At 42.9% G+C, this 120,745-nt stretch overlaps 1 protein-coding gene and 1 pseudogene across 2 annotated transcripts; both read right to left on the reverse strand.

Moving 5' to 3' along the window:
- Positions 1 to 5,629: 5,629 nt before the first annotated feature.
- MSN (moesin) lies at positions 5,630 to 79,305 on the reverse strand. The gene is made up of 13 exons (XM_084869645.1): positions 79,069 to 79,305; positions 31,803 to 31,886; positions 20,882 to 20,977; positions 19,137 to 19,411; positions 17,919 to 18,002; positions 17,278 to 17,424; positions 16,192 to 16,288; positions 13,200 to 13,363; positions 11,214 to 11,344; positions 10,798 to 10,958; positions 9,472 to 9,564; positions 8,673 to 8,897; positions 5,630 to 7,791 (listed from the first exon to the last, which is right to left on the reverse strand). The coding sequence occupies exons 1-13, from the start codon at positions 79,078 to 79,080 to the stop codon at positions 7,627 to 7,629; spliced, it is 1,734 nt and encodes a 577-aa protein (XP_084725771.1). The 5' UTR covers positions 79,081 to 79,305; the 3' UTR covers positions 5,630 to 7,626.
- A 10,186-nt stretch (positions 79,306 to 89,491) lies between these two features.
- Positions 89,492 to 90,415, reverse strand: LOC311614848 (peroxisome biogenesis factor 2-like; annotated as a pseudogene). Its single transcript has one exon. The product of its transcript is annotated as a peroxisome biogenesis factor 2-like (transcript).
- Between the last annotated feature and the right edge of the window lie 30,330 nt (positions 90,416 to 120,745).

A 120,745-nucleotide genomic window follows, 5' to 3' on the forward strand; every position in this document is an offset into this window, starting at 1 on the left:
GAAGTAAAATTGTTAAAATAACCATTACAGATGATTATTGTACTGTCCATGGTGTTGATAGAGATTAGAAGGGGAAGGGTTCTAGGCTAGAAAGTTCTTTCCTATTCAGAAGACACTTTTAGATGATAGCCTCTATATGCAGTTTAATCAAACTTAAATCCTTATTTGAGATAGATAGTCTTTCTAGATGTTTGAAAGTGCACAACATATGTTAAAAGAGTTAAAGTGACACCCTTTAAGTATTTTTTCTGTTAATTCATAGGAATGGTGCTATTTGAGGAAAGGAATTGTTGAATTTGATATCTTGGAGAGTATGCTGACTGTTTACAAGGGAAGGAAGGGGAGGGAAGGAAGTTCAGGAAAAAAAGGTTCTGTGCCCATGAGTCTTTAGAGAAATTAAAATTATCTAACCATTGTTACATATGTGCATATCAATTAATATTGCTATATATTTAAGGACAAACAAGTCTTTTAATGCCCAAAGTATATTAAAAGTAGAGGCAGTAAAGTAATCCTAAGATATAAAAACCTTGGGTCCATCACAAGCAGAGGCTTGACCAACTGGAAGTCAGCCCTGCAGTCAGCACTGGGTTGCCATGGCGACCCAGCACTGACTGCTGAGAGGGCTGCGAATCAGGCCCAGAGAAAGGCCTGAAGAGAGAAGCAGGGTCTGATCCATAGCCTGTGTGGTAGCTGTTGATCAGCATTTGCCTTTTTCTTTCACTCCAGGCTGGGCCAGCAGCCACACCTCCATTTCTCTCCAAGCCCATTGATAAACCCAGAGGCGTTGACTGGCATAGAAACCAACCAATCAAGACTAAATATGGGTCAACTGTGAGGAGCCAGTGGCTGCCTAAGAGGTGGAGCTTTTGATGTTGACTGGCATAGAAACCAACCAATCAGAACCAATTTGGCCAGCAGAGGAGGGCCATTGGGGACAAGATCAGGCCAGTAGGGGAGGGTCATTGGGGGTGAGATCGGGCTGTCAGGGGAGGACAGTTGGGGCAACCAGGCCTGCAGGGGAGGGCAGTTGGGGGCAAGCTCAGGCTGGCAGGGGAGGGAAGTTAGGGGCGATCAGGCAGGCAGAGGCAGTCTGAGATGAGATCAGGCCATCAGGGAAGAGCAGTTGGGGGCAAGATCAGGCTGGCAGGGGCTGACAGTTAGGGGCAATTAGGTAGGCAGGCAGAGGCAGTTAGGGGTGATCAGGCAGGCAGGCAGGCAGAGGCAGTTAGGGGCAACCAGGTAGGCAGGCGTGTGGTTAGGAATCAGCGGTCCCAGATTGTGAGAGGGATGTCTGACTGCCCGATGGGGCCTAATTGGGCAGTCGGACATCCCTCAAGGGGTCCCAGATTGGAGAGGGTGCAGGCTGGGCTGAGGGAACCCCCACTCCATGCACAAATTTCATGCACCGAGTCAGTAGCCCCTTTATAAAGCACTCTTATTAGTTTTTAGGAAGGACTGTTTTTGGGGAGTGTCTGTTCTGTATTTAGTCACTGAAGTAGTGGAGGAGGGAGAAGAAGGGTGAAGGGAAGGGCTCTTTGCTAATATCTCCATACCTAGAAGAAAGTTTTATGTTATAACTATAGGTCTATATATATTTTTGTAAAGTACCTGTGTTTATTATGGACAAGGTTCTTCTCTATATTTTTGCAACCTTGGAGCTTTTTAGATGTCCTGAGGTGACAATGTCTGATAAAAAGTAGAGCTAGTGAATTAACCAATTTGTAAATATCTTTTTGTTATAATCATTAGAAAAGAGGCATCTTGGACATGGAGCTATTGAACCATTTCAGAAATGGACATCAGGACTTGTTCATGTCATGTGAGAGGTGTGTGTGGATGTGTTCATATTCACATTGTGGTGATAACCACTGATGTGCGTGCACCTCTTTAGGCTAGGCTATAGGAATTTGTTGTTAAGTACTTCAGTCAAAACTTTCTTCCCTGCTAATATTTAAAATTATAAATCATAATTTTCTTATAGAAGCATTATACTTTGTGTACTCTTGCTTTGGGTCTCATTTTTAATGGAACATTAAGGGAACACAATATTTTAATTATATCCTTGTGAATATCTTTTATCTAGAGGTCTGTTGCTATTTTTGTCCTTTATAAATTTTTTTTTCACCGAGTAAGGCAGAATTACATTTTCTTCCAGATTGAGTTGGTGTAGGGTATTCTTGGTTATCAAAATACTCATAGCTTTGGGACTTTGAAATGGTAAATATTCATAATGTGTGAGAAAGCATGATACATAACTATACCATCTTAATTACATTAAAAATGAAAGCTTAGCTGTGTAGATAAACAGGACCTGTCAGACTGTAAACAGCTTGTGATTATGGATGGCTTTATTTTTGCTTGTGTTTTTCAGTTTCCTATATATGCACATGTTAACCTCGAAAAAATAAATGTTAGTTTAAAGCCTAAAAAAAACCCCAGAAGTTTTAATCAGTAATTCTGATACACACTAAAATTTGAAAACCATTGTTCAAGGTATTTTCTAACTTTTGCAGTGAGGGAGCCACCTGTTTTTTCTTTCCTTATTGAGTTGTAATTTACATAAAATGGGATTTTTTTTTTTTACAAGTTTACATCCTGTAACCCCCACACAAACCAAGGCTATTTTCAAGACCACAGAAGGTTATCATATACCCATTTCCAGTCCATTCCTCCCACCCCAGATCCAGACAACCATGTCTGCTCTAGAATTCCATGTAACAATAATTATACAATGTTCTCTTTGTGTCTGCCCTTTTTTGTACAATCTAATGTGTTCATTTACTTCCATTGCTGAGCAATATACCATTGTATGAATATACTGTACTTTTGTCCATTCTCTAGTTGATAGGTATTTTTTTAATATATATTTTATTGATTTTTCACAGAGAGGAAGAGAGAGGGATAGAGTTAGAAACATCAATGAGAGAGAAACATCCATTAGCTGCCTCTTGCACACCCCCTACTGGGGATGTGCCCGCAACCAAGGTACATGCCTTTGACCGGAATCAAACCTGGGACCCTTCAGTCCGCAGGCTGACGTTCTATCCCCTGAGCCAAACCGGTTCCGGCTATTTTTTTGTTCCCAGATTGGAACTACTAAAAATAATACTGACATTTCCTTTGGTGGACAGAAGCACTCATTGCTCGTGGATATATATCCAGGAGCACCTCTCCCTTTTTAATTAAATATATTTTATTTTTAGATCATTATAGATTCACCTGAATTTATAATAAATAATAGATCTCGTGTACCTTTTACTCAGCTTCCCCCAATGGTAACATCTTGCAAACTATACTCCAATATAACAACCAAGATATTGACATTGATACAGTCAAGATAAGAATATCACCTCAAGGATCCGTCATATTATTCTTATAGCCACACCTACTTTTCACACTTCACCCCCTTTCCTTAACTACTCATAACCTGTCTTATTCTCCATTTTTATAACACTGTCATTTCAAAAATGGAGGATTTTGAGAAGTGGATAACAATGTTAAAGTGGCTTAAAAGAACACAAGTTTATTTATTACCTAGAGGTCAGATAGAAGTCCTAATTAGGCTTAAATTTAGCTTAAACAAAGATTTTGGCAGTACTGTGTTCCTTCTGGAGTTTCTAGAAGAGAATCTATTTCCTTGCTTTTCCCAGTTTCTAAAGGCTACTTGCATTCTTGTCTTATGTCCTTGTCCTTCATCTTCAAAGCTAGCAGCATAGCATCTTCAAACCTGATTCTGACGCTCTCTCATCATTTAAGGACTCCTGTGATTGCAATGGGCCCACTTGGATAATCCAGCATCATTTCCCTATCTTAAAATCCATAATCATATCCCCAAGTCCCTTTTGTCACATAAAGTAATGTATTCATAAATTAGAACATGGATACCTTTGTGAAGCCAATATCCTGCTTATCATATCCATCTTCCAGTAAGAAGAAAGTCCCTCTGTCTTCCTCTTTAAAAAAATAATTAATTACAGCTAGGTAGCCCCACATACAAAGCATACAAAAGATATCTTCTGGTTGAAGTTAGAGGGGACTTAAAGCTTCTTCATTACACAATACATCCAAAGTTGGGACAATCATAGCAGAAATTCATAATCCCCTCTCCTATACTTAAGATCTAGAGCAGTGTTTCCCAAAGTGTGGTACGCTTACCCCCAGGGGTATGGGAAGAGTTTGGTGGGGATATGCACTGCACCGTGCTTAGCTGTGCCTAATTCTACGTTCTCATGAGTACGAGGGGTACTCAGCGTTACGAAAAAGTTTGGGAAACACTGTTCTAGAGCCTTAGAATTCTATTTGCCTTAAAATTGAAGTATATCCTATTCCCAGTGCATGCCCATCCTCTGTTGGGAATGGTAGGGAGAAAATATAGCATAGTGGTTAGGAGCACAGGTTCATGAACTAGACTGCCCGTGTTCATCCCCTTACTCTACTATTTCTAATCTCTATAATCTTGGACAAATTAATTCATCTTATTGGGCCTCAATTTCTCCATCTATAAAATGGGATAAAATATTCTTATGTTCAGAGCAGTGGGTCCCGAGTTTTTCTGTACCTTGTAACCATCAAATACTATACTGAAGCATAATTATAACTTGATCTGAGGAAATGATCTGGCTTCTGAATCTTTAAGATTCTAATGTGCAGTCAAGTTTGGAACCTCTGCCTCAAAAGGTTATTGTAGACAAAAGGAATTTAGACTTAAAGAATATGTAATTCACTTTTCCTTGTAAGTACTGGCCCATCAAAAAGGGCTGGTGAGAGAGTGTGCCAGGTTCAAAATGTTCTGGAAGGCTTATCTGAGACTCAATTTCCTCACCTTCAGAATCAGGATAACCATATATAGGCAACAAAGTTGACATGTTTTATAAACCATAAATACTGCCTAGCAGTTTTTGTACATACATAACAACCCACCCACTGTCACTTTATACCCAACTCTACACCACCTTTTGCTCAAGGCAAGTTATCTGACCTTCATTGGCACTTCAATAAATGTAGTAGTAGGTCGGCAAGCCTAGAGGCCTTGCTGACAAGGAAGCAGGACAGGACTTGACCACAGGAATAGTAGTTCAGAGATACAAACCATCCCTCAAAACAGCCCAAAAGCAAGCCCAAGGAACATTACATTGACCATGTGCAGGGTCTACCTACACAAGAAAAGTTGGCCTGAAGCTGTGAAAAGGACATAGGCTACTAAGCCAGACAGTCCTGTGCCCTTGGGCAGTAATTCTACTTCTTCATGGCCATTGGTTACTCTATAAAATGAGGATAGCCGGAACTGGTTTGGCTCAGTGGATAGAGCATCGACCTGCGGACTGAAAGGTCCCAGGTTTGATTCCGGTCAAGGGCATGTACCTTGGTTGCGGGCACATCCCCAGCTAATGGCTGTTTCTCTCTCATTGATGTTTCTAACTCTCTATCCCTCTCTCTTCCTCTTTGTGAAAAATAAATAAAATATATTTAAAAAAAATAAAAAATAAAATGAGAATAGTCACATCCATTCCCCATAGGACTGAAGTGAGAATGAAATGAGACCAGGGATTGTGGTCTACAGAGTGCAAATTACAGTGAAGTGTCTTATAGTCACCCACTCATGCTAGAAAGAAACATCAAGTCACAGTGAAGTCTTCCTAAATTTTATTGGCAATGAAATAGAACATGGGTTGAGCATAAACCCCTCCAAAAAAAAAAACACAAAAACACAAAACAACAACAAATTTTAAAAACCTCAAAAATACATACCCCCAAACCTGAATACAAAATCTAACTTTTCTCCCCAGCCTCTCTGGGGATGGGTTACTGATCTTAAGGCAGGTAGATTGCCCACAATTCCAGGTTTAAATTTAGCCAATCTACAGCATATTACCAAGAAAGTGTCAACATAATTCACAGCAATGCACATAAAACTCCCAAGGTCAGGCGGAAGTAAGGAAAAGTGGGGAGGGGTCAAAGCCATGGGTTCTGGGCTAGGGACACTGCATGCAGGGACAGTATGCCCCTTGTGGACCAAACTTTGAGAAGGAAAAAAAAGAACAATAAAACCAAATGTGAAGTACTTTAAGAAGGATTGTATGACCTACAGTAACAGGTGATATCACTAATACTGAAAGCCCATTATACTAATGTTTCTGGAAAAATATTCTTTTATAATATAGTATATGATTCCCAGGTGTAGGAGTGGTAAGGAAATTTGGCCAAAATGACTCTGCTCCGACCTTCAAAGGATTAATTAGCAAGACATGCAGAAATTAATATTGAGTTGATGCCACTAGAATGTATAATACTGGTAGAATAAAAAAAAGGACACTCATGCAACAGAGTGAAGGAAGAGGCTACTCCTAGCTGAGATTCAGGGGTAGGACTGTGAAAGGCCAGAGTCCCCAATAGTTTTCTGGTTTACAGCTCTAACGGACAGCACAGCTGGTAGCAAGATCTGGGTTAGAGGTTTGTTAAACATAGGCAAGTCCCAGTCACCAGCTTGGAGGTAGGTGACAGGAAGGGCTATTAGGCACATGATGGAGTCAAGTAAACTGGGTTCCAGGCCATGGACTTCTCTTACCACACTCAGCTTCTTCTATCCACTCACCAATTGAGCCAATTGGCATCAACATCCAGGGCTCACCATACCAAGGTCTGTGGCCCAAGTAGCCCTGGTAAGAGAAGTGGCTTGGGAAAATATGGCAGGGAAAATATGGAAGCCAGGTGTGAATATTTCCTCCCTCTGGCAAGTCCTAGATAGTACTGGGTGTGTTTTGGAGTAACTACCCTACTGTTCTACAGGAGGGGACTTGAATGAGGAGAAGCAAATCCCAAGAAGGGAGGAGGAACCCAGAATAATAAGGGATACTTGGGCCCATGGAGATAATTTGAAACAAGCCTAGACTCCCATATAACCTTGGGGAAAGGATCTTCTATCCAGCCTTGCCTGGACAGAATGGCAAATAGCCTTCTAAGATGTTAGTAAAGTCCCTTGAAGGCACTGTCTTCCCCACCTCAACCTAGGGAAAAACTGAGTCCCTGAAGTGAAGGACAAGGCTTATCGGGACTGAGTTTGTAACAGGCCCGATCTGGGAGGTAGAGAGAATAACTGAACATCTTTAAAGCCTCTAATCATTATAAAGCCTAAATAACTCTAGAAGTAATGGGCACTTGACATCATAGAGCATGTAGCCAGGGCCCTGTCTCCTTCCCCAAACCCTGTAATGCTCCAATTCATCAAATCACAGGACCCTGAAGAGGAAGGGAGTGGTGGGAGTTACTAGTAGTTTTCAATCTACTCAACAATTGACACCAAGAGAACAACAGTAAATGTAGGGAAGTTTCCCAAATCAAGTGGGAAGTGCCTCTGAGCTGTAGGAGTGGTCTGTTTTAGCAATTTAGATTGAATGGGACAGAGAGGGAAAAGAGGGTCCCATTGGCACCAAGGTGAGCTATTTCTCTGCCCAGGGAAATAAATGGGGCTGAGGGACTAGGGTTTGTTCCATGGCTACAGTGAACACTTAGCATGACTCCAGGGCTGCTCTAGTTAGTGGCTCCAGCACAGTGTGGGTTAGGCGAGAATATAGGAGTCTGGGGGCAAGGAAGAAGGGAGGAGGGGTCTCTAGAGGCTAGGTGCCATTACATGGACTCAAACTCATCTATGCGCTGCTTGGTATTGCCCTGCCGGATCTGGCGCAGGGTCTTGTATTTGTCTCGGCCCAGTCGCATGTTCTCAGCATGGATCATGTCATTGGCTGTCTTCTTGGACTCATCGAGAGCATTGGCCAGCTCTGAAGTAAGGGCCTATGAGGATGCATAGGATGAGAGGTTAATGGCTTCCTCTAATTTTACCTCCCTTTATTTAACCAGTTTTTCCCCTTTCCTTCTCCTCTCTCCCCATTCCTCCCTTCCTCTATCCCTCTATCTCCCTTCCCCCTCTCTCCTGTCTCCTGCCTTCCCTCCTTGTCCCCGCTTTTTACACACACACACACACACACACACACACACACACACACACACACGCACACACACACACACACATTTTTGAGAGACTTTTCTAGCCCTGTTAGGATTGCAGTGGTGCAAGAATAAAAAGGAAAACACACATACACACACACACACACACTTAGGGGACCAATTGCAATTAATGACAAATATTCCCTGAGAGTAGAACAATGTACCAAAGATTCAGGTAGAAATTGTGTCAGTTAAGTACTTCTTCTTTTTTTAAAAAATTAATTTAGTACTTCTTAAATATAAGAGGTAAACAGAGTATAGGTGGAGGATTAGAAAAAACAAGAGGAAGCTCAGGTTCTGATTAATAAATAAAGAGGTGGCCCTTGCTGGCATTTCTCAGTGGTTAGAGCTTCAGCCTGTGCACTGGAAGGTCATGGGTTTGATTCATCATCAAGTGTATGCACCTGGGTCATGGGTTTGATTCATCGTCAAGTATATGCAACCCAAGTCAGTGCACAAACAGAGGATTATAAATAAATAAACAAACAAATAAATAAGAGGTACCTCTCATTGAGTCCCTTACTTGAGAAAGGCTCAGGTTCCCATATAGCCTTGAGACAGGCTGCTCCACCTACCAAACCCCTCTCTGCCATTAAAATCTAGGGAAGACCATTGGCTACTAAATCAATACACATAGTCTCCTTGACTCTTTGGCCCTGTTTAGATACCTTCAGGTGCTTCTGCACACGCTCATTCTTCTCTGCTTCAGTGGTACGTTCCTCCTCACTGCGGTCCTTGGCCATGGCATCAGCTCGCAGGTCAGCACTGGCCTCTGCCCCATTCTCATCCTGCTCATCCTGATCATTTTCAGCAGGCTCTGCCACATGAGGAGTACTCATGGCAGTCTTCAGCTCGGCACGGGTCTTCTCCAAGTCTTCTTGTACCATCTGAGCCTGTACAATAATGGAGGGAGAGATGGACAAGCAATCAGAACAAGCTAACTCACAGCATCCTATGCATGCCTAGAATGGCCTAGCAGAGGCAGGCATCAGGTAGACCAAGTCAATTTGTCTGCTTGATCCTTAGTTTCCTCAACTACATAACAGGAGCTATTGTATCAATTTCCCTATAGCAGTGGTTGGCAAACTCATTAGTCAACAGAGCCAAATATCAACAGTACAACAATTGAAATTTTTTTTTGAGAGACAAATTTTTTAAACTGAAACTTCTAATGCCACTTCTTCAAAATAGACTTACCCAGGCCATGGTATTCTGTGGAAGAGCCACAGCCAAGGGGCCAAAGAGCTGCATGTGGCTCGCAAGCCACAGTTTGCCTACCACGGCCCTAGAGTATTGAAGAATTCTGGGAAGTTATTTGAGAAAGTCTTGAGCTCCTTCTCCCATAATGCCTGCTGTCAAGGAAGGCTTGAAATGGGAAGGAACCCAAACCTAAGAAATCTATGGAATTGGAATCTCTGCATGTGTTACCCCTTCCCACAATGCTTTGCTCTGGGCACTCTGTCTTACCTTCTGCTGCCATTCTACAGCCTCACTCTCTTTCTTCTGTCGGGCCATCTCCAGCTGGGAGATCCGAGATGTCAACTCTGCCATTTCCAAGGCCTATGGATAAATTGGAAGCTTGTGAGAGCTCGGCTTTCTTGTGTCTTAGGACCCAGGTCCCTTTAACCCCAGTTCTCCTGGGGAATCAATGAGGAACCTGCTGCTCCACCTGGACTTGCTTGCTGTCCTGGAGGCTCTTTTTACCACTCCTTCTCCAGGAATCCCAGAAGATCACTCATATTCTCAAACTACTATAGCACTCTAATAACTTCAAACCATTTCATTATAAATCAGAGTTCCAAACCTAAAGTATAGACCCCCTGAAAACAAATAGGATATCATCTGTCTCTTCCTCACCTTTCCAGCTCTCCAGTCCTTCCCATCCCTCAGCCCTCCCCCTCTCAGTATTGCCCACAGTGCATTAGAGATCATTGTGTCACTTAGTGAAGTGGCAGACCCTTTATTGTTATCCTAGAATGTTGAGGGCTCCACTAAGACTCTTCCCAGATCAAGTATAGAAAAGACACTCTAGTATCACAAGGTGATCTGAACAAGGGGTAAAAGCTTACGCCTTCACACCTTGGGCTATTTAACACACTGAGTTTGTGATACCTTCACACCTTGAGCAAATCTAGAGAAAGCTTCCCCATGAGAAGTAGGTCTTAGTTTCCTGCATTCCTACTGCAAATAGCAGTGTGGACAACATATATCAAGGAATTTGGGTCACAGATTGTTAACTTCTGAGTCACAGAACCCTGAAAATTATTAGTAAAGTATTGATTTTCACCTTCCCCTCCTGAAAAATGTATAAGCACATAGTATTACATATGATTTTAGGGAGCAAACCCTTCAGAGAGGCCAAAAAGGGTTCTCATTGTTAATCACAACTGTGAGACCTTTGGGAAGTCTCTTAAACCTCTCTGAGCCCTAATTTCCTTATCTGAACATATATTCCAATATGGGTAATGCCATAGGGATTTTTGGAAGAGGAATAAGAAAATAAGGAAAAAGGGAAAGTTGTAACACATTAGGTAGTCAAGTGGGAATCCCTTCACTTCTTCCTCTCTTTCCTTTGCCAACTCATCAGCTCAGATCCCCAAGGGCTAAGAAAATAGAATAAAAAAGTAAGGGTTAGTTAGGGAAGACTGCTGCAAAGGTATCTGGTCCACACCAGTGACTTCTCAGCTTGCTTCTGAATGAACTATTTGCTTGAGGCTCTGCTGGAAAGAGCCAGTAGTCAGACAGGGACAAAAAACTCAGGTCCTTCAATCCCAGCCCATTTTATAGTTTTACCAGTTGTTCCTGGGTCTTCTTCTGGTCTCGAGAAGCCTGCAGGAGAGCTAGCTTGGCCTCTTCAGCTTCTTGACGCTCTTTGGCCAGTTTTTCAGCCTCACTCTGGGCACGTTTCCGCTCCTGTTCAAGTTCCAGAGCCCTGCGGGTCTGTTCTTCCAGTTCTTGGAAGAGAAAATGGGGGAAAGGAGGTGAAGAGTGCAGAGATAAGAGACACCTATCTTCTTTCTTAGAAATGTTTTATACTAGGGCACAGCTGGCAAAAAGCTCTGGACACTCTTTTCCTATCCCATGCTTTATCAATTCTGTAGCCATATAAGGATTACGTGGCCTGAGTCTGCAGCTCAGGCAGAAGGGTCTCCAGATCATAGAGTTAGGCTCTGGAAAAACCAGCTCTCCAAGGTGTCACCAAGTCTCACCTTGCTGAGCCTTCTTAGTCTGTTCCTCAATCTGCTTCAGCTTCTCCATTAGTTCCTCCTTCTCTCGTTCAATCTTCTCCTTCTCCTTTTCTGCCATCTCACGCTTCTTCTTCTCATTTTCCAGCAGAGCACTAGGAAAGGAGAAGGGATTAAACAGGAGGCTCTTAAACATGGATGCTTTGGGATCCCCAAGATTCCCAGGCCCTGGACCCTCAGTCCACTCCCATTTAACACACTGAGTTTGGATGACTCTTCCTTATCTCCACATCCTTATCTTTATAGCATACGTAGTTCCTCATGGGCCAGTGCACTCAAGGCCCAATCAGTTTGTCCAAGGCTCAGGAGATCCAACCTGAACTGCCACTAGCTCTGCCACTAACTAGTTGGTAACCAGTGGTTAACCTTAACCATGTCACTTCTTTACACTTGTTCTCAGTACTCCTATATGTAAAATGGCCTATTAAGTTCTACCTTGGCAACCTCATGGAATTATAAGGAGATAAGGTTTTGTTCTGTTCTAGGATACTGTGCTTCAAGTGTGCTGAATTCTGTTTTAGGGCATCAGTCCTCAGGTCTGACCCTGCCAGTTCTCTGAAGCCCAACTCTAGATTCCTTTCCACCAGAATTTATTGCAAATCTAGAATAAATATTTTCTTTTCTTGTGCCAGCCCTGTTCCAGGACATCTTTTTTTCTCCCTTCGCTAGATGTCCTATCTTTCTCTGAGCCCTCAGAATACTTGGATTATCCTTTTTCCCACCCCTCCTCTCTATTATTTTTATCCACAATACTTCTTACTATGAAAATTAATAAACAGAAACCACATTTATAATGGAGTAAGGAGGCTAGAGAGAACTCTCAAATACTTGTCACTCAATGTATACTATTGACTCTAATAGGAAGAGACATACCTTGCATCTCATACAGGAAGTGATACTACTTTACTACCTCAGAGGGAAGAATAAAGGATTCCTCCTGGCCCAGTAACTGCTCAGCCAATGGGAGACTGCCATAACTCAGCCAATGAAAATTCATTCTTCTTTCAGTTTCCTCTAATAGACTCTTTGTTTAGAACAGCCTTTTCAAAAAAAAAGTGTTCCTCCTCTTTGTTTCTCTGGACTTGCATATACTTCACCAATAAACTCCATGTCTTAAATTGCAATTCTTTGTATTTCCCAAATAAAGTCATTTTGCTGGAGAAATATCTAGTCATCTATTTAAGGTCAATTTTGCTATTTCACATACTGCATAATTTTCTTATTCTGTTTCTTCCTACTAGAGTGACAGATTCATGAAAGCAGGGATTTTTGTCTATTTTTCCCCACTGCTCAGTAAATATTTATCAAGTGAACGACTGACATAACATTTATACTTTGAACAGTTAGATGTATACTATTTTTCCTCTTTCTCCTACTAGACTGTGATGTCAGTGAGGGCAGATTTCTGCCAGATTCAGCTTTGTAAACAGTGTCCAATCTCAGCAATATATATATTGATTTCAGAGAGGACAGGAGAAGGAGAGATAGAAACATCAATGATGAGAGAGAATCATTACTCAGCTGGCTCTTGCATGCCCCCTGCTAGAGTTAAAGCCCACAACCTGGGGGTGTGGCTTTGATAAGAATCAAACTTGGGACCCTTCAGTCTACAGACCAAAGCTCTATCCACTGAGCCAAACTGGCTAGGGCGTCAGCACTTTTTAAAAGAATAAATGTTAATCAGCTTAACAATAACCCACAACCTTCGGACCAACTCCTATGAGTCTCTGAAATCCTAAGCTTCTGATGCCTGCTTCTTGGAAGGGGTGTCACCATTGTACAATAGAGCTCATTCTCTCTCTCTCTCTCTCTCTCTCTCTCTCTCTCTCTCTCTCTCTCTCTCTCCTCGGCCCTCCCCCTGTTGCAGGATGGCTTCATGTCTGTGCTGCTTTTAGCAGACTTGGCAACTTAGATAGGTTTCTTTGCCCTGGTCCTGGTTCCATCACTTACCGCTCCATCTGCTTCTGGTGCTTCTCCTCCCGGGCCTGTGCCTTCATCTGCTGCACCTCAATGGTGTCTGGCTTGCGACGGCGCATGTATAGTTCATGGTTCCCCATGCACAGAGCCAAGATCCGTTTATTAATCCGCAGCCGGGGAGCATAGAAGACAAAGTCCTAGTGGGAGACCAGAAATTAGAAAAAGTTTGGAGGGTTAGATAAAGGTGAACTTCTGTAAGTCCAAAAGCACTAGAAGGATAATTAACTAAATGTTATATTAAATATGGTGAGGCTAGTTATCAGAGTGGTGACATTACCTGCCCAGGGTCAAAGGGCAGTTTAGTGGCAGACCCAGTATTACAACCGAGGCTTGACTCTGAAATCAGTGCTCTTTGAACTAACCACAATTTCTTTCAAACTTTGCATCCTAAAAAACCTCAATCTAGTTCTAAGTCAGGAATTGATTTTATCTTCTAATTAGGAATGCTTTTGGTTATCAGGCACCTCTTTTTGAGGCCCAATAATCCCTGCAAAGTACACTGATGAGTGTAGTATGTATGGGTGGCTGGACTATTTCTGTTATCTTCTAAAAGCATATTCTAGACCTAACCCCTTAAGTATTTTTTTTGAATAACAGGTTGTAAATACATACATGAATACATTAATCTCCTAAACATCAATTGTTTTGGTTGTTATTGTTTTCTAAATAAACCCTGGCTCTCACTGGCTTTATTACTTACTTTTTCTGGTGAAAGTTGTACATAAGCAATAAACACAGAGAAAAATGAGAGAGAGAGAGAGAGAGAAATCCAGTGAGTTTGTGTTTGTTACCACAAATAACACTGGACCAAGCTGATGAGCTAACCAACAGGTCCTTTGCCACTGAACCTAAACTGCTACCATCTCACATAGCTTAGTATGCAGAGAAAGGGGCACAAGCTTTAGAGGTCAAATGATCTAGGTCAGGAGTCGGCAAACCTCAGCTTGTGAGCCACATGCAGCTCTTTGGCCCCTTGAGTGTGGCTCTTCTACAAAATACCATGTGCGGGCACACATGTATAGTGCGATTGAAACTTCGTGGCCCAGGCGCAGAAGTTGGTTTTCAGCCTGGGAGAGTCTATTTTGAAGAAGTGGTTCTAACGCCAAGCCACACTCAAGGGGCCAAAGAGCTGCATGTGGCTCATGAGCCGTGGTTTGCCAACCACTGATCTAGGTATTAATCACAGCTCTACCCTTTTTGGCTGTGTGATCTTAGGCAAATCATTCCATCTCTCTGACCTCAATTTTGTCGGTTATAAAATGGCTATGCTACTATCTACCAGATAGTGTTGCTGAGGGTTTAGGGAGACAATATATTGTATATAAAGTGTCTAGCAGGATGAGTTCAGAGACTTCAAGGCTGAAGAAAAATAGTTGAGGTCTCATGAGAGTGTCTGGCTCAGCATGGTTTTCCTACCCTACTCCCAATCACCAGCTTTCCAGTTTTGTTAGCCACAGGCAACTGAGTATGTAAGATGTGTTTTGCAAGCACATTAAAGAAATGACTAGACCTAAATCACTTTTTTATTCTTGAGTTGCTTTGGAGAGAAGTTTTTGTTTATTTTTAATTATTTTCTTTATTGATTAAGGTATCACATATTTGTCCTCAACTCCCCATTCCAATCCCCCACCCCCCACTCATGCCCTCACCTCCCTATTGTCCTTGACCACTGGTTAGGCTCATATGTGTGCACATAAGTCCTTTGGTTGATCACTCCCTTTTATCCCCACCCTCCCTTTGAGGTCCAACAGTCTGACCCATGGCTTTCTATCTCTGGGTCTATTCTTGTTCATCAGTCTATGTTGTTCACCATTTTTGTACTTTAGAAAATTAATTGTAATGCTATCAGCAAGACACCCATGAAAAACACACATGGTGTCAAAACAAGCCAGAGGAAAATCATTTGGGCAAAAAATGAAAAAGGATCCCAAGTCAAATTTATAGAAAATATTCCTTTATTAACTTTTGGTCGAGAATATGTTTGTATATTTTCATAAAACAACTCTGAGACCATGTGGATTCTGGCAACAGAGAGGAATTCACAGGACTACTCCAACCATGAAGACAGAAGAGAAGCAGTCCACAGAGAGAGAGAAAGTTTTTTTTAAAGATATGACTTTATTAATTTTAGAGAGACAGAAAGGTAGAGGTAGGGAGAGGGAGAGAAATATCGATGAGAGAGAAACACTAACATCAATTGGCTGCTTCCTGCATGCCCTGCTCTGGGGATCAAGTCAGCTACCTGGGCATGTGCCCTGACCAAAAACCAAACTGATGACCTTTTGGTACAAAAGTTGGTGCTTAACCACTGAGCCACAGCTAGGCTGGAGAGGAGTCTTGAGAAGACATCAGAAAAGTTATACCAAAAAGCAAGTTTGGAGGATCATCTTTGGATCTGTTCTTCTCCTGGCTCTGCCCTTTCTCCACAATTAAAGATAAATCAAGTACAGTGTGGAGCAAAAGTAGGTTTATAGTTGTGAGTACTCAAAACAAAGTTTATTCTTGAATTCTTATTAATTATTGTATTATTTTTCATATGAACAACTGTAAACCCACTTTTGCCACCTATATATGAACAGTTTCTACTTTCTGAGGCCTAGAGGCTTTAAAAGATAAGATAGGATATTCTCTTTGTTTCTACCCTGAGACCCAGGGCAGCAGAAGACAGTGTCTAAGAGGCAGCACTTAGACTGCCTATGGCTCTCCTTCACCCATGTTTCTCCTGAAACATAGGTAGTAGGGTGGCACAAGGCACCGGATGCCTCCTAATCATTTCTTGGCATCAGCATCCCTTTCCATCACCAACCTCCTTTTGTGCCTCCTGTACACACACACACACACACACACACACACACACACACACACCAGAAAAGGGAGAGGAAACTATAAAACTATAATTACATGATTACTTCTAGCATTATCCATTGGCAAGTACGTGTTTTGGCCAGTTGGAGAAATCACTTACCGGGGCTTTTTTGTCAATGGGCTTGATGACAAATTTCTTGTCATTGAAAGAGATGTTCCTGATTTCACTCCAAGGAAAGCCTATCTTGGGAGTCAGTCTGTAGAAATGGAGACCAAGAACATCAGAACAAGGGCAAAACAAGAAGGACATAAAGGGTTGGTCCCTTGCCAATTTCTCCTTTCAGGAGATAGATAAATTGCCCGCTCAGCTAGTATCATGACATGCCACCAGGTCAGTTTGTCAGCATTGAGACTGCACAAAGGACCTCCCAATACTAAAAGCAACTTACCCTTTGCCCCAATCTTTCAGATTTGTTTTATTATATGTTTTGTGTGACATGGGCCTTGTAATAGAACCTCCTCTCCTATTTAATTGGGACTCTTCTATCCAGATTGTAAAAGTTGGGAAGAAAGTAAATAATGAGATCCAAGATTCAGAAGTTACATGGAACAATAATCTATTAATCTGCATCCTCACCAAGAGCAGACCAAAGGGGGAAAAATAAGCAAATGAGATGAGGTTGTAGAAAGCGAATTTATAGGCCAAAAGGCACTTACTCATTATACAGGGGTTGGATTAATTATAAATCCTGACAAAGTAGGTTCTAGGCCAGTGTTGTCCAACAGAAATATAATAAGAGCCACATATTCTAGTAACCACTTAAAAATAGGTAAAAATAAACCTGTGAAATTAACTGTTATAACAGTTCATTTAACTCATTATATAAAAAATACTATCATTTACAAATGCAAAGCAATATTTCAAAAAATATTAATGAGACATTTTATATTCTGCTTTTGATACTAAGTTTTCAAAGTCTGGTGTGTAGTTTATGCTTACAGCACATCTCGATTCAGAGTAGCCACATTTCAAATACTCAGTAGCCACATGTATTCATAGTAGCTAGTGCAAGTCTAGTCAATATAAGATTTAAAGGCCTGAGGGAGTTTATGAAATTATCTGGGCTGGTCTAAACTAGGTAGAAAAGGAACTATCACGGTGGGACCTAGGAGATACAGTCTTACTCTCTGGTAATTGCTAAATGCCAGAGTGGCCCAAATAATCTAAGAGACTTCTGAGGTATACCTGTCATTCTGCTCATAGATGTTGAGACCCAGAGCATCCACTCCCAGCCACAGCTCTGAGCCTTTCTTGTTTTTGATGCTGAAGTAGTTCACACCATACATCTCCAGGTCCTGGGCAATCTTCAGATACTCCAGGACAGCATCCTCCCTAAACAACAGAGTGGGAGGTTACAGAGGGAAGCCTGTGAATCAGGCCTAGGGAGAGAAAAAGCCTATCTGCTCTGCATTTCTGACAAGTATCTTGCCAACAGGGATGCAAAAGGGGATGGAAGGTTAGCAGATGATGGTAAATAGAGCACAACATGAAGCCTGAGGTCTGAAGTTCCCAAGGGAAATAAGGGTAGGCTGAACCTTGCTATTTCCTAGCATGTTAGCTGCCATAGAAGCCTCTTTTACAGGCATGTTCTTAGCAGAGCCCAGATGGAATGCTGATGGCAAAACAACAAAATTTGTTCAACTAGAGAGCCCACAAGTGGTTTGCCATGAAAGAGCTCATTCTGCTTCTTTCTTGGGGAGGGGCCCCTGGTGGTCCACATGTTCCCTAAGGACCCCAAGGGCCCCCCAGTTCTCTGCCTCTTATGCCCCCAGAGCCATTCTCCTTGCAGGGGCAGTGGAAGCTCACAGTTGCTAGGTCAGGCTTACCTGAGCATGCCCCGATGCTCCTCATGCCACACCTGGATCCGTTCCTCCCACTGTTCCTTGTTGAGTTTGTGTTGCTCCAGGACTCTGGAAAGAAAATGGGTATTGAATAGTTTAAAGCACAAAGCCAAAATTACAGGTGTTAAGGAAAGTCCACTTATCTTCCTAAGGGTTTGATGCCAAGGGGCCCAAGCAGAGAGGTAATGTATCAAGAGTCTGTGCTGGTTTGTGGGGCTAAAAGTAGGGATGGGCCTCACAGAGGCATGCACACTCTCTTCTAGATCCTTGTGGAACCAGTAGTGTGTTTGTGAGAATATTGCTCAGGGATAAGAATAAAGCATGTGGCTTTAGAACAGAGAACTGAGCCCAAATGGCTTTGGAAAAAACAAAAACAAAAACAGGCTCAACCTCTCAGATCTACTAGATCATAAACAAAGTTTGTTTCAAACATACCATCTTCAACATCATGGCAGCGACTCATGAAGTCGCTGAGCACAAAGGTGGAGTCTGTTTTCCAATCCAAAAATGCTTATGAAAATGGTCATTGAATACAGTGGGGGGGGGAGGGGATCCAGGGTTTAAAAATCAAGAGACTAGGATTCCAGGTCCAGCTTTGCCTCAAATGAGCTGTGAGATATTGAGCAAGTCAGAGCAAGTACCTTTGCACCTGTTTCCTTAACCAGGAAATAAGGATAATGCCTACCTTACTTATTTTGTGTATTGTTGTGATGCTAAAACAAACACAATACATTTTTAGATCATTCCACTTTGAAGTTTATGAAAGCAAAAAGCTCTGGACACTGGTTATCAATATTAAAGGACTGTTTAAGCTACCATATCCCTGGCTTGCATAGTTCTCTCTCTCTCCCGCTATGAATCTGATATAAGAGGTTTAAATCAGTGAAAAGGATTGAGAAAAATGGAACCAGGGACAATAGAAAATCAATCCATCTCTGGTTCTCAATAAAAGAACCAGTTTCCAGGGTAATGAAGTTCTGTAATCAGGCAAACGGAATAGGGGGAGCTCTTTATTTTGAGAGCCCAAGAAACAACAGGGTATGGTACTATATGCAAATGTCTCTCTCAGACTACCATAATGTCATGGTCTTAAGACAGACCCTAGTTGGGAGGAACAGATCTGACAGCCCCTGTGTAATAGGAATTGGTCAGCCTTAGGCCACAGGCCCTCTGGCCAGGGCAGATAGCCAGACACAACCTTACCTCTGTGGAAGCAACTTGTCCCCTGCCAAGTAACCAGTCTTGTGAACTTCCTTATTGAAGTCACCATACTTGGATTGGACAGCATAGGAGGCCAGCAGCACAGCAGTCTCGGGTGGGCAGTAAATATCATCATTGAGAATGCCCTCCTTTACTTGCAGGAAGAACAGGCGCTGTGTGATATCCTGGATCAGTTCTTCAGATACATCTTCAGGGTAGAACTTGGCCCGGAACTTGAAGAGCAGGGGGCTTTCCTTCCGCACATCCTGGGCAGTCACCTGGGAGCAGCAAGAAGTTATGGATTCTCAAAAAATAGACTGGAGTGGCTGTAGGGTGGGGAGAAGACACTGAAAGGCCATAAAGTTTCCCTCTGGCTAACTCTCCTGGTAATTCAGAAAAGAGACACATTATTTTCATTGGGGACATAATTACATGTCCACAATTGCTTTGTGATGGGGACTGGTACTTGAAATAAAGATGGCCAGGGGGGTTGTGAGGGTGGGCTGGAGGGAATCAATGGGGGAAAGAGGGGACATATGCAATACTTTCAACAATAAAGAATTATTTTTTAAAAAGATGGTTATAAGCCCCAAAGCCACCATCATCTGACAATATATCCAACTGCATGCAAATTCTAAGGGGATACCTAAAAAAGCACCTCTTTTAAGGATCTCCCAACTCCATAAATTAGCAAACTAAAGACCAGGATGCATGAATAAAGCCTGGGAATTGGTTAGGTAAGAGAACACATTAGGGTGCCTTTTAAAGCCTGAAGTTGGCTCCCAAGGGTTCTACAATTGTCTAGAAAAAGTCTCCACTCTCACCGAAACCGGTTTGGCTCAGTGGACAGAGCATCGGCCTGCGGACTGGGAGGTCCCGGGATCGATTCCGGTGAAGGGCATGCACGTTGGTTGCGGGCACATCCCTAGTAGGGGGTGTGCAAGAGGCAGCTGATCGATGATTCTCTCTCATTGATGTTCCTAACTCTCTATCCCTCTCTCTTCCTCTCTGTGAAAAATCAATAAAATATATATATTTTTTAAAAGTCTCCACTCTTTGGGAAAACAAAACACTGCCAGCCAAAAGTTGAGGCATCTATCTCCTAGATACAATTAGACAAACAAGTCACAGAACAGAATGGAGACCTCCAAGGATAAAGGCAGACTGTTTGAGGATATTGAGTTGAAGAATTGCCATGTTTCTGCAGAGATGCTACTAAGAGGTAGAGAGCAGATCATCCCATTTGGAGAACAATTGAGATAGAAAATGAAGAAAGAACATCTATATGGAGTTAAGGCATCAGTTGACAGGTTGGAAAAGAGACAAGATAGGTTATGAGACCTTTGAAATTCCAGTTCAAGAGTATATGACTCTCTTTTTAACAAATTCCTAACCCCCTTGACTTTGAAAACAAACAAAAAGATACCAATCTCCTCCTGAAGAACCACTAATGATTAAGATCTAGAAAAAGTCAAAATTCAAGACAGAGCTTCCAGTAGGAAGGGAAAGACACCTTCCTTCTTGGACCCTGGCCAGTCTTTCTATGAGAAATTATAGTGGAAACAGAACAGGATTACATTGGCTTAGTCTTCTGCCCTTATTCTGATCCTATGGTCAACGGACTTCCCAGTGGAAAACACAGACCTAGGTGTTCTGGATTTGCCAGCTAGCATATGTTACCCACCCCGCCCCCGAGCAAGATCTGGAAAGGAATGAATTCCAAACCCAAGTGTGGGGTAAACAGTTACCTTCTTATTGAGTTTCAGCCAAGTGGAGAAACCCTTAGTGTCCTGGTACTGCAGACCAAAGAACCAAACTTCCCTCAGGCCAATAGTTTTCACCACCTGGAAGAGAAAACACAAACAACCACTGATTGAATGCCTAGCCTGTACCAGACACAGAGGACACAAAAGTGGAACTCATTTGGTACCTTAGAGAATATAAGGTACCCAGGGTCTGGCAAGAAAATACACTTGAGCAACAGTCAAGAAGTGAGGTTAGCATCTATTTGTCCAAAGTACTTCTGAGGTAGGGAATGGATCTTTTATAAGCACTACCACACCCCAATAACTTTATATATATTATCCCCTTTAATTTTCCCAAGAGCCCTTTGATATAATTATAATTAGGCCCATTTTACAAATAGTGAAAGTAAAGTTCAGAAAAGTAAAGGTTCAGTTAGTCAGTAGCAGACTCAGGTCTGTTTGACTCCAAACCTATTCAATTCTAGTGCTTTCTGTTATTCCCTCCCTCTATTACGCCATGCAGCTTTCCACCCCCATGATGAATTAAAAACTGAAGGTAGAGATTGTTGGCTTAACTCCTGCATCTTGTTTTCCTGAGTTGCTCTTTTATCCTTAGCAACTAGGAATAATGCCCACACCCTTCAGACTGAGTCTTATTTACAATGCCCTAAGAAAGAATGCTTGAGGAGACAAAGCAGGGACTGTGATATATATACATCCAAAGCTGTGCTGTGTCTGGGAGCTAAGATGCCTCTTTACAGCCCTGATTAGAGCCCACCCATGATTTACATTACCATTCACACCGTGGGAATGAGGGTGGAAACAGGGTGAGTACCTCAGTATAGTAGCTGAGGAGCCCCCTGATGTTCTGGGCCCCTTGGCTGAGCAGTGGGAAGGAAAGGAAAGTCAGCCAGGAGAAGACAGGTTGGGTCTGTTTTCAAGTCCCTGACATTAGCATGTTAATGGTTCTGGCAGGCAGTTGCACACCAGTATGCCTATCACTGGGGGTGAAGGTAATGAAACCTAGCCACATCCTAATGAGGTCTTGCTGGCATCAGGCAGTCTCCTTTTTCTCTCTCTCTTCTTTTTTTGGCAAGGTCAGAGGGAGGGTTGAAGGCAGTAGAGGGGTGAGATGAAGAAACTTACTTGGCAACAGAAATAGGAAACAAGGACACAGTGTTGCTGATGTCCTTCCCCGTGAATAAATCACTATCTCCCCTCAAAACACACACATATACCTCCACTGTATCCACAAAGTTTCTACTATGCCTCCAAAGCCATGTCCCCTGGTCACTCTCAGAGCTTACAATTTAGAGCAGGGGTCTTCAAACTTTTTAAAGTGGGGGCCAGATCACAGTCCCTCAGAGAGCTGGAGGGCCGGACTATATGAACTACTAATTCCTACTGTAACACCTTGGCTGCGGTCACTGCCCAAAAAACCTGGCGGGCAGGATCAGACTCCCCTGGGGGCTGCATGTGGCCCGCGGGCCATAGTTTGAAGACCCCTGATTTAGAGCGTCAGAGGCCCCAAGAAAAAAGTAACTCATATGTATTAAGTACCTATTATATGCCACTGAAAAACCTATTATCTCCATTTTATAAATGAAGAAGCTAAGGTTTATTTATTTATTTTTTAAATATATTTTATTGATTTTTTACAGAGAGGAAGGGAGAGAGATAGAGAGCTAGAAATGTCGATGAGAGAGAAACATCGACCAGCTGCTTCTTGCACACACCCTACTGGGGATGTACCCGCAACCAACGTACATGCCCCTGACTGGAATCAAACCTGGGACCTTTCAGTCCGCAGACAGATGCTCTACCACTGAGCCAAAACGGTTTCGGCAAGAAGCTAAGGTTTAGAGAGGCAATCTTTCTAAAACCATAGAGCCTAGACTAGAATCCTGATGTGTATGACTCCAAAACCTCTACCCATTCTACTCTACTATGCTTTCTCTTTTTTTTAAAAAAAAAAAAAATATGTTTTTATTAATTTTAGAGAAGAAGGGAGAAAGGGAGAGAAATAGAAACATCAATGATGAAGAGAGAATCATTGATCAGTGCCTCCTACACGCCCCCTACTGGGATCAAGCCTGAAACCTGGGCCTGTGCGCCAATAGGGAATGGGACCTTTACCTCCTGGTTTATAGGTCAACATTCAACCACTGAGCAACACCGCTGGGCTCTACTATGCTTTCTTTTAATGCCAAAGGCTCACAGGAACTTAAGATCCCTAGGGTTCTCAAGTGAGTAACTACTTTGTTGCTCTTTTAATCCATACATCCCAGCCAGATAATGAAATTTGACCATCTCTGTGTATAGATATGGTTTCCGGCTTTCCCATCAGGCTCAGTCAACAACCACTTTGGAGAGAAGCCACATTCCCACGTCATCAGCCTTCACTTCTCACTGGGGCAGTGAAAGTTGATGGTCTTACTTTTTATATATTAAAACAAGTGTCAGAAAATCTGAAAATCTCTCTTCTGTCTCCACTTTGCTGTGTGATCTCAAGGCAGCACATTTCCTTCTCTAGCCTCAGCTTCTCAATCGATCCTGCTTCCTCATCTATAATAAGTTGTGTTGCTTAAATGGGCTCTTTCTTCTCTTGAGCTTTATCATTCTATTAATTAGGTTTTCATAAATGACTAAGAAATGCAATCCTATTTATCCTTGTGTAACTAGGAGCATGTTTAGAAAATATAAGTTGGGGGTAAGGGTATAAGGCAAGATCAAAAGACTTCCGGGATTCAATGGCAAGGTGAGTCTAAGTCAATAAGCAGTAAGAATTGCCACCAGGTTTTAGGTGGAGAATACAAAATGTTCATGTTGAAATGTGACATTGGCTTTTCCCCCCCAGAGGATAGAGGGATAGTGTGTGGACAGGAAATATTGTTTAAAGCACCTCTTATCTCACCCTAGGTATAATAGGGATCAATTAACAATTTTTTTCCACGTGGTTGCAGAAGATACAATCAGTGAGAAGTAAGTTCCAAGGAACAATTCAGCCCCAGGAGAAAAAGAAACCTACCAAAGATGCTGAAGATCAGGGCTAGGATACTAGATGTGTGTGTGTGTGTGTGTGTGTATGTGTGTGTGTGTGTGTGTGTGTGTGTGTGTGTGGGTGTGTGTGGTGGTGGAAGGGGTTGGGGGTGGGGGTGGAGGAGTGGTAGAGAAAACTCCAAACGGAGCTGGTAGAGCAGCAACTGGCCTTTGCCTGTATCAATAGCCCCATTGTAGAGTCTCAGAGACCCCAGAATTAAAAGGGAGTTCAGCAGTTACAGACTATACAGCCAGTCCCAGAGGTCCCAGGAGTGAACTTTTTAGTCTCTTTTTGCACCAGGTTGTCTGGTTCACTAGTGAGATGGGTAAAAGTGTGATGAGAGGCAGATTATGGGTGCCAAAATAGATCTAGGATCTGCAGTATCTCTGAGGAAAAGTTGGACAAAGTAATAATTAAGTGCTATAAAAATAGATTTCAGAATCAGTAGAGAATTTTTAATCTCTGTAAGCAGTGTCTTCCCTTATGAACACAGAGAAATGAGATGTATAAACATTTTCTACTTCTTTAGGCTCCGGCGCTTAAAGAGATGAGCAATGTCTCTCAGCGTACTGATGTCCCAAAGTGAGGTGGTAAGGTGTATGTGTGCGGGAGTTGGGAGGGGAAGAAGGGAAGGAAATATGGTCTTAAATCAGAATTGATGCTAAAAAAAAATAACAAAAGTATAAAACAGATCACCCTTTGACTGAAGGCTATAAGGAAATCTCAAGACTTGGAAATGAGGCCAAGCTTTGCTTGCTTTCAGGTGAGATGTCAACTCCAGAGGAAAGAGAAACTTCATTTTCTAGTGGGAGAGCATATCTAGATTCTGGTTCCAGGAATAATATCTGTAACTAGGATCCTATCCTTCTACTCTAAGAAGTGGCTCCATCCCTGAGGGGAAAAAAAAATCTTTCTTGGCTCCCTTTAACTCCAGACTGCCAGCTCATCTGGCCAGATACTAAATCCCATTCATCCTACAGCAATGTGTACCTCCTAGATTCTGACACATACTATAGGGAGTAGGGTTTCCGTTTTTAAGACATGGGTTGTGGATTATATTCAGCCCCACAATACAAATCCCTCAAAGAGACTCTGGTGCACTATAGGGTTCAAGCAGCATAAACTGGAAAATTGGGACCCAGCAAGGGGGAGAGATTTGCCTCTGAGAAAATCTTCCCTAATTATCAGAAGTACTTGGATGTAAGAAAGAGCCCCCTTTTGCCTCTCTTTCTTATGTGGAGGCTGCCTATATCTGAGGTCTGTAGAGGAAAGGGGAGATAAGGTCAATTCTGAAGCCTACAGCACCTCCTCCCTATATACCCAATGTATCTGATTAAACAAATAAGTGACAGAATCAGCCACTTCAGAAGCCCAGAACAGGGTCAGAAAGCAAGGCTGAAGCTTCAAGAGCAAAAGTGTATGAGGAATTATTTGCAAAACTGCGTCAATGCCCAAACACCTGAAGCCTATTGAGATCCTATTACAGGCTTGGCAGTGACTACATCAGCCACCCACCTAAAAGCAAATCAATGCACAACTGTAAAGTTCCAGGAGGGGCTACTGCCATTACTACTTATGCTACTCCACAGTGCCTGTGCTCAAATGGCCACCTGCTCTATAGCACAAAACATATTCGGCTAGAGTTCTAAGCTTAGGGACCAAACTTTCCTCCCCTCACAATGGGAATAGGCAAAGAAAAGGGAGGTCACAGAGGACACAGCTGACAAAAGACACTGGGAAATTGAAAATGGTATGTGGCTTGATTTAAGATATTATACCATTTCCTAGCTATCTGACCTTAAACAGGCTATTTTCCCCCCTCTCTAAGCCTCAGTTCCTCATCTAAAAGATAGAGACATTACAATTGCAATAATAGATAGCCGCTATTCTATAAAATAAAATGCAAGAAAAAAAAAATGCTGCTGCCTTCAATACAGAGTCCACAAATCTTAAGGACTTTACTGAGACAGAAAAGCTGCCTGGTTTCATGGCTCTCTCATTTGAACTTCAAGGGCAATTTTCACCTACTTATTTAGCCCTTAATAAGAATAACCAACATTAGGATCCCTGCTATGCACAAGGTACTTTGCTTATTTAGGGATTAAATAAACCACAAAAATCTCTGAGATTAGTGTGATTACCATTTTACTGAGGAAAGTAAAGTCCTAAGAGGTTAAATGAGCCATCCAAGTTCATACAGCTAAATAGAACAGCAATTTTCAACCAGTGTGCTGCAAAAAAAATTTTTTTAATATATTTTATTGATTTTTAGAGAGGAAAAGAGAGGGATAGACAGAAACATCGATGAGAGAGAAACATCAATCAGCTGCCTCCTGCACACCCCCTACTGGGGATGTGCCTGAAACCAAGGTACATGCCCTTGACCGGAATCAAACCTGGGACCCTTCAGTCTGCAGGCCAACGCTCTATCCACTGAGCCAAACCAGTGAGGGCAAGAATTTTTAAAATATGCAAACCTGACTGTTTGGTCAGGGGCACTGACCACTCTTCCCTTCGATTGTCAAATTTAAAACATGACAACAGCCAACCCGACAATGCCATCCTGTGTGAATGAATCAAAGCTATACCTATTTTTGCCCTAGCTGGTTTGGCTCAGTGGATAGAGCATTGCCTGTGGACTGAAGGATTCCAGGTTCAATTCTGGTCAAGGCCATATGCCTGGGTTTTGGGCTCAATTCCCAGCAGGGGTCATTCAGGAGGCAGCTGGTCAATGATTCTCTCTCATTATTCTATCTCCCTCTCCCTCCCTGAAATCAATAAAAATATATCTAAAAACAAAACAACAAGAAACTATACCTCTTTTTGTCAGATTGGCAAAAAAAATATAGTGTGTAGTTTGTTTGTTTTTGCTGTGCTCTGGAATTTTAGTAATGAGTTAATGTGTGCTATGAGATGAAAAAGGTTGAAAATCACTGAAACAAGGAACAGAATTTGAAAACAGGGCCAACACCAAATTCCATGCTCTATTTACCATATCTATGTACAACCTGAGCTTCAAAGATGTTTCTTTAATTCTAAGTGGGGGAAGAGTTACATTTACTTTCCTTAAGGGCAGAGATTGTGTTTGATGGGTCTAGAGATCCTCCTTGAGACACAGTAGACTTTCAGTCAGTATTGAGTCAGTCAATGAATAGTTGAATGAATGGATGCTCTGAGATCTCACATTTTTCAAGAGCTTACCATCTTGAGGGAAGGGGGCAGAGCAGGTAAAGTTAGACTAGAGGCCCAGCTGGTGTGGCTCCATGGTTGAGCATCAATCTATGAACCAGGAAGTCATAGTTTGATTCCCAGTGAGGGCACCTGCCCAGGTTGCAGGCTTGATCCCCGGTAGGGGGACGTGAAGAAGGCAAGATCAATTATTCTCTCTCATCATTGATGTTTCTATCTCTCTCTCCCTTTCCCTTCCTCTCTGAAACCAATAATATATATGTACATTCTTTAAGACAAATTTAGAGTAGTGGTAGAGCCCCTGGCTGGAAGGAGCCAAGCAGAGGTTTCTCCAGGTGGAATTCATGGTGGTAGCACTGCCCCCTAATGCCATCTAGATAATCAAGAGCCATCTGAACAACTCTAGGCTTTAGACATAGAGGTATGTGACAGAATGTTGTTGTAAAACATGTTCTCTCCCCTCCTTACCTGTGAGCACACTCATAAGAAGAAACAAAGGTAAAAGTGGAGGAACTATGAATCTCAATTCCATTTCCCAGTAGTCCTTGGGTTTCCTCAAGCTATGGCTTCCCATAATTGCCTGTTATTTATTGCTGGTACCAACAAGGTGCTTCCTCTCCAGTTGTCTTACTCTCTGGTCATCAGCTAGATAATTGCTTGGTTTCAGGATGGCCCCAGAGCTTTTGTCAACCGGCCAAGAAGTCCAACTCCTTCCTCTTAGGCCCAGTTCCATAGGGAGGACCTCCTTGAATGATAGGTCTCAAAGGCCAGATAGAATGAACTTCCTCCTTTATATCTCATCAGTTTAGTGGGAAGAAATTATATCCCCAAAAGCCTGTGAACACATACTTCTGTGGATTCCTGCCTAGACTTGTCTTGGCCCCACAAGTGTCAGATGCTCAATTCTTTTTCCTGGAAGATTTTAAAAATAGATTTTAGAGAGAGGAAGAGAGAGAGATAGATAGATGATATAGATAAATAGATAGATAGATAGATAGATAGATAGATAGATAGATAGATAATAGATAGATAAGAGAGAAACATCAATCAGTTGCCTCCCACACATGCTCTGACCAGGAATTAAAACTGCAACCTGGGTATGTACCCTGAGGGAATCAAATCCACCACATTTTGGTGTACCAGGCAACACTCCAACCAACTGAACCACACCAGCCAGGGTTTCCTTGTAGTTTTACCTACATGTTTCCTTCCTACCTCACAGAATGACTGCCTCCCTCCTTCCTACAAGAGCTCCTCAGAGACCCCAACAAGAGAATACATCTTCTCTTGATTGTTCTCCAAGCCAAACAGCCTCATTTACCCTAAGCAGATTAGTACGGTGAGGAAAAGCTTAAATATTGTGTCAAATCTTTATTTTTGGAACTCCATATCACAACTTACAGACTAAATGGCATAGAGTGTATTTTTCACTTACCTTAAAAAAGATCATGTGAGAATTAAAGCACTTAGCCAGGGCTATTTTATGGTAGGTGCTCAATAAATGATATTTCTCAAAACATCACTGATCTTCCAGATGGGAAGTCATGAACTTCTTGGCTTTCTGCCTTTCCTTTCTTCAACCAGTATGAAAGATTCAAGGCTCTCAAAGGCTTTCTTTGGGAAGTAGTAGCTTTCAGAACTAGCATATCAATCTTGCCAGGGCTCCTTACCAGCTAGGCTTCCCTCAGAATCACACCCACAGTACACAAACCAAACCAACATTAAACAATGAATTTCTGATCTGTGGCTTTCTGAAATTAATAATCTTTTTTGTTTAAGGATTTTCCTGCCCGAGGCTCTAAATTATGCCTTTCTCGCCCTCCACATCTATCCTCCTCCAATGCAAATGAACAAAGCCTCCAGTGTTGAAGGTAGGAAATGGCTTGAGAGGGGTAGGGTATAAAACCAGGGCTCTGGGAAGATGTTTGGGTAAAGTCTGAAGAAGTCTCTGGTTCCCAGCTGCACCATAAAATCCACACTGACTGATACTCTCCCCTCTATAGCAGCTGTAAGAATGATATTGCTTTCTGAAGCAAAGGTCCAAACAGTCTTCTAGTATATGGACACTTTCTCCTTTTTGTTCCAGAGACACTAAGAAGCCTGTCCAGGAAGAAATATCCCACATTCCAGGTAGCTTCCCCTTCTCTACACATATTCCAACTGCTAATCATACTCAAGTGAGGCATTCCCCTCCTTTTTATAGAAAGGTATCAGGAAAACTAGCAGTAGAGCCAGCCCTAGGGCCCAATATTTCTAACTTACTATCCAGTGCTCTTTCAATTTCACCAGATTGTTCCTTTAAAAGCTCTCTAATAAAAAACCTTCATACAAGAGGAGAATGCAAAGCCTTAATATAATCAGAATGCATTCAGTAATTCAGACTAGCACTGTAATCACTTGTGAGCTACATGAATGTCAGCATATTACTTTAATTGTAGTAAGTGTGTGTTTAAATGTTCCTCTGTTTGTAATTTTACAAATTAAACATTAATGATGACCCTTCACTATTCAAAACAAAACAAATTCCAGAGAAAAAGCAAATTACAGCTAAATTCAAAGTTACATACTCTGAGGATCTTCAAGCCCCAAATCTATGTTATTAACAAGACAAAAAGTTTCATGGCATTTGGGAGTTATCATTTATTACATCTCTGCTAACCCTAGCTGGTTTAGCTCAGCTGGTTAGAGCATCATCCCAATACACCAAAGTTACAGGTTTGATCCCCGGTCAGGAATCAACCAATGAATGCATAAATAAATAGAACAACAAATGAATGTGTCTCTCCCTTCCTCTCTCACTCTCTCTTCCCTATTTTGTATTTGCTTATTGTTATTCGCAGCTATTTCTAATTTATCCTTTTGAACTTTATGTATCATCATAAACCACTATAACAAGTTTTTGGCTAACAAGTGAGATATAAACAATATACTCTTTTCATAACCTCAAAAAAAGCCTTTTAGTTAGGTATTAGACCAACTCTTTTTGGGGGGTGGGGAGATGAAAATACCAACCAGGAGAGGTTCAATAATTTCCACAAGGTTTAGCTAGGAAAATGAAGATTCTGTTTCCTCATCTGTAAAATGGAGTCAGTACTAATTTCTATACTCAAGGGCTTTGTGATAGTCAAATGATATAATATACAAAATGCCTGTCACAGTACCTGGTGTAAAGTAAGCCCTGAACAAACATCTCTCATCTGTATTCATCATAAACAATGATTTTTCAGTCTACCATGTGACATCAGGGACTTAGAGGGGCATGCCCAACCAAGTTTTCCTCACATTTCCAGCCATCTCTTCCTTCCTTTTACAAGGAGAGCTTGAAATAAACAGCCTCTTACCATCACCTTCCTCTCATTGTCTTTCCCCTCACCACTCAGAGGTATTCATAGGAATAGAATCATCTCATTTAAATATAACCTATTTTGTCTTTCTTCTTTCCCTTCTCAACTCTAGGGAAGTTCTCAGACTATAGAGGGACTCTGAGGGCAAAGGAGAAAGGAAAGCAAGAGTGCTTGGAAAATGCATCAAGGTAATATATAGTCCTAACATCCTGGACAGTGTCAGACCTCCACCTCACCAGAGGCTGGTGAGGAAAAGGAATAGCCTATTTAGAAGAATCCTAGCCACTGGAAATGGAACCACATTTTCACTCCTGAAAGTCTGGTCATAGATGAGACATTCCCTTGGCCCTTGGAGAGTCTTTGAATGTTGAAAGATTCTGTGGCCCCCACCTAGCTATTATATAGTACATTCTTTATGATAATGATGATTTGTAGCAAAGGGATACCACTTGGATTGGAAACAGGAATAACCACATCAATATCATCTCCATGGCATAACTACAGGAGACGAAACACCCTCCTATTGCATTCATCATCTTCAAGAGTGTCCTAAGTCCCAATATTCCTTTGAGGGAAATGTACAAAGAGCATTCAACCTCAGCAATAATAAGTTAGTTTCTGTGTACAAGAAAACAACAATGAATATGTGACAGAAGCCATGTGGTGCAGCAACAAGCCTGTGGGATTTAAATCCCAGCTAGATACCAGCTGGATGCAATTAAGTTACTTAATTTCTTAGCCTCATTATTAAAATGGAGAAGAGATCACTTACATTCTTCAGAGTGTGCTAACATATTTTCTGAATTTCATTTTTCAATTGTAGATTACATTCGATATTATTTTGCATTAGCTTCAGTTGTACAACATAGTGGTTAGACAAGCATATATTTCACAAAATGTTCCCTTGATATTTCAAGTTCCCATCTACCTACCTGGCACCACAGATAGTTACTACAATATTATTGACTATATTTCCTATGCTGTACTTTACATCCCAGTAACTATTTTGTAACTACCAATTTCTACTTTATCCCTTCACTTTTTCCACCCAGTACCCCCCCAAACCCTCTTCCCTCATTTTTAGAGCATCTAGCATAGAATAATACCCAATTCGCTTCTCCATTCTGCCATGTTCATGACCACGAATAGCATTAATCGGAGCCATCCAAGGTGCATGTTGGCAAAGTTAAACTTTGTCTCCTTTGTTATTAAGGCTGGGGTTAGCCTTTGTTTTGACCCATCTTAGAGGAGTGAGTAGGAAAAAAATTCCCAAGAAGCAGGCATTATAGTGGGAACAATTAAGATAAGTGAAAAAGACTTAAGGGCAACAGGACCTTCCGTCTGTCCTTACCTGGTCAAACAATTGTTTGCCGGTGGTATTGGGCTGGATGGCAAACTCCAGTTCTGCATCCATGGTGGTCACACGTACATTGATCTAGAATGGATCAAAAGAGGCAAGTTAGTTGTCTGGGTCTGTGCTCAGCAGAGCCTGGGACAAGTGTCTTTGCTCAACCACAGAAGAGGGAACTAAGTGCTAAGAACCTGAGCAATGTATTTTATTTGAAATATGTTTTTATTGATTTTTAGAAAGAGAGAGTAAGGAAGAGGAATAGAAAGATAGAAATATCGATGAGAGAGGAACATCATTGATCAGCTGCCTCCTGCATTTCCCCTACTGGGGATTGAGCTCACAACCCTAGCGTATGCCCTGACCAGAAATTGAACCAATGACCTCTTGGTTCCTGGGTCAATACTTAACCACTGAGCAACTCCAGGTGGGCAGAACCTGAACAATTTAGATTTTGGATGGCAAGGATGGGAGAATATTGGAGGAAATAATAACACAGTTCCTGCTTCCAACCAGCTTACTACTAAAGAGAAAACAACATAGCAACAGAGCAATGCTTACTAAGGGGCAAACAAATTTACAGCTTACTATCAAGAGGAAGCAAGTGCTGACTGTGTTTCTTCCAGGAAGCCTTCCCCACCTACTCTAGCCAGCCCCTACTCTTGTCTGCAGCATCCTCTTTACACCTCTGATTTACAGCCTAGATTATCTAAAGCACTGGTCTTTGCAACACGAAATTAAGGATAGGATAAAGAACACTGCGTTTCAGGCCGAGCACTACAACTGCCCTAATCTATAACCTTGGATATATCTTATTCCCTTCCTGGACTTTAGTTCCCCTCACCTGTTCGAGGGCAGGAATGGGGATAGCGATTAGTCAAAAACATTAGGTGATATCCAAGGACCATTTTGGTACTGATACTAACTTGCATTGTTAATGCTTCTTATATTTATGTCTTAGGTGCAAGACAGGAAAGAAGCCTCAGCAGAGGTAGGTGTATTATAGTATTATAGAGGTGCTACCAAAGCCAAGTTAGCAGACAGAAAAAGAAAAGAAAGGCCCAGATTTAAAACAAAAATAAAAAGAGGCAGCCATTTGCAGGATTTCACAGTGAAAGGAATTCTAAAGACAAAATAAGCAGGTTTAGAGAATCTTAGGAATAGAGTCAATTGGCGAAAATGCGCAGTTGAGGGCTTGGAGCCACCAAAAAGCACACATTCACAGAGAATAGAGAAATGTTGACAAATACTGGAAAGAGGGAAACTTATGTTCACAGGAGATAGAGGGATGTTGCAAGGTAAGGGGGAGAGAAAGAGGAGGGTACCACATGGGTTTTGGACTTTGAAGCTGATATTCTACAAAAGAGCAACCAATTAGAAAAGCACAGGGTCATAAATGGGGAAAGGGTCCAATTAGAAGGGAGCATGAAGAGACAAAGAACTACAGCAATTATAAACCTTAGAAAAAAGGGGTTTAGTTGGTTACCCCCTTGGGAACTCTTCCCTACATGGGATTCTGTATTTGCTTCCAATAAATTTCCACCCTTTTACTAACAAGTCCTTTTTATTTTAAAAAATATATATTTTATTGATTTTGTACAGAGAGGAAGGGAGAAAGATAGAGAGTTAGAAACATCGATGAGAGAGAGTCATTGATCAGCTGCCTCTTGTACACCCCCTACTGGGGATATGCCCGCAACCAAGGTACATGCCCTTGACAGGAATCGAACCTGAGACCCTTTAATCCCCAAGACGCTCTATCCATTGAGCCAAACCAGTTTCGGCCTAACAAGTCCTTTTAATCCACAAATGCTATTCTTCAAACTTTGTGAGGCAAGAACCTGCAAGGGAGAGATCCATTCCCCAAACCCCACCTTCAATAGGCACTAGCAAAAGTACCCTCCACCTTTATGAATAGATCCCTTATCTCAAGTCAATGATAGCTGAAATTTCATCAGTACAGATTTGTTCCTTTGGCTGAAAACTTGGTAGTAATAATTCTAATAGCAACAATAAGTAGCAGCTTTCATGTATGGAGACTTACTAGTCACTATGCATTCATATACACCACCCAATTTAATATCAACAATCACCCTGTGTAGTAGAGAGTATCATCTCCACATTGAGGATGAAGAAGTAGATATGTGTCTAAAGTCACATTACTATTGAGAAAGACGTGGTTTGAATTTAGATTGAGGTCCAAACTTCAAATTTAAACCAATATGCTAAACACCTTTTACATAAAAATGTAAAATGTCTCCCACTAAAAGAAATCAAAGATCTTTTAAAAATTGTTGGACATTTTTCTTAAGTAATCTATATGGCACAACCATAAGATGGGTTGTTATATGATCATATAAAATTTTTATGAAGAGTACTTCATACCCAGAGAAAATACCTTAGTGATATTAAGTGAGGAAGAGTAAGTACCAAGATTGCATGAGCTCAATTTTGTAAAAACTGCATAGAGAGAAGATTAGAATCATGTCTAAGTGTTAGTTAGGGTTGATTTTGGGGTGGTGATCTTCTCCATTTTCTAGGATGCTGACTTACTATTTTACTAATGGGGGAGTAGAGATTAAAAGTAGAATTGCCAAATATGCAAATCCCCTTGGAATGGGTAACACATTAAGCCTTATCAGTCTTTGACACCTCTAGGCCTTTCCTGAGCACAGGGGTCAGTTAGTGGGGGAAGCGGAGGCCAGACAGCCATTTTGCTAGCTAAACAATTCAATGAGGACCAGGTCTGGGGAACAACTTTGTAAATAAATCTCACCAGGGAGCCAGGGAGGAAATCTATTTCAGGAATGACAATGGGACAGGAAAGGCCCTGAAGGCAGGAACAAGTAAGGCAAGTACCCTAGTGGGAGGCAATGGACAAGGTTAGCCACCTAGACTCAGTGTTACCCTAGGTTTCTTGCCAATCCAGTGACCTCCTTAAAAGAGGGCCTCATAAGGCAGGGGAAATGAGGCCCAATATGCTGAAATTTGGCCTCCGCATCTAGCCTCAAATCACCATTGAGCTGGGTCAGGAGAGACTTCAAAATACCAATGATTGAGGGAATAGGAAAAAGCAGAAATGGGCCGAAACCAGTTTGGCTCAGTGGTATAGCGTTGGTCTGCAGACTGAGGGGTCCCAGGTTCGATTCCGGTCCGGTGCATGTACATTGGTTGCGGGCACATCCCGGGTGGGGGATGTGCAGGAGGCAGCTGGTTGATGTTTCTCTCTCATTGACGTTTCTGGCTCTCTCTCTCCCTTCCTCTCTGTAAAAAATCAATAAAATATATTTTAAAAAAAAGAAAAAGCAGAAATGGGACAGTGAGTCTTTTAGTACATTGGACTTCATTCTCACCTCAAGGTTTCTGTCTTACTTAGAGTTACCACTCCAATACCCAAGGCTATGTTAGCACATAAAATATTGGCTAAGTGAACAGTACTAAGCAAGGGGATATAAAAGATACATATAGCATAGCATACAGATTCATAAATGGGAACATTTTACAACTTGACCTTTTTGTGACACGGACCCTTTTGGGCAGTATGGTGAATTCTATGGACCCTTCTCAAAATACTTGTAAATATATGAAATAAAGTAGATAAAAAGAAGACAATTATATTGAAATAGTTATAAAAACTTAGTATGTCCTTTATTATAATTTTAAGTAATCACCTAGGATTTGACCTTATTAGTTACTACTGCTATAATTTCAACTGTGTTGAGTATAAATAATATTTTGAGAAATCTACAATAACTAATTTGTGATATAAAAGTTCCTTTATTTCCATTGGTGACAAAGTCACAGAAATTGCCATTACTACTTTTTTTGGCCTACATTCATAATTGAAAGAAGGGTTACATTTCAGTGAGAAGTTAGTGAAAACCAATATGTAATTTTCCCACTTCCTAATCAGATAACATCTGATAAGAGCTTAATAACCTTCACACTTCATATTATATCCATGGATCCCATGGAGACCCAAAGACCCCAGGTTAAAGAGCTTCCTATAAATTTCAGTTTACCCAGTATTAATGGAACACTATGTTTAAGGAACTATGGGTTAGAGTAAAGCTGTAGGACCAATTCCTGACCCCAACACACTTACTGAATAACAGAAAACTGTTATATATAAAATAAAAAAAAAAACATTCTGAGAAGTTATGTAGTAGAAGAGAAAAAAACCTTTTGTGGAAATAAAATACCATAGTTCAGTGGTATTTGCACTGGTCTCTAAGGATAAGATGGATTCTGAAAAAGGGAGACAGTGGGAATGGGGGTAAGAGTACCCAAATGTCCTAGGTAGAGATGTGTGATGCCCCAGAGGATACAGAGATGCAATGGCCTGCTTAGAAGCAGGTATGCAGTCTTACTCCAAGGTGAATGAGGCCGACATAGTGAAGAATAGGTAAAAACTGGGAAGGTAAGTAGGTGGAGGGCCTTAAGGGCTATACTAGAAAGCTTGGCCTTAAACCTGTTAGCAATGGCCAGTAGTCTGGAGGTCCTGAGCAGAGTGGGGCTGAATATGAATAGGATTTTTTGGAAAAAAGCACCAAGAGAAGAAACTGAGGAAAGGGATGGGACTCCAGGGCCACATTCCATAGCATAGGAGTAACCTTTAATAAACACTATTGGTAAGGTTTTTTTCAAAGAAAATAAGCCAGTGTCTCTTGCATATCATGTCAATCAGGGGTTATGTCAATTTAGCATCTTCAGGGCTTAAGTTATATGCCCAAATATTGAACAAAAATATTTGTTAAAGAAAAGGGATTAAGAAGTACAAATTGGCAGTTGCAAAATAGCCACAGGTATATAAAGTACAACATAGGGAATAAAGTCTCTTCAATAAATGGTGTTGGGAAAATTAGACAAGTACAAAAGAAAAACAAAAACCTAGAGCACCAATGACACCATACTCAAGAATAAACTCAAGATGGATAAAAGACTTAAATGTAAGTTGTGAAACCATAAAGAAAACATCTCAGACATCTCTAATAGCAATGGTAGCTGATACTTCTCCTAGGGCAATGGAAACTTAGGAGAAAAATAAACAAATGAGACTAAATCAAAATTAAAAGCTTCTACAAAGCAAAATAAACCATCAACGAAACAACAAGAAAGCCCACTGCATGAGAGAACATATTTGCCAATGATACATCTGATAAGGGGTTACTATCCAAAATATGTAAGAAACTCATATAATTTATCAAAGGAAGACAACCCAATTTAAAAATAGGCAGAGAACCTAAATAGACATGTCTCCAAAGTGGACATACAGATGGCCAAGAGACATGAAAAAATGCTCAAAGTCACTAACCATCAGAAAGATGCAAATTAAAATGACAATGAGGTATCACCTCACACCTGTCAGAATGGCTACTATCAACAAAGGATAAGTGCTGGCAAGGATGTGGAGAAAAGGGAACCCTAGTACACTGCTGTTGGGAATGCAGATTGACACAGCCACTATGGAAAACAGTATGGAGTTTGCTCAAAATTAAACATGGACTTTCCATAATAGAATCAGGGGCATAGAAAGGGAGTGAACTGACAATTCTCGGGGGGAACGGGGTGAGCGGTGCAGGAAGAGACTGTACAAAAATCGTACACCTATGGAAGAGGACAGTGGGGGGTAGGGGGGTAAGGGCAGAGGATGGGGTAGGAACCAGGTGGAGGGGAGCTATGAGGAAAAAAAGAGAAATAATTGTAATAATCTTAACAATAAAGATTTATTATTAAAAAGAAGAAGAAGGATCTCTTATCCTTTGAGACAGCATGGAGGGACCTAGAAAGTATTATGTTAAGTGAAATAATCCAGTCAGAGAAAGACAGCTATCATCTGATCTCACTCATATGTGGACTCTATTGAACAAAATAAACCAATGAACAAAATAGATCCAGAGATATAGAAGCATAGAACAGATTAATGAATCTCAGAGAGAAGGCAGAGGTGGGTGGGTGGGGAGAGATTAATCAAAGAACTTATATTAATATATGCATAACCCATGGACTCAGAAAATAGTGGTGAAAGCCTGGGGGTGGGGAAAGGGTACAGGGTTGAATGGTCAATGTAGGAAAAGGAGGACATCTGTAATACTTTCATAAATGAAAATTTTTAAATGAAGTCAATAATATTGTAATAATTGCATTATAATAATTGTATGTATTGTGTCAGGTGGGTACTAGACTTATTGGGGGTTTCATCTGTAAGTTATATTAATGTCAAACCACTATGCTGTACACCTGAAACTAATATAATAATGGTCAATTGTAAACCTATCTAATAAAGAGGAAATATGCTAACTGACTGCCACGCCCTCAAAGATGTGGCACTCACAGCCACAAGATAGTGGCACCCAAACCCCTTGGCCCCACCAGGGTGGCAGGCACACAGCACCGCTGGACCTGCCCCCAGGTGGGTCCAGCCGCTCCATGCACTTGCCTCCAGAGACCACTAATCCCCTCTGCTTCCCAGATGCCCAGGCCCACCCAAGGTGCAGGCAAGCCTCAGATGGCAGCTGCCCAGCTACCCAGGGCTGCCTGAGCTCAGGTAACCAGGGCAGGCCGAGGCTTGCACTGCCAGCAGTGGCAGCAGCAGAGGTATGATGGGGGCTTTGCCTTCCTCTGATCACTGGGCGGCCTCCTGCCACTGAGGGCTCCTGGACTGTGAGAGGGGGCAAGCCAGGTTGAGGAACTCCCCCTCCAGTGCATGAATTTTCATGCACCGGGCCTCCAGTTGAAAAATAAATAAATAAATAAATAAATAAATAAATAATAAAAAGAATGTTTCTTAAATAAATCAATTGATAGAATAGAACACAGCCTAATTTAGAAATAAGCATGTCAGCGAGGCTAGTGTTGTCCACATGTCATCCCACAGAACAAGGGCTCTTCTAAAGTTCTCAGTAGAGAACTAAATCTGAAGATGTCCAGCTGAATCCAAACTGAATCTACTTTCCCAGAATTCCTGCTCAGGGTGTTTGCCATTCCACTGTGGCTACTCCTCCAGAGAGAGCAGCCTGAGGTTTCCTGAATTTCACTGTAAAGACAAATAATCTTACATTAAAAACAGAAAAGAAAAAAAAAAACAGAAAGAAAAGCAAACATAAAGGGACTTCTATTATTGCCACCACTTAACTCAAAAGAACGTGTGAGTCATGAGGACAGTCATGGGTCTGTGCCACCTGGTTTTCTGTATGTCAGAGGTAAGGGGAGAGAGGGTAATAACATAACTGGGGCCTGAACTTGATAGGGCAGAAGTTTTTATCAAAGAAGATCCCTTTTTCTCCCTTAAACTAATCTCCCTTAGACTAATTTGCAGGCCACACAGGGCCTACTAGATGCTCACCCTAGTGAGTACCTACTAACTTTTTGGGTCTGACCTCTGCAATCTCAAGGAGAAGAGAGTTGGGAGGCAACAATCTGAAAATAAAGCCTCTGAAGTCAACAGAAGTTTTCAGCAGCCCTCCAGCTTAAGAGTGGAAGGTCTGGACTCAGTAGGATAACATTTCAAGATAGTCCCTAGCAGAGGACTTAATCCCTGCCTTAAACCTGTCTCTGAAGAACATTAAGGGTTTAAGAAACAAACAAACAAACAAAATGTCTGGGTGTGGTTGTAGGGGGTGTCACCCTCTCAAACACACTTAGCCCTCTCACCCCCAGCCCAAGAACAATAAATCCACTGTTATTTATTAAACAATTGAACAAAGACACTTCCCACACCAAGTCCTTCACTGGACTAGCAAGACCATCTCAATGATTTACCATCCAAATTTATCAACAAACTGGGATCTTTCTTGTGTCCCCCGTTTGCTGGCCTAAGAAACAAAAATAATCAGGCCAGATGCTACCGCTGCCTTGGCTGCAGTAGCTGGGGGTACTTTGGTCCATGGGCCTGGACAGCTTCAAATAATGGACCTTTCCCCCCCCCCCCTCTAGAGCTAGGAATACCTAGGCCACAGTGAAAAGATCAGGGTAATGTTTCCCCTCACTTGCTCCATGTCACTGAACATCAGGATGGCTCTTTCCTGGAGAAGAGGAAAGACAGGAGAAAGGAGAGGGAAAGCTCAGTAATGGCAAGTAACCTGCCTGAAGCATGGACTTGTAAGCCAGAGAGAATTGTCATTACTGGTGTTATCATGAGTGAGGAAACAAGTATATAGAGGCAGGTGATATAAGGATGGAAATGAATACTTATTGAATACTAACTATCACCCACTGTCTCAATATCACTGAAGCCACATTTACTCATGCAGCAAATAGTAAAGATGATGGGTCTTCTGAACATCCCTGAGCTCCTTCCATGACTCCGCCCACCTCTCTGATCATGAGGATTTCACTTCTTCCTTCAGATACCACCTTGCCAGCTATTTTGGCCAAGGCCCAAACACCATAACATAGGAAGCCTGGGCACATCTGGGAAGCACTGCTTGGAAGGCCCCTCTCTAAAGTAGAGCTTCTGAGTCAGCCCAGTTGGATCTGAGCTCAATGACCTCACACCCGCACCCGCACCCGTCCCGCCCCTGCCCCATCTGCCACCTCCTCATTCTCCCTGAGGGTCCACCAGCTCTGATTCTTCAGTGGAGCTGCTGGTATAGAGAAAGCAAAGGTAAGTGGGTGAGAGGGGCAGGAGCAGTACAAGTCCTACCAGGGCAATCCCAAAACTTTAGTCTCTTCACTGGATAGAGAGTAGACACTACAATGTCATCCAAATTGCCTATCCCAATCATTTATACTCCAGCAGCCACAATTTCCTGCTACCAGAACTGAATCAGGGCAGGGCCTGGTCTGTCTTGCCTCTTGGGATGACTGCCCTGCTTCAAGCAGCTGTTTTCCATAAGGGGGAAAACAAGGACTGCTTTGAATGTCTAGCCTAGGAAACATTCTCCTCCTCCCCCTCCTCCGCCACTGACTCACTCACTTCCCAACAATTTAGCCTCTTCCTCTTGACTTGGAAGTGGTACCTGGTACAAAAATTATCTGTTCTGACCTCTTCCTAACAATTTCCAGACCCTTACAATTAGCAAGAACTGCCTGGAGTTAACTCATCCTAGGCCTGTGCCTTTTCCCAGTCGTTTCTAAAAAAGAGAGCCACACCCAACCCATGTACACCCATACCTTAATAGGTCAGCAATTATCTTCAACCACTCAAACTGCTGCAAAGGGCATGGGAGACAAGGGCCCCCTTTCACTTGCTTTAGCCCAGTCCTACCCTCCAAAAGCTCTCCAAAAATAACTTCAACTTGGAGACAAAGGCATATTGGAGAATGTTACTCCTCCAATTACCATATATTTAAAGGAGTAATCACAAACATAACTATTCCCTTTTAGAAATGAGATCATAACTACTTTGTCATTGTGGGAGGAGAGCTCAGAGCAGAGGCCAAAGTTGTAAAGGTCAGAAACAGTGAGGTTACCTTAGCAAGTCATATCTTCCCCCTTAAACCAACCTTAATCGCATGTCTTTTGCTAAATCTCAGACCGAGGCAGGTTCCCATTCTTCCTCTCAACACATGAAGGTCAGGGAGGAAACTAGCTCCTCATCATTTGTATTGAACTCCAGGATTTACTTTCAAAATCAGCTCAGGCAAACCAAATCCCAAGAGCGAACAGCATCCAAATCACTACCCCTCACCCCAGCTCATATCTCCTTTCTAGGCACAGAGGCTGTCCCACCACCTCCTTAGCACAGCCATTCCTCCTGTTTACATTTCCTCAAGATTTTAATCCACTCATCCTAGACTCCCAGCTAGCTCCTCCACAATGACACCCTTCTGAACATTTCATCCCTATTCTCCAAGAAAATAAACAGTCCAGAATCCCAAACTGTCAGATCTGAAGTTACCTTTCCTAGATCATTTGATTCAAACTGCAATATACTACAAAAGAAACAGGTCCAATGAAAGAGGCACTAGCTTAAGGTAACACCACTCCTATGTAGTGTGAGAGCAGGGATGAAAAGCTTGACTCTTGATGGACTGGCTTATTTAATAAGCCATAGGATCACTCTGGCACTTAGAAAACAGTAGACATTTCAGGCTAACTACTGTTGATCTGGAAAGACTATGTGGAAGAGTCTGGATCAGCTTGCTTTCATGAAAAACTCTAAACTAACACTGCTTGGAAATCCAGACTTCAACAAAGAGCAGGCCTACCTATCAAGCTCTGAGATATTCACTATCATCTATTCTAGGGAGACTAAACCTTTTATAACAACATAGAAAAAAACTCAAAGGTCTCTTGTTTGTAGGACAGCTTCTTTTGCCAAAACTTGGGTAGCAACTCATTGGAAAGGTCCAAAGAATAGCTAAGACCTAAATTGGAGGTTAGGGAAGGTGGGGCCAGGGTGAGAAAAGGGGGCACAGCAGGGAAAGAGGCAAGAAATTTGAGGAACAGATTTATATGCGGGCAGCCAAGAACAACAGATTCTTCAATTCCCATAAAAATGTGAAGCTGCTGAAATAAAAGGGAAGAGGACCTATCATTAAAATAAGTCTCCTAAAAGAGTAAAACCTCTCAGGGGCCACACCCAGCTGGGCTTTAGTCTCAATTTCCTGCTTGACCCAGCTTCCTGCTTGCAAGTTTCACAGGAAGTATTTGTAGACTAGAAACAGACCATTTATAGCTGCCTAAATATGCCAATTCTGCCTAAAGCACCAGAAGAGGGCTCTGTTCTCTCTGCTCAGTAACACACCACAGCAATCTCCAGCATCGAAGCTCTGAAGCACACTGGAGTTGATCTATACCTCGGCTTGGGTTCTACCCACTGTTCACGGAACTTCTACCCTGTCCTGTCCTGTGTTCCTACGTGTTAAAATTGAAGCCATGATCAGTCAAGTATGGGGGCAGAGGGAGGCTTCCAGACCAAGTCAAGAAATTCTGTTTTCAGTCCCCAAACTAGGCTAAGGCCAGCTTCCTACAAATCTTGCTGGCAGCCAACAGCCAAACTGAGGAACCCATAAAATTTGAGCTCTCATCCCAGAAATAATGATCTCTGCTCTTTAAGGAGCAAAACATGTTATAGTAGAAAGAGACTTTGGAGCCTCTTTGAATTTCTTTCTGAAACACTGTTTCCTAGTCTATAAAATGGGTCTAAGAATATCAACCTTACAATAGGGTTATTACAAAATTTAAGTTAAAAATAATAGATATGGCCCTATCTGCTTTGGCTCAGTGGATAGAGCATTGCCCTATGGACTGAAGGGTCCTGGGTTCCATTCTGGTCAAGGGCACATGCCTGGGTTGTGGGCTTGATCCCCAGTCTCTCATCATTGATGTCTCTCTCTCTCCCTCTCCCTTCCTCTCTGAAATCAATAAAAATATATTTAAAAAATAATAATAGACATGAAGGTACTTGGCACATCATAAGTAGGTACATGAAGGTACTTGGCACAGCCGTATTATTATAAATATCCGACTTCTCAGGAATGATTTTAAGCAAAAATTTTTTTCTACTGTAGAGGGGGCTAAGGGCTGCCCAAGAAGAGAGCCCTCCTAGCTTAAAGGACTCATTCTCTTTGAGGGCAAACTCTAAGATGTAATTGGAATTCTAGTTACTTAGACCATGCACATCAAATACACATACACATAACATACCCTTACAGTATATTTTCTATTAGATAGACTTTTTATAAAAATTTTAAATTCTTTATTGTTGAAAGTATTACATATGCCCCCTTTTCCCCCACTGACCTCTCACACCCCAACCCGACCTCAATTGCGAGGTATGGGAATTTCCCCTGAAAAGCAGAGCCCTGAGGGGAGGCATAACACAATAGAACACATAGACTACTTAGTCTTTTTTCAAAGCTGCCTTATCTTCTTTCCTTATTCTTGGCTCTGCCTTGCATTTTCTCCAATCCTACAAAAAGTCCCCACCCTCTCAACGCTGCTCACCAGGATCTCCAGTCTCCTTCAGCTGGTATCCAGAAAAATCACAAACTGGGTATGCAAACTGGCTCATCAGATTCACTTGAGGAAATTTTAAAAATACAGATCCCTTGGCCTCACTCAGAGATTCTGATTTATTATATAAGAAGGAGATTCTGATTTATTATATAAGAAGCAGGGCCCAGGCACCAGAAATTAAGAGCCTCAAATAATTCTAAGATCCAGCCAGATTTGGGAACCTCTGGCACAGAATATAGCTCCCTGAACCAACCAGCCTCTTCTGGGATGGTATTCATATGACTGAAGGAATTCTTGTTGGAAGGGAAACACAGAAAAGTAGAGAGCAACTATGGAGACATCTGGGCTGCTGGGCCTGGAAAAAATAGCTCTCCAAAGTTGAATATAATCAATCTCAACAAAGTTCAGGAATGCAATCAGTTCTGCTACTTTCCCCAAACCCCTCTAGAATATTGTCCCCTTATTTGTAAAGTGGGGCAAGGATTATCTTTGTCCCTCCCTACCTAGCATCATCACTCCCACCACTACAGATATTACTGTACATTAAAACAATGTCTCCATTGTAGGAGAAACATAACTTTGTATTCTGAAAACATGGGTGTGAGGTCCAGGTTCACCATTAACAACTTCTCGACCTTCCCACCTATAAAATGGGCATAATGATGCCAACCTGGCAGAATGTTGTGGAGTGCTAATGCACTGTTTCCCAAACTTAAGAATCATTTGGAGCACTAATATAAAAATCCAGATTCCTAAACCCCCTCCAAATTTACTGAAACTGGGCTTTCGGGAGAAGCTTGGGAACTAGTAGTTTTGCCCCAGGTTATTATTATCCTCTGGGAAGTTTAAAGAAACATCACCTAGCACAGACATCGCTGAGATGAGTGAGATAAGGGGTGGGACCAGAGGTCTGGTCTTAAAATATTTCTTGGTCCACAAATCCTCATTACAGAAACCTTGAGATTAGGAGTGGGCTCTGCAAGCAGAAAGGGAGGAGAAGACTTCGGAATTCCAATCAGAAAGCTAAGTGGTTTATCATCCCATGTAGTTAAGAATCAGACAGTTGGAGGAAACAGTCAGTTTAGATTCCCCAGAAGCCAAACATATTGATCAAAATGTTCTACTTAGAGCCCCAACCAAAGCCATTTTGAGTTTTCTGCCCATTAAACACTTCACGTACACTCTTTCACAGGAGAGCTTTCAGGCAAAGAACATTTTTTAAATGTCACTTTCCCTTTCCTGGATGCTTTGGGAACTTGGGCAAGAGACATGATGAGAGTGCCCTGCATTTGCATACAGATATGAGCAGGTTAGGGTGGGGATGATGGTGGGAGTCTAAGATAGATGTGATTAATAATGATGCACTGGAACTAGCTCACACTGGAGCTGATCACATGCATCTCTTCACAACTCCTCCTTCAAAGATGTATTGGTAGCTTGAAATCAGCCACAATGAGAGTATTTACACCATGGAATCAGTAAACCATGGCTTCACCAGAGTTTATTATTAAATATTTACCAGCATGTGAGACATACGTGAGATAAACATTGTAATGACAAAACTGAGTCTCAATAAAGAGAAGCAACTGCCATCTTCTAGTTGCATGACCTTGGCCAAGAGCCAGGTCTGTTTTACTAGCAAGAAATCTCTTGCTCTCTGTATCAGTTCTCCAGGGGATTAGGAAGCCTCTCTTGTCAAGGAAAAAGTGGCTGACCCAAAGGGATTCTCCATCAACTAAAGGCAAAACAAGGGCACCTGGTGTGCTTGTTGTACTACCAAGGAAAGCTTGGGGTAAAGAGCCCTGAACTGAAACATGAAGGCAACAAGATGTGAAGGCAACATCCACACCAGAGAAGAGAGACTGGAGTGGGGCAAGGAATGGTTTGGAAAGCCTCAATGGAAACCATAGCACATCCTTAAGGTCTCTTCACAAATATGTGACAGAGCCCTAGCCAGTTTGGCTCAGTGGATAGAGTGTCAGCCTGCTGATTGAAGGGTCTCGGGTTCAATTCTAGTCAAGGGCACATATCTCAGTTGCAGGCTCCTCCCCTCAGCTTCTAAAGGTCCTTTCAGCATTGCTATTACAAGAAAAGAAAGCCTGCCAATTCCCATGGTGGGGAACTGTGAAGAAAGACCAACACAAGCAAAGCCCCAGCCCTAAACCCTGGAGAGCCCCACAGCCTCTGGTGACTGAATTCAACTCTTCAGGGGCTCGTGGAAAAGGCAACCAATCAATATGTTTCTCTCACATCAACATTTCTCACATTTCTCTGCATTTCCCTCTCTCTCTCTCAAAATCAATGGAAAAATATATTGGGTGAGAATTAAAAACAAAACAAAACACAAATATGTGATAGAGGATTGTGGGTTCTGGAGGGAAGCCCTGGAGCACTTCATGACCTAGATCTCTTTAAGTTTCAGTTTCCCTAAAGTAAATGGAAATAACAATGCCTACCTCACCAGATTATTGTGAGGACAACCTTAGTTTTACTTATAGGAAAGGACCTAGCTTGGCACTTAGCATGTATTAGATGTTTGATAAATTTTTGTTCCTTTCTCCTGCAAGTTCATTATCCATCTCAGATGCTTACAGAGCCTATGGCTTGCCATTACACAAAAATAATCCCAGCATCATGTGCATTGTTCTTTGTAATTTAAAGAAAGCATGCGTTCTCTCACTAAATCCAACTCTGTATGAAAGGCAAGGCAGAGATAAGCACCATTTTATAAAAAGGTTAAATAGAGACTCAATGAGGTAAACAGCAAATTGCTCAAGTATAAAGGAGACAAGACTAGAATCCAGGTCTCCCCAGCTACCAGTACACTGTTGTTTGCCTTTCCAGGTTCTTTTATTAAGGTTACAAAAGGGTTCTTCCAAAGATTTACCTATTATTTATTTTATTCAAGAAATCTAGTGGCTTCTAGCTTTTAGCTCTGTTTCAGGGTACCGTAAGAGGTTCTCTCCTTGGGATGGGAGATCAGGCAGCACAAGGTGGGAATAGACTTTTTGTGGTGGAGGGAGTAATAGCATTAGCTGAGAACAAACAGCCAAGAAACAGTAGGCCATAAATTTGTTCTGGTTTGGTCCCAGTCACCTAGTTCAGAGTGTCCTCAACTATTGTCTTGCTCAGTGGTTTTAAATTTTGTTACTTTTCCAGCAGCTCCTTGCCTCTTCACTCTCAAAAATAACAAAAACAAAAACAACCCCCCCCCCCAAAAAAAAACAACTTGCAAGACACTTCGAAACATGGAGTACATAAAAGTAGAACTGTTCTATTTGAAGGAGGGGCTGCAGCTCCCTAGATAGTTCTGCCAAATACAGTTTGCAAATCAGCTTGGGGGAAGGGGGAAGTTACAAGTCTAAATTTCCAGAATTCTACTTATCTAATTCTGCCACTGATTCCTTATGGGGCCTCTGTTTCCCCATTTGTAATCTGAGATGATTGTACCAATCAGCTTCTAACGGCCCTTTCAGCATTGTGATTCCAGGAAAAAGGAGCCTGGAAATTCCCAAGGTGGTGAACTGTGAAGAGAGACCAACACAAGCAAAGCTCCAGCCCTAAGCCCTGGAGAGCCCCACAGCCTCTGGTTACTGAACTCAACTCTTCAGGCAGTTACTCAACTACTAGGCAAATGGTGTCTGGGCGGGTGGGCAGACAGGCAGGAAGACAGGCGCCACACCCTCCCTTGCACAGGAAGCCAGCTACATCCTCTTTTCCCCACCCCAGGCAGAACATCTCCAAAGGTCCCCAGAAGAAGTAGCGGGGGCAGGGAGAAGAAGAGGATAGGGCCTAAAAGAAAACTGAACATGCAAATCAACTAAGTGTGCTAGGAAGCCATCTGAACCCTAGGAAAGAACAACAAAGTAACCCCATTCTATACTGGGGCCCAGCTCCCTGGACAAAACCTAGTCAAAATGGCTATCGTTTCAGGAGTCAAAAGGCATAGGCTATTACAGTGGGTACTGGGCCCATTCACTCCTTGTACTGAGTTTCTCTAGTCTAAAGAGCTGAGCCTCATTCACAGGTACGTACAGTTTTTTCTTAGGGTAAGAACATAGACAAGCTGTGGGTGGGTTGGGTGTATACATGAGTGAACACTAGAAAATACAGGGACTCTTCATGCCTCTCAAAGCCAAGGAGGTAGGTATCAATTCACATGACCACACCACCAAGCCCATTTTCCCCTTACCCGCCCCCATACCCTGTGACTGGGGCCCAGCCCTCCCCACATCCTGTTCTCAAAGAACACATGACTGCCTAGGGAAAGATATTGTCATTTACCACACTTCCCCTCTCTGAAGGAGGCTTTGGTTGACTGAGGAGGGGGCTGGAGTTCTTTAGGCTGAATAATCTGCAGTAAATCTCCCAGTTTTACAGACAGGGACAGGAAGGGTAACAGTTAACACTCGGAGCATTTTTCACAATCTGAGGATCCATGCATAGAGACAGAGGGTGATGGTCCAAAGTACTTCTGGAAAAATGAATTTTCTGGAAAAACACAAATTGGCAACTTGTCCAACATTTGGAAACTAGAAGACAACATGCCAATGCTCTTCCTTGATTAATGAAGCAGAAGATGCAAAAGTACAATAAACTTATTTTTTTTTTAAAGGTTCCCAGGTCCTGGTAGGTTTCTCAGTGGTTAGTGCACAGGGTCACAGGTTTGATTCCAGAGTCAAGAGCACGCGCCTGTACATGTGTCTCTCTGATGTTGATGTTTCTCTTTCCCCCTTCTCCCTCCCTTCCAATCTCTCTGGAAATCAATGGAAAAAAAATATCCTCGGATGAGGATTAAAAACAATAAATAAAAGGTTCCCACCATCACAAGTCTCACTACTCATGGTTTTAAAATGGCAGTGTCAGCATTTCTGTTAAAGCAGCATGATTTTCAGTTTTAATGGGCCTAGAGAGCCTTTGGCTACTCGGCAAAAGAAAATGACGTCAACCCCATATGAACAGCTCCCCCCAAAAAATCAGAGGAAGGGATGGTGAGGTGGTATCATAGCCTGAGCCCACTCATTGTTCAGTTTTCCTTCACTCCTCTTTGAAGAGCCGACTCTTTGACTCCCCTTTGTCTTCCCTTCCCAAACTATAAGCATCTGATCATCTGAATGTGGCTGAACATTCATGAATATTCAGGAAGGGCCTCCTTAGTCATCCATGGTGAAAAGTCAGAAGGCAGATGCCATTACACAGTGCTGCCTCACTAAATGCAGACCTTCAATGCAGCATGATACTTGGCTAGGCTTGTATAGAGGACCTTGGCTGACCACCCTGAAACAGGATGACTCCAGTCCCACTCAGCCTGTCACTCCCCCACACCTAATCTTGCAGTCCAATCTAACTATTGGCCTCATCAATGACAATCTTTATCACATAGACCTTAACAAAATATCAACAAATAGCAACTGCCTCTGGTGGACGTGCTAAAGACTGAAAAATTGGCCTTATAACTATCCTAAGTATTTCTGTTTATAGCTACTAATTCAGTCTTCATTTTTGACATGATCATCTTTCCTAGAAACAGAGGTATAGAGATCCCAAATAATGCCCATGAGCCCTGTGGGTCCATGATTGTTTTGGAAAAGTCCTGGGATAGAACACTAAGAAAACAGGAACATGATACCCAGCTTATTAGTTGTGGTCCCTATGTAGATTGCTATAACTTCTCTAAAAAATATATTTGCTTATTTTGAGTTGATGAAGCCACATCGTGCCCTTCAAGCCACAAGCTAAGTTACCAATTTACTAAGACTGGCAAAAATTGCCCAGTCGGCATGGCTTAGTGGCTGAGCAATGACCTATGAACCGGGAGGTCACAATTCAATTCCCCGTCGGGGCACATGCCTGGGGTTGTGGGCTCGATCCCTAATGTGGGGCACACAGGAGGCAGTAGATCAATGATTCTCTCTCATCATTGATGTTTCTATCTCTCTCTTCCTCTCCTTTCCACCATAAACACAATTTTTGCACCCCCTAATGCTGAGGTGAGCATTCATGAAACTACTCACGCCCCCACACACATATACATATCAAATAGCAGCAGGAAAGATGCACACCATATCTCAGCAGCCTCCCTAGTGGCCCAGGCAACAGATATTGCTCCATAATTAAAGCAAGCCCTACAATTTTACCTACAATTCTAGTAAGGCCTAGAAAATCAAATAGGGCTACCTCTTATCTACCTTATGTACTTTAGAAAGTACCTGCATCCCTGACACAGTCATATATAAATATACACACATGCTGGATCGTATACCACCAAGTTATCAAACACACAACATAAAGCAGGCCTTGAGGTAATTCTAATCCTTACACATGCACCTGTGTAAAAGCGAGTAAGTGTGTGAGAATATTTGTTGTTTGGAGCAAGCAAAAAACAGACAAATTAATGGGGGAATTAACCATTCCATACAGCAAGGGCCATGATAGAAATAATCAGAGGAAACTGGAAACATAAAGGGGGTCCCAGACAATAATGGAAAAGACAGAAAGGCAGAAGGTTTCTAGAGGAAGAACCAACATGTTCTGAAGGATAAATAGGATTTTTACAAGAAAAAGGTATTAAAGGGAAAGGGTAGCTCATGGTGTTCAGGGAAGAGAAATAGCATGTACAAAGACTCAGAGGCAAGAAACACAATGCATGCCTTCCAAATGCCATAGGGAAATATACAGTACAGTAGGTACTCGGGTTGCATCAGAGATCCTTTCCTACAGTGCGATGTAACACGTTTTTCACCGTAAGTCGCAATCCATCTACATAAGTATCTATGTCACTCACATGGAGCACATACATAGCGGTAATGAAGTGAAACAGTAAAAAAAATTTAAAAGAAAGATAACAATTCCTGATCTTTAATTGTGGTTAAAAAAATAATAATAAAAAACATAAAGCACATATATACATACATCGAAATGATGGAACGTTTTTTATTTTTTATAAATAAATGGGAGATGGCGAAGTAACCTCGAAATGATGTACATCAAGTCGGACGTAATCCGAGGACTGCCTGTATGCAAAACCCCTCCTTTCCCAGCTCCCTAGCCCTTTCCTTAGAGTCTATCAGAAGAGAATAAAGTTGAGACATTTCTGCCATCGTATTAGGCACTAGCTCAGATATGGGGAAGAGGTGTGTCACAGACAGAAACAGAAACCCCTGAAGACCAAGCATAACAAGGTGGTCTAATACACAAGATATAAGTAGGAAGCTGGTTGTTTTACACAGAGCCACTGAGACACCAGCTTAACTTAATGAGCACTCCCTACCCTAACTCCCACAAAGCTTGGAGCAACCATTCTCCAGATTTCAAGGGAAGTCTATCACAACCTACTTTCAGTCCATATGGAAAACATGTCTATCTACAGATAGATCTAGAAGAGTGACCAGACTAAGAGAGCTCCCCTGCACCCACACCCCATCACACACACAGAGAGAGAGAGAGAGAGAGAGAGAGAGAGAGAGAGAGAGAGAGAGAGAGAGAGAGGAAGAGAAAGAGAGAGAGAGAGAGAGAGAGAGAGAGAGAGAGAGAGAGAGAGAGAGAGAGAAAGAGGAAGTGAAAATTACTAGCACAGCAAGGGCTTGGGGTGGATCTCAGCCAGTGCTGCCTGGCTTCTTCAAAGTGGCATGATTTCACATATTGTTTTGCCCTCTTGAGTAAAAGTTCCTTTAATCATTTTCTCCTCTACACATCCTCTGTTCTTCACACACATAAACCATTTTGTCTAACCCAGATCTCATATACCTCTTTTCCTTTTCCCCATCCCCTCATCCTGGGACTTTCAAGGCTCCTGAGAGCTGGGGTTCCTCTTCACAAAATGAGAGAGAGAGAGAGAGAGAGAGAGAGAGAGAGAGAGAGAGAGAGAGAGAGAGAGGGAGAGAGAAGAGGTTCTCAGACTATTTCTCCCCAATTAACTGCAGCGGAAGGCACAGTGAGGTTTGTTACAAACTAAGCCAGTCATTGGTATCACTATTTTGAATATCAGTTTCCTTGTCTATTAAAAACTCATACAGAGCCGAAACCGGTTTGGCTCAGTGGATAGAGCATCGGCCTGCGGACTGAAGGGTCCCGGGTTCGATTCCGGTCAAGGGCATGTACCTTGGTTGCGGGCACATCCCCAGTAGGGGGTGTGCAAGAGGCAGCTGATCGATGATTCTCTCTCATCGATGTTTCTAACTCTCTATCCCTCTCTCTTCCTCTCTGTAAAAAATCAATAAAATATATATATTTTAAAAACTCATAGAGATGGTACAATATAGGGAGTACACTTACAAATTATAGGTAAAACCTAACTATGGTCCTAAAGTTCTTTGATTTAAAATACTTAGAAGGGGGAAATATGATGAAAGGAATTAAGAGAAATTTATCAAGCACCTTCATTCAATATGTCAGGTACCCTTTGAGGTATACTTTCACAGTCATGAGCTCTTTTCTCTCTCATAAATCCCAAAGAAGTGAGTATCATTATTATCCCTATTTTAAAGATAGAAAACTAAGGTTAAAAAGGTTACATGCTGCCAAAACCGGTTTGGCTCAGTGGATTGAGCATCGGCCTGCAGACTGAAAGGTCCTGGGCTCGATTCCGGTTAAGGGCAGGTACCTTGGTTGCAGGAGCATCCCCAGTGGGGGGATGCAAGAGGCAGCTGGTCGATGTTTCTCTCTCATCGATGTTTCTAGCTCTCTATCCCTCTCAATTCCTCTCTGTGTAAAATCAATAAAATATTTTTTTTTAAAAAAAGTTACATGCCTTACCCACGGTCATGAAGCTATAAATAATGGCTGAAAATAATTGTATGTAACTGGCCTACTTCATTTATCTCATGGCTATTACTATCCTTTCTCTCAAGAAACCCTGGTCAATGCTGACCAGATTCTCACCCCAAAAAGTCATAGGAAAACCTAAGGCAACTCTATTTGTAATGCTCACCATTAATTGTCACCTTAAAACTATTTAAGCCACATGTGTCAAACACAAGGCCCGCGGGCCAAATCCAGCCCGCCAGGCCTTGCAATGTGGCCCGCACCGCGCTGTCATCACTGCACTCCGCTGTCAGTTTATGACATTGTCAGTTTATGACTGTTCAGTAAACCATTCGGCCCGCGATTTAGGCTGGATTTTAGATTTTGGCCCCTTCTCTGATTGAGTTCGACACCCCTAATTTAAGCTAATCTTACTCACTGACTATCCACAAATAATGCTTCAGTACTTAAGGGTCAGAAATATTTGTGCTTATTCAACAAGTCATCAAGTATTCTACACAGTTGGGGTCAGAGGAACAGGGCTTTGTGGACATTAGGGAAGGCAAGAGGAGGAACAGCACTGGTGAGTTCTGTTTAACCCCTTGTGTCCTGGTTACCCCAGGTCAGAAGCTCAATGGTTGAGTCTCCCAGACCTAGTAGCCTGAAGTTAGGTGACCATCCACTATCTTAGGTATGTTTGGGGCAGGATGGGCATTGCAAAAAGAAGAAAAGGCATTCCAGAGCAGACCTCATGTAACTCCTCTTAGATCCCTATCTTTCCAGGAGAGTAACTCAGCCTTAGCATGACACTCTCTTGATTCCAGTATTCCCAAAGACTTGGCATTAATAGGCATAGGTGCCTGAAAAGCATGTACCCACACAAACACACAACATCCAAGATACCCCCTTTCCAAACACTGGGTATAAGGGCTACATATTGAGCTGGGAATGCCTGCTTGTCTGGGTAAGCTTATCACTAGAACTATTGTATAGTATCACAATTCCAAACAGTCTCAGTATCTTGCTCCAGAAGTACCCAGGATTCCTTCTGTTCAGGCATGGTCTCACAAGAACACAAAAGAGGGACCTTCCCAAAAAGCTAAGTTTGATTTTGGGAGGTTCAGCAAATCCAGGGATGAAGTATGGGGGAGGAACAAAAAGATCTCACCCCAGCTTCAGAATCCCCTGGTGAGTGCAGCTTTGGACTGTTGTATTTTTGTTTTCAAATCTCCCTAATTATTATCAACAGCAGCTGCATACTTATAAGATTTGGGGCTGTAGGGGATGAAAGCTAATCTTACTGAGGAAGAGTGAGCTAGAGAAAAGAATCATCAATCATGTTCTTTCCATTCCGAGAAGAATACAATTCTAATTCTAATCCCCAGTGACTATGACTCCAAATGTACATGAGGAGAAAGAGTGGTTTGGTTAGCTAATAACCAACATGGAAGGAAATGGCTACAAACAGCTCAATCATAAATTAGAATTCAAAGGCCTTACATGTGCCTGGCTCAGAAAAGAGGTGACTATAAAGGAGTCATGAATTTATAAGAAATTGGTATACAATAAGTTGGGAATATAAAGACTACCAGAGGTTAAACTGTTCATGTGTGCTACATATGATCTCTGTTGCATATTCCTTTTTTCTTTAAAAAATGCTTTTTAAATTTTGACTGTTCTAATACTTTCAACAATAATTTTTTTTTTAAATGTGACTGTTCCAAAAAAACACCAAATAGTAGATGACAGTGATGTGGCTAGAGGGCCCAGAAGCCTGATAGGCCTGCTGTGGCTTTCATAGAGGATTCTGGAAGCCACATCTGGGGCTGAGATTAAGACCCTGTGCCAAGCTGATCCCCTCAATAGTAGGGTCCAGGCCAAGGGCTGATCTCTAGGCCTCTGGCTCCAACCTCTGGCCTTGAAGAGCAAGAGGCACACACTAAGAAAAAAAAGTCAAAAGAAAATCATCCTATCTAGCATATTAAGGATTTATGGAAAAAAAATGGATGGACAGATGTGGCTTGTTTCCCTCTCTATCCCCTTAAAAAGGTGTGTAGAATAAAAGGAAATCAAGTTGGAGATGCAAAACTCAACAGTAGGGAGAGTGGAGAATGAAACTAATGCCAATCATAAAGCTCCAAGGTTAAAGACCTCCATTAATAGCCAAAACTGCACACAAGCCTTTCTCTCCTCTGGACTAGGTCTAGGATCTTCAGGGTCCAGTTTGCACCCCTCTTGTAAGGAAGTGATAAGAAAAAAAAAATTCAGTAATGCCCACCTTCTAACCTTCCAAACCAGACCACTGTTCCTCATACCTATAGAAAAAAAGAAAAGAAAAAGAAGAGGGGAGGGGCGGGGAGGGGAGGAGCAAGGAGGGGCGGGGCGGGGCGGGGCGGGGAGGAGCAAGGAGGGGAGGGGAGGGGTAAGGAGGGGGGAGAGGGGAGGGGAGGGGAGTAGAGGGGAGGAGCGGGGAGGGGAGGAGCAGGGAGGGGAGGGGGAGAGGTGTGGAGGGGTGGGGAGGGGAGGGGTGTGGAGGAGAAGGGAGGGGCAGGGAGGGGAGGGGTGTGGAGGAGAAGGGAGGGGCAGGGAGGGGAGGGGTGGGGAGGGGATGGGAAGGGCAGGGAGGAGAAGGGAGGAGCAGGGAGGGGAGGGGTGTGGAAGGGAGGGGAGGGGAGTAGAGGGGAGGGGAAGGGAGGAGAAGGGAGGGGAGGGGAGGAAAAGGGAGGAGCAGGGAGGGGATGGGTGTGGAGGGGAGGGGAGGAAAAGGGAGGAGCAGGGAGGGGATGGGTGTGGAGGGGAGGGGAGGGGAGGGGAGGGGAGGGGAGGAGGGGGGACGAAAAAATGTACATGTAAAAGTATGTGTACCCTAAAAGTCAACTACTACTTAAGAGGTATGGGCTTCTGGATATAAAGCACAGATGGCCAGTGCTCACATGCAGCTCTTTCCACGCTATTAGCTTCCAGATTTCCCCCCCTGGAGATAGACAGCCTCTAGGATATTTAGTCTGACTCAAGGGAGGGTACAGGAGAAAAAAGCCTTTAACCTATTTAGCAGCTACTGAGCACCTTCACACCATGGGGCAGGGCATTGGGCACTGGGAATATAGAGGTTATAACAGGCCCCTATTTCAAGGGGTTCCCCATCTATTGATAGTAGTGAAAAGATGCAATTATTGGATCCCACAGAATGCATTGTGTGCCAAATCTAACCTAAAACTCCAAGTCACCTTTCTCTCCAAATAAAAATTTCTTTTGGAGGCTGGTGGGAGAAAGAAACCAAGATGTGCCCAGCCGGCGTGGCTCAGTGGTTGAAACAAGAGGTCATGGTTCGATTCCAGGTCAGGTCACATGCCCGGGTTGCAGGCTCAATCCCCAGTATGGGGTGTGCAGGAGGCAGTTGATAAATGATTCTCTCTCATCATTGATGTTTCTCTCTCTCTCTCTCTCTCTCTCTCTCTCTCTCTCTCTCTCTCTCTCTCTCTCTCTCTCTCTCTCTCTCTCTCTTTCTCTCTCTCCTCTCTCTCTCCTCTCTCTCTCTCCCCCCTCCCCTTCCTCTCTAAAATCAATATGTATAGATGTCCACCTGGTGCTACCTGGTTCTCCACACTAAGCACATTCTTATTGCTCTGGGAGAACTTGGAACAAAGTCTTTTTTCCTACCATAAAAGGATCTTATTCTCTAATTGGGGTGCCAAAAATAAAACAGTGGGGGGGGGGCAATAAAATAGTGGGAAAATAATCAAAGACCACAGTGTGATATGTTCCAGGGCTTGTGGGAGAGCTTGGTGCACTGTGAAAAGTTTAGAAGCCCCAGGTGCAAGGCCATCCAGCTGAAGCAGGAAGCAGAGAACAGTCTTCATTCCCCAAGCCCCTTGCCTTGAATACAGAGCAGCATCCCAGCCCTGCACTTCATACAGAGCTGAGGAATGCCATCATTAAGTCATTGGGATCTTACTCACCAACTCCCTGTAATGTTTCCACTAAGTGAATGCCTTGTCGCCCACAGCATTACTCACTTCCCATCCTGTCCTATCGCTCCCTACCACCACCACCTCTGGTCTGCACATGCCCAGATAGTGAACTTATGCTCTAAAGAGAAGAGGTGCTTACCTCCCTTAAATCCAGTTAGTTACTTTGAACCCTACCCCTTCCTCCAGCACTTGGTGAAGGGGATGCATAGCTCATCTAAGCCCAATGACCACATTTATAAACTGCCCAATTGAGTTGTCAAGGCCATCATTACCTCCAGCTATTAGAGTGAAGTAGAAAGAGCCTTGGGTAGAGACTCAGCTGAGCTCAGCTGTAACCATTCTGTGTTGCCATGGGCACAGGCCTCCTCTTTATCAGACCCAGTTTTCTTGGATGTAATATGGAGAGGCTTCGATTAGGAATGTAGCTATCAATCATGGCCCAACATTAGAATACCCTAGGGCAGTGGTCAGCAAATTCATTAGCCAACAGAGATAATATCAATAGTACAACGATTGAAATTTCTTTTGAGAGCCAAATTTTTTTAAATGTAAACTTCTTCAAATGCCACTTCTTCAAAATAGACTCGCCCAGGCCATGGTATTTTGTGGAAGAGCCACACTCAAGGGGCAAAAGAGCTGCATGTGGCTCATGAGCTGCAGTTTGCCGACCACAGCCCTAGGGGAATAAAAAAATAGTGATGCCCAAAGCCAAAACAATTAATCAGAATCTACCTGTGCTTCCACAAGCTGGCTAAGACCAACTGCATAGGCAAGCTGGACTTCCCCAGTAGATGAAAAGACTAGGAGCCTAGCTGGCTCAATGCAAAACTCAGCCCCCTATTATAAGAAAAGCAGCTCTAACAGTTAAACTCGAGCTTCATTCTGGCCCACAGGGTCACTAGAGTCATAAGTTCCAATTTCCTCCTTTTCCCAATATTGCTTCAAATCCACAAGAAACAAAATATATCAGCACTAGTAAATTCAGCTTCAAATCCTTTGACATCAAACAAGCTTTATGACATTTCCCTCTTCTAAAGGACCAGGCTTATTGGCCATTCTGAACTGTGTCTATCCCTTTGCCATATCTGATCTCTAAGGCCCAACTATAAGGATCTCACACACCACACTGAGAGGATGGTGACAAGGAAAAACTGTCCTTCCTGCTTCCATAGCCTTTGGCTGCTCTAGTGACAAATTCCCATGTGACTTTGTCACATTCCTGAGGGCTTAGCAACTACTTATGACCAGAGATTATCTGGCCGGGAACTGCACTTAAACTGTCTATATCATGATGTCATCCTGTTGCCTATTTCTGGTGGGTTCCCTATGACCTGCCTTTCCAGAGCACTTCTTCCCTCCTCACCCAAGTCAGGCCTGGACTGACTCTTGCCACACTCACCTGAATATCCCTCCACCCAGTTATGCTTCTGAACATTCCAAAGCTGTCTCCCCTCCAAAAGCCAGACATAATGATAACTCCCAATCTCTTAGAGGTGGTGGAGTTGCCATTTGGCCCAGTTCCCCACAGAATGAGAACATTTGTGAGATGTATACCACCACCCCCTACCCAAGGTGGGGCAGACCAGACTCCACTGTTGGGGGAATGTAACATTTCTGAATAAATCACAGACTCTCAGAACAGTAATGGCCCTCAGATATTAGCCAAGCCAATTCCTTATAGAACAGACCATGGTCACAGAAGTGGCAAAGGATTGGCCAATATTGCCCTCGAAAGCTAGCAGCAGAGCCCAGACTAAACTCCAGCTCTTCAACATACCGTGTTTCCCCGAAAATAAGACCTAGTGCATGGAAAAATAAGACATCCCCTGAAAATAAGATCTAGCACATCTTTGGGAGCAAAAATTAATATAAGACACTGTCTTATTTTCGGGGAAGCAGGGTAGAAGAGTCCTCTTCTATGATTCCCCAATACCTCCTCCACTCAACAACAAGTTTGGACCAATGCCCATGCTCCCACCAAGGTACAAAGAAGACCCTACATTAGCTAGGTCTAAGTAATCCCCAAACAATTCTCACTTCATAACAAGCAACATTTATGTGTCCAGTAGCAAGGCAAAGCCAAGTAAGTTATTGGCTCAACCAGGTGGAAATCTCATCTAGCCTTGTGTCCTGGCAGCAGCAGGTGCAGCGGGGCCGGCAGGCGCAATGGGGCTAGGATGAGCGAGAGCAGCGTGGCACCCAGCATGGGCTCAAGCTCCTACCTGGCTGCCTGCCACTTCCCACACTGCTTTGTTCTGTGTGCGATCAACGTGGACAGTGGGCTGGAGCCCAACAAGCTGGCAGGTAAGGCCAGGCTGTGGTGGCACAGAGGTCCACTGATCCCCACAGACCAGGCCGAGGGACTACATTGGTGCACAAATCTAGGCACCGGGCCTCTAGTATGTATATAAATGCATTTAAAAAGAAGGTCAGTCCAGCCAGTGTGGCTCAGTCTATAAACCAAGAAGCTGAGGTTCAATTCCTGGTCAGGCACATGCCTGGGTTGTAGACTCAATCTCCAATGCAGGAGGCAACTGATCAATGATTCTCTCTCATCACTGACGTTTCCATCTCTCTCCCTTCTTCCTTCCTCTCTGAAAGCAATAAAAAGATTTTTAAATAAAAAAATAAGTTCACCATAGAGAGGATACATGATGATGGGGGGAAATTTAAATTCAATTTCATTTAAAACTAAAAAGTTTACATAACTAGTTAATAATGATGATTCTCCCTGGAGAATAGAGTCACAGTTAGAAAACAAGGGATTTTATATTTTCCAGTGCTGTTTCATTTCTTACAGCAAATATGTATTTGTTCCATAATGAAAGAAAATTACAAATAAAAAATTGTAAAATAAAGTCTGCCTGTATTTAAGTCTACCCTACCAAACAGCACAGACTACCTACTAACATTCCTTATATGGTGTCTAGCTCAGCACTGTAATAACAGGAAAAAAAATCCTTTAAAGACAAGATGACCATCACAAGGAATATAGTCAATAATATTCTTTTTTTGTGTGTAAAACAATGTTTATTGAGCACTTTTTTGTGTGTGAAATAATGCTTATTGAGCATTTATCTGGGACGCTGGCACAGCTGAGAATTCAACTGATTATCTAGGCAAGTAGCTATGGTATCTATATATGTAAAGAGGTAATATGCAAATTAGCCAGGATGCCTTAAGGTATCACAACCAGCTCAGGAGGAGGCTGTATCATGACTGGCTCAGGAAAAGCTGTGCATGCACACGGGCAGGAGGGTACTGCGTGCTGACCCCAATCCCAGCAGTGGAAGGCTGGGGTAGGGGGCGGGTTAGAGAGGAAACAACACCAGGGCTAGGAGTGTGTTCCGAGCATCTGCAGCATGGCTCAGAGCATGCCCCCACCTCACTGGATAAGACACCAGGGCTGGGGGCATGCTCCTAGTGTCCACGGTGCAGCCTAGAACATGCCCCCACCCCAGCAGACACAACACCAGGACAACTTCTGCATGTGAGCTGCAGAAGAAACACTTTTTCTGACTGCTCACTGGTTAAACTCCTTATACACCAAGACTCGCAGTGTTCTTGGTAACCTGGGTAATAAGAATCCAAGAAGGTGATATAGAGTTTTTCCACCTCACTCCTGGAGGGAAAAAAAACAAACAAAAACGAAGGTCCACTGCTAGAAGGGCAAAGAAATGTCATATCCTTCCCTAGCTGGTTTGGCTCAGTGGATACAGCCTTGGCCTGATGACCGCAGGGTCCGGGTTTGATTCTGATAAAGTGCATGTACCTAGGGTGCAGGCTCCTCCCTGGCTGGGGCCCAGGTCAGGGCTCATGCAGGAGGCAACCAATCAAAGTGTCTCTCTCACATTGATGTTTCTCTCTGATTTTTCTCTCTCTTCCCTACTCTCTAAAAATCAATGGAAACATATCCTAAGGTGAGGATTAAAAAAAAAAAAATGTCATGTTCTATGAAAGACACATCTTGAAAATGCCTAAAGAAAATTGTCATGTTTTGTGGTGAAGGGACTGGAGTCCATATTGGTGAAAATACCTTGGCGGCTGCAGTAGCTGGCAGTGGCAGCAGGAGCAGGGTGATGGGGGTGGCACCTTCCCCTGATCAGCCCATTCACCACCCGCAGAGGGAGGCCAGAGTGCAGGTTAGGGAGCAGGCCTAAGCCATCAGTAGGACAATCCCTGAGGGCTCCTGGACTATGAGAGGGGGCAGACTGGGCTGAGGGACCCCCCACCCCAGTGCATGAATTTCATCCACGGCACCTCTAGTAGTCAATAAAATTCTAATAACTACGTATGGTGCTAATCAGGAGAAAGTATGCAAATTAACCCAACCAAGATGGCTGCAGCCATGGAGCGAGCAGGAGGCTTGGGTTTCCCCAGCAATGGAGGAAGCCAAGCTTTCTGCACACACTGGCTGGCCCAGGCCTCAACTCAAAGCTACAAAGTTTCAATTATAGAAAATAAATAAATCCCAGCAAAAATGGCTGCAGCCACAGAGAGAGCAGGAGGCTTAGGTTTCCCCAGTGATGGAGAAAGTCAAACTTCCTGGCCAGCCCTAGCCTCCACTCAAGGCTACAAAGTTTCAATTATAGAAGATAAATAAATGCCATATCCCAGAGCCACCCCTTGGGTCGCCAAGGGGGCGTGGCTGACCTGCAAACCACCATAGGCCCCTCGTTCAGGCAACCCCACATGCCACACCACAAGGGGACCCCTACCCTGATCTGGGACACCCTTTAGAGCAAATCAGCTGCCCTCCACCTGTGCACCAGGCCTCTATCCTATCTAATAAAAGAGTAATATGCAAATTGACCATCATTCCAACACACAAGATGGCTGCCCCCATGTGGACATAAGATGGCTGCCACAAGATGGCCAGCAGGGGAGGGCAGTTGGGAGGGATAAGGTCTGCAGGGGAGGGCAGTTAGGAGGGACCAGGCCTGCAAGGGAGGGAGGTTGGGGGCAATCAAGCCTTCAGTGGAGGGCAGTTAGGGGTGACCAGGCTGGCAAAGGAGAGAAGTTGGGGGGACTAGGCCTGCAGGGAAGGGAAGTTGGGGGCGGGGGGAAATGCAGGCCTGCAGGGAAGGACAGTTTGGGGGGACCAGGCCTGCAGGGGAGGGCAGTTAGGGGCAATCAGGCTGGCAGGGGAGCACTTAGGCATCAATCAGGCTGGCAGGGGAGTGGTTGGGGGTTATCAGGCTGGCATACTGAAGCAGTTAGGGGCAAACAGAAAGGCAGGCAGGTGAGCGGTTGGGAGCCAGCAGTCCCAGATTGTGAGAGGGATGTCCCACTGCCCATTTAGGCCCAATCCCTAAACGGGCAGTGGGACATCCCTCGAGCGGTCTCAGATTGGAGAGGGTGCAGGCTGGGCTGAGGGACACACACCCCCGTGCACAAATTTTGTGCACGGGGCCTCTAGTAAAAGATAAAATCTTTGTGTGAACTATAGATTTTCAAATGGGTAGGACAACAGCAAGAAACCATGGGTAGTATGTGAAGAAAAGAACACCTCTGATAAAGGAGAATCTTCATCCTAAGACCTTGAATGTGGCTTGGATGTTCCCCATAAGCTGTTTGCCCAACACAAACAGCAAGCCTGGACACAGAGACATGTCCATCTTATAGTGCTTAGTAGGTTTGGGGCCAGACGGCCTGCAAAGTGCCCAGTTTCACTGCAATTTCTAAAAATACTTCCACCTTCACCAAAACGTATGTTAGGAAACATTCAATTGATGCTAAAGACCTGAGAGCACTTCCTTCCCCAGGTATTTGTGGCCATTCTTGAGGAGGGCTGTGCTGGGACCAGTTGGAGCCATGTTGCTCTGATGAAGGGGGAGATGGGACTTCCTTGGATACTTCCCACTAAAAGCACCATGCTGCGAGACACCTACAGAAGTTCTTTCTCCAGGAAACCATAGCATTTGGCATTCTGGTCTCAGAGGCTTGATAGGAAACAAACATAAAACAGAACTTTAGCCGAAACCAGTTTGGCTCACTGGATAGAGCGTCGGCCTGTGGACTGAAAGGTCCCAGGTTCGATTCCGGTCAAGGGCATGTACATTGGTTGCGGGTACATCCACAGTAGGGGGTGTGCAAGAGGCAGCTGGTTGATATTTCTCTCTCATCGATGTTTCTAGCTTTCTATCCCTCTCCCTTCCTCTCTGTAAAAAATGAATAAAATATATTAAAAAAAAACAAAACAAAACAAAAACAGAACTTTAAGGATCCAACTGGAAAAAAATTCTGGAGTGTCCTGGGCCAACCCTTCCCCCCTTGTGCTTCACACCTAACAGAGCACTTTCAGATGCATTATGTCTTGATCTTTACCATAATCCTAAGAAGTAGGATGCTATTACTCTTTCCATTTCACAGATGGGAAACTTGATATGTGGAATGGTTTAAGAAGTTTGCTCTGGTGGGTCAAGGCCAGGGAGATGCTCTCAGGCCTCTCCTCCCTCTAGATGCTAATGCACCCTTCCCTTCTACACTATGTATTTTCTCTATTACTAGTACCTCGTATGCCCTACCAGATGCTCATCCAACATGGTTGGATCCCTTACATATATATATTATTGCTACTTCTCTCTTTCCATATCTGTCACTTATTATATACTTTTCCAAACTCTGACCATCCCTAACCACTTCTACTGGACAATAATCCCTTCTTGAGGTAGGGCCCAGGGGAGAGTAGAAACTTGCAAATAACCAAGTTTACTAAAGGAGAAATCCTGGGAGACCAGATGGCTGCAATACCACTTGTTAAGTACAATATCAGACATTCTTACAAAATACACAGGCAGCCTGGCCAGCGTGGCTCAGTTGTTGAGTGTCAACCTATGAACCAGGAAGTCGAGGTTCAATTCCTGGTCAAGCCGCATGCCTGGGTTGCGGGCTCAATCCCTAGTGTGGGGCATGCAGGAGTCAGCCAATCAATGATTCTCTTTCATTATGATGTTTCTATTTCTCTAAAATCAATAAAAATATATTTTTTAAAAATTTAACAAAATACAAGTCACAATGATGATGGTATAACTAATACTATCTGAGAGTATTAAAGAAAGCTTCCAATGCAGATGATGTGGAGTGAGGGGGGTAAAGAAGAGACACTTGATATTTCAAGCTGAAAGAAAAAGCATATGCTAAAGCCAAAAGATATAAGAGGTATGGCTTACTTGGGAAAACTTAACCCCATGAAGCTATAGCATAGCATACATGTGAGAAGTAGGAACTGAGTCTGAATAAGGAGCTAGTCTAAAGCCCAGTATCAAAGGGTTCTTCCTATATACCATACTAAGAATTTTAGATTTTCTCTTCCTCACATTCACTGCAGGGTTATAAATACTGGCAAATGCTGGGGCGAGTGCAACAAGGAGTCACTTGAAGGAACCGCTGAGCTAAAGCCAGCCCAATACTGGCAAATGCTGGGAGCAATATAAATTTCCCCCTAAAGGCGAATGGTAATGTAAATTGTGACAGCCATTGGATGGAATTTTGTGAAGCCATTAAAATGTTCATTTTAAAAAACTAAATAGAATCTACCTAAGCTTTTATTGATATATTAAGTAGAGATAAAGAGATAGGATTTTTTTTATGCATACCATGATTGCACTGTGGAAAATTAAGGTACATTTATGAGCTATGATAAGAAATACACATAGCTGAAACAGGTTTGGCTCAGTGGATAGAGCATCTGCCTGCGGACTGAAGGGTCCCGGGTTCGATTCCAGTCAAAGGCATGTACCTTGGTTGCGGGCACATCCCCAGTAGGGGGTGTGCAAGAGGCAGCTGATCAATGATTCTCTCTCATCGATGTTTCTAACTCTCTGTCCCTCTCTCTTCCTCTCTGTAAAAAATCAATAAAATATATTTAAAAAATAAGAAATACACATAAATAATAATTGTCGGCTGCAGTAGCACAATGGTTGAGCATTGACCTATGAACCATGGGGTCACTGGTTCAATTCCTCAGGTTGAGCCCGAGTTGCAGGCTCAGTCCCCAATGTGGGGTGTGCAGGAGGCAGCCAGTCAATGATTTTTTCTCATCATTGATGTTTTTCTCTCTCTCCCTCTCCCTTTTTCTCTGAAACCAATAAAAATATATTTGAAAAATAATAATTGCTATGTAAGAGTTATTCTATTTGATAAATTTTGTCATATGCCATGTTGGGTTTTACAAAAGTGTGAAATATAAAAATAAAGAGTTATTCTTCCATTTGACTCCTCTTCCCATCTCCCCTACTTTCCCCTCTACCTGCTTGCCTATTCTCCCTCTATAATAATCATTCTAGTCTACCACCTACAACTGAAATCGTTAACCAATGTGAGGTCCCTAGAAATGAAATGCCATCAAGGTAGTTGTTCCAAGCAGCAAGCTCCTGCATGGCCCAAAAACTGTTCCAGCTCAATGCTAAGGAAGAATCTTCCATTCAACAACATTAGCCAGCTCTACCCAAATAAGCCCTCTCGCTAAATACTGGCCTAGAAACTTTTTCCTAAGAAAGGAAGACAGGTGCCAGGAGACTTCTATCTTGGCTCTCCTTCCAGGGGGCTCAGGGGAGATAAGGATCATGTTTCTGGCCAACGATTAGGTGGATTAGACAGCTTGGGATTCTTGATTCACAAGCAAGCACTGTGCAAAATGTCACTAAGGAGGAAGAAGAAGGGTGAAAACAGATCCAGCCAAGGGTACACCATGTCCAAGAATGTGCTTATGCACCATGAGACCATCAGGCCCTCACAGGAATTTCTCTCCTTTGATCTATAAGTCTAACTTCAAAAGAAGTCATATTCAGCCCAGACAGTGTGGTGGTTCAGTGGTTGAGCGTTGACCTATGAACCAGGAGATCATGATTTGATACCAAGTTGAGGCACGAGCTCGGGTTGCAGGCTTGATCCCAGTGTGGGGCATGCAGGAGGTAGCTGATCAATGGTACTCTCTCATCATTGATGTGTCTATCTCTCTATCCCTCTCTGTTCCTCTCTGACATCAATAAAATATATATTTTTTTTAAAAAGAAGTCATATTCACAAAATACAGGATCATTTGAAGGCTGAACTAGGCATGTGGTAACCTCCCTCACTAGAAATCCCTCCACTTCACTCCACCCAAGTCCACATCACCTAGCTCTCCCCATCCAAGAGCAACATAGACATAAGTGACTCAGACAGAGGAAGAAGAGAAGCTTAGCAATTTAAGACTCAGCCAAAAACAATTTCATAGTGCTAAGGAGAGGAATGTTGTGGGGGAAGGAGGAGAGGAAGTCAAATATCATTTGCATTCAGTTTGGGTTTGTTTTTTGGTCTCCCCTTTCCCTGCTAAAACAGTGACCAACCCAACCCAAGGGTCTTCTATTCTTCCTGGAGTTACCAATGACCCAAAATAGCCAGAAACTGTGGGGTTTTTTTTGGCTGGACTCTAAGGCCCCACCCAAAATACTCAGTCAACAGTTGCCTCTACAAGCCAGGATGCCCACAGTGAGCTCATTAGTAGGTGGATCCAATACCTCTAAGTAGAGCTCACTGAAATAGAGAGGGATACTCACACATTGATAGCTGGGGAGGAGAGGAGGGAACCCATACCCAATGCCATTCTAAAGAGAAGAGGGCAAATTCTCCAAAAGTACACTGCTTTCTGCTCTGTTATACCCTTTCCAAGAACCCCTTATGGCCTTCTTAAAGACTGGGCACAAATAATCAGGAAGTCAGAAAAGGCCAATAATTTTAAAGAAAGCAAAGGCCCATAAAAGTGACTTGTCCAAGGTCACACAGGAAAAAACTAAAAACCAGATATCCTGATTCAGTGTTCCACTACTCTTTTAATTATAACATTTCTACTAAACAGCATTTTGAAAGTCCCCAAGTGCCCTAAACTGTGTCAAAATCTCAGCCCAGCCATAGTGGCTCAGTAGTTGAACGTCAACCTATGAACCAGGAGGTCACAATTTGATTCCCAGTTGGGGCATATGCCCAGGTTGCGGGCTACATCCCCAGTAGAGAGTGTGCAGGAGGCAGCCAATCAATGATTTTCTCTCCTCATTAATGTTTCCATCTCTCTCTCCCTTCCTCTCTGAAATCAATAAAGATAGCACAGCCAGTGTTGCTCAGTGGTCGAGCATCAACCTATGAAGCAAGAGATCCCTAGTTCGATTCCTGTTCAGGGCGCATGCCCAGGTTGCAGACTCAATCCCCAGTGGGGGGAATTCAGGAGGCAGTCAATGATTTTCTCTCTCATCATTGATGTTTCCCTCTCCCTTCCTCTCTCTGAAATCAACACACACACACACACACACACACACACACACACACACACACAGACACACACACACTGAATGGCCAGATTATTATGATCTCTGAATGCATAATAATCTGGCCACTCAGTGTATATCATATATAATAAAAGGCTAATATGCAAATTGTCCCCTTGACCAGGAGTTCGACCAGCAGGCAGGTCAGCCAACCGCCCAAGTCCCTTCCCCCTGGTAAGGTGGCTGGATCCCACCCATGCACAAATTCATCACACACACACACACACACTGAATGGCCAGATTATTATGCATTCAGAGATCATAATAACCTGGCCACTCAGTGTATACTAGAGGCCCAGTGCATGAAATTTGTGCACAGATAGGGTCCCTAGGCCTGGTCTGCAATCAGGGCCAATCTTCCCCGGCTGCCAGCAGCTGGCCCTGCCTTCCTCCATGGACGTCCATCACCCTGTGTATGTGGGGCGACTGGTGGGGCCCTCGCTCATACCCATCTTGGCTTGGCACCACCTGAATCCGCTGCCACTCACCCCCGGTTCCCCATTCCCCACTGGGTGATGGGAGCCTACCGCCTGGGGGAGGAACCAAGAGGTTGGCTGGCAAGCCCCAATTCGATGATCGGGGCCTGCAGGCTGGGGACACCTCCTGCATTGTGTGTCTGGTCCCTGGTGGTCAGTGCACGTCAAGTGACTGGTTGTTCTGCCATCTAGTCAATTTACATAATATCTACACTAATAAAAGAGAAAGATGCAAATTGACCATATCTTCATGATGCCCACCAGCCCATCAGGAGTGAGTATGAAAATTAACCCAACAAAGATGGTGGGTTAATTTGCATATGTAGGCAGCCAGGGGCAGGACGCAGGCACACCACCCAGCCACTCAGTGCCTCTGGGCAGCGTGGGTAGGCAGTAAGGCGGCTCCAGTCGGAGCGAAGAGAGTGCCGGCAGCCAGGGGAAGGAAGGCCCATTCTTGCACGAATCTTCGTGCATCAGGTCTCTAGTGCTTTCATATATAGATAGATATGAAATCAATAAACATATATATATTTTTTAAACCCAGCTCTTCCAACCTAGGGCTAAACAGTTTAGGACTAGGGATGGGAGGCAGAGGGACTTTGGATCCAGCCCACTCAGAAAAGTTAAGTGAGAAGCCTAGGTGTACAAAAGGCACACACAAAGAATTTACCAACTGAAAGGCTTTACCTACTCCAAAGGAATAATTTCAGTTGCTAAGAGCCTCTGTCCCATCCCACTCTGTCCCACATTATATACTTTTTCAAGCAAAGCAAGATTATTCCTAGGCTATCAGAGATCTAGATAAGAAACCAGAGTGGAGTGACCAGGCAGGGTCAAGAGGGCAAGGAAAATAAGAAATTGGGGCAGCCCAGCCAGTGTGGCTAAGTGGTTGAGTATGGACCTATGAACTGGGAGGTCACAGTTCAATTCCCAGGTTTAGGGTTGCAGTAGGGGGTGTGCAGGAGGCAGCAAGATCAATTTTCTCATCATTGATGTTTCTATCTCTCTCTTCCCCTCCCTTCCTCTCTGAAATCAATATAAATATATATTTTAAAATAAAGCAGGGTAAAGAAATCACTCATTCCAGAGCTCACCCATCTTACTTTCTCTTCTCCCACTCACCCCCCAGCCCCATCAGAATCTCACCTCCTGCTCTAAACAGGCCCCAAACAAGGAGAAAAGTTTGCAGGTGGCACCTTATAAACTTAAAGCATTCCCTGTACCAAAGGAGAACAGAGGACCAGTTGAGATGGTGAAGGGTATTTGAGGGGGGAGAAAATAGCCAAATAAGGCATACTTAACTGGTAAGGAATCATCAGGAAAGGTTCCAGAAGCTGACGTAGCAGGGGAGGAAGCGTTTAGTCATTGGTTTCCTCTGGCAAATGGCTTAAAGCCAGGAGACAAACTCCCAACTTAGGAAAAGGCCCACTATGGCACAGAGAAAGGTAACTAGGCTAGATTTTTCCCAGGCCAACTTCATGCCCTGCTGGAACAGCTTTCCAAGTACTAACAGGGAGGTGCAGTGTAACCCTGAAGCAAAATTGCAAATTCTCACCTAGCATATGTATGGCCCAGGTGTCAAGAGAAGTAAAGCATCTGAAGAAGGGGGCTTTACTCTAGTGTGGGTACATATTTCTGATACTGTTTATATTTTCATGTAGAGAAAAAAATCAAAGGCAAAAAGGTTAAGTGACTTTTATTCTCAGCAAGGAAACTGCTATGAGTTGGTCAGTCTCCCAGGAGTATCTACAAGGAGGTCTGGAGAGGAATGTAGCTCACTTAAAACACTTGAAGATAGCAAAGATTTGTACAGCTTAACTACTGACACCCACATTGGCTGTTACCTTGACCCCCACTCTCCAACTCCATTCCACAGATTAGTCAACCCCAGTTAAAGATTACAACAGGTAAAAGCCTCTGGTTGTACTTCATCTAAACTTCAGGATAAGATTTCTGAAAAAGGATTGGGGGGAGGTGGGGAGATTAGACCTTGATAGTAAGGTCAGGGATCTTATCTAAACACACTTCACTGGAGAAAAACAAGCCTTAATCCTTCCCAGGTATTTAAGGGAGGTCAGGACTAAGGAGAAGGAAATGCTGACAAAGCCTAATAGGCATGTCTTGCTCCCCCTCCCAGGCCCTGGACACTGTAACCTCCCAAATATATGTCCCGGAAAGGATTCCTCAGGATTATACTTTCTCTGTATCACCAAATGCCCACATCTCAACTTTTCTTTCATTAGGCCCTGATTTATAGATACCCTAGCCATACAACTTATCTATCAAATTCCCACAAAGTAGAAAGGTCACTGGAGATGAAAAAAACTTCAACCTTCAAAGTCACCAATCACAGGAGCTACCTGACAAAACATTACTACAAAGCAAGCACAGTGGTAGGCCACCATACCAGTGGCCTAGAAACTATCTCAATACCTTATGCCACAAAAAGTCCATTGAAAAGGGCATCAAATCTAATTCTGTCATCAGGCACAGCCAACAGACTGTGCCTGGAAAGTAACCCAAGTTTAATGTCCAGATGCTGTAGATATGCCCTAGCCAGAAAAATGCCATACTTCTTAACCTATCACAATCACACACTAAGAAATCCTCCCCTCATTTCTATCCTATCCCAAATACCTATCTCATAGCAAAGACATTAGGAGAACTGAAAGCTGTTTTTGAGCTGTGGATTGAGAGAATAATCACTAAGCTCTATTCCTTGGTTTAGCTCACATGGAAACATGAAGGAAGGAGCCTCTCACATACCTACTGAGGCAATAAAGATAACAAAATTTGTTTTATTTAACTCACCCAATTCTGGAAACCCAAGGTACAGGCTCCCCCAACAAAACCCTTCAGAAGATTTGCCAGTTGAAACATGATTATTCATTCCACCTGACCCCAGCACCAATAATCTGGTCTATGCTCACATGTACTCTGTAGTTCCCTTGAAATAATCAGCACCTCAAGCCCTCCTTTATTTCAGACAAACTCACTTTCAAAAGAGCACTGGCCTAGGACCACCTGGTTTATGCCCACATAGCAAAATCTCTCCCACCCAGAATGGCCACTGCTCCCAAGTGTACGCATAGTTCAAAGCCCTGTACATGTCCCATTAAACCCTCTCCTTCCTAAAATCTCTAGAAAATGACATTTAATGTATATATATATTTTTCAAACTGTTTTTGAGTGAGCCCTAAATCTCCTATTAAATATGGGATCTTCAAAGGCAGCATTGTATCCTCCATTCATTTATCCATATTCCTTATAGTAAATTGTATCTAATAACCACTCAGCAAATGGTGAGAATGCAGCTGTCTGCCTTCTTTCTTACACATCCTACCTAGAAAAGGGTTGGGCATATAGCAGTTTCATAAATAATTATCATAGCTAACATTTGCATAGCACTTATTAGATGCTAGGCATAGTTCTAAGCACTTTACATGAATTGCCTCACTTAATCCTTGCAACGAGCTGGGCATAGGTACTATTATCTTCACTTTACAGTTGAGGAATATGAGGCACAGAAGTTAAGTAACTTGCTCAAGGCTACACACCTAGTTAGTCAGAGCTTAGATTTGAGCCCAAGCTGAGTTCCAGGTTTGTGCTTTTTACCACTACTTTATGCTCCCTTTCTATAAAGGCTTGAAAAAAAAACTTTTTTTGGCTAGCTATCTGCCCCAAGCTTAGTCTATAACACGTAAAGGTTACTAGTGAGGGTTGAGCCAGGAGGCTGCAGTCTGTATTCAAATGGTTGCTACAGGAGCAAATATTGTCACCAAAGTGGAAAGGAAAGTACCATAAAATCCTAACCCAAGAACAGCTCAAGCTGGAGAACTGAGTGAGAATATAAAAGTCAGAGCTCAAAGTTTTAAATAGTAGAGAAAAAGTGGGGAATTTGGATGAAGGGCAGGAAGGAAGAGAAAAAAAAGTCATTCAAAGGCCCTAGAAGAAAGAACTGAGTCACCCACTGACTAAAACCTGTTGCAGCAGAAGCTATTTAGGGGAAATCCATTGCAATCATCTTGTTAAAATAATCGCCACAGAGCCAATTCTCTGGAAGTCTGTGTCCCCTGGGTGAAAAGAATCATTCTTCCAAGAAAGGCAATCTAGTCAGAGACCACTGATTTGGGAATCAGGAAAGCCAACCTCTCCTACCCAAACTATTACCAATTTTATGTGATCCCAAGCAAGCTGGGTGGCCACCCTAGATATAAATATGGAAAATAAATAACTGAACACTTATAAAGACTTAGGACAGTGATGCCCTATCTCAAGCAAGAAAATGTGGTTAGTCTCTTCTCCTTACCTACCTTCAGTGCACATATCCACCTTCTACCACTCTTCACAGTCAAAGTACAATACTTACCTTCTGGCAAGTGCTATGAAGAGTCCCAACGGCATAGTTGGAGCCTGAACCATTTCCATATAAAGTAACCTGATGTCAGTTCTACATACGCAGAAGAATTTGTTCTTCTCTTCCTATGACCATGATACCACTATAGTCAAGTTACCCTCAGCACAGAGGAAGAAACATTAAGCACCCTGCATGGAGTGCCATGTAGAAGTCAGACATTGAAATTTCTCCCCTATACCACATGCCAGACAAGTTGGATATTAGTCCCAACCCTATTATCAGTTTAATCAAATCACTTCTCTTTTCTGGGCTTTGGTGTCTCCATCTAAAACATAAGGTTGAACTAAAATTTTGAATACCAGCTCAGTTGCTCTGTGGTTCAAAATACTCCTATGAGAAAACCCAGAGCATCCAGAACAATGGCTAAAAGGAAGCTTAAGGCTAAGAACCATATGATTTCACTCATATGTGGGATTTAAAACTGAAATCCATAGACACATAAAACAGTATGGTGGCTACCAGAGGGAAGGTGATGGGGTGTAGTAAAGGGTAAAGGGGTTAGAATATATGGTGACAGAATATTTGACTTTGGGTGGTGGGCACACGATGCAATATACATATAATTTATTATAGAAATGTATATTTGAAACCTATATAATGTTATCATACAATGTCACCCCAATAAGTTTAATAAAAAATAAAAGAAAGCTTAAGAGTGAGAAAGTTCTTGGTCATCCTAAGTACAGATGCATTTGAAATGCTGTACCCCGGAAAAGCTAGACCTCAGCTCACTGGTACAGTTTATGCCCACCAGTTTATTAATGTCTAACAATATATATAGCTACCACATTTAGAAGGTTAAAAGCAAATTTGAAATATAACTTAGTAGTTTCCTGACCTGTCAGCAGAACTACCAGGGATCTATGTTACCTACAGGCAGTAAGAAGAAATAGAGGGAAACACATTAAGTTTTCAGTATTTGTGTAAGGCTCTTCAGTCAACCCACAGCCTTCATAGTATTGTCTCATTGGTTTCTTTCTTGTTCCTCAGTGTTCTTGTCAGAACTACTAATGAAATAAACCAACTCCCTAAGCTAGAAACTCTCAATCCTGAACTCAGTACCCAGGAAGAAACAGCATTCTGGAAGTGTAAGGGGACAAGAACATATATTTTAGCAAGTGCTGTTCAACTATGTATTGCCAGCATACATTGCCTGGTACATAGAAGACACTGAAATTTTGAGGAAAGAATGTCTCAAGCACATAGTACTGAAAGGGTCCCTGGAGTATATCTATCAATATTACTAGTACAGTTCCCTCATGAAAAAAAAAAGGGGGGGACTTTTGTAAAGAACCACTTATTTGGAGCCATTTACTGAAGACAGGGAAGAAATTCTTACATGGAAAAAAATTATCAGATCAGTGTTTCTTGCCATTTCTTAATACCCACCTTCCAAACCAATAGAGTTCTGAGCTAATTCTCCATACCACGAATAAAAACCTGGAATTAAAGTTTTTCAGCTCTACCAAGCATGAAGTGGTAGGAGGGATGAACAGCAAATCCAGTCAACCATGACAAGTGCACCTCCTTCACTTGACCAGTAGATTTCCCCCAAAGAGACCACCCTTTATTCTGCTATTTTCTATGGGAGCACAACATTAGGGTGGAGTAGCCGGGAGAAAGATTCTGAGTTGGGAAAGACATAATGCTAAACTCAGTTCTATCTTTGAAATATCAGAAACAGACTGTTCTAAACCAGTTATGATGCCAGTTTTCAGTAACTCTAGTCATGAAATGCCCAACCCTAGTAGTGTTGGTATACCAGATCTCCCCTCTGGAGACGTTGAAGCTAGAAATTCCAGTGAGGGGGACTCTCAGGAAAATATAAAGGGATCTGAACACTGTTGCCAAGCAACACTATTAGAACAGAGATCAGAATATATGTAGCCGGTCATCTCATCTCATCCAGAGAAAATTGCATTTGGAGTCAAGGAGATAGACCAGATGACCTCTAAGTGTTCCTTCCAGCTCCAACATTCAGTAAAGTTTCCTGAGAAGAGGAAGAGAGATAATAGTAAGGATATCCACAAGCCCAGCTGGAATGGCTCAGTTGGTTGTGCATTATCCAGAGCACCAAAGGGTTGTGGGTTCGATCCTGATCATGGATATGTACAAAAGGCAACTGATATCTCTCTCTCTCTCTCTCTCTCTCTCTCTCTCTCTCTCTCTCTCTCTCTCTCTCTCTCTTCTCTTCTCTTCTCTCTCCCTCTCTCTCTCTCTCTCTCTCTCTCTCTCTCTCTCTCTCTCTCTCTCTTTCTTTTTCTCTCTCTCTCTCTTCCTTCCCCCTTCCCTCACTCTCTCTTCCTAAGCATATCCTTGGATGAGGATTAAAAAAAAAAAGAATAAGCTATTAAAATAAGCTATTCTTAGGCAGCTAGAGAATAATGGAAAGTTACCATACTAATGGTCACCCAATCACAAAGCAATCTTCCCCTTCTCCAAGCCTAACATGAAAGAGCATAGATTATTTGGTGCCTTCAAGGGTCCCATAAAAGGTCTCTTGCCACAACATCCCCTCTGTGCCCAGAGGGCTATTCAAGAAGAAGCCTAAAGGAAATCTCCAAGATGGTCCCTGCTCTGTCTGTCTCTATCATCTATGCTTTCACAAAGGGCCTAGTAAACTGGAAAACCAAAGAAGTGGATAGTACAGGATCAAAAAAGTCACCCTTCTCTCACATAACCTCCATTCCTGATCTGTTGCCCAGCCCTAAAGTCTGCAGGCAAGGCTAGTTCAAGGGTTAAAAGACTGAGATTTTTCCTCCTATTCACCAAGTACCACTTTAGTGCCACTCGAGTGGCTCAAGCAATGCTAGGAATGGCAGGAGAATAAACAGTCCACACAGCTCCTGTTAAAGTTTAGCTGAATGCAGACTCAGAAGCCTTCAAACACTTCAAGGAGCTGGGCTTTATGTCTGCTGACATGGATGGTGCTATCAATGACCACTTGATTACCTTTCCCCTGACCTATTTAGCTAGGGCTAAAAAACCAGAACACTGAAGAAATTTTACCAAAATTGACCCTCTAAATAAGAAGAGTAAGAGAGAGAAAATTAAGAACTTTTCTCTTAAAACAAGCTATTGTTATAGGTGGCTAGAGAATAATGGATAGCTTACAGACTACTGGTAAAAACCACCTCTGCCACTCACCCCCAGAGCAATCTTCCCCTCTCCAAGCCTAACATAAGAGAGTATAGATTAGTTGATCCTGGCCTTGCTACTGAAATGCTGCATCATTCTAGCTTAGCCCCTCCCTATCTAAAGGTCTCAGTTTACCCATCTATGCAATGAGAAGAATTGGACTTGACAGTTGTAAAGAAACTTTTCTACTCAAGCAAACCAAAAACTCAAGAACACCTTGAAAATCCAAAACAAACTCTTTTTAGAGAATCCAAGAATATCCCAAAGACTTTGTGATCTAAAAACAGCTCTAGTTACTTTGGCTTAATGGATAGAGCATTGGCTTGTGGACTGAAGGGTTCTGGGTTCAATTCCGGTCAAGGGCACATGCCTGGAGTTGTGGGCTTTATCCCCAGTAGGGGGTATTCAGGAGGCAGCTGATCAATGATTCTCTCTCACCATTGATGTTTCTATCTCTCCCTCTCATTTCCTCTCTGGAATTAATAAAAATATATTCTTTAAAAAAAAGAATGTGATCTAAAAACAGTTAAAGAAGGTAGGAAGGGGAAAAGGGTTATTTGTTTGATTTTTTTTGGGTGTGTGTGTGTGTGTGTGTGTGTGTGTGTGTGTGTTTTGTTTGTTTGTTTGTTTGTTCGTTTGTTTGTTTTGCAACTTTCTTATGATCACCAGAAAGTGTTGAACGCACTTTAAGTTTTCCATTCTGACTACTAAAGCAGACCCAGGAAACTGGCAATTAAAAAGAGAATTTCAGCATTGGCAGGGAGAGGGTGCAGAGGGGCATGTTTTAACAGATTTAAGGGAGACTGGACTGACTGTAGGAGACAATTGGCTGCAAAAGTTAAAACCACTCTGGTCTGACTGTAGATATGGTTTATATGAATGAATGGATTTGGTTTTTTAACCATCCTTTCCTATCTATCATTACTCCAGAAATAGCCTAAAGTGATACTAGTGAAGAAGGAGCTAAGAACAGGGGCATTTTCTACCTTCATTAAAACGGCTAATATCACTTCTCAGACTTTTGGCTAAGATCAAGTGTAGGTATCTGTTCCTATCAGTTTAACATTAAAGCTACTAGCTAGTGCACAGAGAACTAGGGTGTGCCCCTGGACACCTCAATATTGAGATGAGGAATGAGAAAACAAGAGGTACCTTATGGTGCCCCTAACTCTCACCAGGAAACCACACAAATGCCAACATTGGTTACTTTGCCCAAATTATCTACTTCCTTTTATCTGAGGACCATGAAAGTCTGAAAAAGGGTGGCAATTTTCTTTGGGAAAGAGAGGGGACTCAACTTCAAGAACCTAGTCATTGAGTCAGAGTAGAAGATCAATGTGATCAGCATCACAAAGCCTGGACCCCAAGGTAGGTTCTTTCATGTAGACCTAAATAACCTCATTAGTTGAGAGATAGAGTGATATTAGATAGTTGCTGAGATCCCTCTCAAGTTAAGAGTCTATGGTTTTCACAGGCATGATATAGTTGTTTCCCCTAGAAGTTGACCATTCCTTGAGCAAAACAGTATGAAAAATTATCCAAATCATCCAGTCCATCAAAATTCAGTCCTCTCCTTCTAGCCTGATTCAAGTTTTAGTCAATCTGTATAAAAATGCCTTCAGTATTCAGGTATATTCAGTACCATAGGCTTGACCTCAAACAGCTCCTATTCATCCTTTTGCCTAAGGATGGAATGGTTAAAGGCCACTTTGAGACAATTTCTAGACCCATCAAGTTGTGTTTCAATGTAATATATTGCAGAATTAAAAATGAGAAATGGCCCTGGCTGGTTTGGCTCAGTGGATAGAACATCGGCCTGCAGATTGTTCTATTCCAGTCAAGGGCACGTGCTGGGGTTGCAGGCTCGATCCCCAATAGAGGATGTACAGGAGATAGCTAACCAATGTTTCTCCCTCATCACAAATGTTTCTATTTCTCCCTGTCCCTTCCTCTCTGAAATCAATAAAAATAATTATTATAAAAATAATGAGAAATGCCTCTAGAGAAGGGAGGTAATGGGACAATCTATTCTCAGAGATCCACCCACCTATTTAGGCGAAGTCACACCTTAAAAGGATTCAAGGAGTCAACCAAAAAGATAAACCTAAGAAGAAGCTTCTGGAAGGTTCTTTATAATCCTCTGTCTTGGCAGAGACAATGGTATATTTCCCCCTCTCTTTTCAAAACCATTCTCTCTCACTTTGAGTGTGGTGGGAGGGCAAGTGTGAAAAAGCCAGATGTCATAAAACCACAAGCAATTTAAGAGAGAGAAATAGCAGAACTGTGGTAGGCAATTAGACATGAGAAGAGCAAGGACGGTGGGCTAGGTACATTAAATCACCAGAGTGAAAAGCCCTGGAAGCCTAGCAACAGACAACTGTAGGGTGGGACCTCGTCCTTAAGTGACCTTTCCTCCCCTAGCATATATGCTAGTCATTACATTTGCACCCCCTGACCTTTCCTCCCTAGAAATAACATCTAGGCCTCAGTTGTATTGACATTTCAGCTCCAGGCTCAGAAAAGCAATAAAACCAGCCAAGGCTGACTTCAGGATCTAGATCCTGAAAAGACACACCTGGAAAACTGCTGAATATTCTAATGAGATCTTTCCCTAGGACCTCCCCTAAAATCTCTACACTTACCCTTACCCTTCCCCCACAACCTCCCGCCATGGGATGTGGGATGGAGGATCCAGTAGCAGTCTCTCTGGGGAGCACACCCACATCTTTGCCTTTGTCTTTCTTTGCCTTTGCCTTCCCCCTCCCCATTCCCCAGGTGCATCACCTTTACCTTCCTAACTTCTAAGTTCCACGGGCCCTTCCTTTGCCTCTATAACTTATTTCCTAGGCCCATGTCTTCTATAAATTACTTCTTTTACCTCTGTGATTTTATAAATAAATGGTCTCATAGTTTGAGTCTTGGCTCTGAATACTTTCTTAGCCAGAACTCAAGGGTTTCAGCTGAGGAGGTTGCTGAAACCAGGTCTGATCTGACCCCACTGGTCTAACACCTGGTGCCATTCCTGCTACCACCAATAGAACCACATACTTGTTGAAAACTTAGTGTTTTTGAAGGACAGGGTTTAGTAAGGGCAAGAATGACTTAGCAGTAAGTCTGGAATACAGCAACGTGGCAACCAAAGCTCAGCACACACCCGATGAGCTATACCCCCCTAGCCCCTCTCATCCAGAGACCCCTAGCCATTCTCAAGGCTACTAGTCACTATCTCAGCTCTACAAAGATCAGGCAGTCCTAGGAAGAGGGTTCCAGGAGAAACTGCATAGCCTAGGTCAGCCCAACAAGCTGCTTGGCCTAAGGGACTCAAACTAGGGTGGTCAACAGGCCTTCCTGAGCAAGGGAAGGGCCCCAGCAGCCATTTGTCATGACTTGCACAAAAGCAAGCAGGGCTCATTATTCAGACAGACTCCTCATCTGCTCCTCCCTTCTGGGCATCCGGCCCCCTTAGGCCCCACTCCCAAGAGGCTTCAGTTCTTTTCATAATAACCAGTGGGATGAGACCAAATCCTAGAAGCTACCACCGCTCTAGAAAGGTGTGACCCCCCAGGAGGGAATAATCTACACAGAACAGTCCAGAGGGGAAAGGAAGAGCTAGAGAGCCATTAAATAATGGGAAGGGCAGGGATTTGGGGAGGAGGAAGCAACCAGTCTTCTTTTCCCCTAGGAATTGGGCAGACCTCCAGCCCTCAGGCTGGTGCGTAGTGAAGTGTTATGACTACTGCGTAAAATCAAGCAGCCTCCAAGAGTTCCTCCACAACTCTATCCTCCCCTACTAGTGGGAAACAGCTGAGGCTGCCTGGGGAGTCTATGGGAAAGATAAGTGCCGGTGCGGGGATCCACCCTTAACATCTCCCTCCTCCTTGCTTCTCAGTTCCCAGGGCCCCTCCTACACAGTGGCAGCCTCGCCCAGAAGGTCCAATTCCTGGACTGGGGGACGTGTTCTCTGGACCAGTCTTTTCCCCCCACTCCCTTGGCCTGTCAGGGACAAAAGGAGAACTTGGGCCCCCAGGAAGCATTCCCTACTGTCGCATCCCAGAAGTAGGGAACTGGAGTCTAAAAACCAGGCCAACCCCGCCCAGTCCACGCTTCTAGTCCGGGACCACCTAACCCCCCACCCCCACACGAGGGCGCGACATACCAGATCTCCACTCCCACCCCTCCCCACTCCAGGCCTGGGTTGAGGGCGCGGCATCCCGAGCAGACGGGTGGCTGGCCAAACCCCCTTCCAAGCTATCAGCGAGGGGCTACAAGGGTCAGCTAGAGCCTCTGGGGCCAGCAGCGCCCACCCCCCGCACTCACCGTCTTGGGCATGGTGACGGCAAAGGCGGTTGAGTTGGCAAAGTTTGGCTGGGAGCTGTAGGACAGCGTTGAACGCGCAGTACACAGGGCTCGCACTCTGGGGACTGGGGGCTCGGAATGAGTCCCTCGGTAGCCTCGGGGCAACTGCTCAGCTTCCTGCTAACGGGCCACGACTTCACAAACCCCACCCAGGAAAGAGCCGCCCCCGTTGTGCCCGCTCCTTTATGTGACCGGGCTTCCGTGCTGCTCCCCGCCCTTGCGCCCGCCTCCCTGCCGGCCGCCTGGCCCCGCCCTAGCCCGCCACAACGACCTAGCCCGCCACAACGACCACTTGGAGGCCGGACTGGGCTTGGGCTTCCCAAGGGAGAGATGCCCATCCCCCACCCAGCCCCACCCTGCTCCTCTCCCATCCCCTTCACAGCCTTTAGCCCCAAGTATCCGAGCCATCCAAAGGAAGTCCCAACACTGGGCCGCACCCTGGCAGAGATTTCAGCAGCCTCTGACTGCAACTTTCCACTGATGGTGATCTCGCCACCTATCAAAATTTCTTGTTCCCTTTCTAGACAGTTCTGACTTTGAAATTTCTTCCTGTTTGTATCTGAACTCTTTTTTTCTGCGTCCTCTGCCTGCGAATCTCACATCTGCTCCCTGGGGCCACACAAATTCCCTTCTGTCTGTAACAACTCTTCAGAGATCTGGAAAACCCATGTCCCTCTGAAACTTTTTTTTTTTTTTTTGGCTTGGCTAAACTGCCTCAGCTCCTTCAACACTTCACCCATTATCTTCTGTAGGACTCTCCTGATAGCTTGGAGGGGGGTTTGGCCTTTTTCCCATCGTATTTCCTCCTCATCCTTGCTCAATTTCATTTTCTTCAGAATTAGGCTTCTCCTGTCCTCTACTACTTCCTTTCCTTCAAACCCTGTCTCCACCTTCTTTAAATCAATATCCCGATTCTTTAGCCTGTCCCCCAACACATTCACCTATTTACATGATTCACTTTTGGTTAAGGCTAGAATTCCCCAAGGTTAGAGACACTCCTAATTCATTTTCTTGAGATATATCTGCCAGCACCTTGTCTACTTGTCAATATCACAGAATCCCAGGACAGCAGTTTCTAGACTGTAGCAGTTAACTGGTTGTCTGAGTTTTCGTTTGAAAATGACTGGCCATGGTCCTTTTTTTCTGCTATCCACTGGCAACTTGATAGATTAAATAGAGAAGGTAGACTGGAGACGGGGATGGCAGGACACACACAAGCTTTATTGGAGGGAAGGGTACCCCTGCCGGCTGCTTCCATGGAGAGGAGCAGAAGAGAGCACCTTTAAGGATAGGGGGCAGGGCTTAGGGCACTCAGCACACACTGATTGGTGATTAGGTATTTGGCAGGTGCTGATTGGTGGTTCAGAGCTCAGGAATGTCTGGCTGCAGGTGGAGTTTACGTCTGTCCATCAACTGGAGAAAGGGAGGATCTATCATTCCAGGCTTCTGGTAATATTTTTTAAAAATTGAGAGTCTGGCTTGTATACATGCATATAAGTACAACCAATGGACACAAAACTCTGCGGAGGGAGGGTATGTACGGGAGGGGGGGGGCATTGGTATATGTACAAAAATAATAATCTAATTTAAAAAAAATAAAAAAAAATAAATAATTAAATAAATAAATTTAAAAAAAAAAAATTGAGAGTCCGGGCAAGGTCAGGGGCGAAGGTCGGTCTTCTGTATCTACTTCCAGCTGAGAAGGGGCATAGTCTCTTAAGGACGTCTACCCGGGGTCTCAAAGATTCTGGTGTTCGGTTCTGAATTCAGTGCCAGATCTCTCCCACCTTCTGGTTGGTGAACGCCTGCATTCTATTCTGCAAGAAACTAGTGAAACAACGCATGAGACACGGGGCAAAGAGCAAGATTAAGCATATAGATACCAGTGGGCCTAATAGTGGGAGGAGCCATGGGGTATGTGAGCAAAAAACAGGTAGTACAATATTTTCCGTGCTGGATGAGGGGTGCAGCAGCATGATTTCCCCAAGAAACTGGTTGGTGACATCTTGAGAGCGATCCTGTTGAGTCACTTGGGAGGTAAAAGCTGATCCTGAGGCCGCCACGGCATCACTTGCTTGGTTTTGCTGCTTTTCTGGGCCTGGAGCTGAAAGACAACCTGGGGGGTAAGATTCTTGGGGAGGTAAAAAAGTGGGGCTCCTTGGTGTAGCCCGGATTCCAGTCAGGACCATGGGTAGAAGGTCCGGCCAGAAGCTGTAAATTTCTAGAGAGAGAGTTTTAGTTAGGTGGTCTTTAAGGAAGCCGTTGCTCCTCTGGATCTTACCGAATGAATGTGGGTGGTAGGATATGTGCAGTTTCCAGGAGATGCCAGAGATTATGTGTGTTATCAAGATCTCAGCCACAACCTCAGCAGTTTCCTTTCAAGTAGGGAAGGCCTCTACCCACCCTATCAGGGTGTCTACCATGGTGAGCAGGTATTTGGTCTTCTTGTGGGAGAGGCATAAGGGTGAAGTCTACCTGCCAGTCCTGCCCTGGGAGGTGTCCCCTTCATTTGATGGGTAGGAAAGTTGGGGTGCATTCCTCCCTGGGATGAGATAGCTGCACACATGGAGCAGGAAGAGCAGGCACTCATGACTACCTCTTGCAGTGTGGGCGAGGTGAAGAGTGATGAAGGCCATCTCCAGGGTCCATTCCAGTGTTACAATCGTGTAGGTGGCTTTCTGACGTTCCTGGGGGTCTAGACACAAGCTTCCATCCACAAACAGAGTTAAATCAGGATTAGAGGGAGGAATCTGAGAGTCCCGTCCAAGGTTCAGTGAGGGCCTCTGATGACCTCGGGGCAGGAATGCTTTGCTGTAGTTTGGGTGGAGGCAGCAGGAAAGAAAGTGGCTGAGTTCAGGGCTGGGGACTGGGTTAGGGAGCTGTCAGAACTCTTGAGGAACAGGAGATGGAGTTCCTGCATGTGAGAGAGTGCAAGGAGAGATAAGGATCGGTGTGACAGAAGACCTGTAAGGGTTGCTAGAGGCAAATCTTCTGGGCCTCCTTGATGAGAACAGCAGCTACAGCCAGAGCCCAGAGGCAGAGTTGCAGTCACCAAATGGGATCAAGCTGTCAGGACAGGTAGGCTATTAGAAATGTCTGAGGGGAGAGAGAGAGAAAGAGAGAGAGAGAGAGAGAGAGAGAGAGAGAGAGAGAGAGAGAGAGAGAGAGAGAGAGAGAGAGAGACACCAGAAGGGTGTCCTGGAGTTAGAGAAAGCTTGGCAAACAAGGGAGGGTGAGGAGACCTGGTATAAGGGCTTAGCTAGGGGAAAAATTTGGGGTCCAATGATGGAGAAATCCTACCAGTGGAGGCCAGCTGTATGCCTCTGAGATGTGTAGTGCTGGGTTCTAACAAGCATTCTTGGAGGTCTCTGGGTAAGGCCTGGCCAAACAGGTGACTGTCTCTGAACCCCTGGGGCAGGATTGTCCAGGTGAGTGGGAGACAGATCTAGAGCTGAAAGATAACTGAGACCTAGATGTTATTTTTAGGGGGGAAAGAGTAGGGGTCTTAATTGCCTCACTAGTGATATGAAAGGGGAGAATAGGTTACCATTGGAAGTAGGTCCTTGTTTTTCCAGTTTTGCCCCTTGCTGGGCATCCGCATGTTTCTTGTAGCTCCTGAGACAGGGTTTCAAAGTAGGTAGAGCAGTGGTTATGGGGTCAGGTAAAAACTGATTATTGACGCTTCATCTACGTTGGGTGAGAGATAGATTAGAATACAGGTTCCTGTCCAGCTGATGGGGAGACAGATGTATGAGTTTTCCCCACAGAGGAAGAAAAATCCCTGATGATGGAGACAAGCTGATAGGTGTAAGGAGAAGAGGTGGACTAAAGGGTATGAGATTCTTTTTTCTAGTTCCGCACTCCAAGCTGAGAGAGTAGTTACCATGACGCTACCAATAAGGGGTGACAGATGAGTGATTGAGACTGTGTTGCAGTGAAAGTGTGAGGGAAAGGGGAAGGAGAGGAGTAGTGAAAGTCAGGGACCTGGATGGTTGGATAAGAGGTTAGAGACTGTGAATAGTCTGGTTTAGCTTAAGAAGTATCCAGCAACCTTGTCCTGTCAGACTTGGAGACTGAAGCTTCACTTTCTTGCTTCAAAAAGGGGAAGGAGGCGGGGGAGGGAGCAGGCTCCTCAGCTGTTTCCAGGTTAGCCAGGCCCTGGAGTTTTTAAACTGCCTGCATTCTTCCTAGATATAGAGGAGATAAGGAGATAAGGCACTTGCAGTCATAAGAATGGCTGGAGAGAGTGAAACTGAGGTAGGTGACTGTGGTTTGAGACAACTGGGTTTTATGAAGGGTTGCACAGTAGCCCTGGCAGGGTACCGAGGTAGAATGAGGAAAGAGTGAATGGGGAAATTTGAGGTGGCTAATGGCTGTGAGACTGATCTGTCAACCCCCATAACCTTTCGCATGGAGTAGAACAGAGTTTTCCTGGCCAGGGGCCTGGGCTTTGGTAGAACGTAGAACTTACAACGCTAGCCGAGTAGACAACGCTAGCCGAGTAGACGAGAAAACTCTGAAACCCTTCAAGGTCAAGGGAACCGGGGTGGGGAGTGGGGGGATCCCTGAGGCCTACCGGTAAGGAAGCGATGAGATTTCCATGTGTCCTGGTACTGCAGGGTTCCAGAGGTGTTCTGAACCGGCCAATCAACTCAGGACCCTGGATCACAAAGGATCATCCACGTTCACCCGAGTCTGAGGCACCATCATGATAGATTAAATAAAGAAGGTAGACCGGAGACCAGGATGGCAGGACACACACAGGCTTTATTGGAGGGAAGGGTACCCCTGCCGGCTGCTTCCACGGAGAGGAGCGAAAGAGAGCGAGCAGCACCTTTATGGATGGGGGCGGGGCTTAGGGCACTCAGCACACGCTGATTGGTGATTAGGGACCTAGGAACTTAGGATATTTGGCAGGTGCTGATTGGTGGTTCAGAGCTTAGGAAAATCTGGCTACAGGTGGTGTTTACGTCTGCCCATCAACTAGAGAAAGGGAGAATCTATCACAACTGTTCTGCGAATCCTTTGTGACGTAGAGCACTACATACCTCAGGGATGATGAGCCAACTTGAGGCAATCGAAAGGATATTTGAGAGGTGTAGTCAAGACACCTGGCTTCTAGTCATAGCTTTGGCATTAACTGACTGTATGGCCTAGTCAACTCCCTTCACTTCTCTGGACTTGAGTTTCCCCTTCAAGCCCAGAGAAGAAGGAGCTAGACTCCTGGATTTCCAAGGTCCTTTCCTGCTCTGACATTATAAAATTATGGGAAAGGGAATAGAGTCCCTGGGAAAAACATATGAGTTTATCAGGGTTGCTTAAAGACTTGTCTTATATTTGTACTCAGCAATCAGTAGTCCTATTTCCTGCTTTTCTGATTCCCAGTGTCCATGAGTCAGTGTGCCTCAGTTTCTCTCCTGGCTGCCATGATTCATTGACATGTGCTGAAGTCCATCTCCTTGAGCTGAGCAGTTGACCTGAGGAAGAGCAGCACTCTTCAGAAAGCCTCAACAACAGGGGTAGCAATGGCATCCAATCACATTCTTTAGCATTACCATGGCCCTTTTCTCCCAGAAGTTCAAAGAGCTCACTGATTCCCTCATTTATTTTCTCCTAGAGCCCACAAGGGCCTGGAACTATGCTAAGTGCCTAAAGGGTGAAGGGAAGTTTATTAAAGTCTCCAACTTTCATTATCCATTCTGGAAAGTGGAAACCCCCTGTGTGTCATCCCCCCCCCCCCCACACACACACACACACACGAGACAGAGAGAGAGAGAGAGAGAGAGAGAGAGAGAGAGAGAGAGAGAGAGAGAGCTGGTTAAGGAGTGCCAAGCAACTAAACACACTACTAAAAGGAAATGGCGGGCACTAGAGTTCAATTGGGTGATGGGAGGTCAGATGGTGGGGAAGGTAATGAAGTTGGATGGAAAGAGGGGCTGAGAAAGAGGAATGTGTTTAGCACTCTGGGGATGAAAAGGGTGGGATTGGAAGGAAATTATAGACTATCAGAGACTGTTTACTCCAGCCTCCATTAAGGTCAAGGAAACTGAAGATCAGAAAAAGGAAGGATTTACGAAGATGGAGCTACCAATGTGGAGAATGGATTCAGGAGGTAATAGAGAATACAAAGAGTTCAGTGAAACTATTGAAATAATAAAAGAAAAAAATTGAAGACAAGAATAAGAGATATTCTCTCACTTCACCAGATAGAAGCTGGTTATGGTGATTATGGTCAAGTAGCTGTATATTGCTTGAAGGTTACACTTAAAATGCTATGGCTAAGAGGGACCCATCTCAGAACATAGGAATCTATGGGTTTGTTCTCTTGTTCTTCAAGATGGCCAGGGAAACACACCTTTGTTTCCTACCTTAAAAAAAATACACTTCATGCCTATATGGCCAGAACTTCTTATCTCTACCCATCTCACTCCTTACCATGATCTCATGTGAAGTGAAAGTTAGCTCAGTCTTCCTAGGATCACAGTAATCTCTACAATTAGATTTAAATATGGTGAGATATATGACTGTGTTTGCAGAGATAAAACATGGGATTAAGGGCTAGACACCCCCACATATGTCTGCTACCCTCGGTGAGGAAAGTAAGAGGTATGAAGACATTTGGGTTTTCAGAAGAGCTGAATTCAGAGTGGTCAAGGAGTAAAGCTAGATGAGGGCCAGTATGAGCAGAGAGTGGTACAGAGACATTCTGGAGCTGGATTCCAAGGAAGCTGGGGGCATCTAAATCAGGGATTAGGAGATGCAAAAGGAGAAGATTTTACATAAGTTTTAGGGCCAGGCATGGGGTCCAGATGAAAAGACTCAGAATTCCTAGGGGGTTGAGACTTTTCTGGAGCTGCAGCAAGTTTGAGTGTCAAAGTCAAAGAAATAGCAAGCAGAAAATGCATAAGGCTGATTTATGTGAAAGCCTATGCCAAACTCAAGAGAGAAATGAGATTGAATTTGTAATCACCTCCAACCTAAGACGTAAGTTCACTACAATCAAGAAGCTTCTGCTTTCTAAATGGCATTCCTCCTTCAGAGGACACAATAGTTCAGGAGAGGCAATACCTGAGAGATATTGGATAGGAAATAGTTCTGAATCCCAGGGATACTTTGGATAAAGAAGCACTGCCTCCAAACCATTGGATGGTAACAATTTTTTAAATCATATTTTAATTTTCAATTACAGTTGACATACAATATTATATTACTTTCAGGTACACCCTAGTGATTAGATATTATATAACTTTCAAAGCAATAGAGAGAGAAACATCTATGTGAGAGGGAAACATCATTTAGTTGCCTTCCATACATACCCTGACTAGGGAATGAACACACAACCCAGATATATCTACTGAACGGGAATCGAACTGGAAATATTTTGGTGCACGGGAGGATGCTCAACCAATGAGCCATGCTGGCTGAGTGTTGATATTTTTTTTTAAGAGTTGAAAGGAAGGGAGGGAGGAAAGAGAGAGAGAAAAAAAAACATCGATGGGAGAGAGACACATCAACTGGTTCCCTCCTGCACATGACCCCACCAGGACCAGGAATCAAACCTACAGTTATGTGCCCTGAATAGAGAATCAAACTTTAAACCCTAGTGTGGAGCCCTAGCTGATTTGGCTCAGTGGATAGAGTGTTAGTCTGCGGACAGAAGGGTTTGGGGTTCGATTCTGGTCAAGGGCACATGCCTGTGTTGTGAGCTTCATCCCCAGTAAGGGACATGCAGGACACAGCCCACTGGTGGGTCTCTCTCATTGATGTTTCTATCTCTCTCTCCCTTTCCCTTCCTCTCTGAAATCAATAAAGATATATATATATATATATATATATATATATATTAAATAAAATAAACCCTTCAGTGTGCAAACCAATGCTCTAATCATTGAGCTACACCTCTTAAGGTGCAATTTGTACTTTTAATCCCATCACTTTGTTCATCCAACCCCCTTCCCCCTCCCATCTGGCAACCAACAAAATGTTCTCTGTATCTCTGAGTCTGTTTCTGTTCTGCTTGTTTGTTCATTTTGTATTTTTAGATTTAATTGTTGATGTATATGCATTTATTACCATTTTATTGTTCATATTATAATTTGTGCAGGGGGAGGGGGGGTGGTTGTCTCTCAGCCCAGCCTGCACCCTCTCCAATCTGGGACCCTTTGAGGGGTGTTCAACTGCCTGTTTAGACCCGATTCCAGTGGATCTAACATCACTCTCACAATCCAGGACTGCTGGCTCCCAACTGCTCGCCTGCTTGCCTTCCTGATTATCCCTAACTGCTTCTGCCTGCCAGCCTGATCATCCCCTAACCACTCCCATGCCAGCCTGATTGATGTCTAACTTCTTCCCTGCCAGCCTGTTTGCCCCAACTTCCCTCCTTTGCTGGCCTGGTCACCTCTAACTGCTCTCCCCTGCAGTGTTGATTGCCTCCAACTGCCCTCCCTTTCAGACCTGGTCCCTGTCAATTGCCCTCCCTTGCAGGCCTGGTGCCTCTCAACTGCCCTCTCCTGCTAACCATCTTATGGTGGCCATCTTGTGTCCACATAGGGGCAGGATCTTTGACCACATGGGGGCAGTCATCTTGTGTGTTGGAATGATGGTCAATCTGTATATTACTCTTTTATTAGATAGGATAGAGGCCTAGTGCATGGGTGAGGGCCAGCTGGTTTGCCCTGAAGGGTGTCCCAGATCAGGGAGGGGGTTCCCTTGGGGCATGGGATGGCCTGGGCAAGGGGCCTGTGATGGTTTGCAGGTCAGCCATGCCCCCTGGAGACTCAAGGGGAGGCCCTGGTATCTGGAATTTATTTACCTTCTACAATTGAAACTTTGTAGCCTGGAGTGGAGCCAAACCCCCTGCTCGCTCTATGGCTGCCTTCATTTCTGTTTGCATTTGTTTACCTTCTATAATTGAAACTTTGTATCCTTGAGTGGAGGCATAAGCCAGCCAGGGCAGGTGGAAAACTTGGCTTCCTCTGTTTCCGGGGGCAACCCTAGCCTCTTCTCTCCAGATCTGGGGGCTACCACCATTTTTCTTGGGATTTATCTTCTATAATTGAAACTTTGTAGCTGAAACTGGTTTGGCTCAGTGGATAGAGCGTCAGCCTGGGGACTGAAAGGTCCTAGGTTTGATTCCAGTCAAGGGCATGTACCTTGGTTGCAGGCACATCCCCAGTAGGGGGTGTGCAAGAGGCAGCTGATCGAAGATTCTCACTCATCGATGTTTCTAACTCTCTATCCCTCTCTCTTCCTCTCTGTAAAAATTCAATAAAATATATTTTTTAAAAAAGAAAGAAACTTTGTATCCTTAAGTGGAGGCCTAGGCTGGCCAGGGTGTGTGGAAAGCTTGGCTTCCTCTATAGCTGGGAAATCCAAGCCTCTCAACTGCTCTCTGTGGCTGCAGCCATCTTGATTGAGATTAATTTGCATACTCACTTTCATTGGCTGGTGGGTGTGGCTGGTGGACATGGCTTGTAGAGGGGTGATGGTTAACTTGCATATTACTCTTTTATTAGGTAGGATGTTTGATCATTTGTATCTTTTCTTCTTTTATTATCTTAATAAATTTTTATTATTCAGATTATTATAATTGTTTCTCCTTCTTCCCCCCCGCCCCCCACCATAGCTCCCCTCCACCTGGTCCCCACCCACCCTTTGCCCTTACCTTCTCCCCCCCTCCCCCCTCCCTCGCTGTCCTCATCCATAGGTGTATGATTTTTGTCCAGTCTCTTCCCGTACCCCCCCACAGACACCCCTTTCCCCCTGAGAATTATCAATCCCCTCCCATTCTATGCCCCTGATTCTATGTTTTAAAAATTTTCCCTTTTATTGATTTTTAGAAAGAGAGAATGGAAGAGGGATAGAGAGACAGAAACATCAGTGAGAGAGAAACATCATCCATAGGCTGCCTCCAGCATGCCCCCAACTGAGGATGGAACCTGCAACCCAGGCATGTACCCTGACTGGAAACTAGTGACCCTGGTTCATGGGTTGACAACCATTGCACCACACCAGTGATGCTTTTCTCCGCCCCCCCCCCCCCGCCTCCACACAGTCTCCAAAACTTTTTATTTTTAGAGTCTAACCTTGTTCTAGGAAGTACAAAGTACATTGTTTGTAGGCATTGGACAAAAACTGCCCATTACTCCTGACATTAAACATTGAATGCAATCATTAAGGAAAATAACACATTAGCATTTACAGAATATACTTAGAAATCCATGGATCCCAGTGATTAGATTTTAGTCAGGTCTGCAAGGAACAGAACACAGAGGCTGAGAAGCACATGTTTTCATAAAAGACACCTAAATGGTATGCTCAGGGTGACTAATCCTAAGGATTTCAACACAATACAGTTTTCTGCAGAGACAACGATTTTCAGTTTCTAAAGAGCATTCACTTCTGACACCTCAACTCCTGACTTCAGTGGCTGCACACTGTGGGGCAGGTGAAGAACGTGTCAAACAGGAAGCTGCTCTTCACACAGTAATAACAGAAGATGTGCTCACCGCCGATCGTGTTGGGCATGGTGGGCCACTCCCCTCACAGAGAACACTGCTTGCCGCTGCTGGCCAAGGAGCTGTCATTGTTAGGAGCACCGGAGAGAGGGATGCACTGCAAAGATAACTTGGCCTTCAACTTTTTGGTGTTGATGAGTGTAAGAAAAAATGAGAAACTCAGTGAAGCCATGCCAGAGAAGCTCCCTGTTCATGTACTCCAAGCCAATCTCACACACGTGCTGGGACTTGCAGAACACTGAGCGAATGCCTAGCAGGCATTCCATCAAAGTTGCAAATTTGCCCTTCTAGAGGAAAATCAATAAGTTAATCAGGCCCCCTAATTGCACAAGGACCACCACAAAGTTCAGACACTGTTTGGCTTTCCCAAATGAGGCTAAATGATGGTTTCGAAAAAGATCGTAGCAGCGTTCTTCTAACCACTTCCCGCTGATCATGCAGGCATTGTACCAGCTTCTGGTTCTTACTCGGGGGCTGGTATCTAAGGGTCATGGAGAAATTGTTTTTATACTGAATATTTAAAATTGTCTGGCCCACAGTGGCGTTTTTTTGGAGTAAACGGTGAATCACAACAAGAAAAGGAGGGCTGTCAGCTCAGGTTTAAAGTGCGCCAGCAGCCCTGGCTGAAACCCATGGAAGCACTGAGTGACCTGGGACCAAACCAGCTGCTTCAGGGCCTTGTTCAGTTCCAAGTGACTGATTCTCAACATCCTGTGTGTGCCCTGTACTTTCTCTTCTCTGGAAGCTATGTCTTCTCCAAAGAGCTCAGTTCCCCCTTTCTGGAGCTCCATTAAGACTTCTAAGCTCCCAAACCGGTTTGGCTCAGTGGGTAGAGCATCGGCCTGTGGACTGAAGAGTCCCAGGTTCGATTCCAGTGAAGGGCATGTACCTTGATTGTGGGGGGTGTGCAAGAGGCGGCTGATTGATGTCTCTCTCTAATCGATGTTTCTGGCTCTCTATCCCTCTCCCTTCCTCTCTGTGAAAAATTAATAATATATATATATATATATATATATATATATATATATATATATATATATATATATATATATTTTTTTTTTTTTTTTTTTTTTAAAGATTTCTAAGCTGATAGCAGTGGGGATTTTGGCTGTAAGTACTGTGAAATCCTTGCCTCATGCTGGTCAGGAGCTTAGGAGTCAGCAACATGCCTCGCTCCACCGAACTTTCTCTGAAACATGCTTTTCTTCTTTTTAAAGATGACACTTTAACAGTCCAGGTAATACTGGTTTGGTGGGAGTGAACTCCTTTCTATTTTTCTTGTCTGGGAATCTCTTTATCTGTCCTTCGATTCTAAATGATAGTTATTCTGGGTATAGGAATCTTGGTTGTAGGTCATTGCTTTACATCACTTTGAATATTTCTTGCCAATCTCTACTGGCCTACAAAGTTTCTGCTGAAAAATCAGCTGACAGTCTTATGGAAGCTCCCTTGTAGGTAACTAACTGCTTTTCTCTTGCTGATTTTAAGATTCTCTCTGTCTTTAACCTTTTGCATTTTAATTATGTGTCTTGGTGTGAGCATATTTGGGTTCATTTTGTGTGAGACTCTCTGCACTTCCTGAACTTATATGTCTATTTCCTTCACCAGGTTAGGAAAGTTTTCAGACATTTTTTAAAAATAGGCTTTCTTTTTGTTTTGTTTTGTTTCTTTTTTAAATTTTATTTTATTGTTTAAAATATTACAAATATTAGTACATATATCTCCTTTTTTTCCCCATTGACCTTTCCCAGCCTCCCCTACTTCCTGTCACATACCCTCATCCCACCCCATCCCCAGTGTCTTGTATCCATTGGTTATGCTTATATGAATGCATACAATTCATTGGTTGATCTCTTCTCCCCCACCCCAACCCCTCCCCAAGAATTCCCAGCCTTACCGTTGTAATATGAAAGTCTATTCAGTGCTTTACTGCCTCTGCATCTTTTTGTTCATCAGGTTAAAATGTTCTTTATTTTCCACAAATAAGTGAGATCATGTGATATTATTCTTTCATTGCCTGGTTTATTTCACTTAGCACAATGCTCTCCATTTTGATCAATGCTGCTGCAAATGGTAAAAGTTCTTCTTTTTTAAAGCAGCATAGTATTCCATTGTGTAGATGTACCACAGTTTTTTTAATCCACTCATCTGCTGATGGGCACTTAGGCTGTTTCCAAATCTTAGCTATGGTGAATTGTGCTGCTATGAACATAGGGTTGCATATATTCTTTCTGATTGGTGTTTCTGGTTTCTTAGGATATATTCTGAGAAGTGGGATTACTGGGTCAAATGGTAGTTCCATTTTTAGTTTTTTGAGGGAACTCCATACTATTCTCCACAGTGCCTATACCAATCTGCATTCCCACCAGCAGGGCATGAGGGTTCCTTTTTCTCTGCATACTTGCCAGCACTTGTCATTCATTGATTTGTTGATGATTGCCATTCTGACAGGAATGAGATGGTACTGCATTGTCATTTTGATTTGCATCTCTCCGAAAATTAGTGACTTTGAATATGTTTTCATATGTCTCTTGGCCTTTCTTCTGTATTCTTTCTAAAAGTATCTCTTTAGGTCCGTTGCCCACTTTTTTTTATTGGATCACTTATCTTCCTTTTATTAAGGTGTATGAGTTCCCTGTAAATGTTGAAGATTAAACTTTTATCAGTGATAACATTTGCAAATGTGTTCTCCCATGGGCTATATTGTTGTTTTGTTGATGGTTTCTTCTTCTGTGCAAAAGCTTTTTATTTTGATGTAATCCCATTTGTTTATTTTCTCTTTAGTTTCCATTGTCCTAGGAGCAATATTGGTGAATAAATTGCGTCGGCATATTTCTGAGATTTCTCTACCTGTGGATATCTCTAGTATTTTTATGGTTTCCCGTATTATGTTTAAATCTTCCATCAATTTTGAGTTTATTTTTGTGTATGGCATAAGTTGATGGTCTAGTTTCATTTTTTGTGCATGTATCTGTCCAATTTTCCCAACAACATTTATTGAAGAGACTGTCTTGACTCCATTGTATGTTCATGCTTCCTTTGTCAAATATTGAGCATAGTGATTTGGGTTGATAACTGGGTTCTCTATTCTATTCCATTGGTCTATATATCTGTTCCTGTACCAGTATCAGGCTCTTTTGAGAACAGTGGCTTTGTAATATAGCTTGAAATCTGCTATTGAGTTCCCCCCTACTTTGTTCTTCTTTCTCAGGATTGCTGTGGCTATTCGGGGTCCTTTTTTTTCCAGATGAATTTTAGGAGAGTTCGTTCTTGGTCTGTGAAATATGCCATTGATATTTTAATGGGGAGCGCGTTGAATCTACAGATTGCTTTGGGTAGTATGGACACTAATGATGTTTATTCTACCAGCCCAAGAACATGGTATACTCTTCCATCTATTTATGTCTTCCTCTATCTCATTTTTCAGTGTTATGTAGTTTTCTGATTGGAGGTCTTTTACCTCCTTAGTTAAGTTTATTCTTAGGTATCTTAATTTTTTTGGTGTGATGGTAAATGGGATTGCTTTTTTAGTCTCTTTTTCTGTAAGTTCATTATTGTTGTATAGAATTGGCATAGATTTCTTGGCATTAATTTTGTATTCTGCTGCATTGCCGAATTCATGTATTAAGTCTAATAGTTTTTTGATGGAGTTTTTAGGGTTTTCTATGTACAGTATCATGTCATTTGGAATAAGGAAATTCTTACTTCTTCTTTTACAATTTGGATGCCTTTGATTTCTTCTTGTCTAATCGAAATGACTAATATTTCCAGTACTATGTTGAACAAGAGTGGTGACAGCAGGCATCCCTGTCTTGTTCCTGTTCTTAGGGGAAATGATTTTAGTTTTTGCCCATTGAGTATGATGTTGGCTGACATTTATGGATTTTATGATGTTGAGGTATGATCTTTCTATTCCCACCTTGTGGAGAGTTTTTATCAAAAATGGGTGTTGGATTTTTTCAAATGTTTTTTTTGCATCAATTGATATAAATATGTGGTTTTTATCTCTCAATTTGTTTAAGTGATGTATCACGTTTATTGATTTGTGGATATTGTACTTCCTTGCATCCCTGGGAGAAATCCCACTTGGTCATGGTGTATGATCTTTCTGATGTACTCCTGGATCTGATTTGCTAGAATTTTGTTGTGGATTTTGGCATCTATGTTATGAGGGTTACTGGCCTGTAATTCTTTTTAATTGTGTTGACTTTATCTAGTTATGGTATTAGGCTTAATAGAAGGAGCTTGGAAGTGTTCCTTCCTCTTGAATTTTTTGGAATAGTCTGAGAAGGATAGTTTTAGTTCATACTTGAATGTTTGGTAAAACTCCCTTGTGAAGCTGTCTGGCCCTGGGCCTTTGTTTGCTGGAAGGTTTTTGATGACTGCTTCAATTTCTCCCATAGTTATTGGCCTATTGAGCTGTTTAGATTCTTCCTGATTGAGTTTTGGAATGTTGTATTTTTCTATAAATATGTCCATTTTCTCCAGGTAGTCCAGTTGTTGGAATATAGTTGTTCATAGTATATTTTAATAATCCTTTGTATTTTTGTGGGGTCTGTTGTTATTTCACTTCTTTCATTTCTGATTTTGTTTATTTTAGTCCTCTCTCTTTGCTTCTTGGTGAGCCTCGCTAGAGTTTCATCAATCTTATTTATTCTTTCAATGAACTAACTCTTGGTTTTGTATTATTGTTTGTTTGTTTTTGTCTCTATGTCATTTATCTCTACTCTGATATTTATTATTTCCTTCCTTCTGCTTACACTGAGCTTTTCTTGTTGCTCTCTTTCTAACTCTTTAAGTTGGAGGGTTAGTAATTTATTACCATTGTTTTTTGTTTTTTGCAGTAGGCTTGTAGAGCTATGAACTTCCCTCTCAAGATTGCTTTTGCTGTGTCCCATAGGTTTGGATAGTTGGGTTTTCATTATTGTTGGTTGCCATGATGTTTTTTATTTATTCTTTAATCTCTCTGGCAACCCAGTCATTATTTAATAGCATGTTATTTAGTCTCCATGTGTTTGATTTTTTTTTTTGGATTGTTTTTATTGTAGTTGATATCCAGTTTTATGCCATTGTGATCTGAGAAGATGCTTAATATGATTTTTATGTTTTTGAATTTTAAGAGACTTTGCCTGGGACCCAATATATGGTCTATCTTTGAAAATGACTCATGTGAACTTGAGAAGAATGTGTATTTTGTGGCTTTGGGGTGAAATGATGTGAAGATGTCATTTAATTCTATCTGATCTAGTGAGTCATTTAGGATTGATGTATCTTGGCTAATTTTTTGTTTAGGGGATCTGTCCAATGGTGATAGTGGGATATTAAAGTTCCCTATATGATTGTATTGCTGTTAATCTCTCCCTTGATATCCCCCAGAAGTACTTTTATGTATTTGGGTTCTCCTGTATTGTGTGTGCATACATTTACCAGAATTAGTTCTTCTTGTTGGATTGCTTCCATTAGTATTATGAAGTGGCCTTTCTTATCTCTTGTTATGTCTTTCACTTTGAGATCTAATTTGTCAGATATAAGTTTTGCTACCCCAGCTATTTTTTTTCATATTCATGCATCTAAAAAACCCTTTTCCATCCCTTCACCATCAGTCTGTGTGGGACTTTTTTTCAGAGGTAGGTTTCCTGTAGATAGCAGATATATGGGTCATGTTTTCTAATCCACTCAGTTACCCTATGTCTTTTGATTGGGGCATTTAATCAATTTACATTTAAAGTTATTATTGATAGGTACTTATTTGTTGCCATTTTTATTCTTTATCTCTGTGCTCCTCCTTCGCCTCCTATTTCTTATCTTTACAGAAGACCCTGGAGCATTTTTTTTTTTAAAAAAATATTTATTGTTCAGATTATTACAGGTGTTCCTCTTTTTCCCCCGCATAGCTCCCTTCTACCTGATTCCTTACCCCACACTCTGCCCTTACCCCTGCCACTGTCTTCATCCATAGGTGTAAGATTTTTGTCCAATCTCTTCCCGAACCCCTTAGACCTCCTTCCCCCTCATAATTGTCACTCCACTCCCTTTCTATGTGACTGATTCTATTATATTCACCAGTCCATTCTGTTCTTCAGATTCTTTATTCACTTGATTTTTAGATTCACTTGTTGGTAGGTATGAATTTGATGTCTTTTTGTTGTTCATAGTTTTTACCTTTACCTTTTTCTTCTTCTTCCTCTTCTTAAAGAATACCCTTCAATATTTCATGTAATCCTGGTTTGGTGGTGATGAACTTCTTTAGGATTTTCTTGTCTGTGAAGCTCTTTTTCTGACCTTCAATTCTGAATGATAGCTTTGCTGGGTAGAGTAATCTTGGTTGTAGGTTCTTGCTGTTCATCACTTTGAATATTTTTTGCCACTCCCGTCTGTTGAGAAATCAGCTGACAGTCATATGGGTACTCCCTTATAGTTAACTAACTGTTTTTCTCTTGATGCTTTCAAGATTCTCTCTTTGTCTTTTGCCCTTGGCATTTTAATTATCATGTGTCTTGGTGTGGTCCTCTTTGGATTCACTCTTGTTTGGAGTTCTGTGCACTTCCTGGACTTGTAAGTCTATTTTTTTTACCATGTAGGAGAGATTTCTGTCATTATTTCTTTCAATAGGCCTTCAATATCCTGCTCTCTCTCTTCTTCTGGCACTCCAAAAATCCGAATGTTGGTACGCTTAAAGTCATCCCAGAGACTCCTTACATTATACTCACAGTTTTGAATGTTTTTTCTTTCTGTCTCTCCGGTTGGGTGTTTTTGTTTCCTCATATTCCAGATCTTTGGTTTGACTCTTGTGGTACGTTGATCTACAGTTGAGTTTCTGTATATTCTTTATTTCAGACAGTGTATGCTTAATTTCTGACTGGTCCTTTTCCATTTTTTTGGTATTCTCATTAAGGTCCTTGAAGGTCTCTTCAAGTTTCTCAGTGGTTTTTAGAAGATTCTTGAGTAACATTATAAATGTGATTCTGAACTCTGTCATCCAGTAGTTTACTTTCCTCTGTCTCTTCCATTCTTGACATGCTTTTGTGTCTTTGCATTTTGGTTGCCTCCCTGTGTTGATGGAGTGGCTTTGTGTGGTAGGTGACCTATAGGGGCCAGTAGCTCAGCTTCCCTAATCACCCTAGGTGGTCGCTCATGGTACACCCCTTTGTGGGCTGAGTGCAAAGTCTTGGTGTAATTAAGCCTTGATTGCTGTTGGTACACTGGGAAGGATTGACCTCCAGGCCAATTGGCTGTGAGGACCCGCTGTGTCTATGATGGAAGAACTCTTGCGCTGGAGACATGCTTATGGTGCAGACCTTGATTTAGTGGGGTTTGGTGTTCACTGATTCTGCCTCCCAAATGTGTCACTTATGGATGTGAGGAGTTGAAATCTGGTGTCTCACACTGACCATTAGATACACTGGGTTCTGTATCTCCAATGGGTGCAGTTCAGCTACTGTCTGAGCCCACCCTGCAGGATCTATAGTGAGAACCACAGTCCTCTTCTCCCTGCTTGGAGTTTGGAGGCTTTGGAGCTGTCTGCACCGGGTTGCAAGTTTGCTATGTTAAACTGCAATAGAGAAGGCCATTCATGTGCAAAAGCCTCTGCTTGGAGCTTGGGTGTGTTTGTAGATTGTGTGAGGCGGAGTCTCAGGGCGTCACTAGGCTAGGGCGTGGCAAACAGCGATGGCTGCCAGTCAGCCATCTCTGCCTCTCTGACCACATCCCTGCATCTCATGCTCCAACACAGCAAACAATTATTCTTGCACTTAGCGCTGTAAGCAAGCCACACTCACTTTCTGACCCAATGGCAGACAGTCCAGCTTTTTTCCAGAAACTGGATTTCAGAGAGATTGGGAGCTTGTCTCTCTTTGGGTTGAAGAAAGCAATGCCCTCTACCAGCCAGGATCCGCTGCCAGCCTGTCTCATGCTCGCGCCCCTGTACCTCAGTTTTTCATTGCTTGTGCCCTGAATGCTCCTTTCTCTTTCAGTCTAGTTGTAGAGCTTCCATTCAGCAAGCTTCCCCGTGGTTCTGGGTGATAGACGTTTTGTCTTTTAGTTGTAGTTTTGAAATTGTTGTGCAGGGCAGCAGTTTATGTGTGTTTACCTAAGCTGCCATCTTGGATCTCCCTGGAGCATTTCTTCCATTGATAGTTTGGTGGTAATAAACTCCCTTAGTCCTTTTTTGTCTGTTAAGCTCCTTATTTCACCTTCAATTTTGATTAATAGCCTTGCTGGGTACAGTATTCTTGGATTCAGACACTTCCTTTGCATTACTTTGTATAATTCATTCCATCCCCTTCTTGCCTGATGTGTTTCTGTTGAGAAATAAGTTGCTGGTGTGATGCGGGATCCTTTGTAGGTAACTTTCTCTTTCTCTCTGGCTGTTTTTAAGATTCTTACTTTATCATTGGTGCTTGCCAATTTAATTATAATGTGCCTTGGTGTCAGTTTTTGGGGTTCATTTTGTTTCAGACTCTACGAGCTTCTTGGATTTGTGTGGGTTTTTTCTTCCCTATATCAGGGAAATATTTTGTCATTATTTCTTCAAACAGGTTTTCTATTCCTTGTTCTGTTGCTTCTCCTTCTGGCACCCTTATTATGAGGATGTTGTTTTGTTTCATGTTGTCTTAAAGCTTTCTTAGGCTCTCCTCCTGCTTTATAATTTTTTTTCTAGAAGCTGCTCTACTTGGATATTTTTTCCTACCTTGTTTTCTCACTCACCAATACAGTCCTCTACTTCTTCTAGTCTACTCTTGATGCTTTCTATTGAGTTCTTTATAGCAGCAATATCATTTTTCACTTCTTCCTGGTACTTCGTCATTTCCTATTGGTTCTTAAACATTTTGTTGAATTTGTCTTCCATTCTTTCCATCCACCTTAAGACCATTTCTTTTGAGATCTTTCTCTGACAGTTTGTTTGCTTCCATTTAGTTTACTTTATTTCTTGTGATGCCTGCTTTTCTTTCATATGCAGGCTGTTTCTGTGTCTCTCCTGTATCTCTCTTCTCTGGGTGTCTGGTTATGTAGTTCTCTCTCTCCTGCATTGATTTAAAGGCACAAAATACAACACAACAGGGAACACCACACAAGGCACTAAACACAAATATTTTCATGATACTAATAACCCCAAATAAAGGTGACCACCAGAGAAAAGAGAATTAGAGGGAAAGAAAGAAAGAAAGAAAGAAAGAAAGAAAGAAAGAAAGAAGAAAGACAGACAGAGAGAGAGAGAGATAGGGAGAGAGAGAGAGAGAGAAAATGAAGTTGGAAAAAGGAAAAAAAGTAAGAGAGAAAAGAAAGAGAATAAAAGAGAAGAGGGGGAAAATTATTTATATGGGGAGAAAACTCTAATAGAACAGCCACTAATCCCAACAAATATGTAAAGGTGAATGCAAACTACAAATAACAACTAATTTCAAGTGAGGTGAGGGAAAGCAGAAGAAAAAAAAAGACAGAGAGAGAGAGAGAGAGAGAGAGAGAGAGAGAGAGAGAGAGGGAATGAAATAATCTCACAAACAAGCATTAAAAAACCAATATAATCAACAATCAAACAAACAACAAAAGGACAGAGAGAAAAACAATTGTTGGATAGTTAAGACAGTGAAGATAGAGGTGTGTATGGACTTGGAGCTGGGAATTGGAAATTAGATATATAATAGGATGAAATTTTAGCAAGGAGTAAACAGAAAGAATAGGGAAAATCTAAAGCAGGAATATAGTAAGAGAAACAGGACAACAAAAGGGGAAAGTGAGGAAGAGAGTGATGGCATAAAGGTAAAGTTGAGATAGAGCAAAATGATGCTAAAGTAAAGATGAAAATAGAATGTAGAGCACTAATCCCAAAATAAAATAAAAAGAAAAGAAAATGACACTTAAAAAGGTAAAATAGTAGTAGTAATAATTCTGATTAAAAATAAAAATGTAATAATTAAAAAGGTAAAATTAAGTGAGGAAAAAATAAAAAAATAGTTTATTAAGTAAAAGATGAAAATAAAAATGTTCAGTAGTGAATGTCATTCACTTCCTCTACTGTTCTGTTTGGCTTGCCTGTTTCCTAGTTAGGACAGTATTGAAGTTCTCTGTGTTCCACTACTCCTCAGTGTTTTAGGCCACAGTCCAGATTTTCAAGCAGGCAGTACTTCTTTGTTTCTTATACTCCTTTATTTGTGTTTACACATGAGTTAATTTGTGATTCAACCCCTGGGTGGTCGTGTTTCTATATTGATCTCCGGTTCTATAGGTCCTCTCTAGCTAGTATTTAGATTTTGTTTTCCCTGTGGCACTTAATACCGGTTTGTGGGAATGGGCTGCCCCAGAGCTGGTTCTCTGATCGTTATTCTCCACTCTGAACCCCAGGTTCCACAAAAACATCTTTCCCCTACAGTTTCTTAGAGTTTCTCCAATTGGGTTATCCTATGTATTAGGCTTAGTAATCAATAGCAAGGATTTAGAGAGAGAGAGAGAGAGAGAGAGAGAGAGAGAGAGAGAGAGAGAGACAGAGAGAGAGACAGAGAGAGAGAGAAAGGAGCCAGAGTAAGTGCGCAAACTCTGGTGCTGTAGCACAGTCTGTGCAGTCATTTTTCTTCTTGGGTCTAAGCAACCGGCACACTGTTAAAAATTTTAGGCTGCCCTTTTGTGCCCAGTTCAGCTATGGGTTGCTTTTTAGAGTTTTTTTCTGTTAGCAGCCCTGTGGATACCCTTCCACCTTCGCAGATCACATCAGCCCCAATGGCCACAGAATTTCCTGGGCGCAGATTTCCCTGGATCCTCCAGCTCCTACCATGCCCCTTTCTCTCTCCTGCCCAGTCCACAGACCTCACCTTATCCCAGGCAAAATCTGATCTTTCTGTGAGGAGGTACAAAGCTTCTTCAAATCTGTGTGCTCAAGCCACTTAGGGACCAGTGTTCCCGGGTTTGCACCTGTTCCCTGGGTGCTGTTGTTGTATATTCCCAGGATTTTCAGACTTCCTACAACATCCACTCTCCTCTTCAAGACAGCACAGTCTCCACATCAGAGCTGGTCGCTCCAGGAGGAATCCCAGCAGCAGTGGAGGCTGCCTGGTCAGGGGAACCCCGTCTGGCAATCCTCCATAGTACCTTTGGAGTATAGCTGTCCCTCAACTCACAAACACTCCCCATTGGACCACACAATCTCTCTTCATTCTCTCACTCACATACTATCTTGCAGTATGCCTTCCCATTGGCAGCCATCTTCCTTCCCCTGTTTTGTTTTGTTTCATTAATCATCACCCATGGATATTTTCCCATTGATTTTTAGGGAGAGTGGAAGAAAGAGGGAAAGACAAAGAGAAACTTCAATGTGAGAGAAACACATCAATTGGTTTCCTCCTACATGAGCCCCGACCAAGGCCCAGGCTGGGGAGGAGTCTGCAACAGAGGTACATGCCCTTGACCAGAATCAAACCCTGGACCCTTTAGTCTGCAGGCTGATGCTCTATCCACTGAGCCAAACTGGCTAGAACTTAAAATAGGTTTTAAATTTCTTGCTCTTTCCCTTCTACTTCCAGCACCTCCATGATGTGAATGTTGGTAGGCTTGAAGTTGTCCCAGAGGCTCCTTACACAATCCTTATTTATTTATTTATTTATTTATTTATTTATTTATTTTTGAATTATTTCTTTTGTGGATCTGATTGGGTATTTTTTTGTTTCCTTATATTCCAAATTGCTGATTTGATTCTTGGCTTCATCTGCTCTACTGTTGATTCCTTGTTAATTATTCTTCATTTCAGTTACTATATCCTTCATTTATGACTGGCCCATTTCTATGTTGTTGAAGTTCTAACTATATATATATATCCAGTATTTTATACTCTGCAGCTAGTAGATTGCTTGTTTCCATTTTGTTTACTTCTTTTTCTGGAGTTTAGTTCTTTCATTTGGGACATGTTTCTCTGTCTTCTCATTTTGACAGCCTCCTTGAGTTTTTTTTCTTCTTCTATGTATTAGATAGATTTTTCTATATCTCTGAGCTTGGTAGAGTGCCCTGATATAGCTAGGATTCAGTGGCACAGCTTCCCCATTCACCCAAGCTGGGCACTCCAGTAGCACCACTGTCTTGTGGGATGTGTACACCCTCCTGTTATAGTTGAGCCTTGATTGCTGTTAACACACCAATGGGAGAAATTTAGTACCAAGTTGTTTGGCTGTGAGGTCTGACTATGACCACTAATCACCATGATAGATCAGCTAGGCAGGGGATGGCCCCACAGAGCAGGACTTATTTCAACTGGACTCTAGTGCCTACTCAGTCCATCCCTTGAATATGCCACTTTTGGAGGGCCTTGGATGGTTCTACGATGTGGTCTAAAGCTATCCACCAGGTGCAATGGCTTTGGAGCCTCCTGGGAGGTGCAAGACAGGGTCAGCTACCACCTATGTCCTGCCCAGGGTCACTTAGCAGTAGCTACAGAGTGATCTTCAGATGCCTTCTACTTGGGCTGGCTTAGAGGGGTCCAGAAATGGCCAAGCTGTGAACAGCCTGGGACCACTTAGTAAGAGGTACAGGGCATGCCAAGACCAGATGCTGCTTTTTTGGGAGATTTTAGGAAAGTCTGAAGCATGAGCTAACACAGGCCATGCATATGGAAAAACCTCTGGAAACAATGTGAGTGGGCCCAAAAGTTGGTGGGCTAAGGTCTTAGGGAATCACCAAGTTGGGGCAAACAGTGATAACTAAGTTGATGGAGATTCAGGCACGGTGCTGATTATGTGAGAAAAGGAATAATGGCCTCTGCCAGCACTTATTTCTGGGAGAAAGCTGCCCCTTCAGCTCTTATCCTGATGCTAGACACTTCAGTTTCTCTCTGTGTGTCCCTGGTGCCTTTTGAGCTGCTTCCTCAGTGAGGCCGAGTAAGTCTGTACTGAGACATTTAAGAGGAACTTCCTGTAACTCCAGCAGCCTCCATCTCCTTCAGCCTCAATCCACACTGGTTTTTACAGCCAGAAGTTATGGGGACTTCTCTTTCCATAACTGGAACCCTGGTATGAGGGTCCTGGTATGGGGCTGGACCCTTTACCCATCAGGGGGACCTCCTGGATGGTAACAGTTGATAGTTCTTCAGTCAAACTTTCTGAAGGCTTCTATTCATTTTCATCACTATTGGGAAAGTCCTACTTTACATCTAAATTAGATCTCTTCTGCTTCATTCAGTACAACTACTCTTAAATTATGCTTGGGGAAGGAATTGACTAAGATTCTGATCTTATTCTTCTCATTCTCAGGAGAGTAATATGGTGTGAGAGGAGAAAAAGACATTAGCTCTGAGGCCGCCTTTCTCTCTTCCTTCTCCCAGGTCAGTAGCCCAAGCACTAGGCTAGCTGTTGCCTTTTCACAAACAAGAGAACAGCAGAAGAAAATACTACTTTCTCCCTCTGGCAAAGAGGTCTTCTTGGTATAATCCACAGCAGTAGGGAAATTTTGCTTTTAATCATCTTCAATCTTTCATACATTTCTTGGAAACAAAAGCTAATTTGAATGAAAGAGCAAAAGATACAACAGCTCTATTATGTGCTGAGCAGTGATGAGGTCATTTAAAAATTTAACAAGAATCTTTCTAGGTGAAAATGAGGAAACTGAAGCTCTGAGGAATAAAGTGACTTAGCCAAAAGTCACATAGTTTGGTTGATGTTGGGACAGAGATTCGAACCTGTGACTGGAAAACCCAAGAAAGGAGATGCATTTTTAAGATTCATACCACACTTGCACCTCAGTGGTCAGACTAGACAGTTCGAGATAGCAGGTAGCTAATAATAAACAGCAGTGATACAGCAATGTCAAGTACTGGTAATATTCATTATTAACCATACTAATGGGCCAACGTGAGAAGAAAGAGTTTCTCTCTGACTTTTCCTCTGATAGGGCTGGGAGCTTTTCAAGAGCTTCCCCCAGCCAGCAAATATAAATTTAATTTGAGCCAGTCTCCTCTTGCAACATGAAATTAGCCCTGCAGAGAAGATCCCCAGTCTCCCAGTAGAGTCACTAGCCCTCAGTCCTGCCCTCAGAGACCACTCATATGTGGCCAGTCTGCCTGTGAGGTGCAGAAAAAGGAGAGCCCCCTCAGATTATATGGCCCTTCCATGAACAGTTCACAGTTCAAACGTGATGCACCTAGAAGAAACTGTCCATCTGTCTACCAACCCATGCCTCCATCAGTGACCAGATGCCTGCTAGGTGCCTAGTTCTATGTAAGGTTTTGCAAGGAGTGCTCACCCTCTTCCTCCCCAGGAGCTCTCTTTCCCAATGGCTCTGTCTGCTCCTTGTTTTGCTGTTAGTACCGTCCTTTGTGTGAACCATGTCATCATCTTTAACTCTCCCCGTCTGACTCCTGCCAGATGATCATCAAGCCCTGCTCTGTCTGTCCTCATGGCTTCTCTCCCTCCCATCTCCACTGCCAGTGCTCTAGGTCAGCCCTCACTGACTCTTCCTGGTTTCCCTGCCTCTAGGCTGTCTCATCCAGGCCATCTTCCACACAGGCACCATAGTGATCTTCAAAAAATGCAGCCTTTACGTGTGCTCAGTCATCAGGTGACCCTTTCCGCCCAACACACACACTTAACCTTTGCAGCCTGTTCTCCACGCAGCTCCTCAGCACAGCCCTACCCCTTTGAACCAGGCTTGTCTCATCACATGCACACAGCACAGTGTGCTCACTTTTGCCTCTGCATGAAGTCCTCCCTTGATCTCTCCTGCTGTCTTTGTGCTTTCTTCCTCCCCCACGCTCCAATAGTGCCTGAGGTTCTCAGTGTTCATCTGGCATCCCTTCCACATCCTGCTTTGTCTTGTCAACTGCTGCTTTTCTTTTTTTTTTCTTTTTTAGCCATTCCAGGCTGGCTGTAGTTGTTCCCAGAGAGGGATCACACTTTTGTTCCACTCAGAAGAAGCCCAGCACACTTCTAGGCATATTTTTGGAGTTCAGGACAGATTGCTCAGCTAGGCCAGAAGATATACCATTCTCATGCCCTGTCCAAAGGTCTATCTACTTTATTTTGTCCAAGGACCCAAGTTCTCCTTTATACTGCCTCAATTTCATCTGTTAGGAGACAAAACCAACAAATGAAACAGAGTCTCCTACTCCTACATTCTTTTTTCTTCTCCCCCCCAGTGTTTTCCTGGGCCCAGATGTGCCTCTCTTTGACTATATGTTTTCTGTATGCTCTCATGCCTGCCTGTTTATGTGTCCATTTGCATATATGTGTATGCATGGGCCTAATGTTTATTTCTAAGATATTGATATATAGATTCATAAACCTAAAATAATTTTTCACATTTATTAACCCACTAGAGTCCTGGTGCATGGAATTCATGCACGGGAATGGGGTCCCTTCAGCTCGGCCTGCACTGTCTCCAATCTGGGACCTCTAAGGACCTCTGGCTTCTAACTGCTCACCTGCCTGCCAGCCTGATCCCCCTAAATGCTTTCCCCTGACAGCCTGTTTGCCCTAACTGCTCTCCCCTGCTGGCCTGGTCCCCCTAACTGCTTTCCCCTGCCTGCTTCATCGCCTCTAACCTCCTCTGCCTTGGCCCCTCCAACTTGGCTCTGTCAGGAAGGATGTACGGAAGGACATCTGGAAGGTAGCTAGGAAGATGTTCAGTCTAATTAGAATATTACCCTTCTATTAGTATATCAATAGATACCACCTTGTCCTAAAATGCAGGTTGTTCTCAGATTTTCCTATCATGGGAGGGGAGCCCACAGTAGCATCCTGGGTTCTGATCAGGGCTTATGCACTTGTGCTTTATCTCAGCAGATGTGATTCCTAGACGAAGTCTCTTGGATGTATCTTGAACATTTCTATCGAATTTGCCAAATCATCCTCCAAAAACGTTGAACCACTTTAAACTCCCACCAGCAACCATGTGTGTGCCCTCCGTCCCACTTTGATACCAATATCATTGATTTCTCCCTAGAAACTTCCCCCCTGTCAGCCAAGACTGTTTGGTACTTGAGCCAACCTCATTGTTCAGCTGGGCCTGGGGGTGCGGTGAGGGGAGTGGATTGGAGACTTGATTTCTGGAGATAGAATTATGGAGGAAGAAAAATAGTTTTCCTCTACCTTTCTGAGTTCTTAGTGGCAGCCCTTGTAATTAATGACAGAACAAAAGTTCATTAACATGTGTACCTTGTGTATATGTGGGAGATTCCTGGGAAAAATGAGTAACTCCCCGAGGTGGCTTAGAATGCAGATTTAAATACCTTCTTCCTAGGGAAAGGGGATGGGAGATGTAGGCATCTCAGAGGAGAGTAAATGATTTTTAGGAAAGATGAATGGGGATGGGGGAAAATAGTTTGTAACAAAGTTAGGGTGTGATGTCAACTTCTACTTCCCTGTCCTGTGATAGGAGTCAGTCTTCTCTGTCTGATGACACTTCCCCCATCAAGGGGACGACCTGTGACATTTAAGCTCCTTTTGGGGATCCAATTTTAGGCAGATCAGGAGACTTCAGTGAAGTACTCTGCATGCATTTGCTGTTTTTCAAGCATCTGCAGCTCAAGATGATCAATATAACAACACAGCATATGTTGGGGTGGCATGTTCTCTGACCTTCAGAATAAATCCAACAAAAGCTTGTTTCCTCTCTCAGATGATTTGCCACAGTAGCATTATTCCCTGGAGACGGTATTCTGACCAGACCTTCCTGGAAGTGGTCATAACATACCCTGTGTTTGTAGAAAGGTGTAGGCCACATCATTAAATAATCCAGGGGCAGTTTTCTCATCTTGTGGAAAGGGAGATAAAATTATGATAGTTTGCCGAAGCTGGTTTGGCTCAGTGGTAGAGCATCGGTCTGCGGACTGAAAGATCCCAGGTTCGATTCCAGTCAAGGGCATGTACATTGGTTGCGGGCACATCCCCGGTAGGGGGTGTGCAAGAGGCAGCTGGTCCATGTTTCTCTCTCATCGACATTTCTAGCTCTCTATCTCTCTCCTTTCCTCTCTATAAAAAAATCAATAAAATATATTTAAAAAAAATAAAATTATGATAGTTTATCTCCTTTTCCACAGGTTTCTTGCAGGTTTGTGTCTCTGCTGCCTCCCCCATGACCCCTCCCTCCTCCCCAGCAGCCCAAGCACCTCCGCCTTGGGCCTTGGGGCTGTTGGGTGCCAGGCCTGCGGGTTTGTGTCTCCAATCCACCCCCACCCCCAGCCCCAGGTCTAGGATGGCAGGGCTTGGGGCTGCTGGGTGCCAGCCTCTCTGCGGGTTTGTGTCTCCGATCCGGGGGCTGCTGGGTGCCCGCCCCCTCCGGTTTGTGCCTCTCATCCGGAGGCTGCTGGGTGGGTGCCGGTCCCCAGCGGGTTTGTGTCTCTGATCCGGGGGATGCTGGGTGCCGGACCTCTGCGGGTTTGTGTCTCCAATCTCAGAGCTGCTGGGTGTTGGCCTTCTGTGGGTTTGTGTCTCCAATATGGGGGCTGCTGAGTGCCGCCCCCCTGCGGGTTTGTGTCTCCCATCCAGACTGCAACCCCAACACAGCCATGGCAGGGCTTGGGGCTGCTGGGTGCCAGCCTCCCCGTGGGTTTGTGTCTCCCATCCACCCCGGCAACCCCAGCACCACCAGGCTGCTATGGGCCTCACCATCTTGGTTGGGTTAATTTTGCATACTCACTCCTATTAGCTGGTAGCATAGCGAAGGTACGGTCAATTTGCATGTTTCTCTTTTATTAGATAGGATAATCTCCGACCAAAAAATATTAGAACATTCTTTTATCTAAGAAATGTAGGTCTCAAATACTTCCAACTATATTTTGAGAGCCTTTCCATTCCTGCCCACTTCCCAAAGACAGTTTGCTAATGTTCAACAGAGCCACATGTGAACTTATAGGTGAGAAACCAAGTGCAGATTTGTTTCAATGGGGAAAATTCAGGGCCTTCTACCAGTACCATGTGCCCCTCAGTACTAGCCACATAATATGTTTCTGAACCTCACCTGTGGCTCCAGAGAATTGCTAATGGGTGGTATAATGACTTGGGGGAAGAGAAGCCATTCCCCACTTTCCCTTACCCACATATTACTCCCAAACTCCTCAGACTCAATTTTTCCAAGGCTTTGGGTTTAGGGCCAAGAGAGCTGGCTCTACTTTCCTCAGGTAAACAAAACATCAAGTTGACTGGGTCCAAAGATATCTAGCCAATTATTCTGAGTGTCAGAATGTTTGAGGAAAGAAAGAGAGCCCTATGTTTAATTCATAGAAACACCCAATCATAGACCTGGCCAGGTGGCTCAGTTGGTTGGAGCATCATCCCATACCCCAAAAGGCTGTGAGTTCAATCCCTAGTCAGGATGTATATGGGAGGCAACTGATTGATGTTTCTCGCTTACATCACTTTCTCTCTTTTTCTGACTCTCTCTCTCTCTCTCTCTCTCTCTCTCTCTCTCTCTCTCTCAACCAATAAAAACATATCCTTGGGTGAGGATTAAAAAAATGTAACACCAAATCTTAGAGCTAGACTGGTTCTTCATCAATGCCTAATCTCATCTCCCCCACCCCCATATCTCATATCTCTGAGATATACTTTATATCTTATTATTAATATATACATTTAGTTTTATAAAAAAAATGAAAACAGGAATCAGAATCCTAGAATAACTGATGTTTAATATCATCTAGGGGCTATAGGTTACCATTTTATATGTAAGGAAACTAAGGCCAATAAAAGCAAATGGACCTGCTCAGAGGAAAACCTAGGTCTCCTGACTCCCAGGCCAGTGTTCTTTCTACTGGGTCACCAAACTCAAGGATAATAAAGATCAATCAAGTTTATAAAAAAAAAGGAATGATCTTATAGTTCTGTTGCTTTGGGGACATCTCATGAAAATAGAAACTCTGTGGTTCTTTTTTTCCCTTTCATTGTTTTAAATAAAGGTATTATATGTGTACATATCTTACCATTGCCCCCCTCCCCCCAGCTCTGTGGTTCTTAAAGAAGGAAAAATAGGTAGAAAGCCTGGCTAATGGACCCCAAGGATCATAGGGTTCCCTAGTGTTTAGGTAGGGGGTTACTTCTCACCCCTAAGGCTCTGATTTTATAGACTTTATGGGTTACAGAGGTAGAGGTAATGAAAACCCTTCACTTCATTGCATTTATTCGTTTATTGTCTCATTTAACTCTTCAAGGTGTTCTGCTCCTACCTGAGCTCTCCCACTTCTCAGGCAAGGCTGGACCTGGGCTACTTCTACTTCCTGTTCAGTACCATATATATATTTTTTTCACTTTAGGGCCTTTGCAGATGCTATTCCTTCACCCAGTACACTCTTCCTGGAACACTCTTCCTTTGGTTATTTGCATGGCTCTTTCTCTTCCTTTAGATTTCAGCTTAAACATATAACTCCTTTTCTTGCCCATTCTTTCTAAAATAGAATTCCCTTTGCCTGCCCCTATAAAAAACAACATTTATTCTCAGTCTCAGAAATTCGTTCCCTTCACAGCACTTACTATAGTTTGTATTAATGTATGTAATAGTGTATTTTATCTATGTACTTATTTAATATCTACCTTCCCGTGGTAGGCAGAATAACAGAATAATGTCCCCCCAAATATGTCTACATTATAATCCCCAGAACCTATTAATGTGTTTTATTGCATGACAATGTTTCAGGTGGAATTAAGGTTGCTAATCAGCAAACCTTAAAATTGAGAGATTACCTTGGATTATTCAGGTGGGCTCAATGTCATTACAAGGGTCCCCATAAGTGGAATAGGAAGGCATGAGAGGAGTTCGGAGTTATTTGATCATTTCTTCACAATGCCCCTCATTATGGAGTAGCCTTCTTTCCAAGTGGCTGAGTCCAAGGGAAGCCAAGACTTTCCCAACCAGTGTTTAGTAGTATACAGAAGTTGGAAGCCTGAGAACACTTACATTTTTTTTATTTCTCAGAAAAAGAGGAATCTGGCTTTTTAGACACCAAACTTTTTTTTTAAAAAGTAATAGCCTTGTTTTTATAACCTACCACCTACCTCCACTGCTTATACACAATCTTCCATACAGTAGACTTATCTATTTTTTCAATTACAATTGACATACATTACATTAGTTTCAGATGTACATCATAGTGACAGTGACAGTGGATCTATCTTATCTCTTCCTTTAGACCACTTCCTGAGCATTTCAACTTTTCCCTGCTAAAGTAATACATCCAGCCTTTTAGCAACCACTTTTTTCTTCCTGGTAAAAGGGAGCAGCAAATTGAATAGAAACATCACAGTATTTGGCATCCCAGTCTAGGTTTAAGTGCTCACTGGGTAACTATGGATGGTGTAACCTTTGATATTCTCTCTCCAACTTCTCCCTTTAAATGCATCTCAACTTCTCTAGTCAAGCTGGTGTCTTCATTTTCCATGTCCACCCCTACCCACCTCTCTCTCTCTCTCTCTCTCTCTCTCTCTCTCTCTCTCTCTCTCTCTCTCTTTCTCTCTCTCTCTCTCAACAGCATTAACTGCAGTCAACAGCCAATATTTATTGAGTGCTTATTATGTGCCAGGAACCTTTCTAAGCACTTGATGTGCATTAATATCTCTCTTAATCCTCAGAACAATTTCAAATCATAGATATTATTATATCCACACTGTAGATGAGGAAGCTGAAATTGAGAGAGATTAAGTAACTTGCTCAAAGTCATTGACACCTGAAGATGGCTAGATATGAGCCCAGATGCTCTGATGCAGGACCCACACTTTTAACCACTACACTTACTCAGTTACTCTATATTTACATATACACACACACATAAACACACACCCTTCACATTCACACCTTAGAGACTTTCTCTCACTACTCCTTCCTTCTGAAAAGTGAGGATGGGCAGGAGGAGAAATACATCAGTCAGAAGGAGCAGGATCTACAGTCAAGGAAGCAAGAGAGATCCCAGAAATTTAGAGACTTGTGATGATACTAGAGCACAAGGTCATGTGGCAAAGAGTTTCCACCTCACAGATGCCTCTAATTCAATATATTTAAAAACCTTTTGATCTTCTCCCTCAAACCTGTCGTCACATGTCCTTCTTCACCCCTTCATTTTAGTCCATTTCGAAGTCCTACCAATAGATTTCCTAAATAGCTCTCAAATCTGCCCACTTCTCTCCATCCAAACTGTCACTTCCCTAGTCCAGACCTAGTAGAATTGACAACTGAGTCAAGTTTCTATTTGATCTTCCCACATCCTTTCTGGATCTTCTCCAATCTATTCTCCACAAAGCATCCAGAGGAATCTTTTCAATATGCAAATCTAATCATGTCACTTGCCAGCTTAAAAGTCTTTGATGACTTCTTCCCTTTGCTCTTATCATGCAGAATAGAATCTTTGTCAGGACCTTTAAAAGCTGGGTATGGTCTGTTTCCTGCCTATCTCTCAAACCAACTCTCCCTGTTACTTTTCCTCTCAGCTACAATGGCCTTCTTTCTGTTTTTGAAATGTATGCTTGTCTAATCCATCCCATACAAAGATTGTTGCATATTATTTATTCTGCAGGGGCTATATGCTTTCCCACATCTACAATTTACCTAGTTAACACTAACCCAATCCTTTCTTTAGATCAAATGTTAATTCTTGTAGAATTCCCTGAAACTTGGGACCACTGGCATATGTCCTCAAAGAACTAGCCAACCTTCCTCTAGAGAAATAACCACAATTTATAAGTATACATTTAAAATTTTCAGTCTAACGATGATTAATATCTGTCTTCTCACGTAGACCATAACTTCCATTAGGGCAGGAACAGTGTCCATTTTTTAAAATATATATTTTTATTGCTGAAACCGGTTTGGCTCAGTGGTAGAGCGTCGGTCTGCGGACTGAAAGGTCCCAGGTTCGATTCCAGTCAAGGGCATGTACATTGGTTGCAGGCACATCCCCGGTAGGGGGTGTGCAAGAGGCAGCTCGTCGATGTTTCTCTCTCATTGACGTTTCTAGCTCTTTATCTCTCTCCATTCCTCTCTGTAAAAAAATCAATAAAATATATATATATTTTTAAGTTATATATATATATATATATATATATATATATATATATATATATATATATATTGATTTTAAAGAGGAAGGGAAAAGAAGAGAGAGATAGAAACATCTTGCATGTCCTCTATTGGGGATCGAGCCTGAAACTAGAGCATGTACCCATGACCAGAATCAAACCTGGGACCCTTCAGTCCACAGACCGATGCTCTATTCACTTAGTCAAACCAGCAAGGCTCAGTGTTTATTTTTTTTTTAATCACTATTGAATGCCAGTACTTAGCATGGTGTTTGTCACATAGTATAGTTGGTATTCAATAAATGTAAATAAGTGAGAGGTGGTAAGTTCACAAAGGGTCCCCCACCTAACTCTTGGAATCTTTGATGTTATCCTCAGGGAAATGAGGATCTGCTGATAGTTTTAAAGCAGGGGAGTGATTGGATCAGGTTTTGCTTTTGGAAAGGATAATGATGCAGGACAGAAGGATACAGATTAGAAAGAATAATGTAAAATATGGGATGTAGAACTCATTTGGAAGACATTGTAATAGTTCAGGCAAAAATAATGAGGAATACAAATGATCTGAGGTAGCCGAAACCAGTTTGGCTCAGTGGTAGAGCATCGGTCTGCAGACTGAAAGGTCCCAGGTTCGATTCTGGTCAAGGGCATATACATTGGTTGCGGGCACATCCCCGGTAGGGGTTGTGCAGGAGGCAGCTGGTCGATGTTTCTCTCTCATCGATGTTTCTAACTCTCTCTCCCTCTCCCTTCCTCTCTGTAAAAAAATCAATAATATATATATATATTTTTTAAAAAGTTCTTACAAATGATTCGAGGTAACTCAGCAGAGAAATGCAGTAAAATTATATAAACAAACAAACAAACGAACAAATAAAAGTTTAAATCAGGATGACAGACATCAGTATCAGGAAGTTAAAATTGAGAAACCCTGCTGAGAAAAAAAGGGGGGATAAGTAGGAATAGAGTGCAGCTATGGAAGCTAGTAGGCCTCACACAGTTGAGCTGTGAATTTGACTCTGATCATTTTGCAGTTTTTGTGAAAAGGGAAACATGGTCAGTCACATAGTTTTTGTTGTTGTTGTTTTTAAGTATATATTTTCATTTATTTCAGAAAAGAAGAGAGAAGGTGAGAGATAGAAACATCAATGATGAGAGAGTATTTGATCAGCTGCCTCCTGCATGCCTCCCTACCAGGAATGGAGCCCTAAACCAGGGCATGTACTCTTGACCAGAATTGAACCTGGGACTCTTCTGTTTGCAGGCCAATGCTCTATCCACTGGGCCAGACCAGCTAAGGTCAGTCAAATAGTTTTCACTGTAGAAAAGAAAAGGCTAGGAAGGAAGATGGAAGCTGGTAGGATATCAGGGAGAAAGGCAGTGTGAGAGAGTGAGAGATCAAAAGGGTAGTGGGTGAATATGGTGCGCCCATGCACGTGTGTGTGTGTGTGTGTGTGTGTGTGCACGTGCAAAGGACAATTAGATCCTGCAAGATTTATGGTGCTGGTGGACCCAGCTCTTGTTGACAGGGAGCCCCCACTACCACTGCAAGCACTCTCCTGAGGTGGCACTGGCACAGAAACCACACCATCTTGAAGGGCAGAGCTGCTGTGACTAGGAACCCAGACTGGTCTCAGATGAAAACCAAGACTCTATAGCCACTCTGGACAAAGACCTGCTACCACAGCTGCAGACTCATGGACACTGAGATTCAAGCCACCCTGGTCTCAAGCTCCTGTGAGTCCCAAAGGGCATTCCCCTCCTGCCTATCCACCACCAGGGCTTAGGTCCCACACATCCCAAGCCACCTCTGACTGTTGGCAGGTGTGGCTCCTGCCAGCCCCTAACTATCAGTGTGAGACTCTCACAGCACTGTGTCAGCTATGGTCTCCGAGTACCCAAGCCAACCCGACTGTGCACGGGGCCCTGCCAGCCCTGCTTCCTGGGTACTGGAGCCAGAACTGACTGTCTATGCATGCACCTGAGCACGGCTCTCACCAGCTGTAACTCCCAGGTATGCGAGATGTCCCTGTTTGTTGGCATCCACTTCTCCCACCAGCCACATCTCACAGACACCTCAGCTGGTCCCTGACTATCAGTGGCTGCATCTCCTGGGCACCCCAGTCAGCCCCTGAGTTGCAGCACAGGATTCCTGCTAACCTGCGAGGCCAGGCTGCCCAATATCCAAGGCTACCTTGACTGTCGGAGTGTACTACCTTCACACCCAGCCCTCCCCACAGCTCAGGCCCTTGCACAACTCATTGATTGGACCCTTCAGTGACAGAAAAATGTAGAGACAAAAAGCAAACCCCAAAGGGAAGAAAAGGAGGAATAACTCCCCTCCAAAAAAGGAAATAAATAAAACAGAGGCATGCAATATGTCAGAAAAAGAATTCAGAATAATGTTCACACAGTTCATATACCAGATAGATGAAAAATTCAAGAACCTATGTAAGAATCAAGAAGAAATCAAAAGTGATATAGCTACAATAAAACATATGATGGAAGGTTTTAACAGTAGATTAAGAGAAGCAGAGGAACAAATTAGTGATCTACAATAGAAGATAGGGTAGAGAAATAAGCCCAATCTAAACAACTGGAGAAAAAAAATTAGAAAGCAGGAGAGCCTAAGGGAGTTTTGGGACAACATGAAACAAAGTAAGATACATAAAAATATAATAGGGGTGCCAGAAAGACAAGAAGGGCAGCAAGGATTAGAGAACTTACTTGAAGAAATAATGTCAGAAAATGTCCCTGATATGGGAAAAGAAAAAAGTGACACAAGCACAGAGAGTTCCAAATAAGTGAACCCCAAAAGACACATTATAATTACAATGGCAAACACTGAGGACAAAGAGAGAATTTAAGGGGTGCAAGAAACAGACTGAGAGTTACTAAAAAAGATCTCCCATTAGATTATCAAATGATTTCTCAACAGAAACACTTCAGGCCAGAGGGAATGGAATGAATTATACAAAGTAATGCAAAGCAAGGGACTAAATCTAAGAATACTCTATCCAACAAGGCTATCATTCAAAATTAAAGGGGAAATCAGGACTTTCACAGACAAAACAAATGGTGAAGGGAATTTATTAATACCAAGACAGCAATTCAAAAAATGCTAAAGGGACTGTTGTAAAAAGAAGAAAAACAAAAGCAGGAAGAAAGAACACAGGCACAAAAATAAAAATAGCTACAAAAAATTACCTTTAAATAATAACTTTAAATGTAAATGGACTAAATGCTTCAATCAAAAGACACTGAGTACTTGAATGAAAAAGAAAATATGACCCATATATATGCTGTCTACAAGAAACCCACCTCAGAGCAAGGGACTGACACAGACTGAAAGTGAAGGGATAGAAAAATATCTTTCAGGAAAATGGAAATGAAAAAAAGCTGGAGTACCAACACTTATATCTGACAAAATAGACCTCAAAGTGAAGGTCAAAACAAGAGATAAGGAAGAGCACTTTATGATACTAAAAGGATTGATACAACCTGAGGATATAACTTTGGTAAACATTTATACACCCAATGCAGGAGCACCAAAATGCATTAAAAAACTTTTGGGCCTAAACCGGTTTGGCTCAGCGGTAGAGTGTCGGTCTATGGACTGAAAGGTCCCAGGTTTGATTCCAGTCTAGGGCATGTACCTTGGTTGCGGGCACATCCCCAGTAGGGGGTGTGCAAGAGGCAACTGGTCGATGTTTCTCTCTCATCGATGTTTCTAGCCCTCTATCGCTCTCCATTCCTCTCTGTAAGAAAATCAATAAAATATATTAAAAAAAAACTTTTGGAAGGAATCAAAGGAGAGCTTGACAACAATACAAACATAGTAGGGGACTTTAATACATCACTGATATCACTGGATAAATCCTCTAGACAAAAAACTCAGCAAAAAACAGCAATCTAAATTATTCATTAGATCAGATGGACATAATTGACATATTCAGAACATTTCAACACAAAACTACAGAATATATGCTCTTCTCAAGTGCACCTGGGACATTTTCAAAGATAGACCACATATTGGGACACAGGCAGTCTCTCCAAACTCAAAAAGATTGAAATCACATTAAGCATCTTCTCAGACCACAATGACATAATATTAGAAATAAACTACGATAAAAACAGCCCCCAAAATACAAACACTTGGAGGCTCAGTAGCATGCTAGTAAATGATGATTGGGTTCCAAAGAGATAAAATAAGAAACTTAAATCATCCAGGAAATGAATGACAATGAAAACACAACAATCCAAAATCTATGAGACACAGTGAAGCAGTCCAGAAAGGGAAGTTCATAGCTCTACAGGCCTACCTAAACAAAACAAAACAAAACAAAACAAAAAAAACCAAGAAAAAAAAAAAAACCCCAAAAAACATAATAAATTATCTAACTCTAGAAATTAAATAATTAAAAAAGTGAGAAATAGGAAAAGCCCAGAAGTAACAGAAGGAAGAAGATAATAAAGATCAGAGCAGAAATAAATAACACAGATACCAAAAAAGCAATACAAAAGATCAATGAAATCAAGAGCTGGTTCTATGAAAGGATAAACAAGATTGATGAACCTCTAGCCAGGCTCACCAAGAAACAAAGAGAGAGGATTCAAATAAACAAAATCAGAAATGAAGAGATGAAATAATAACAGACCCCACAGAAATACAAAAGATTGTAAAAAAAAAAAAATACTATGAACAACTCTATTCCAACTAACTAAACAACCTAGAGGAAATGGACATATTTCTAGAAAAATACGACCTTCCAAAACTCAGCCAAGAAGAATAAAAAAATCTCAACGTGTCAATAATTAAGGAGGAAATTGAAGCAGTCATAAAAAAAAAAACACAAACAAACCTTCCAGCAAACAAAAGCCCGGGGCCAGACAGCTTCACATGGGAGTTTTATCAAACATTAAAAAAAGAAATAAAACATATCCTTCTCAGACTATTCCAAAAAATTCAAGAGGAAGGAACCTCTTTCTATGAAGCCAGCATTATTCTAATTCCAAAACCAGATAAAAACACCACAAAGAAAGAGAACTACAGGCCAATATCCCTGATAAAATTAGATGCTAAAATCCTCAACAAAATTATAGCAAATTGGATCCAGCATTACATTAGAAAGATCATACACCAGGACCAAGTGGGATTTATTCTAGGGATGCAAGGATGGTACAATATCTGCAAATCAATAAATGTGATATACCACATAAATAAATTGAGAGACAAAAATCACATAATCATAATAATTGACGCAGAAAAGGCATTCGACAAAATCCAACATCCTTTCCTGATAAAAACTCTCAGCAAAGTGGGAATAAAGGGATTATACCTCAAACTAATAAAAGCCTAATATTACAAACCTATAGCCAACATTATACTAAATGGGCAAAAACTAAAACCATTTCTGCTATGAACAGGAACAAGACAGGGATGCCCACTTTCACCACTCCTATTAGACATAGTACTGTATGTGCTAGCCATAGTGATCAGACAATAAGAAGAAATAAAAGACATCCAAATTGAAAAAGGAGAAGTAAATTTTTCATTATTTGCAGATGGCATGATAGTGTACATAGAAAACCCTAAAATCTCCAAAAGAAACCCACTATAATTAGTAAATGAATTTTGCAATGTAGCAGGATACAAAATTAACACCCATAAATCTATGGCTTTTTTTATACACCAATAATGAACTCATAGAAAGGGAAAGTTACAAAAAAAAAAACATCAAAAAATAAAACAACAACAACAACAACAACAAACCCTATTCCATTTACCATTACAATAAAAAATTAGATACCTAAAAATAAATTTAACCAAGGAGATAAAGGACCTTTACTCAGAAAATTACAGGAGGCTGAAAAAAGAGATAAAGACATGAACAAATGGACGAATATACTGTGTTCATGGATCAGTAGAATCAACATCATTAAAATGTTCATATTACCCAAGGCAATTATAGATTCAATGCAATCCCCATTAAAATACCAATGGCATACTTCAAAGACCTAGAAAAAACTCTCCAAAAAGTAATCTGGAACAAGAAAAAAAAAAAAAAAAGACCTCAAATAGCTATAGCCATCTTGAGAAAGAATAACAAAGTTGGAGGATCACAATCTCAGATATCAAGCTATACTACAAAGCCACTGTCCTCAAAACTACCTGGTACTGGCACAAGAACAAACATTCAGACCAATGGAACAGAACAGAGAACCCAGAAATCAATCTAAGCCATTATGCTCAGTTAATGTTGGACAAAGGAGGCAAGAGCATACAATGGAGTCAAGACATTCTCTTAAAAAAATTCTGTTGGGGAGAGAGAGACAAAATGGCAGCAGAATAGACAGACGTCTCCTGAGCCTTATCCCAGAGCAGATAGAAAGAACAGCTGAAACAAATAACATCCAACCCAAATTGGCAAAGGAGATTCAGCAGCCCAGGGCACTGCAACCACATGACCAGCAGACACATGAGCAACCCACTCCTGTCCAAAGAACAGCAGTCTCTCAAGCATCTGCCCCAAGCCTAAGAGCAGCAGCTCACGTGGCCTGCCCCTGTCCAAGGATCAGCAGCTGTGTAAGTGGCCAACTCCCCCATCTGAGGAGCAGCAATGACATGAGCAGCCCACCCCATCTGAGGAGCAGCAGCCACAAGAGCAGCCAGCCCATATTTGAGGAGCATCAGCCCCACACAGCATGTCCCCATCCGGTGAGCAGCAGTGGTGTGAGCAGCCCGCACCCAATCGAGAAGCAGATGCTGCCCAAGCAGCAGGTCCACATCCAAGGAGCAGCAGCCCTGCGTAGCCCGCACTGGTCCAAGGAGAAGCAGCCACACACAGTCTGCACCGGCCCAATGAGCAGCAGCTGCCCAGCAGCCCACCCCTTGCCAAGGAGCAGCAGCCTCATGTGCAGCTCACTCCTGCCTGAGGAGCAACAGTTACGTAAGCAGACCATTCCCCTGTCCAAGGAGCAGCCTGGCCCTGTATAAGGAACAGCAGCACCATGAGCAGCCCACACCCATTCAAAGAGCAGAAGCTACCTGAGCATCCCGCCTCAGACCAAGGAGCAGCAGCCAGACAAGCAGACCACACACATCCAAGGAACAGCAGTCCTGCACAGCCTGCACAGGTCTGAGGAGCAGCACCCCCACGCAGCCTGCACCTAACCAACAAGCAGCAGCTGGGTGAGCAGACCACCCCCGTCTGAGGAGCATCAGCTGCACGTGCAACTCACTCCCACCTGAGGAGCAACAGCCAAGCAAGTAGCCCATGCCCCCTCCAAGGAGCAGCAGCTGCACAAGGAGTCTGCACCCATACAAGGAGCAACAACCCAGCAAGCAACCTGTCCCTGTCCAAGAAGCAGCAGACTCATGAGCAGTCTGCCCCATCTGAGGAAAAGCATTAGCATGTACCCAGCCCTGATCCATGGAGCAGCAGCCACATGAGTAGTCTGCCCCTGTCTTAGGAGCACCAGCCATGAGAGCATCCCCTCTGCCCCCCAATTGAAGGAACGGCAGCTGTGCGAGCAGCCTTTCCCACCAGCTGGAGGAGACACCACTGCTGCAAACAGCACCCACCAGAGAAGATGCTGCCAACTGAGGAGCAGCCACTTCAATGACCGCCTGAGGAGCAACTGCAGCCTGAGGAGCCACTGCCACCCAAGGAGCAGCCCCTGCATGACTGTACATCTAAATCAATTGATGAGACCAAAAATGGGTAGACAAAGAAATCTCCAAAGGAAAGTAAAGGAGGAATCATCAGAAAAGCAGCTAAGGAAAGCAGAGGCAAGCAATATGTAAAAAACAAAAATAAAAAAAAGATTCAGAATATGGGTCATACAGTTCATAAACTGGATGGAGGGGGGAAAAATCAACAACTTATGTAAGAATCAAGAAGAAATGGATGAAAAAATCAATAACTTATGTAAGAATCAAGAAGAAATGAAGAGTGAGATAGCTGCAATAAAAAAACATCATGGAAAGATTAAACAGTAGACTAGAAGAAATACAGGACCGAATTAGTGAATTAGTAGTCAGTGAAGCAAAACACACCCAAAATGAACTGCAATTGAAGAAAAAAATTAAAAGACAGGAGGAGAGCATAAGAGATCTATGGGACAACTGAAACGAAGCAACATACAAATAATAGGGGTGCCAGAAGAACAGGAAGAGGAACAAGGGTTAGAAAACTTATTTGAAGAAATAATGTCAGAAAACTTCCCTGATGTGGGAAAGAAAAAAGTAACAAAAGTACAGAGAGTCCCAAACAAGATGAGCCCGAAAAGACCCACACCAAGACACATCAAAATTACAATGGCAAATGTTCAGGACAAAGAGATAATACTAAGGGCTGCAAGAGAGAGACAGAAAGTTATATACAGGGGATCTCTCATTAGATTATCAAATGATTTCTCAACAGAAACACATCAGGCCAAAAAAGAATGAAAGGAAATTTACAAAGTGATGCAAAGCAAAGGACTGAATCAAAGAATACTCTATCCAGCAAGGCTATCATTTGAAGGGGAAATTAGGAGCTTCAATGACAAAGAAAGGGCTAAGGGAATTTATCACTACCAAGCCAACAATGCAAGAAATGCTAAAGGGACTGTTGTAAAAAGAAGAAATAAAAAAGTAAGAAAGTATTGTACACAGGCACAAAAAATAAAAATGGCTACAAACAGTTACCTTTTAATAGTAACTTTAAATGTAAATGGACTATGCCGAAACTGGTTTGGCTCAATGGATAGAGCGTCGGCTTGGGGACTGAAGGGTCCTGGGTTCGATTCCTGTCAGGGGCATGTACGTTGGCTGCGGGCATATCCCCGGTGGGGGGTGTGCAGAAGGCAGCTGATCGATGACTCTCTCTCATTGATGTTTCTGGCTCTCTATCTCTCTCCCTTCCTCTCTGTACAAAATCAATAAAATATATTTAAAAAAAATAAATGTAAATGGACTAAATGCTTCATTCAAAAGACTGAAGTGAGTGAATGAATAAGAAAACATGATCCACACACATTCTGTCTACAAGAGACCACCTTAGAACAAGGGACTCACACAGATTGAAAGTGAAGGGATGGGAAAATATCTTTCCGATAAATGGAAATAAATAAAAAGCTGGGGTAGAAATACTTATATCTGAC

This window comes from Pipistrellus hanaki, assembly GCF_964339955.1.
Source record: "Pipistrellus hanaki genome assembly, chromosome: X".
NCBI lineage: Eukaryota > Metazoa > Chordata > Mammalia > Chiroptera > Vespertilionidae > Pipistrellus > Pipistrellus hanaki.

Coding starts and splice junctions, on each gene's coding strand:
- MSN (XM_084869645.1), bottom strand. Junction 19,412..20,881: donor GGCTGAAACTCAATAAGAAG/GTAACTGTTTAC, acceptor TGCTGCTCCCAG/GTGACTGCCCAGGATGTGCG. Junction 13,364..16,191: donor CCATTGACAAAAAAGCCCCG/GTAAGTGATTTC, acceptor GTCTCCCACTAG/GACTTTGTCTTCTATGCTCC.